Consider the following 144,179-nt stretch of genomic DNA (forward strand, 5'->3'; position numbering starts at 1 on the left):
TGTGTGTGTGTGTGTGTGTGTTTCCAGCTGCCTCCGCAGATGAACATGCTTTTAGACGCTTCGCAACACATACCTTGGCTATTGCCAGCTATTCTCTTATGGGTGATGTCACCCGCCTAGAAGTATGCCTCTGACAGCGCTGTGCTCAGTAATCTCGGTAGCGCGTTCTGTAAATGCTTCATGCTGTAGTGTGTTCATGTAGGTAGGCATAGGTTCGACTCCCGGCCCTTCCCTGTGTGTGTGTGTGTGTGTGTGTGTGTGTGTGTGTGTGTGTGTGTGTGTTTCCAGCTGCCTCTGCAGATGAACATGCCTTTAGACGCTTCGCAACACATACCTTGGCTATTGCCAGCTATTCTCTTATGGGTGATGTCACCCACCTAGAAGTATGCCTCTGACAGCGCTGTGCTCAGTAATCTCGGTAGCGCATTCTGTAAATGCTTCATGCTGTAGTGTGTTTATGTAGGTAGGCGTAGGTTCGACTCCCGGCCCTTCCGTGTGTGTGTGTGTTTCCAGCTGCCTCCGCAGATGAACATGCTTTTAGACGCTTCGCAACACATACCTTGGCTATTGCCAGCTATTCTCTTACGGGTGATGTCACCCACCTAGAAGTATGCCTCTGACAGCGCTGTGCTCAGTAATCTCAGTAGCGCGTTCTGTAAATGCTTCATGATGTAGTGAGTTCATGTAGGTAGGCGTAGGTTAGACTGCAGGCCCTTCCCTGTGTGTGTGTGTGTGTGTGTGTGTGTGTGTGTGTGTGTGTGTGTGTGTGTGTTTCCAGCTGCCTCCGCAGATGAACATGCTTTAGGCGGCTTAAACACATACCTTGGCTATTGCCAGCTATTCTCTTACGGGTGATGTCACCCACCTAGAAGTATGCCTCTGACAGCGCTGTGCTCAGTAATCTCGGTAGCGCGTTCTGTAAATGCTTCATGCTGTAGTGAGTTCATGTAGGTAGGCGTAGGTTCGACTCTCGGCCCTTCCCTGTGTGTGTGTGTGTGTGTGTGTGTGTGTGTGTGTGTGTGTGTGTGTGTGTGTTCCCAGCTGCCTCTGCAGATGAACATGCTTTAGGCGCCGCAACACATACCTTGGCTATCAGCGGCCATTCCTTTACGGATGTTGTCACCCACCTGTACATGTGCCTCTGACGGTGGTGTGTTCGATGGTCCATGTAACGCATTCCATACCTGTGTCATACTTTTGTGCGGTTGGGTATGTGGTGGTGTGGTCAATCACCATGCCTGCCACATGTGTGTGTGTGTCCATGCTCCCAGCTGCATGGGTTCATAGGGTATGGCTTTAAGGTTTCCACAGAACACTCATATCCTGCCGCCATCCCTGTGTCTGTGGATGGTGAGACGCAGCTCGTGTACTGCTTGTGTGCCTGCTGTGGTTGGCGACCTCCGTAGTGTGTTCTCCACGTGCACCCTGCTATGGTGTGGTGGGGTGGTGCTGTGTACATTACACTCACGGGCTTGCCACATGTGTCCATCTGTATCTCTGTCATTGTATATCTACGTACCTATGTTGTGCCCGTAGTGCTGCTGTTGCATGGACAGCTGTCTTTCCCATGAATCGCATATTTGCACAGCTGACACATAGAACTGTGGTACGTTGCATATCCACACATTGTCCATGCACCGTCCATAGTCCAGAACACCTTAAAGACATCTGCTGGATATCGTGGCAGACAGCTATCCTTGCTGTACTGACACTGTACCCGTACACGCCATACACCTTGTGTGTAATTGCCTATTTATGGTGTGTGTATGTCTACCTGTGCTGTATGCATGGCCGTGTGTGTGTCCCGCTATAGCCATCTGTGCAGGTGTCGCCACTATGAGTAATCCTTGTGGACCGCTGTTTCATGTGCACGTCTGCACATACCTGCAGACCGTACTACCCCTCCGACGGCAGCGGCCTTAGATCGACTGCTGCCCTAGGCTGTAGGGCTCCATGGCGCCCACCACCACAACACATAGTGCCCCCATCTTGGTATACCTACATGACACAACTACTAGACAGGTGGCCCCACTAGTGCGGCACCCTGGGCAGCCGCAGGATTGGCGTATGCCTACGGCCGGCTATGAGCACATCACAAGGCATACGAATACATTCGGTGTTTTACGACGTCTAGGTTATAATACCAGAGGGGGGACCTCATCAGGTATGCTGTAGAATGCGGATTTAGATGGATTATTAGGTGGAGGGTTGGCCACACACCAGGGCTGACCGATGGAACACTGATGAGGCCTCTTTTGAGAAGCAGGTGGATTAAACCCCCGTAACAGGAATGTAGTTTAGGTACAGATGTAGAGTTAACACACATTTGTCCACTCTTTCAGTTCTGTACCACTGTATTTCAGTGATATGATATGCATATCTTCTATATATATTGTTAGATCTTTGATTGATGAGTATTCGGCATAGTACAATATCATGTAATACATGTGTTAATAGGATGCTTTCTGAGATGTTAATATATGTGTGTGTAGTTAACATTGCGTCTGTGCTTTCTATGCTGTGGTTCTATGTTCATTGTTTGCTGAGAAAGTAACAAATGGAAGTGTAAGGGGGGATATTTAAAGCCTGGATGCTTCTATGTTATGTGTAAGTCTCACGGAGCCTACGGGTGACAGCGCTTACATGTGTATGACGTAACCTTCGTATACCATATGTGACCTGTCGTGGACAATGTCTACGTTGACTGTTTCATCTACCTATGTGTGACTTGGTTTGTGTGCCATAAGGTGCCAGCGGGTCCTTGATGTTGATTAGGTGTATTCCATGGTCAGTTGACATTTATCCTATTAATTCACTGAAGGATGTTCTTCATAGGTGGGAACGCCATAGTTTGACCATCGTATGACTTTCCTAGCTGACGTTGATATTGTGCCATTGGTATGTGTTCCACAGGTCACCCATTTGTTCCGCGGTATGGAAGCATGTGATCCCCATTTTGGTGCTGGCAGATTGAGTGCTGTGTACGCCTGTATTCGCACAGCGGTCTGGCTTTGTATGGGGAGTATCTACTGTAGTCCCTATCTGTATTTCCTGTGTTATGCCTCACTGCAGCTGTGTGATTCCACCAGGTTTGCAGTTATGGGTGCCATCTTGGTCCTACGCTTGTCCATCACTAGCGATTGCCTACTGGACACTGGTATGGAGCAGTACACATGTCACACCTGCATTTAGCATTAGCCGGTGGATGCTTTGCACAATTAGTGGGGAGTAAGGCACGTGCTACTCCCACATCACTCCCACGGTGCGGGACAACGTATTATCTGCCAAACAACACCGAGCCCTGTTTCTGCATACCCAGGATCCCATGGCTGCAACCCTCGATGGTACCCATTACACATTCATCATGAGTGCGGGAATGGGATGTGGACGCACCTCTATGGACTCTACAATCTGGGAATGTCTGTTCATATGTCCTGCATTCCGTGGACAGTTGTCATCATCCTTGAACACGCTGGGGGTGCATATGTCTGGCTGTACCGTAGTCACGGCTGTCAGTTCTTCTGGGTCTCTCGATCGCAGCTGGTTGACATTGCATACGGATGAATCTTTGGGGTCCTACTATGAACACCATTGTGCATATGTACAGTGTAGACCTTGTTGGAGTGTGTCCATCTGGCCAGTAGGTTTGACTGCTGCTGTATGTTCCCCAATCGCGGATGTCTGCTTGCTACCCATATTATGTAGTGCTACGTTAACCAGGTTATTCTAAACTGAAACCGGATGGTGTAAACCCAATGATGCAGGCTAGGAAATGCTTTAACTAATCCTCAGATGTCCCATTAGGAAATTTCCGCCACTGTATTGTCAAAATGACACAGCCAAAACATGTAGATCCTATTAATTCATTGAAGGTTGGTCTTTATATGCGTGAACGCCATAGTTTAAGGATCCTATGACTTTCCTAGTTGACGTTGTTGGTGTGCCATTCGTATGTGTTCCGCAGGTCGCCCATGTGTTCCGCAGTATGGTAGCGAGTGATCCCCATTTTCTTGGTGGCGGATTGAGTGCTGTGTACGCCGGTATTCGCACGGCGGTCTGACTTTGTATGTGGAGTCTCTACTGTAGTCCCTATCTGTATTCCCTGTGTTATGCCTTACTACAGCTGTGTAATTCCACCAGGTTTGCAGTTATGGGTGCCATCTTGGTCGTACGTTTGTCCATCCTTGGGAAATGCCTACTGGACACTGGTATAGGGCTGTACCCATTTCACAGCTACATTTAGCAATTTGCGGTGGATGATTTTCATCATTGGTGGGGGGTAAGGCATGTGCTATACCCACATCCCTCCCACGGGGCGGGACAACGGATTATCTGCCAAACAACACCAAGCCCCATTTCTGCATACCCACGATCCCATGGCTGCAGCCCTCGACGGTACCCATTATACATTCTTAATCTGTGCAGGACTGAGATGTGGACGCACTTCCATGGACTCGGCCATATGGGTATTTCTGCTCATATGTCCTGCATTTCATGGACACCTGTCATCAACCTTAAACACGCTGGTGGTGCATATGTCTAACTGTGCCGTAGTCATGGCTGTTACGCCTTCAGCGTCGCTTCCTCCATCACGTTTATATTGCATAGGGTTAAATTTTTGGGTCCTACAATGGACACCGATGTGCATATGTAAAGTGTAGAACCTGTTGCACTGTGTCCATCTGGCCAGTGGGTTTGACTGCTGCTGTATGTTCCCCAATTGCGGATGTGTGTTTGACTACACATATTATGTAGTGCTACGACATCCAGGTCTTTCAAACCTGAAACCGAATGGTGTACATCCACAGTTGCAGGTTAGCAACTGCTTTACATAATCCTCAGAAGTCACAATAGGAAATATCCGCCACTGTATTGTCATAATAACACCACCATAACATGTGGATCCTATTAATTCATTGAAGGATGTTCTTTATATGTGGGTATGCCATAGCTTAACCATCCCATAACCTTCCTAGTTGACGTTGTTGGTGTGCCATTACTATGTGTTCCGCAGATCGCCGATTTGTTCCGCAGTATGGAAGCGAGTGATCCCCATTTTCTTGCTGGCAGATTGAGTGCTGTCTACGCCGGTATTCGCACGCCGGTCTGGCTTTGTATGGGTGGTGTGTACTGTGGTCCCTATCTGTATTTTCTGTGTTATGCCTTACTGCAGCTGTGGAATTACAACGGGTTTGCAGTTATGGGTGACCATCTTGGTCGTACGTTTGTCCGTCCATGGGAATTGCCTACTGGACACTGGTATAGGGCTGTACACATTTCACAGCTGCATTTAGCATTCTCCGGTGGATGATTAGCATTATTAGTGGGGAGTAACGCATGTGCTATACCCACATCCCTCCCACGGGGCGGGACGACGGATTATCTGCCAATCAATACCGAGCCTCATTTCTGCATACCCACGATCCCATGTCTGCAACCCTCGACGGTACCCATTGCACATCCTTCATGTGTGCGGGAATGGGATGTGGACGCACGTCTATGGACTCGGCAATCTGGGGAGTCCTATTCATATGTCCTGCATTTCATGGACACGTGTCATCAACCTTGAACATGCTGTTGGTGCACATATCTAGCTGTGCCATAGTCACGGCTGTCATTTCTTCTGGGTCTCTCGATCGCAGCCGGTTCACATTGCGTACGGATTAATTTTTAGGGTCCTACAATGGACACCAATGTGCATATGTAAAGTGTAGAACTTATTGGACTGTGTCCATCTGGCCAGTGAGCTTGACTGCTGCTGTATGTTCGGCAATCACGGATGTCTGTTTGACTACCCATATTATGTAGTGCTACGTAAACCGGGTTTTTCTACACTGAACCCAAATGGTGTTATTCCAATGATGCAGGCTAACAATTGCTTCAACTAATCCGCAGATATCCCATTAGGACATTCCCGCATCTGTATTGTCAAATTAACACGACCAAAACATGTAGATCCTATTGATTCATTGAAGGATGTTCTTTATATGTGGGTACGCCATAGCTTAACCATCCTCTAACCTTCCTAGTTGACGTTGTTGGTGTGCCATTAGTATGTGTTCTGCAGGTCGCCCATTTGTTCCGCGTTATGGAAGCGAGTGATCCCCATTCTCTTGCTGGCAGAGTGAGTGCTGTGTACGCCAGTATTCGCACGGCGGTCTGACTTTGTATGTGGAGTCTCTACTGTAGTCCCTATCTGTATTCCCTGTGTTATGCCTTACTACAGCTGTGTGATTCCACCAGGTTTGCAGTTATGGGTGCCATCTTGGCCGTACGTTTGTCCATCCATGGGAACTGCCTAATGGACACTGGTATAGGGCTGTACATATTTCACAGCTGCATTTTGCATTCTCCGGTGGATGATTTGCATTATTAGTGCGGAGTAACGCATATGCTATACCCACATCCCTCACATGGGGCGGGACAATGGATCATCTGACAATCAACACTGAGACCCATTTCTGCATACCCACGATCCCATGGCTGCAACCCTCGATGGTCCCCATTGCACATCCTCCATGTGTGCGTGAATGGGATGTGGACGCACTTCTATGGACTCGACAATCTGTCTGTCTGCACGGCGGTCTGTCTTTGTATGTGGAGTCTCTACTGTAGTTCCTATCTGTATTCCCTGTGTTATGCCTTACTACAGCTGTGTGATTCCACCAGGTTTGCAGTCATGGGTGCCATCTTGGCCGTACGTTTGTCCATCCATGGGAACTGCCTAATGGACACTGGTATAGGGCTGTACACATTTCACAGCTGCATTTTGCATTCTCCGGTGGATGATTTGCATTATTAGTGCGGAGTAACGCATATGCTATACCCACATCCCTCACACGGGGTGGGACAATGGAGCATCTGCCAATCAATACCGAGAACCATTTCTGCATACCCACGATCCCATGGCTGCAACCCTCGACGGTACCCATTGCACATCCTCCATGTGTGCGGGAATGGGATGTGGACGCACTTCTATGGACTCGACAATCTGGGGATTTCTGTTCATATGTCCTGCATTTCATTGACAGTTGACATCAACCTTGAACACGCTGGTGGTGCATATATGTAGCTGTGCCGTAGTCACGGCTGTCACTTCATCTGGGTCTCTCGATCGCAGCCGGTTGACATTGCGTACGGATAAATTTTTGGGTCCTACAATGGACACAAATGTGCATATGTAAAGTGTAGAACATGTTGGACTGTGTCCATCTGGCCAGTGGTTTGGACTGCTGCTGTATGTTCCCCAATCGCGGATGTGTGTTTGACTACCCATATTATGTAGTGCTACGAACCCATGTTTTACTACGATTAACCCAAATGGTGTTAATCTAATGCTGCAGGTTGGCAACTGCTTTAAGTAATCCTCAGAAGTCCCAGTAGGACATATACGCCACTGTATTGTCAATATAACACAGCCAGAACATGTAGAACCTATTAATTCATTGAAGGATGTTCTTTATAAGCGGGAACGCCAGTGTTTAAACATCCTATGACCTTCCTAGTTGACGTTGTTGGTGTGCCATTAGTATGAGTTCCACAGGTTGCCCATTTGTTCCGCAGTATGGCAGCGAGTAATCCCCATGTTGTTGCCGGCAGATTGAGTGCTGTGTACGCCGGTATTACGAAGGCGGTCTGGATTTCTATGGGGAGTGTCTACTGTAGTTGCCATCTGCATTTCCTGTGTTATGCCTTACTGCAGCTGTGTAATTCCACCGGGCTTGCAGGTATGGGTGCCATCCTGGTCGTAGGCTTGTCCATCCATGGGAATTGCCTACTGGACACTGTTATGGCCTGTACACATTCCACACCTGCATTTAGCATTATCCGGTGGATGCTTTGCATTATTAGTGGGGAGTAGGTCATGTGCTACACCCACATCCCTCCCACGGGGCGGGACAACGGATTATCTGCCAAACAACACCGAGCCCCATTTCTGCATACCCAAGATCCCATGGCTGCAACCCTCGACAGTACCCATTACACATCCTTCATGTGTGCGGGACTGGGATGTGGACGCACATGTATGGACTCATCGATCTGGGGATTTCTGTTAATATGTCCTGCATTTCATGGACACTTGTCATCAACCTTAAACACGCTGGTGGTGCATATGTCTGACTGTGCCATAGTCACGGCTATCGCGTCATCTGGTGGTCGGTAATGACTGGATGGAATTCTGTTAGGATGAATTTTTGGGTCCTACAATGGACACCAATGTGCATATGTAAAGTTAGATGTTGCTGGACTGTGTCCAACTGGCCAGTGGTTTGGACTGCTGCTGTATGTTCCCCAATCGCGAATGTCTGTTTGACTACCCATACTATGTGGTGCTACGTAAACCAGGTGTTTTAGAACTGGGAACAAATGGTGTACATCCAAAGATGCAGGTTAGCAACTGCTTTGAATTAACCTCAGGTGTCCCAATAGGAAATATCCATCACTGTATTTTCAACATAACACCACCAGAACATGTTGATCCCCTATGTATTCATTGAAGCATGTTTTCTTTATAGGTGGGAACGCCATAGTTTACATATCCTAGCTGACGTTGTTGGTGTGCCATTAGTATGTGTTCCACAGGTTGCCCTTCTGTTCCGCAGGATGGTAGCGAGTGATCCCCATTTTGTTGCTGGCAGATTGAGTGCTGTGTACGCCGGTGTTCGCCCGGCGGTCCAACTTTGTATGGGGAATGTCAACTGTAGTCCCTATGTGTATTTCCTGTGTTATGCCTTACTGCGGCTGTGTAATTCCACCTGGTTTGCAGTTATAGGTGCCATCTTAGTCGTACGCTTGTCCATCCATGGGAATTGCCTACTGGACACTGGTATAGGGCTGTACACATTTCACACCTGCATTTAGCATTCTCCGGTGGATGCTTTGCATTATTAGTGGGGGGTAAGGCAGGTGCTACGCCCACATCCCTCCCACGGGGCGGGACGACGGATTACCTGCCAAACAACACCGAGCCCTGTTTCTGCATACCCAGGATCCCATGGCTGCAACAGTCGTCAGTACCCATTACGAATCCTTCATGTGTGCGTGACTGGGATGTGGACAAGCTTCTATGGACTCGGCAGTCTGGGGTTTTATGTTCATATGTCCTGCATTTCATGGACACTTCTCATCAACATTAAACACGCTGGTGGTGCATATGTCTAGCTGTGCCGTGGTCATGACTGTTGCTTCTCCTGGTTGGACGATGAAGGCTGGCAGGTATTCCGTACGGGACAATTTTTGGGTCCTACAATGGACACCAATGTGCATATGTAAAGTGTAGAGCTTGTCGGACTGTGTCCATGTGGCCAGTGGTTTTGACTGCTGCTGTATGTTCCCCAATCACGGATGTCTGCTTGACTAACCATAGTGTGTAGTGCTACGGAAACCAGGTTTTCCACAGCCGGAACCAAATGGTGTACATCCAATGATGCAGGTTAACAACTGCTTTAAATAATCCCCAGAGGTCCCAGTAGGGAAGTATCGCCACTTTATTGTCGGAATGACACCACCATAACAGGTAAATCACGAGCACTTTGGCCCGGTCTTACCGGCCATTTGCAAGTGTAATTAGCAGACACATATCAATAAATGTATAATAATACATATTGTAATACTGACGTTAATCTATGTTATTTGGACAATGGATTCCGCTATTGACATACGATGCTGTGGGTGTTGCCGGTTACCATACACATGGCTTTCTCAGAGGCCGAATTCACACTTCTGAACACTACTGTGGTCTCCTTTAAGGACCCTGAGCCAGTGGTCAACATTACTCAAGCCACTGCATCACTTACATATGCCTTCTACCGGCACCTACAGGACTGCATGGATCAGGCATTCCCTTACCCAACTGTGGTTCATTGTACCAATGCCAAGCATCCAGTGTGGTGTACCCCAGCCATACACAAGCTGTACAACAAGAGGAGGTGCCTACTACAAGGCAGAGCAGACACCTTGTGAGGTATGACACCCTTGCTCATTATATGTGAAGAGCTACAGGCTGACATGACAAAGTCTGGGGCAGGTTCCACAGATATATCTCCAGGGACTCGACAGACAATCATACGGCCTTCATTTGCTATGCTGGACACCTGGGAGGTAACTCCCAGATATGCTCTGACTGGGTTCACAATGATGTGGAGTTTACTGAACATACACACACTGCCAACATACGGGCTGACAGGTTCGGTGAAGACATCTCCCCCCCTCCCCCCCACATGGAGAGATGTCTGTACCAGCGGTTTGTGGTCCCCAAATGTTCTGTAACGCACGGGTGGGACATGCTCTGTCCAAGGTAGTGAACACAGCATCCATGGGACCAGCTGGTGTCCCGACTATGTACTCTGCGATCTCATTGAGGAATTGGACCCACAGTTGGGAGAGCTGTTTATTCTTAGCCTCACCTCGGGTAACGTACCCAAGTTGTGGCGCACGGCGACTGTAGTCCCACTTCACAGGGCCAGTGCCTCCACTCACCCTGGTTATTACCGTCCCATTACCATGAGAGGACTTATCTGCAAAGACATGGGGAAGGATCATACTGTGGCCCGTAGATGACGACATAGGGGACCTGCATACTTTGCATCCAACACAGTTTTGCTTGGTCAGGGGCGGTTCATGCGTTTAAATCTTGGTTGAAGTTTTAGGGACAGTCACCGAGGCCATTGTTGAGGGTCATGCAGTCCATACAGCCTACCTCGACCTGGCAAAGGACTTCAACACAATACCCCCCTCGGGTATCATTGATAAACCCATCGGCTTGGATGTGAACACGTACATCGCAGGATGGGTTGCAAACTGGCTAGGTGACACAACCCACGCGGTCACAGTTGCTGGCAGCATGTCGGACTTACTGCCTGTCACAGGCGGTGTCCCACGGTGCTCTGCCCTGGGTCCACTCTTTTTCTACATCTACATTTCCACAGTACAAGCACACACAGGGGTGTTATGGCTGACATTGTTTGTAGATGACTGCGAACCGGGTGCCATAGTGGGACGGACATCTGACACAGATATCCTTCAAAGGGGCCTCCCAGATATGGATATCTGCTGTCAGGGACATGGCCTACAGCTACATGCCAGGTGATGCATAGTCATACCCATCGGGAAGAACGAGGTCACCCCTGTCTGGCATATGGGTGGCAGTCCACTGAGCATGGGGGGAATTACCAGGGATCTGTGGACCCAGGTGGTCGGTCACCATTCGTTCGACACACACGTTGCTATCGTGGTTCGGTAGAACTTCTACATTGCCCGCCTGATCGTACAGGGATTCACATCTAGATCGGGGTAGGTCATCATCTCCTTGTACTCATTACTCGTTACACCTATGATTGAGTACATTGCCCCATTCGGAAGGTATCTGACCCGACACCTACAGCGGCTGGGAAGGCCCCATAGGTTAATCGTCAGACAGATGCAGGGTGTCAGGGATTTGTGTTATGCCGCCCCACTGTAAGGACTCCTGCTCCATTCAGTCAAATACCTCTTGTTCAGTGTTGACCTGTGCCTGACATACGAGGCCATGTCGACCCATATTTGATGACTATGCTTCACCTACTGGAGCTACATCCCTCGGAACCACAAGGGCAGGTGACGTGAACCTTGACACAGTCATTGATAGAATGTGTTGGTGTGACACATACATCACCCAGACACTCACTATGCTGTGGATCTACATCACAGTACATGTGAGGCAGAGAACCTTGCTAGCCTTGTTCGTGGGGGATCTTGTCCGTTGGATGGGGGATTGCAGATATACCCCAGGGATTACATCATTGTCACTGCTTGACAGAGGTACAGCAATATAATAGGCATTTATCTCCAGACTGGAGGGTTGGCAAAGGAAACCTAGCTATGGCCTAGGGTTATGGCTGCTCTTGGGTAGATAGCCTACTCTGTACCTATGGACCTATGAACCTATGTTCATAGTTTGTCCCATTCACACTTGTCTATCCCCTCTCCTCTTTCTCATGTGTATATTTCTGTGGCACGTGATTGAACTCTGTATTACCTGCAGGTATGCTGTCTACAGTGCACATACGTCACGGTTGATTACAGTGTATCTGTGTACCTACCTCTGTGATACTGAGGACTACCACACATCCTTCACAGCATTACATGCATATGTCCATTCTATTGTTCTTTGGCCTAAGGGGGGGTGTTAAGGCAACGGTTACACGTGTCCCTGTTTGTGCACGCGTCATGGTGGTCTTTGACCAGCCTCCGTTGCTGTCGTGGGATGGACGGTGGTGTTGGTGTGTGTTTGGCATGCGTTTTCACTGCCGGTACATCTGTGGGAGGTGGGGTTGGCACATGTTCCTCTTTGCAGGGGGCCCCATCCTGGACTTTTGTGTCATGCATCTACACTTGGCACGTGCCATATGTCCTGTGCTATTCCCACAGTCGTGTATGCCTTCATGCATTACTACTGCGTGTTACTGGATGTTTGTATGTGGTACACATGGCTATTATGATGGATGGCTTGTCCTATTCCCATGCTATGACATACCCATTCATCCAGGCATATGCATGTTATTCCGTCCTTTGCGTTGGCCGTGGGTGTTTGGCCGTCCGGCAACGCTACTCTCAACATGTGATGTCCCACCTTCCCCATCTGTGCCTGTGGCACCCTGTTAGGGCGTCCTGTTTGGTAGGCAGATGTTCCGCTATATGTGTTGTGTTTGACATGTCTGCATAGCTAATCATCGGTACGGTGGCTGAACATACCGCCTTGTCCAGATGTGTGCAGTTATGGGCACCATGGCATGTGCATGCCTATGGGGTTTCGACAGGTCCATACCACATGCGGGATGTACACATTCTGCCGACACATTCACATGCAGCCATTTGGATATCTGTACCTGAGGCGGGTTGTTAACATGTGGGGTACATATTTGCCCGCGTGGCACTGCCTAGGACAATACTTCTTACCACTTTTCAGGTATGCTCATTGTGTGTAGCTGTGTAGCTGCGCAAGGCTGCTAGCTGGGTTGGGTGCACGGTCGTACGTGGGTGCGGGTTACATGCTATGACGGGGCTGTTGTGTATTACATTTGCATGCATGAGTTCTGCTTCTGGATATTACGCTTAGACATACGCCATCCTATGTGTATGCGATGAGCACGTTGCTGGGTGTGGTACATGTTGCTATGCACATGTTTGCCTGTGTTTAGGGTATCTTGTTTCCTTCTTGTTGTTATATCGACACGGCTACCCGGCTGTGTACTCTCACTACTGCTGGTGACCATGCCCATGTCGCTACTTCTATGTCGGGCGGCGCTGACATGCTGCGGTACACCTTCACTGGGTATGCCCACTGACAGTGCATTGCGGGATGGACACGGTATTACGCGTATCCTTTGTTCCTTGGACGGGTACACTTAGGACTTCGTGGGTTAATGTTTGGTTCTCCGTTTTGTTGGAACGGGTACTATGTTGCACAGTCTGCGTACGTTTCATTCTCCGCGGGCCCTGGCTGGTGCGGTTACTATTACAGGCGGACTGTGGAAGTCAGCACTTTAGGTTGCTCATCGCCTGCCGGCTTGGCCACGCCTCCGGACGCATCCTACTTGCGCTCGCTCACGTGCCCTATGCAAGTGTCTGTGGTTGCGGCGCGCACTCATTACTATGCATATGGCGCTGCTACGCCGACTATTCACTGCACCGCTGGCGCAAGCCTTACAACGGCCTTGCGCCAAGCTTCATGAATCCCGGGGACAGTGTATATAAAAGGAAGAGGTGGGAGTATGAGTATTATGTCTGATGAAGTCTCTTGTTTAGAGAAGAAAAAGCTTAGTGTACTCTGCTGGCTGGAGTTATTTCATATTTTTTTACTTGTAGGTCCAGTAAAATAACTGAGGTTAGTAGACCAGCATCTAAGGCTTTGTTAACAGTATTGGTGAATGACAATAAGGCTGTGGTTGTGCTGTGGGCAGGGCAAAAGCTATGCTGGGTGGGGGCAAGTAGGTTATTGTTGGAGAGATACTTTAACAACTGAGTATGAATACACTTCTCTAGGATTTGAGATAAAAGAGAGAGTAAAGAGATGAGCTGGTAATTAGAGAAATCATTGGTGTTGCCCCCTTTATGTAAAGGTGTTATAATGGAGTGTTTCCAGAGTTGAGGGATGTATAATTCAGAAATGGCTCGATTGATGAGAATGCTGACAGGGTATGCAATAGCATCTGCAGCAAGTTTTAAGTATTCTGCTGGAAGTCAATCCGCAGAGGGGGAACATGGTTTTAGTTTAGTTAGCAGTTTATGCACCAGAGAGATGGGCACAGACTGCATTGTAAATGTTGGTGTGGGTGGACTATAGTCTGTGTTGTCATTTACAGGGGGTGAGTGTGTGTTTGCCTTAAGAAAGGAGAGATCTGTGATGCTTTCTAAACTATTAGAGATAAAGTTTGTTTCAGTAGAGAAATCATTGACAAGTTTTTGAATGGTTTCAATGAGGTCAGTACTAAAGGCTTGGGCAATTTCTTGTGGGTCCTTTTCAGGAGATGGTGTGGGATTTTGCTGAATACCAGGACTGAGGAGTGAGGAAATAGATTTCCAAACTTTTGGGGGGGTTGTTGTTCTGGGAGCCTAGTCGAGTGGAGAAGTAATTTTTCTTGATGGTAATGGCTAGTTTTTTTGGCATAAATGGACATAGATGTGCATAAAGTCAAAATAATATATAGAGAGACCTTAGGGACTGGATCAGCAGTGGGGTACTTATGAATTTCTTGGTTTTGGAGAAGACTCATAGGTTCATAGGTTGGTACTAGGCTATTGGCCCTAGGGCCTATACAAGCCTAGCCATAACAATTCCCTGGCTATTTCTTCCCACAATATTTACTTCCCTTAGTGTGACAGATTTATTATTTTTTACTTTCCCTTCTCTAAATCTGACCAGCAGCTACCACCGGATTCTCGTTACTTAGTCTCCCTTGGGCTCAACCCTATCAACATCTGGGGAAACTGAGGTGATTGATGATGCTGGTGCAGCACCACAGTTGCTGCCCCAGAAAGGTACATGCACACTTCCATACATGTGCACCCTCCTGACTAAACAGCACACTGCTTATGCAGCACAGAGCTCATCAGGCTTGTAACACTGCTTTACTGCAGTGATCCTAGGCTGCCTTCCTCCAACTCCCTCCCCCCATGATGGATAAGCCAACATTATTCACTCACTCACTCCCATTCTCCATGTCATTAATTGAACATGGTTCATCTGCGGTTCAGTAAGGGATTTATCCCTCTGTGCCATGGAGTAATACAGTATAGTTATTAGGCAGGATGTTACTTGCTTTGAGGGATAAAATGACAGTTTGGTGGTCAGATTTGTTCAAGGAAGGATTAACATTAATAGGGGTGTAGGCAGAGGTAACATTTGTAAGGATGAGGTCAAATATGTTACAACTTTTAGTGGGAACTTGGACTATTGGCTTATATATTTTATTTTATTATTTATTTTATTAGGATTATCAGGGTGTATATCACTTCAGCGAACCATCACTTCAATGAATGGCATTTCATCGGACATGCCATTCATCGAATTCCCCCACATCCCCAGCTAATCATATATACCAACTCTGCAATTGCACTACAGTGGGAAAAGGGCAAATTTCCCATTCCTCACTGTACCACAATCTCAATATGAACAGTTCAGTGAGTGGTATCTTCGATGCAATTGTCCTGAAAATGCCATTTGATGAATTGAGTTTTTGCTGAACTGATAGAGACCCTGATTTTCATATTGGCATTATTAGGTATAAAACTTAATAAAGTAGTTATCATGGTCATCTGGACACTCTGAAGGGGATCAGTAGTTTATAGTAATGTGGTAATTGGTATTATATAGTATGATTAAGATGTTCCAAGAGTTTCAAACCAGTATCATGAAGGAGTTGGTGTAAGGCATTAAGAGACTGGATAAATATAGGTAGTCACCCCCCCCCCCGCCAGACACACACACACACACATACACACACACACTGTCAGATTGTTTTTGAAAAAAAGTTATTTCTTTGTAGTGGGTTTAACTGGTGAGAAATTAATGAAAAATAAATAAGAATAAACAGCAGTTGTGAAGCTACTTCCTTTCTGGTCACCAGGTCGTAGGCATTCACTCCATGCGTGTAATATGCCAATCTGCACCCCCATTATAATTTCAATCAGGGGTGAGCTACAACAGCAGTACGTTTTTATCCATCTTTATGATAGATCAGCTGGTTACTGGGAAGTCAAGCCTATGCACGACCAACCTACCAGCACACTGTATGCTAGTCAATCTCTGATCATCGATACCACAGACAAACGTCATGCCACTGCATCCATAGTCCTGTTCTTACCATTTTCATGTAATTTCTACTTTATATTCTCAGGGCATCTCTGTTTTCCAAATCTATTTTTGTTTAAAACGTTTTCCATTTAGTTATGAAGTTAGAACACTGCTACATTCCCAAATTGCTCAGATTTTTCACTTGCTTATCTTTTTATTTGTAAAGTCATAATTCTATTAATTCTATTTTGTTTGGCATCTGTCTTTTACATAAACTGTATCTATGGCTAGATTAAGAGGATAAGTGGGGCAATTCTCTGAGTCTGCCTTTCATTCAGGGCCCCTGTTACTCTAAAATGCCTGTTGCCAAAGCCACTCTTACTATTACTGTTCTTTTTAATTCTTGAATCATCAGCCTGACTGAAGGATTAAAAAAACATCTCTCTCTCTCTCTTTGTTTCATTCTCACTTTTCAAGCATAGCACACTGATCAAACATGACTAATTGTAGGTTCAGCCTGGGTTGAACTATAGCAAGCAACAACAAATTGATTGCATAATAAAGCAGAGGGTTACATCAGAAAGATTTCAAAACAATTCTCATAATAAATGAATTGCTCTAGAATTAAACAGCAGGAGAATATATACATATATACAAATGGTTAAAATTAGAGGGAAAGGAGTTAAGGGAAAGTTATAGAGAGATGTAGTTGGAAGAAGGGAGTTTGCTGAGATGAATGATGGTTTGTTAGGTGTTCAAAATGACAGGCAGAAAGAAGCAAGCATGCACACACACACACACACACACACACACACACACACACACACACACACACACACACACACACACACACACACACACACACACACACACACACCATAGTGCGCGCACATGCTCAAGCATGATTATTAACTGTTTCGTCATACTTAAAAAGAGCTCTCTTGATGAATAGTATGACTTATTTACCAAGGGTATTTGTTATTTATTTAGCGGTGTACATCCTTACAAATGTTTGATTCTTGGCGTGGCTTGGGAGTGCCTTCTGTGTGGAGTCTGCATGTCCTCCCCATGGTTGGGTAGTGTTCGAAAGACATGCGTGCGTAAATGGGCATGCCTTTGTTGAAGGTTGGGCATCGAGCTGGCACCTCGGTGTTTCGTAAAGAATCTACTGCCAATCATTAGCGGACCGGAGTTCCACTGTGGCGACCCCTTACTGGGAAAAAACCGAAAGACAAACAACAACAACAATCTTTCAACACTAAGGACCAGTGTGGGACACAGACTTTATACGACCCAGAATGAGGAACACTGAGGAACAGTTGACAGTCGCAGAACCAAAAGTAAAATTATATTTTTGGCATACTTCAGATCTTGCTGGTACCTATGGAGATACTTTTTATAAGTGTATGGTTATAGTGCTACAGATGGCTCACAGTATTCATCCTTTTAAAAAAGAGGGACCTCACAATTGTGCAAGACATGATGAAAGAGATGAGTTCCTTCCTTAAATTAGTGCATTTATGGTTGTGAGACCTACAACTTAAAAAGTTTACATTATTCATATCTACTATGCTTTCTGCAAACTGAGTGAACTATTTTCAGAGTCTAAAAGGGTTTCTAAATTTGGGTGCCGCATTAATGATGCCATCAGATAATTGTATGACCTATTAAGAATTCACTGAGCAGACACCCTGTTTCTAAGTAGTGTACATGGAAAAAAATATGTTATTGTTAAAATCCACAGCACTAATAAAGTATAAAGCATGTATAATTAGATGTATAAAGCATGCATAAAAAAAAAAAAAAAAAAAAAAAAAATATATATATATATATATATAAATATATACACTCACACACACACACACACACACACATACGTATACATATATATATACATATATATATATATATATATACATATATATATATATATATATATACATACACACATACATATATATATATATATATATATATATATATATATATATATATATTTATACACACACACACACACACACACATATATATATATATATATGTATATATATATATATATATATATATATATATATATATATATATATATATGTATGTATGCATATATATATATATATATATTTATATATATATATATAACATTTTTGCATACAATCAACTGGACGTATAAGCTAAATTAAGTAGACTTTTATCTGCATTTTTTTCATATAGTATGGCATTTTATTTATTTTTTTCACTGAATATTAATTGAATTGAATATTGTGGTCTCTGTGTGTCACTACAGGGAGCTTGTTAGAAGTATAGCCAGTGGTAGTAGTGGGGGTAGTTTCACTTCTTTAATATTCTGTGTTTAACATCTAGCCTAGGGGGTTTGTCTTCCATATAAGTGTTACATCTTGTGTTATTTCTGTTAATTATATGAGCTGTTGGCTGGCTAAGATTTACCTGCAATCAACTGGATGTATAAGCTAAATTAGGTACACTTTTAGGTGCAATTTTTTCATATAGTACTGCATTTTATTTATTTTTTTCACTGAATATTAATTGAATTGAATATTGTGGTCTCTCTGTGTCTCTACAATTGCCCCCCCCCCCCGTTCTTGTTGTGGTGTTAATCTTGGTGGCTTTGAAATTGCACGCCCCTCTTGTAAATTTGTATTTGGACACTCCTTCTGGGCCCATCTCATTTGCTCACACAATTGAGTACAGTGAAATCATATTTTGATTTCAGACACTCCTACTAGTCTCATCTCTTCAGCTTTATCTACTGTGTAGAGAGAGCATTTGAGAAGGACAACCCCTGTAGCCTCTTAATCCTGCTCTGTTCCTCCTCTCGGGGAAAAAAAAATTATACTTTATTCAGCTGTTCTTACTGTAACTGCCTTAGTTTGCTGTTCTGTGTGCTCTTGTCTGTTCAGTTGCTCTTACTCTGCACTTATTACTGCTTGTTAGTAGCCTCCTAATTTACTGCCTTCTGCACTTGTTTTTAGTTATTTGTTACTTTAATTGCCAAAAAAAAAAAAAAAAATCTAAGCTTGTTTCCTGCCTTTTCTGTAACTAGTCTAGTCCAGATACAGATTTGCTGTATCCAGGACTGTTTGTAAGCTTCTGAGCCCCCCTCCCCCATGACTTTCTGTGTTGGAGGGAAGCCCTCTAGCTTATCAGTGAGAGTGGTAAGCACTAGGTAGCCTACCTACCACTAGAGTGGTTTCTGGCCCAGAAATTGTAGTTTATTGGCCGTTTGGGCAGTGTTTCCATCTCTTTCAACTTTCTGGTTTAAAAGCCCGCATTTGCACTTGTTTCCCAACATTCCTATAACTAGTCTAGTCCAGATACAGATTTGCTGTATACAGGACTGTTTGTAAGCTTCTGAGCCTCCCAAGCCTTTCTGTGCCGGAGGGAAGCCTTCTAGCTTGTCAGTGGGAGTGGTAAGCACTAGGTAGCCATCTACCACGAGAGGAGTGGTCTCTGGCCCAGAAATTATAGTTTATTGGCCATTTGAGCAGTTTTCCATCTCTTTCAACTTTCTGGTCTAAAAGCCCGCCGTTTGGGCAGTCTTTCAATTTTTTTCAACTTCCTGATTTAAAAGCCTGTGTTTGCGCTAGTTTTCTACCTTTCTTGTAACTAGTCTAGTCCAGATCCAGATTTGCTGTATCCAGGACTGTTTGTAAGCTTCTGAGTGGTGCCTAAGTTTGCTCTTCAATTTTTCCCTTAGATGTGCTAGTTGTCTCCTCTCCTGCACTTTTACTAGCTTATTAGTCTAGCACTTTACCAGACTTCTTGTAGAAATTACTGTAGCACACAAAAGTGCTATCAGCACTAAACGTTCTACAAGGAAACAGCTCCTGTACTTATTATTAATGCCCACCCCTCCAGGCATGTCTAAAGGTCAGTTCCCTGTGCTTTCTCCTATTAACCTGGTGAACTTGGGCATCCTAAGGCAATGTGGTAACTGCCTCATGTACACCAACAACCCTCTCCTCTTACCTCCCAACACTCAGACTTGTGAGAGATGCAGTTATATATCCAAATTGGAAGCCACGTACTCTCCAGCCAAGACCAGAATAGCTGATCAGGAGGAGAAGGTCAACACTTGCACCACACCACATGGAACAAATTACCCTCCAGAACACACACCAGCACTGCCTTCACATAAAAACACAAACCACACACCCACTTTTGCGGAGGCTCTCAATAAAAATCTACCCAAACAGCAGAGACCTCCAAGGCAGAAACACACTCCACCACCACAACACAACACTACACTAATCACGAGACACATAACTCTTCTAAACAGTGTGCCATTCAACCAAAGCCCCTAAGGCAAAACAGCAGGCCCAACACAATAGTCATAGATGACTTGATAGTGAGGCACACTTATGTCCCACTCACTAGGTTGAATAAGGAGAAATTAACAGTCAGCTGCCTGTCAGGTGCCAGGATCCACCACATAACGCACGCACTCAGGTCCCTCAACAACAGGTACAAATATGACTCAGTCATTGTACATGTGGGTGTGAATGACCTGAGATGTACCTCCCTGGACTACATAAAAAGAGACATGGAGGAGCTCTCGGTTATGTAGCCCAGGCGGGTATGACCCTAGCCCTGAGCAGCATCGTACCATCACCCAGAATGATACCACAGTATTAGCAGAAAATGATTGCTTTCAACAATTGGCTAAGTTTCTCGTGTCACTCTAAGGATATCCAGTATCTGTCTGCTAGAGATGATATGACTGACAGACCCAGATGCTTTGCCAGAGATGACCTGCATCTGTCACCCCTGGGCTGCTGGATACTGGCCAAGGCTCTTGCCACCCCTATAGTGCTTTTTTTAGGTGGTGTTCCAAAGACCAAATTACCAATGTAACAGCTACAAACAAATGTAATCTGAGGGTCATGCTGCTCAATGCTAGAAGTCTAAATCTCAAAATGCACTTGCTCAAAGTACTCCTTAAAATGGAGAACATTGCCATTTGTGCTGTAACAGAGATCTGGTTCAAGGCAGCAGAAAGCACCCCTACACTACCAGGCTATAACTCTTTCCACACCTTTCCAGAAGGTCCCAGAACTTGGACCGAAGCTCCAAAGGTGGTTGTGTTTCCATATTCATAAAGGATGTGCACACCTCCAGACTGGTAGCCCAACATAATGCATAAGAGATATTTCAGGTGCAGCTAGTACTGTGTAAGATAGTGATTCAGGTCGTAGCCTGCTATAGGTCCCCAACCATGTCCCAAGACTCACACTCCATGTTCCTAAGCACCCTGGAGAATATTAGGGTCTAACCTAACACTCTCATACTAGGTGACTTCAACTACCCCTCCATTAACTGGGAAAACTACTCATGTACCAATACACTTGCCCGACGTTTCCTGGAGTTCATTAATTCCAATGCCCTTGTCCCGCTCGTTCTTGCCCCCACTATAAGTAGCAACATCCTTGACCTGGTCATTACTAACATGGGTGACTGTTGCTCTACATCAATAGTCAGCGCCTCCCTGGTTAGATCCAACCACAAACTAATCACTTTGGAAATCACATCCAACACCCCCCCCCCCCAAAAGGTAACCACCATGAAAAACCTTTCCAAAGCTAACTTTGGCTCCTAAAAACAGAGGTGGCTAACTTCATGGCACCCATGTAAATGGAGAATAGTTGCATGACTGTCGAATCATACACCAATGCACTGTACGAACATGTACACAAATGCATGGATCTCACCATACCCAATAGAACCAAGATGCTCTCCTCCAAAAAAAGGAAGCCAATCTGGTGGTCCCCTGCCAAAAACAAACTCTATAACAGAAGGAGGAAACTGATGCTGAATAAGGTGAAGTCCCAAGACTGGAAAAACTCCCTTATCAGCCTCAGCAAAAAGTTGAAATCCCTCATCAAATCTTCTTCGGCTAGCTATGAAAACAGAATTACAGCAAACAGTAAAGACAACCACAAGGCCTTCTATAGTTATGTAAAGAATCTCCATGGCAATACCCAGATTTGCTCTGAGCTACTGCACAATGGTACCTTTTATACCGAGCCAACAGATATTGCCAATATACTGGCCGACAGATTCAGTGCCAACTTTACTCCCCCCCCAAAGAACCAATCACAATATGAATAGATTGCCAGGCACCCACTATTACTGCTGCACAGGTTAAAACAGCACTGTCCAAGGCCAAGAATAAAGTTTCTATGGGACCTGACAATATCCCTGGCTGTGTTATACATGAACTACAGAGTGAACTGGCACCTCACCTGTGTGCCCTGTTCAATCACAGCCTCACCTCAGGCTTTGTCCCTACCAAATGGTGCACTACAGTCATCCCTCTCCACAAAGGAGGAGCAACTACAGATCCTGGGAACTATTGCCCCATTAGCCTGATGAGTCTGATATGCAAAGTTTTGGAACACATCATCATGGACCTAATAAACAAGGATATAGGGAATCTCCAAACTCTGGATCCCACACAGTTTGGTTTTGTGAAGGGTAGATCATGCCTGCTCAACTTGGTCTACTTCTTTGAGTCAGTCACCAGAGTTGTGGATGAAGGCAAGGTGATTCATACAGCCTACCTAGATCTGGCCACGGCCTTTGATACCATTCCCCACTCAGGAATCATAGAAAAACTCACTAAGCTAGGCATTCACCCCTGTATCCCTAGGTGGATTGCAAACTGGCTCACAGATAGAACCCACAGTGTGAAAGTAGCCTACTCCAAATCAGACTGGTGACTAGTCACGAGTGGAGTCCCATAAGGTTCGGTCCTGGATCCTCTCCTGTTTGGTATCTACTTCTCTGAAGTCCAGGCCAACACAAAGGGACTCTGGCTGACAAAGTTCACAGATGATTGCAAGTTGGGAGCTATTTTAACTCCCAAAGTGATGTTGACATCCTACAGAATGGCCTCACTGAGACCAACAACTGGTGTCAGAACCATGGCCTTAAGCTCAATGCCAAAAAATGTGCCGTTATCCCCTTTGGGAAAAACTCAGTTCCCATGAATTACCACATTGATGGTAGTCTACTGAATGCAGAAGGCATTATAAGAGATCTGGGGAAACAGGTTGACAGCAACGTCTTTTTTGATCACCACATTGCCACTGTGGTCAGAAAGTCCTTCTATGTGGCACATCTCATTACTAAGGGTTTTGCATCCTGGAAGAAATAGGTCATTGTCTCCCTCTACTCTTCTCTCATTAGGCCAATCATCGAGTACAATGCCCCATTTGGCATGTACCTCACTAGACACCTGCAACAACTGGAGAGGCCGCAAAAGTACCTTACAAAGAGGATCCTAGGCCTTAAACACTTGTCCTATATGGACAGATTCAAAAAACTCCAACTATTCACTATCTCATATCGCCTACTTAGAGGCGATCTCTGCTTGACTTACAAAGGCATGTCTGTCCCAGCTTTGTTAGAAATGCTACATCTAAAGAAATCCCAATCCTTCTGCACCACATGCTACAGAGACCTCAACCTCATTACCACAATCAACAGAATGTACTGGAGGGACAGATTCATAACGCAGAGACTGCCAATGCTATGGAACAGACTTCCCATACATGTCAAGCAAAGCACCTTGCTGACCCTCTTCAAGAAAATCTTTATGAGTGGATGGGAAATAAAAAATTCACTTTGGGGGTAACTCCAGTGGCTCTACTCGACAGAGGGACTGGGAACTAAGGTTGGGTGGCATGAAGCCAGGGTAATCCTATTGCTAGGCTTATAAAGGCCCTAGGGCCATTAGCCTATTACACACCTATGAACCTATGAACCTATATATATATATATATATATATATATATATATATATATATATATATATATATATATATATATCTATGGGTTCACTATGAAATCTCGAAATACTGAAATCCTGAATTTCAGTATTTTGAAATTACATAGCCGAAGCCTTCAAATCCTGAAAACCCATAATCACGAAACTTAAAATCCCAGACCTACACTACACACAGAGCACACACTTAAACATACACACAACTTCCCCCCACAAGCACACAGACAAACCTAGACCACATATAAGCAGGGGGGGGCTTTGCCCCCCCCCACACACACACCTACTTATATATATAATAACTCCGAGATTGCACAGACACACAAAGGTAACTCATTCCCACACATTTCACAGTCCCTCGCACACACACATCACAGTCACAACACACACTGACATACATTAAAGCCCCTAACCAACACACTTACATATGCATACATACCCGAACTAACACCTAACCATTCACACACTGCAACATCAGAAGCGCTAATTCAAAATCTCCATACTTTGGGATTTTGAATTTCGCACTTCTGGTGTTTCGGGATTTCAAGACTTTGGTGTTATAATTTCGAAATACTGAAATTTGGGATTTCAGTATTTGAAATTATGAACGGAATCCATATATATATATATATATATATATATATATATATATATATATATATATATATATATATATATATATATATATATATATATATATTTATATATATATATATATATATATATATATATATATATATATATATATATATATATATATACACACACACACACACACACACATATAAAGATACATATATATATATATATATATATATACACACACACACACACACACACACACACATACATATTTTTTTCAATAAAGATCAACCAAGTGGCATACTTCGTAGTACTACAATGGAGAAAAACAACTGAGTGCATGCATAAGGTGACACAAAAATCACACTTAAGAACGATTAACCTGCTTGGGTTGAGAAATGAGCAAAATAATTAACATTCAGGCTAAAAAAAACAGGTTGACTCCTTAGTACAAGTTTTAGAGAACAGGCAGAGAATGCAGTGTTGTGAAGCTGATGAGAGCCTTCAAAATATACAAGAGTACATGCAATTAGTGCCTACTACAATTACATAGATAACAGTCTACCCATATTTCCCTGCCATATGCTCATTAACTATTTAATTTTGACTTTAATTAATCTTCAGACTGGCTTGCAGAAGTTTTTTTAATATTACTGTTGAATATCAGCGGTCTGAGGCTCACTCTAATATGCACTTCCTCAAACTCACATGATTTTCCTTTCTGCCAGTCTATCCATTCTACCAGTTGAAGCACAATGGGGGGGGGGGGGGTTGTGGCAAAATGAGCTTAAAAATTGGTAAGTACTGAAAGAAGCTTTAGAATTGAGAAACTGGAATAACATTTTATTTCACATTTAATTTGTATAAAAATGTGCATATATTTTATTTTATGTTTCAGCATACATGTTTTTTGAATATTCATCACTTTTTACTATTTAAATCTTTATGAGCACATTCAGACGAATACAGCCAAACCCCACTAGCTGCATACAAGCCATGTTTTGGACTTTTTGTGATCTTGTTAGTACAGCATAAGTGGATTGTTTGGGTATTCTTTAGAAACACAACACTTAAAAGACAGTTAATGTCCATAAACATTAAGGTGCCAGCAAAATTTTCCAAATAATACCCAAGCAAAGGGTAAAAAGGTTACACAGACAAACCATTCAGTAAAAACAGCAAGAAAGACTTAGCCAAGCTAAATGGGAAACTAGCGAAGCAGGGATTTCATAACACACTGTGGGACAGCTGCGCTAAGCTGTAAAAACAAGGGTAATGCTGGGTTGCATTGCATATAGCAGGAACTGAGACTGTAGTACAGAACTAACTTCAGCATGCATATGTGCTACAAATAAGTTCATAAGTTCCTACTAACCTTACAACCGAAGGAGACCATCATGAAGCTTAGCCATGTCACTCAATACTGTTTGTAGATTAACAATGTCCCCCATCAAGGAGACTTTCTCCACATATCCTTGGTAAATAGTTGATGTGCTTTGTGCATAGCTTTCAGCCTCTTGCTTCCAGTATTAAGGAAAAACCCAGAAATAATTAAGCACACTTTTTTAAAATATTAGTATTATTAACTTGTGAGGTTGACAGAACAGGAGAATGTGATTTAACATACATTATCTGAAGTAAAAGAAGTCTGTGACTCTGATTATTGCAATTATTTATTAAATACAATCTAACACATTTAAGAGGTATGGTGATGGCTCTGTAGTTTTCTTAACAGTGGGATCAGCAACCCCCACACATATGAGCACACTTGGTGGGGGTGCACCATGTGCTGGAATTCTAGACAGATGATATAAATGAAATAAGTTGAAATAGTTTATTTGAGGTTGGAGTAAGTGAGAAAGTAATTGCTGTGATTATGAACTGGCAAGCTCAGACTGGAGTTGGTAAAGGGAGAGTAACGGGTAATGTTACATAACTGTCCCAAAAATGAGTTAGCTATCACACTACTAAGTCTTTCTTGCTGGTGTTGTAGGTTCATTTTGTCGTACTATATTTGTACTGTAAGCAGTCCTATAGGAAAAGCACCCTCTGTAACCACTCCCTATGTTCCAAATTGCAGCTGTACACCACAAATCTATTAAGTACCTTTATTTTTAAATATTTTTTTGTTTGTTCTCTCCACTGTAACTCTTGATGTGCTGCATACCACTGTAAAAACATGTCTTTTGTAATTTGTGTGTATAATGATCATGTCTAAATGTATCTGTAATTTTTCTTTGTGGAGCTTTTCTCCCCGGGCCTCTGCTGAAAAAGGGCCTTTTCGGCTCAGTCAGACACCCTCGGTTAACAAATGTAAAATAAAATACTTGTTTTCTTTGCAGCTAAGCATTTAAGTTCATTTTGTCATGTTTTGTCATACTATATTTGTACTGCAAGCAGTCTTATAGGAAGAGCACCCTCTGTAACCACTCCCTTGCTCCAAATAACCTCATTATATATAAATAATGAATGTTTTTGATGCTTTTCATTATACTCAACTAGGATCACTTGTTTGTGTGTTTCAGTAAAGGATATCTCAACTGTGGACTATCTACTATTTTTTATTTTATTATTTTGTAGTATGTTTTTTGCAGTTCAATTTTTATTAGTGAACTAGCTGCCTAAAATAATTCAATAAGAGAACTTCCACCCTCCACACTGCAAAGTTTCTTCTTGGTCTGTTTTTGACCCAGTATAGGTTGCACACTGGGTTTTCTAAGACTTCGAGGGATACCACTGATTTTTTTTCCTGAAGTTCTAGTATGCTTCCACCAAAAACTAAATTACTAACAGAAATGCCCTCGGTAATTGCATGTGCCGGGCAAAACAGAATAACATTATCAGTGAAGAAAAAGGAGTATAAACCCTTTTCATAGGTTCATAGGTTCATAGGTTGGTACTAGGCTATCAGCCCTAAGTCCTATACAAGCCTAGCCATAACAATTCCCTGGATATTTCTTCCCACAATATTTACTTCTCTGGGCCCCTGTCTAGCAGGGCGACTGACGTGATCTCCGGGGTGAATTTCCTATCTCCCATCCAATCATCAAGGTTCCTTTTGAAGAGAGCCAATGAGGTGCTCTGCTTGACATGTATGGGCAGTCTATTCCAGAGTATGGGGAGTCTCTGGGTCAGGAACCTATCCCTCCAGCATGTTTTGTTCATTGTGATGATGAGGTTTAGATCCCTGGAGTGTGTGGCTCTGAGGGATTGGGATTTCTTTAAGTGGAGCATGTCCAGCAGCTCAGGGTTTGACATGGCCTTGTATGTTAAGCAGAGATCGCTTCTGAGTAGACGATATGCCACAGAGTATAGCTGGAGTTTTTTTAGACGGTCAGCATATGGCATCTGCTTTAGGCCTGTGATTCTTTTAGTGAGGTATTTCTGTGGCCTTTCCAGCTGTTGCAGATGTCTTGTGAGTTACATACCAAACAGGGCATTATACTCTATAATGGGTCTAATGAGGGATGAGTACAGTGGGACAATGACCTCCTTTTTTCTGGATGAAAATCCCTTCTACCCCCAGCTATCACTTTACTGTTTTCTCACTGTTTAACCTGGGCTCATTCACCCTTGCATCTAGTATTTACCATCATTTTCTACCACTCAGCTATCCCCATATACTTTGTTACCACTTATGTTTTATTAGTTCATCTTTATTTCACCGTCTTGTTTTTACCCCTACACCTATTATTAGTCACCCATATCCATACTATATAGAGAGAGAGAGAGACTAGGCATACATTTGACTTGCCTCTTTCATTCCTACTGCCTAACACTTTCCTAACCCATTACCACTGCACTCAGCCTCTTCACTACTCATATTACCTTAACCTCCTTTATAAATATGCTTATCCGCACATTTCTACAATGTTCTCAGTGGCTTTTGCTTCATAGTACCTTATCATTTTGTATTTTTAATGCAAACATGTACTGTTTCTGTTATTAATGTAATCTGTGCTTGCATTTGTGACTTCTGCTTGCATTGTTAATTTTATTGTATCATAGTAGAATACTAGGATATCAATCCAAGGGGCTTTTTTAAACCTAGCCATGCTTCCCTGTGAAACTGTATTGGTTTTGGTTTTGGTTCCTAAGCAGGGTTGCCAGATGTCCCTATTTGGGCGGGACTGTCCCAAGATCAGCAGCCTGTTCCCAAGTCCCGCCCTGCCGGTTTAAATCCCAGCCAGCCTCCGCCTTGTTTGTTTTGTTTTTTTTTTATTGTCCTGTATACCTGGCATATGGGCCAATCAAAAATTGCTAAACAAGGAGCTTCTTGTGTTCCACATTAAACACGAGAAGCTCCGTGTTTAGCGATTTTTGATTGGCCCATATGCCGGTATACGGGCCAAACAAAAATCGCTAAACACGGAGCTACTTGTGTTGAATGCGAAACTGCAATGCATTAAACACGAGAAGCTCCATGTTTAGTGAAGATGTGGAACTGTGTTCCGCATTAAAGACCTTTTTTTTTTTTTTTTTTGGTCTTCACTTGCCGTGAGAGACCTTCTTTTTTTTTTTTTTGACCCTACCTGGGGGGCTGGAAATCTGGCAACCCTGTTCCTAAGGGTTTTGTGGGGATATATATACTTAGGCCTGGGTGACTGAGCATTTACATGCTTCCTGTCTCTAATAGAGACATAGGTGCCAGACCATGGATTTTACAGAGCAAAGTTTTTCTTGAATAAGTCAGGGATGAACTCTGCTTTACATGGATGGGAAGCCTGCTCCAGAAAAGGGGGAGCTTCTGAGACACATACTTATCCATCCAGCATGTCCTGTTTATGCTGTAGGAAAGGTTTAGGTCTCTGGATCAGGTGTTTGTAATTATATCTGCTTCATGAATGTACAACAGGTCCATTGGAGCTGGATTGGAGGATGCTTTGTTGGTCAAACACAAGTCTCCTCTCACCAGCATGTAGGAGACTGAATATAAGGACAAGGCTTTGAGATGGTCTGCATATTGTTTTACACACCATATATTCTTTTTATTAGGAATGTCTGAGGATGATCCAATTGTTGCATATACCTGGCCAGATACACAGTGAAGGGGGCATTGTATTCAATAATTGGTCTTATGAGAGCAGAGTACAAAGGAATGATGGCATATTTGGATCTAGATGCCATACCCCTGCTTATAAATTGTGCAACATAGAATGCTACAGTAGACCCATGACAGTCAAATGCCAAATCACTGTCTACATGCTTTTCCAAATCCTTGACTGCTAAGTCTATTATTAGGGATGTATTGTTAATTTAGTACTTTACTGGAGTGGTCATCTTTCTGAAAGATACTATAATGCACTTTTTAACACTGAGTTTTAGAACATGACTCTGGCACCAGTTATTAGTCTGTGTCATGCCTTCTTGGAGAATACTTGTTTCTTGGAGGGATTCAATTACTGCACTCAATTTGCAATCAACTGCAAATATGGTCAGCCAGAGGCCCTTGACATCAGCCCTGAACTCAAAGAAGTGGATGTCAAACAGGAGCAGCTCCAGCACTGAGACCTGAGGTAAACTACCAGCAGTGTTGTGCTAGTTACTTACAAAAGTAATAAGTTACTATTACTAGTTACTTTTCAGTGAAAGCAATATATTACTGTTACTTATTACTTTTCTAAAAAAGTAATATATTACTATTACTAGTTACTAAAAAAAGTAATATATTACTATTACTAGTTACTAACTAAAGGGTGGCTGCGGTGATGCAGTGGTTAGTGTTGCTGCCTCACAGCAAGAGGTTCTCTGGTTTGATTCTTGGCTGGGGTGCCTTCTGTGTGGAGTCTGCATGTCCTCCCTGTGGTCGTGTGGGTTTCCTCCCACATTTGAAAGACATGCTGTAGGTAGATTGGACACTCTAAATTGGCCCTAGGTGGGAGTGTGCATGTGTGTGTGTGTGTGTGTGTGTGTGTGCGTGTGTGTGTGTGTGCGTGTGTGTGTGTGTGTGTGTGTGTGTGTGTGTGTGTGTGTGTGTGTGTGTGTGTGTGTGTGTGTGTGTGTGTCTCCTGTGGACAGTTGGGCATCGAGCTGGCAACTTGACACCGTAAAACTCCACTCATTCTGTGGACCGTTGTTCCGCTGTGGTGACCCCTAACCAGGAAAAGCTGAAAGATGAAAATGACTAGTTACTAACTAAAGTAACACATTACATTTACATAAATATTATTTATCAATTATAATATTGAGATTTACTCACACAAGTAAACACATGCATATAAGTGCATTATTAAAGTTGTATACACAATGTTACAATGATGATGAATAGCATTTAACAGTTGCAAAACTCCATCAGATTAGTCTTTATAGCTGGGTGGCACAATGGTACAGTGGTTAGCATAATTGTCACTTCACATAAAGAGGTTCTCTGGTTAAATTCTTGGCTGGGGTGCCTTCTGTGTTGAGTCTGCATGTACTCCCTATGTTCGTGTGGGTTCCTCCAGCTGCTCTGGCTTCCTCCCACATTCCTAAGACATGTTGCAGGTGAATTGGACATTCTAAATTGGTCGGGAGTGTGTGCATGCGTGTGCTTCCTGAGGAAGATTGGGTGCTGGGCTGGCAACTTTATTTATTTTTTTATTTTATTTTACATTTGTTTACCGGGAGATTCTGACTGGGCATAAAACCCTTTTTCAGTGGAGGGCCGGGGTTCTGCAGACTGATGAGCTACTATGGTGACCCCTAACAGGCACAGCCAAAAGGAGAAGAAGAAGGCTAGTCTTTATAGCTAGAGATTTGTAAATAATAATTAAACCAAACTATACACAGCCAGCAGCATAAGACCTATAAAAACCTATCACATTTTGCCTATTTTCAACTACTAAAAATCAAAACCTGAATTGAATTTTAAATAGAACATAAAAATATTGTCAAGACAAAAGTTGATTGATCATAGATCCACCCAAAGAGTCCTGCTTGGTGCAGTGGGTTGGGGTGTTAGGTGTTAAACCAATGAGTGGTGAGTTCAATTCCAATTGATGGTGTTATGGAGAACCAGTGCCGTTTATTATATGGCAAGGTAAGGATATGATCTCTACCAGGCTAAAACTGTCCCAGTGTTAGGGGGTGTTTTAGTGGGTGAGAGTCCCACAGTACCAAGGCAGGGCCAAAGTCTGGTCATCATTAGCTTTTACCTCCTTGCAGTGCTAAAAAAAAGGAAGTACATTTTACTCCAGACTAATTCTAATGTTCTATTATGAATGTCATGTGCTATGAGTCATGCCAAGATTATGTTGTAATTGTTTTGTCCAAATTGCCCCTTTAAAGTCTCTGTTACCTCCTAATATATGCTTACTATTGATTACTATTGATTACTTTTCATACTATATAGGGCCCCCAGAAGTTTTCCATCACTCTTTGTGGGGACGATATCGCCCACACTGAGAAAAAATAGTTGTGTTATATCTTGTCATAACTATACATGTCCTTCTGTTCTGTGTTGCAGTATTCTTTACATATATGTTGTCTTCCACCCTATGACCTGACATTCAGCCAGTATACAAAAGCTTCTAGCCACTGCCAGTACATGGGACGTCGCACTTATGGTCTGGTAATGTCAGCCATAAAAGGGACATCTGCACGTACCATCCTCAGAACAAGGAAGCTCCATGAGGGACATTAGGCCTAAGGAAACAAATAAGTCATCCAAGGAAGGGACAAGATACAGTGGAAAGGAGGGAGGGATAGAATACTGCAACATAGGAAAGAAGGACATCTATGGCTATGGTAAGATACAACACAACTATTTTATGTCCTTCTAGTTAATGTTGCAGTATTCTTTACATATGGGAAAGTAACAAACTTAGCAGGAACCTTGGGAGGAGGAAGGAGCAGAGGAAAGATCCTTTGAAGAACTTTCCAAACAGCCATGGAGAATGGCTTGAGCAAACCCTGCCCTAGACCTAGAAATAGTGTCCAAATTGTAGTGCTTGGTAAAGGTATGCACAGAAAACCAAGTAGCAGCCTCCAGAATAGAGTTAGTATCCAGGCCTTTAAAGAAAACACCTAAATAAGCAATGGATCTAGTGGAGTGGGCTCTAACAGGAGCAGCCAGAGACTTACCATGAAAGAAATAAACTCAATAGTCTTAAAAATCCAAGAGGAAATTGTTTGTGTAGAAACAGGTAAACCCAGAGCACTGGGATGAAAAGACACAAAAAGCTGATCAGATTTCCTGATAGCTATAGTCTTGTCTAAATAAAATCTAAGTTGCCTATGAACATCCAAAGAATGTCAAATCTTTTCACTGGAGAACTGAAGAGAGGGGGAAAAGGTTGGCAATTGGATAGAGTGGTTAAGAGACCTCTTATTTACCACTTTAGACATAAAGGAGGGGTTGGTGTGCAAAGAGACTCTGTCCTTGTGAAAAATCATAAAAGTGGAAATGCCATCAAAGCCTGAATCTCAGAAACTCTCCTAGCAATGGTCAAAGCTACCAGAAGCACAGTCTTCCAACTGCAAAACTTTAGAGAAGTAAAAGCTGCAGGCTCAAAAGGGGCAACAGTTAGCTTCTCTAGGAGATAATTAAGATCCCAAGGTGGTGGTACTGCTTTCCTATGAGGCTTAATATGTAGGACACCTTTAAGGAAAAGTTTTACTTCCAATCTGGAAGCCAAAGGATGTGATAATAGCAGACAAGCAGAAAGAGCAGAACAGTGGACTTTCACCGAAGAATATTACTAGCCACTGCTAAGCAGTTCACACAAGTAAGAATGTACTGTAGAGGTGTCCACAGAAAGCAGATCTAGACTTCTTGAAAAGCACCAGATAGAAAATATTTTCCATTTGGAGGTGTAAGATTTATTAGCATTGGATTCCCTGGCCTCCTGCAAAACCTGGAGCACATCCTGTGAGAATAGGTGCCTAAAAGGGGTCAAAACTTGATCACCCACAGAGTCATTTGCAACGTTGAGAGATGTGGATGAATCAAGGATCCCTTGTCCTATGTGAGCAGGTATAAATGGTGAGACAACCTGTAGTGATGGCCCCTGACAAATTGCAGAAGAAGAGGGAACCAATGCTGTATTGGCCAAAAGGTCACCAACTAGATTTCTGGTTTGTCCTGCTGAATTTTCAGCAAGACTTTCTGAATGAGAGGGAAGGGGAGAGAATGCATACAGAAACATCCTCTTCCATGAGAAGGAAAGGGCATCCACCTTCTAAGCCACAGCATGTGGGAATCTGGCACAGAATAGAAGTTGTCTGTTTTGAGGGGAGTAAATATGTCCAACTGTGGAGTACTCCACTGGTGAACCAGATCCAGGAACACATCCCTGTGAAACATCCATTCATGGTAGTGTGACATGGATCTGCCTAACATGTCAACCATAGTGTTCTGAGCTGAAGGTAAATAGACAGCATGAAGGGTAACCTTGTACTGAATTGCTAGTTCCCATTCCCTGAGAGCTAACCTGCAAAGAAGATAAGATTTGGTGTCCCCCTGTTTTTTATGTACCAGAGAACTGTGGTGTCATCTATTAAACCTTTCAGAGGACCTGGCAGAAAGAGAGGATGAAAAATTTGCAAGGCTAGGATCAAATCTCTCATCTCTCTGATGTTGATGTGTTCCCTCTTTTGAGATGGAGACCAGAGACCAGAGACCATGAACCTTCTTTGATGCAAAGTTCGCACCCCCCCCCCCAGCCTGTGTTTGGAGCATCTGTAAAAACAGTTGAGAAGGTTGGGGCAAGAGAAGAGAGAGGCCAGGATTCAAAGATAGCTGGTGAATCCACCAGAGGAGCCCTGTTTTCAGGCAGGGAAGAAGAGCAATGAGAAACTCTAGAGGGTGTGCATGTTGAAAACAGACGGTCTTCAGGTACCACTGAAATTTCTTTATTTGAAGCTTTGAAAAAAGGGCAGCATGGGAATAATAGAAGCCATGAATCTCAGGAGTCTGAGGAACTCCCTGTCTGAGATGGAAGGAAGAGACATAGCAGGGTTTCCATGAAGGCAGTCAGAGCTTGAACCTTGTCTGTTGGGATTAAAACCATCATCTGATCTGTTTTGAACTTGCACCCCAGCAAAATGTGATCCTTTGATGAGGTCAGAGAGGATTTTATGAAGTTTATAGTGAACCCCAGGCTTTGAAGGAGATGAATGGCTTGCTGAATGTTTTGAGACAATTGTTCTGAATTGACAGCAAGAAAGAAGAGGTCATCCAGATAGGGAGAAAGTTGAATCCCCTGGATCCTTTGTGAATACCTTTGGGACAGTGGAGAAACCAAAGGACAAGGCAGAGAACTGAAAATGCAAAGAAGCACCGAGAAATGTAAACATTTCCTGTAAAGAGGATGAATAGGAATGTGTAGGTAAGCATATCTGAGGTAAAAGGACACCATGAATAAATGGGGAGAAATCAGGGGAAATAGTATCTGAAGGGACAGTATGCAGAAAGATGGCACCTCTAGAAAGGTATTTCAGTGTGAGAGGTCTAGAATTGGTCTCCAAGGACCATCCTTTATTGGGACCAGAAACATTCTGGAATAGAAACTTCTGCCTCTCTGATTCAGAGGAGCATGCTGGATGGTGCCTTGTAAAATAAATTGTGATAGGAGCTGCAGGAACAACTCCAGCTGACTGGAGGGGGGCTGTGGAATCCACATGAAAGGAGAGAGAGTCTTCCAAGTCATGAAATATCCTTTATGAATGATGGCTAGGACCCAGTAGTCCTGAGTGATGTTTTCCCAGACTGGAAAAGAAAGGGAGAGGCAAACAGACAGAAGAGTATGACTTGGAAGAGGATGGTGGCTGTCACAGAGAGCTAGGCCTGGCCCAAAAGGGTTGCTGTGCTGGTGGAACTGAGGCAGAAGATTTTGACGATGGAGGTCTCCTAACTGACATTTTAGACCTAGAAGCAGGGGTAGAGGCAGAAGAGGAATGAGCGGGTCTACTAACAAAGGAAGTTTTGGCAGGAAAGTTCCTATGAAATTTAGGTACAGGTGAAACAAGCAAGTGTTTCAAATCTTGGAGCTCCTTCCCTTGTTCTTGCAGAGTCTTAAGTCTGCAGACGGAGAACAAAAAGTGCAGATTTGTCCAAAGGGGTATCAAGTAATTTTGCCTTAATATCCTTAGGAAGAGATTGTATTCTGGCAAAGAATTTCTCCTAAGCACCGAGGCAGAAGCAGCAGCTCTGGAAAATGCCTCAATGGCATCATAGCTACACTTAATGAAATGTTTGGCAACCTGTGAGGAAGCAAACGACAAGATAGAACCCGAGTTTTAACCTCAGATTCTGGTAACTGAGCCAGAGCTTGAAAGGCCTGAGAAAGCAAGGTCAAGGAATACCTAGACATGTAAGTCTGGTAATTGCCAGCTCTGATAGCTAAAGTGGATGAGTTATAGGGCTTCCTACCCAATCTGTCAAGATCTTACTTTCCTTATCAGATGGTAAAAGTCTGGCAGAAGGAGATAAACATGAAGACCTGTCAGAGATTATGGAGCCTACCACAGGTCTGCCAATTGCATTCATTTGGCACTTTATAAAATCTGACTGGACTGGTTCTTGGTAGCAGGAGCCTGAGAATATGGAGTCTTAGAAGAAGAGACGAAGGCATCCAAGAAAGCTGGAAGGACTGGATGCACTGCAGAAGGAGAAGGGACCTCCATTTGCAAAAGATCATATCAATTCTGTTTCTCAGAAATCTGGAAACAATCCCACTTAAAGAATTCTCTCATTTTATTAATAGTATCTCCAAAAGAAATGTCTTCAGGGGCAGCCACGATGGTGCAGTGGTTAGCGTTGGCACCTCACAGCAAGAGGTTCTCCAGTTCGATTCTCTGCTGTGGTGCCTCCTGTGCGGAGAATGCATGTCCTCCCTGTGGTCGTGTGGGTTTCCTCCAGGTGCTCCGATTTCCTCCCACATCCCAAAGACATGCAGTAGGTGAATTGGACACTCCAAATTGGCCCTAGGTGTGAGTATGTGCATGTGTGTGCCTTCTGCGGAAGGTTGGGTGCTGGGCTGGCAACTCAACACCATAAAACTCTACTGCCAATCATGAGTGAACATATGATCTGCTGTGGCGACCCCTAACTGGGAAAAGTCGAAAGAAGAAGAAGATCTCCAAAAGAAATGTCTTCAACTGGAGAGTCCACTCCATTTGATTTCTCATCAGGTGAGGCATATTCCAGAGAAGAGATAATTTGGGTTGAATATGGCAGGGAATCATCATAATCAGATGAACAATCCTCTGAGTCAGGGAGAATAGTCTGGGGTCCAGCAGACTGCAGAATGGGGAGGAAGTGAAGGCAGGTAGAAGGAGAGAGATGGACAGCTTCAAGGCCATCAAAGCCTTAATAAGACCCTGGGAAAATACATACCAGTCAGACTGTGGAGCAGAAGAAATACTGGAATCTTTAGTTTTTTGTTTTTGACATGTCTTTCTGATTGAGGAGAGAAAGCAGAAGACACCGATGTAGGCCTAACGTCCGAGATAGACAAAGATGGATCCCTAGCCAGAATGACTAGAACGTTCCAGAGTCCTCAAACCCAACAAGCCACAGTTCCCCTATATTGCCCAAAGCAGACATCTGCAAAGCCTCTGACATGGTAAGAACTGATCCCTTGGTGGCTTTCAAAGAGGTACCCACCGCAGAAGCAGACCAGACCTCCGACCATACCGCCGGGTCTTCACTGACCTCAAGGGACACACTGGAGATAAGAGGCACAGCTGAAGAGGTTTCAGGCCTTTGTTTGCTCACCTTCTTCCTCTTCAAACTTGGCTCAGTTGAAGGACCCCTGGAACCCTCCATAATGTCTTTAGCCAGATGTTTTAACCACTGATTTTATAAGTAAAGATTTAAAGCCAAAAGTCAGCTATGCAATGTCTTAGGCACAAAAGCTTGACAAATAGAACAGGAGCGGTAGTCGTGACTAAGCCCTAAACAGAAAAGGCAAAGGTCATGGCTATCTTTATGTGGAGTCTGCCTTCCACACCTACACTTGCCCTTCTTGGATGACATGAACAATAACAAATGGCAGTAGCAAAAAATCAAATCCCCAATGGGGCACTTGTCTGAAGCTGATGCTAGCAGCAACACACGGAATCTGACTACAGACCATACACAGGAGTTAACCTTCTGAATGACGGCAGAAAAGTTTTGAGGATGGTATGTATGGATGCCGCTTTTATGGCTGACATTGTCAGTCCATATATGTGGCATCCCATGTACTGGCAGTGGCTAGAAGCTTTTGTATACTGGTCGAACATTGTAGGATGGAAGACAACCCATATGTAAAGAATACTGCAACATTGAATAGAAGGACATCCACTGGTTTAAACAAAAGTAACTCAAAAGTAACGCACATTTAAGTTACTAGTTACTAAAAAAGTAATCTATTACTTTTACTAGTTACTATTTTGAAAGAGTAACTAGTTATATTAATAGTTACTAGAAATTGTAATATATTACAGTAATATATTACATATTATAATATATTATTCCCATCACTGACTATCAGTAACTGGCCTTTTTATGGAGGAAGACTCCCCTATTCTAACTTCTTGGGTCCTGTTTGTAAGGTAGCTGATTATCCAGCGGGTGATATAGGAGTTATACCTAGTTTAGTAAGCTTTTCTACAATGCTTGAGTGGGGCATTGTGCCAAATGCCTTGTCAGGTCAAGATAGGCAGTATGCACCATTCTGCCCTTATCCATTCCTTTGGTGACATTCTCAAAGAAGTCCACCAGGCTGAGTAGGCAAGACCTGCCCTTGACAAACCTAAACAATTTTGGGTCTAATGTTTGTAGGTTACCTACATTGTCATTTAGGATATCCATGATTATTCTCTGCATAGCTTTACATAACAAGCTAGTCAGGCTTATGGGTCAATAATTCCTCAGGTCCATGGATGGTCTACCCTTGTATAGCAGGATAACTGTTGCATTCCTCCATTCATTTGGCATGAATCCTGTTTGGAGGCTGTAGTTAAATATCGTTTGTATTGGTCCCAATAGTTCATATTTCAGCTAATAATAATGCATCCTATGATATTATCGAGACCTATCAATACAGTGCTCTTGGCCTTGCAATATACCTTGAGCACCTGTTCTCTAGTGATAGTTGGGGGAGCTATGGATGTGGGCATTTCCTGAGGGATATCTGGAGGGGACATGGGGTAAAACTGAAACAAAATTTTGTCAGTCAGGAGGTTTGCTATATCTTCTGGCTCCATATAGGTGTCACCATTTACAATTAATTTGGTACATTGCTGTGAATTGCCTTTGAGGTTATGGACATAGCTGAAGAAAGCTTTGTGATTGTCCTTGTCCTGGGAGGCTAATTTAATTTCACATTTGGCTTTGGAGGACTTTATTTCCTCCTAATTTGTTCATTTAGGTTGATGAGGGATTTCTTTTTACCTTGCTAGGCATTACACCTCCTAATTTTTGCCACATATTTCCCCCTTTTGTTATGCAACTTATTGACTTTGGGATTCCACCAGGACTCCTGTTTTTAACCTGGGTAGATAAAGTTGTCACTATGTTACTGTTAATATGATTATACAGGGTTTCTGTCAATTGCTCTGCATAAGCTGCGGTATTCTCAGCTGTTAAGCTGGGCTTGAAATTTTGCCATGGTGTCGCTTAGTAGTAGGACTTTTGCCCTAGAATAATTCCTAAAAGTTCCAGGTTAGCTGGTGTCCGTGGTTTTACCTTTACTTCAAAGTATGGTCTAACCTGAGTAAGGACATTACATTAGGGAGGGTACAACGTTCTGCTTTGTTTGTGAGGATCAGGTTAAGGATATTTCCAGGGCAGCCACGGTGGTGCAGCGGTTAGCATTGCCACCTCATAGCAAGAGGTTCTCCAGTTCGATCCTCGGCTGACGTGCCTTCTGTGCGGAGTCTGCATGTCCTCCCTGTGGTCGCAAGGGTTTCCTCTGGGTGCTCCTGTTTCCTCCCACATCCCAAAGACATGCTGTATGTGGACTGGACACCCTAAATTGGCCCTAGGTGTGCGTACATGTGTGTGCCTTCTGTGGAAGGCTGGGTGCCGGGCTGGCAACTTGACACCGTAAAACTCCACTGCCAATTGTGAGTGGATAGGTGATCCACTGTGGCGACCGCTAACCGGGAAAAGCCAGAAGAAGGTTAAGGATATTTCCACCCCTAGTAGGTGTACAGACTAACTGGTTCAAGGTGTCTGCACTTATAAAGCCCAGCAATCTTTTGTCCTGCACGTTAAGGGTTATTTGTGACTTCCAGTTTATGCTGGGGTAGTTATAATATTGTCATTCTATCCCAAACTGGCCTAGGTTTTGCCTGAAAACGGTCTTTGGACTGGTGCACTTACATGGTTAAGAATGTTATTAATAAATAAGAACAATATTGCAGCCAACACCCAACAGAGCATTTACAAATATCACCACCTTTAACTGAGTCACAGGCATTATGAAGACTTCTGTTAACAATATCAATGAAATGATACTTTATTTAGAAAGCACACAACACGATTTAAGATGACAGCAGAATCACAAAATCACTGTATCATTAACAAACAAAAAAAACCCCACTGCATTAATGCAGTTCTATTGACAAAAATCCATTGATGTAGTCATGTGCTTGCATCCACTTTAAAGATTAATTTACCATACTTAAACAAATTCTGCTAACTGCTGCATTAATCACAGTATAAAGATCAGTTTTCATTTGTCATCTGGGGAGGGTTTTAAAAATCCTCTCCCACCCAAAGGTGATGAACAAGCCTGCTGCCCTATCAGTTCTAAGCAAAGTTGTCAGCGGGGGAAGTGTAAGAATTGTAGCATGACTCAAACAAGAAAGAAAGCTACACAGTTTAAAATTGCTTCCACACTCTTCCTCCCCATTCTAACAGCAGGCGTGGCTCTAAACAACAGTGAGCTTTGTAGTCTGTCGTATGTGAACGGTGAGTCAGTCCAGACAGTTTTTTCAGGCTCTAATTCTGTGAATTTTAAGGTGAGTGTAGTTTAATTGATTTCATTTACATGATTTAATTTAATAGTCAAATTAAAACTTTGACATTTGTAGAACAAGGCTGCATGCTAGATATTACCTGTAACACTTAAAATCGCCCAAAGCTGAGATTTGCTACTGAAATATTTTATACCTTGCAATGCAATGTCGTTTGTAAGCATTTTAAAGGGATTTTACATTTATGTGCAATAGTACTTTAACAATGAAAGTACTGGTGCTGTGAGTTGTAATTGTTTCAGAGGTAATACTCTCTTTTTATTGAATAGAGTGATAAGTTGCTTCTTTTAGCAAATGGCTCCACCCTATTTCCCTAAAGAACTGGGGTACCAATGCTTCTGAAGTGAACAGTCTGTCAGTGGCAGCTGCTGCTGGAACCTTGAGAGAGACACACCTATAACTTGTACATCTGTTTCTGTTGGGAGTTAAATTCAGTACCGTTTTATTTTGTGTGGAGTATATTTGGAAAGATTTTTGTGGTTTAAGTTGTGAAAAGTGTGTGTGTAACAATACTGTATGGGTAGAACTGCATTTTACAAATGGCTTGCAAACTGCACGGACAATGTATGAAGTGCTGGTAAGCTAAGACTGATGTGCTTTGCAAAGTTTAATTTGTGCCACTTTGAAGGAAGGCATTTTGCCAATTTCACTTTCTGTGGTTGTTCTCTTGACTTGCGCATGCACATTTTACCAACAAAGTTTGTTTTAGATGCAAGATGTTCTTTAGTAATGTCCAGGTAAAGAATTTAAAAGCATGAGTAAATGTTCCCCACCACATACACACAGGTAACACTTTTGTGTGTTTGTTCTCTGACAAAAGTGCTTGTTCTGTGACAAATGTGCTATTATGTATGAAGCTTCCCCTTTTCCCTATAGGGGAAGCATATCCATCATTTGGGAGAGCTAAGCTTGTATCTTCAGCTGAGTAAAGTCTGCTCTACCAGCTGTTGGAGATGTTTTATTCAGTTTCCATTTATTGCAGCTGGGTGTGGCACGTTAAGCATCCTGCAGTATTTGTAGTCACGTTGCCTATTTCAAGTCGTTATGCTGGAGTGCAATAAAAATGTGAATAGGAACACAGTTTATGGCTGCCTGTATTTTCCAATGCAATGCAAGAATTTATTGTAAGCTTACAGACAATGGAATAAAGTTTAGGAACAGGTTTGATAAATACAGTTAGTATGAGACTTGTGTGGCATATCTGGGGAAACACCAGGGCTGAATAATAAAGCTAGTGAGATACTCAAGGGCATTGTACCACTCGGTGACCGTTCTGATTTGTTCATATCTGGGGAGCTAAGTCTGAGGGCCTTCAGGGTGCAAATGAGCTAGAACACAGAGCCTACAGAGAAGCTGTTTCTTCCGTGTTCAGTAGGCAAGTCCTGTAAACTAAGATATGCCCCCTATACTGTCCTTAATGATAGCTCTAATGCAAAAGGGTCATGTAAAGCACAATGTGGTTGAGTGGCACAAACTGTGTACATTTTGCAGTCCTAATAAACTGAGGCAGTGGACCCAATAATTTTTTGAAGTGTTCTTGCAGTCTAGTGCAAGAATGGCTTGAGCCCTCCCCCAGTAATAACCTTTGAGGTCTCTCTCTTATTTTGTGTATGGTGCTATAACTGCATCTTTAAATGAAACTGGTTCTTTTTAGCATTTACCCAGACCACAAGGGCAAACCACTCAGATGTGGTGGGAACATGCAAACACTATGTGTGTTGTGAATGAAGCTTAGGGCTGAATCACAGATCCTGGAGTTTGCCTGTTTAGTGTAAAATGCCTCACTGATGAAGTGGGGTATTAAGTATGACCACTCTAGATTCATTCCAAAGGTGGATGCAAAGTTCAGTAGCCAGTACTATGAGACTGGGTCATCTTGAATTTTGCACAGCATCAGTTTATTATGGTTATGGTACTCTTCTAGGATTTTCTTGTATCTGAAAAATTACATATTTCTTTCTATTGCTTGATAATTGTTGCACACTGCTACTGATTTGATAGCTGCAAGGTAGCTATAGTTCACTTCCCTGAATCAGAGGCATGCCTGCAAGGGAGGTGCTGATTGTGATGCTGATGCCAGTAGATAAAGTGACTGGTTATGCTGAACGTATAGCTGAAGAACTGTAACACAATGAACATTGTCACTGGTCTTCAGACCAGATTTTCACGGTGCCGAGTCGCCAGCTTGACACCCAACCTTCAACGAAGGCATGCCCATTCACGCATGTCTTTCAGAATGCCACTCTACCTGCGGGGAGGACATGCAGACTCCCCACGCAGAAGGCACTCCTGCACACTATCTGAGAATCTAACGGGAGAACCTCTTGCTGTGAGGCAAGAACGCTACTACTGCACCACCGGAAGGGCATAAGCAGGGGGGGTGATGGTTACAAGCATAATCAGTTTGTTGTGCAGCAAGTAATGTTCAGGAAATGATGGGGAACCCATAAGTGGCTTATACAGTGCCTTTAGGGGAGGAAAGTGACAACTCCAGCACAGCCAGCAAATGAACATGGACAGTTTTAAGTCCCAGCAGCCATAAGTGACTCTACTTGCTAAATTGTGGCAAGCATTTAATGTTCTTCTGTTTTGTATTTTCAGTAAGCATACCTCTCAACCTCTTGGCACAAGAAGTCTGGACAAAGCCAAAAATAATGTGGGGAGAAAGACACAAAACTAGAACAAGTATTACTCTTATGAAAGTTGCTAGAATAATAGGTTTTAACAGGTTTTGTGTTAAAGATTTGAAGTATTCTATCCCCGGTGGTTTGCAGAAAACCAAATTTTATGAGAAATGGACATGAAGAAAAATCTGGACAATCTGTGAAAATCTGAACAGCTGAGAGGTATGGTAAGCATGCAGGTTAAATGAAAATATAGCCCCAAGAGAGCTTGTGAGATCAGGCCATTTTATTGCTACTTGCTTAATTGGACATGCCTGTGTGAACTTCCCAGTAGAAATGATGTGCCTTTATACGAGCTTTACAATCTGTGCAGCAGAGTATGCATTTTCAGTTCTGTAGCCATGAAGCTTAGCAAGGAGAAACCACACCCACTGCAGAAGGAATTTATCATTTCTTGGCTGTCTGTGAAAAGGTCATTCCACATTTCAAAACTCAAACATTCTCCATCTAGCGTGTTAACTGCTGTCAAAGGCATGCTAAACAAACACGCCCTGTATAATATATGTAGACTTTACTTGTCTCCCATCTTTGCCCTCCATTGGATTTTGCTGTCAAATGTCTACTAAGACAACAGATGCTGCTAATGTCTGTGCACATTTCTCTATCTTTTTTTGCCCTCCATCGGATTCTCTTTTTGAGTTATGTGCCCACTGTAGTTTTTTTTTTTTTTTTTTTCATCTCTCTTGAGTCTTCTGATTTCATAATCCTCAGACTGTGCTCAACTACACCGCTGCTGTTGTCATTTACTGAATGACCCATGCTGCAAAATGAATGTGAATTTGGTGCACTGCTTTACCACACTTACTTCTTGTTGCTGTGTTGTCTCCCATGCTGCTGCAGGCTTGTATCTCTATTATTAGGTGCCTGGGTTCCATTCTAAATGGAGTTCTAGCATTAATTGTGGTTATACTCCTGATGAAGTTGCCCAAAGACATTGTCAAAAAGGTATCGTATGAATCATCTTATCCATATTACCTGAACTGGGAAAAGCCAAAAATAAGACTTTATTAGTGAAAGACCAAATTGTGTACAATGTGCATTTTTAGCAGCTGTCTCTGTCCTGCTGCCCCTGCATGCATATGTCACGTGGAATCCATTTGAAGTGTGTGTGAGCTGCAGCAGTGTCTGTCAAGCTAAAAAGGTTGTTGTACCTTTTGGCTTTTCCCGGTTAGGGGTCGCCACAGCGGAACTCCGGTCTGCTAATGATTGGCAGCAGATTTTTATGTACAGAGTTGCCAGCCCTGACGTACAACCTTTAACAAAGGTACGCCCATTCACACATGTCTCCACACAGGAGACGCTTTAGCTGAGAATCGAACAGAGCAACGTCTTACTGTGAGGCGACAATGCTACTGCAGCACCACCAATGCAATGCTGTCAAGCTAAAAAGGTGAGGGAGAAAAATACTCCTATGTAGTTACATTGTAAATACATGTAGTGGTGTTTGCCTGTCAATGTGATTAAAACTTTGCACTATCCTACCCTATGGCTTCTGAATCTCTTTCCTGCTGTGAATTTGATTGTTTGGAGTTGGCCTCATTTCTTTTATATAAGACAACAGCCGTATGGCCCATTCTTTCTGAGCATTTGTTAGTTGTATCATTCCATTTGTTCCCTGAATGTTTTGCCCATTTCCATCTCTGATTCTATCTGTACTGTGGATCCCCCTCTGTTAACCTTGTCCTCTGCTTGTGGTGACTGTGTGTGTGTATGTAGAGTGCTGCTAGGGAAAGCTGCTGTGTGCTTGGTTCTATACAGGGCAGAATCACCTGGTGACTCCTTTGGAACCTGATATAACCTCCCCTGTCTCCTTCTGGAGTGTGTAGCAACATGACTGAACAACCTTCTCCCTTCCCTCCTCAAAGCTGGCAAATACCACTAATCTCCCTCCTTTGCTTTTCCAGCTTCCTGTGTTATTTGGGGTGTAATAAGGGCTTTATCCCTTCCCTCTGTACCCATGGTTCTTAAAATTTCTTCTCATAAAATCTGCAACGTTAACATAACAGTGCATGTATTACTTATCGCCTTTCTGTTTGTAAAAGGTACTACTTAATACATTACCAGGGAATAATGTTGGATTGGAGTTCATCTTGCTAAGAGACCCTGACTCTTGCAGGCCATACTGGACTCCAGAATAATTTGGCCATTGAGAATGGTGTATGTCGTAGATCAGCATATGATTTCATTAAAGCCATTTGGATAGTGAGAGAGGACATGTCCTAATCTGAACAGATTTGATAGCAGGCAAGAACCACATGGCTTGCCAGGTCTACTCATTTTAATAGTTCAGTTGCAGGTCCTAGTTACTGAAATGTATTTCTTTAAAAATAAAAAAAACTCAGTTCTTGTAGTAAATGCATCCTACATTTTGTATTGACACTCTCCATTGCATCATCGGTACAACTTGCAGTCATCTGCTATCCTCTTTGTTAAAGTACTTCTTTTACCTCCCTTGAGCTATTCCATGTGGTACCTCAGGCAGTGATTAGTAACTGTACTAATACTGATCCCTGAGATTGATAGTGCAATAATGAACAATTTTTTGCTGGTACTTTCTTCTTTGGGTATTACTGTACTCCATGGTTTCTGTACCCCTTTTAAGGATTCTAGGTGGAGCAAAGTTGACAGGAAAGCTTCATAAAGTCCGAGTGTGTTACAGTTTTTAAATGGTCTGCTTTTGAAGTTTAGCGATCAAGACTGATATCCTTGCATTCATCACTGCAGAATTCCTTACAAATTAGATTCCCTGCTGTGAAGCCCACTGTCCGGCCAGAAGTCTACTGTTGCTTTAAAGTACGCTAAACATACCTGCGCAGGATAGGGCATAAAGGTGACGTTCAGATGTGCCATCCTCTGAACTTTGCCTCCAGTCCGAATGCTGTTTTAACAGTTGGTCTTTTGTGCTTATGCCTGTGCTGGAGTCCTCACAGTTGCAGATAAGTACCCAGTTGGGTTTTTGGTTACTTTTTCTTTTTGATTTTGTGCTGTTTGTGGTTAATGTTCTCTAGGAAGGGTAATTGCCAGTGTAGCAGACTTGATTCTCCATAAAAAAAATTTTTTTTTTTATAGGTACTACTCACGACCATATGTCTTGTTCAATTTGTCAGGTGTTTGTCCCCAAAACTCTTCGTAGTAGGCTTTCTTCCCTTTCATTGTGTCTTGAACCAGCTTTTACTGAAGTTACAATGGCTGGAACTTCTCTCCCAAGGGTTAGCTGCTGGGAAGAAGATTCATAAGGTAGGACCAGAATCTTCCTCTGTCCAGCCTCTGCTGGGAGTTTCTTCTGAGGTTATTATGAACCTGGAGGCTCACCCGCTTGTTTTGTCAGATTCTTATATTGTGTCTAGGTTGGAGGCTGGTGAGGTCTGACGGGGCAGCATGTCCATTGAGGCTTTGCAGGCATCCTTTTTGGATGTTGAGGGAACCTTGGTTGAATGTTTCTGAGGGGTATAGAGGGGTTCTGCAGTTTCTCTTTAGGGAAGAGATTCCTACTGCAGTTGTGGAATGCCGTCCTGAGTCTGGGCCTTCTCAGGTTTCTAGGATGGATGTCCCCTTAAAGAAAGAGAACTAATCATGTTTATTCTGCTCCTAGGGATCCACTAAGTGAGTGGCAGGCCTTTTACTCGGGGCTTATTTAATGCTTTACTGTCATTGAGGCCTCCTCAAGGGGTTTTGGTTTCTGCTCCTCCTTGATCCTCTTCTTCCCCTAAAAGACCCAGACAATTTAATTCTTGCGAGGTGGATTTGGACTCCCTTGCTTATTCTACCCAGATTCCTTCTTTAGACTATGGGTCTGAGGAGAAGGATTCTCATACTCTTATCCTTTTGAGGAAAATTCCTTTGGGGACACAATCTCTAGGATGATGGAATTTTTTTAAGTGGGATTGTGCCCAGGTTTCAGATAACAGTAAGCGGTATGATGAGGTACTCCAGATGGACTCTGCTAAACCTGCAGCCATTTCTCCTGTCTTGCTTGCTTTATTGGATGTTTTTTCCAATGCCTCTAAAGTGCCTGATTCTCTGCCCCCTGCTCCCAAGTCTGATAGGTTTTATAGGGTGCCTGAGGATTGTTCCTTTTTGTTTAAATGTCCTACTGCTGACCCCTCTGGTGTTTGTAGCCTCTGATAAGCCATCTCAGTTGCTTCCTTTGTCCAAGTTACTGCCTTATGATGAGGACAGTACCTTGCATAGGCTGGGTAAGAAGGTTTATACTTGGGCTGTTAATTATCAAACCCATACATCTAGGTATGTGGTGGCTCTTTTTTTTTTTTTTCTAAGGCTTGTCAGCTTCTTTCTGATCTTCCACACTCCTGAGAGTAAATCTTCTGCTATTTTCTTTCCTTGTTTGGTACTTCCTTTCAGGTAGTTTGTCATTCTGTCGAATGTAGTTGTGATGCAGCAGATGCCCCCTAGGGCTGCTGCTTTTGGTTCAGTTCTGAGGAGATATTCTTTGCTTAGGCTTCAACCTTTGTCTGATGATATTGAGGCTAAGTTGATGGAAGCTTCTCTAGATTAATCTTTTGTTGAAGCAGCTTCTGGTTTTAAGTCTCTTAAGACAAGACAAGTGAAAGGCTTTACGGAGCTTAAGCATGTCTTTGTTTCTCTTGTGCCTAAATTTCAGCAAAACTACCCTTCTAAGCCAGCATTTGTTTGTAGGCAGTGTTGCCCTCCTCCTAAAGGTAAAAGTAGTAGTAAAAGGACTCCTGCCAACTCTACTCAGACTGCAGGGATTCTTAAGCCTCCCTTTCCTGACAAATCAGGTGCTGTCTAGCTGTCTATCCACCTTTTCCCAGACACATTCATCTTTCTGTTTTTCTTCCTGTTTGGCTCTGAATCATCCAGGATTCTTGGGATCTGTTTTCATTTGGCAAGGGTACTTCATGGTCTGGATTTCCTGCCCTCCTTTTATGGGCATTCCCTCAGCCTCCTTGGGAACAACTTTCCTTTTTCCCCCAGAGATTCTTCAAGACCTCTTGTCTCGGGGTAATATTAAAGAGGTGCCTGTGTCTCAAAGGGGGAAAGGGTTTTATTCAGAATGTTTCTAGTGACCAGAAATAAAGGTACTTATAAATCTTAGGAAGTTACTAGGTTATTGGCCCTGAGGCCCTTACAAGCCTAGCCAAGCCAAGAATTTAGCCCATGTCCCTCCAGCTGCTGCATGTGCTTTGTGAGGTACATGCCAAAAGGGGCATTGTACTCAATGCGTCTTGTAAGGGAAGAATACAGGGATGTTATGACCACCTTGTCCCTGGATGAGATAACCTTACTAATGAGGTGGGCCATGTAGAAAGCTTTCTGTACAACGGAGGAAATATGGTGTTTAAAAGTCAGTTTGCTATAAACCTGGGTGCCCAAGTCCCTCACGACTGTGTGCTTAGTGCCTTATCCATGCAGGGGATGTCATTTTCCCTAAAAGTGCCAAAAAATGCATAGTCATTCAGTTTTGAGGCAGTGTTTCTGGCTCCAGTCACTTGTTTGGGTGAGCCCATCTTGGAGGATGTCCACATCACTAAGGGAATTGATGACTGCACCCAGCTTGCAGTCATCTGTAAACTTGGTCAGCCATAGCCCACTAGATTTTTCCTGCACCTTGGAGAAGTATATCCCAAACAGCAGAGGCCCCAGGACCGATCCCTGTAGGTGGTGTGCACAATCTTCCTCGTCTATGGCCTTGGTGACACTCTCAGAAGTTGGGCACCCCCGACACCAAACTGTGTGGTATCAAGTGTCTGGAGGTTGCCGATGTCCTTGTTAATGAGGTCCATGATAATCCACTCCATGGCCTTGCAGATCAGGCTAGTTAGGCTGATGGGTCTATAATTTCCTGGATTGGTGGATGCTCCAACTTTGTACAAAGGGATAACAGTAGCTATCCTTCACTCAGCTGGGACAAAGCCAGTACTTGGGGGTTTGGTTTGCAAAGGGTGCCTAATGGTGTTGCAAGTTTCTGCCAGAGTTCGTGTACGATACAGCTTGGGATGTTATCTGGTCCCATGGAGGCTGTATTTTGCTTTTTGAGATGGCAGTGATGACTTGCTCCCTAGAGATAAGGGGAGAGGGGCAGATACTGCGGATGTCCTGATTGGGGGGGGGGGGTGGACAGAAGAATTTCACTGAACCTGTCTGACAGCAGGTTGGCTATATCTACAAGGTTTGTGTATGTGGTGTCCTTGACCACCAGATCTGGGTGATTACTTTGAGATTTCAGACGTATGTGAAGAAAGCCTTATGATTGTCTTTAGTAGATGTGGCCAGTTTGGACTTCTTTGGAGGATTTCTGTAGTGTTCTTATTTGCTTGTTCAGGCTAAGGAGATGCTCCTTCTTGGACCTGGACAACAACATTTTCCTTTTATTGTAGATGTCCACCAGACAGGTTTACTCTTCTTGAGGAGGAGGAGTTTGTCCTGTCTGGTATTCCTGATTCCATGCAGCTATATAAATGCTCATATAGTACTTTGGTGTAGGTTTGGACATATGTGCCGGTTCCTGTGGAAGGGGTGGAGGGCTGTGAAGGTGGTATAATCAGCTTTGGAGTAGATTTTTTTTTTTTTTTTTACCCTAGCTGTTGGGGGGGGGGGGGGGCAGGGGAGATGGTGACTTTTGAAAGTGACTGCTTTATGTGGCCGACTCTTACCAGGGATGATTACCTGCAGGGATGCTACAGTGGTTACTCATGTTGGTTAATACAAAGTCCAAGATATTTTCACCTCTTGGGGGGGGGGGGGGGTGTCAGCCAACTGGTCCAAGGCATTTGCATTGACAAAATCAAGGAGTCTCTGGGTATTTGTGTTTTGGCATGAGTATTTCTTCCAGTCTATGGTTGGGTAGTTAGTTGCCCAGGATCAAAGTAAAGGGTTGAATCTTGATAGATTCAAAGAGGTCCAGATAGGTGGAGTGGGCATCTTGAGTCAAGAGTTGGAGGGTTGTAGCTAGCTATGATTTGAATAGGGGTCTTGTCATTTGTTAACGTCACCTGGGCTATTTCCTGTGCATCATACTGTTTGACCAGCCTGGAGGTGTGTATGTCTAATATAATATACAAAATATATATAAAACTTATTGTATTATTTTATTGTATATTTATATGTAGTGTCCCAAAGACATGCTGTAGGTGGATTGGACACTCAAAATTGGCCCTAGGCATGAGTGCATGCGTGTGTGCCTTCTGTGGAAGGTTGGGCGCCGGGCTGGCAACTCGACACTGTAAAACTCTGCTACCAATCATGAGTGTACAGGTGATCCACTGTGGAAACCCCTAACCAGGAAAAAGCCGAAAGAAGTGTGTATTTTTTATATATTAAAATATATTTTATCATTTGCTCACTCCAAAATTTTTTTTATTTTTTTTTTTATCTGCTTTTACTGTGTTTGTGTTTCTTCCTACTTTATTTTGCTTTTGCGTCATCTTAAAAGTACTCCATTGTATTTATTACTGCTTTACTGCTTGGTGTAACTCATTCTAAGCCTTTTAGTTTAAGCACTTGGGCTTCAGACAAGTTGTTTTACAGTAAGAAGGTTTGTGGTCTGCACTGTAGTGGCAGAACGGGTAGCTTACATCCTTCTAAGTTGGGAACTGCTGATTGAGGGCTCAGTGTCTGTTATTCTAAAAGTGTATTAGTTCTGGTTTAAGCACTTGGGCTTCAGGCCAGTTATTTTACATTAAGAAGGTTCGTGGTCTGCACTCTTGTGGGAGGAGAGGCTGGACTCTGCCCTTCTGAGCTGGGAATTTCTAGTTAGTGCCTGCATATTTGAACTGTTTCTTACTGAAATTGGTACACCTTGTTTGCTGTAGCATAGACTAGATCCAGGCCTGCTGAATCTAGCTTTGTTTGTATGCTTGTTTGCTTATTTCCCTGAAACGCTAATTCCACCTAAAACGTGGCTTTTCAGTGCTTCTGTGGATCCCTAGTGATATCTGCATTGCTTACTGTACTTATTTCCTTGTTTCACTTTGAAAGAAAGTTACTGTTTGTCGTTTTTGCATTTAGGTTACCTGTAACACATTGCATTTAAGTTACCTGGCACTTACTCACTAAAGCAATTATATAAGTCAGCACTACACCCTCACAAAACTCCCCTTGAGTACCTTGTTCCCCACTGGCCCTTTTTTTCAATTATAAAGTAATTCCCAATACTATTCTAGCATGTCCAAAGGTCAGTTGTCAATCTCCTCTCCGGTCCAGCTGGTGAATCTGGGAATCTTGAGGCAATGTTACAACTGCCTCATGTACACAGACAACCCTCTCCTCCTCCCAACAAATTCCAACACGTGAAAGATGCAACCATATAGCCAAACTGGAGGCTAAGCTCTCTCAACTCAGTACTGGCGTAACCAGTCAGGAGGAGAAGGAAACCACACTCACTAAAATTCCAGTCTCTCATAGACCTACCATGACAGCAAACCAACACAAACACACAAAAACATAATCGGAGGCTCTAAACAAAAATCTGCCTAAGCAACAGAGACCTCCAAAGCAGACACCAAGCAACAGCTACCCCAAAACAAAACATGTGCAACACATAGCTCACAAAGCCAGTGTGCCGAACAGTCACAGCCTTTAAGACTAAACAACACACCTGATACACTTGTAATAGGTGACTATCGTCAGGCACACTGACGTCCCACTCACCAGGCTGAACAAGGAGAAGGTCACGGTGAGCTGCCTGTCGGGCGCTAGGATCCGCCACATAACACAAGCACACGGGTCACTCCAAGGCAAGTACAAATATGACTCATTGTCCATGCTGGTGTGAATGACCTGAGACGTACCTCCCTGGACTACATGAAAAGAGACAGAGGAGCTCTCTGAGTATGTAGCCCAGGCTGGTATGACCCTGACCTTGAGCAGCATCTTACTGTCACCAAGAATGATGCAACAATATGAAGACAAGATGATCAATTTCAACAATTGGCTTAAGTATTTGGCGTCATTCAAAGGGGATCAAATGCCTGTCAGCCTGGGATGACATGCTCGACAAGCCACGATGCTTCGCTAGGGACGGCTTGCACCTGTCACCTCTGGGCTTTCGGATATTGGCAAACGCTCTTGCTACCCCCATAGTGCCTTTTTTAGGCAAGGCTCAAAAGACAAACCCACCTCTATAGGTATCACAAGGGATAAGAAACTGAGTAATGCTACTCAACGCCAGAAGTCTAAACCTCAAGATGCACGCACTCAAAACTCTGTTTAGCATGGAGAACATCGATATCTGTGCAGTAACAGAAACCTGGTTCAAGGCTCCCGAGAGCACCCCAGCACTACTGGGTTATACCTTATACCATGCTTTTCGGCACCAAAACTTGGACTGAACCACAAAAGGAGGGGGGAGTATCAATATTCGTCAAAGATACCCACACCTCCAGGTTGGTGGCACAGCACAAAGCATAAGAGACTATCCATGTGCAACTAACAGTGGGTAAAACTGCCTTCCAGTTTATAGCCTGCTACAGACCACCCTCCCAAACCCAGGAACCCCACTCGGCCTTCCTGAGAACACTGGAAAATATGAAGGTCTCTCCAAACACCATTATATTGGGTGACTTCAACTACCCAAACGTAGACTGGGGGCATTACTCTAGCTCCAACACCCTAGCCCAAAGGTTCCTATAATTTATAAACTCAAATGCTATGGAACAACTTATCACTCCCACAAGAGGGGAAAACATACTGGACCTGATCATCACCAACATGGGGACTGTATGCTCCAGACCAGAAGTGTATCCCTCACTGGCAAGATCAGACCATAAACTAATCTCAATTCGCATCCCAACCCCACCCCCTGCCCAGAAAACCACAGTGAAAAACTTCTCTAAAGCAAATTTCACACTCCTCAAAACTGAGGTGGAATCCTTCAAAGCCCCCGGGCCTGTGGAAAATATGGCCCAGACTGCAGAATCCTTTATAAATGCATTCTGTGAACATCTTCAGGAATGCATGGATCATGCAATCCGAAATAAAACCCAAGACCCAATCCTCCAAAGGCAGACGTCCTGTCTGGACCCCAGCCATAAACAAACTATACAATAGAAGGAGGAAGCTACTACATGATAAGAGCAAAAATCCCAAAAAGGGAAGGCATCTCTGATCAGTATTAGCAAAAAACTACGAGCACTCATAAAATCGTCTAAGTCCAGCTTCAAGAGAAACTTTGCACAGGACACTAAGGATAATCACAAGGCTTTCTTTAGTTACGTTAGGAACCTGGGTGGGAATTCCCAGATATGCTCAGAATTAGTCCAAAATACAACAAACCCACAGACATTGCCAACATCCTAGCTGACAGGTTCAGCACAACCCCCCCCCCCACCAAAAGGGCAAATATCTATCCCAGCAGAGTGCTGCCCCCCTGACATCTCAGATGCTCAGGTAAGAGCTGCCCTCTCCAAAGCAAAAAACACAGCATCAGTGGGACCAGACTGTGTCCCGGGCTGCGTCCTACATGAACTCCAAGAAGAGCTAAACCCAAACATAAAACTACTGTTCAGTCTCAGCCTTACTACAGGATATGTACCCAAAGAGTGGCGTACAGCAACAGTGGTCCCTCTCCACAAAGGTGGTGCCTCAACGGATCCTGGAAACCATCGCCCCATAAGCCTGACTAGCCTGGTCTACAAAGCTGTGGAAAGGATCATCATGGACCTCGTAAATAAAGATATTGGGGACCTACAGACACTGGATCCTACCCAGTTCGGCTATAAGGGCAGATCCTGCCTCTTAAACCTGGTCGATTTCTTTGAAACAGTCACCAAGGCCATTGACGAGGGGAAGGTGGTCCACACAGCCTACCTGGACCTCGCAAAAGCCTTCGATACAATACCCCACTCGGGCATTATAGATAAGCTCACCAGCTTAAATATAAATCCCTATATCACTAGATGGGTTGGAAACTGGCTCAAGGACAGAACCCACATGGTTATAATTGCTGGAGCCATGTCAGACTCCAAACCAGTTGCAAGTGGCATCCCACAAGGCTCAGTTCTGGGACCTCTCTCTTGTTCAGTATATATTTCTCAGAGGTACAGGCCAACACGGAAGGACTGTGGCTGACCCAAGTTTGCAGATGACTGCAAACTGGGCGCCATAATCGACTCTCCAGCCGACACAAGCATCCTCCAAAAGGGCCTCATAGAAACAGACAACTGGTGCCAGAGCCATGGCCTCAAGCTAAACGCCAAAAAGTGTATAGTCATCCACTTTGGCAGAAACAAAGTGCCCACAAATTACTACATAGGTGGTAATCCATTAAGTACAGAAGAAGTAATTGGAGACCTGGGGACCCAAGTTGATGTCAATCTCTCATTTGACAACCACGTGGCAAAAGTGGTTAGAAAAACATTTTATATAGCCCACTTAATCATGAAGGGATTCACATCTAGATCAGGGGAGGTCATTGTGCCTCTTTACTCATCCCTCATCAGGCCCATAATTGAGTACAATTCCCCTTTTGGGATGTACCTTACCAGACACCTGCAGCAACTGGAAAGACCCCAAAAGTACCTCACCAAGAGGATCAAAGGGCTCAAACAGATGCCATATGCTGCCCGGATAAAGAAACTCCAGCTCTACTCAGTGGCATACCGCCTGCTCAGAGGTGATCTGTGCCTGACGTATAAAGCCATGTCCAACCTGGAATTAATGGACATGCTGCACCTCATCAAATCCAAATCCCATCGAGCTATGCGCTCGAGAGACTTGAACCTCAGCACTGAAATCAATAGGACATGCTGGAGGTACAAATTCATAACCCAGAGGCTCCCTTCACTCTAGAATAAAATCCCAGTCCAGGTAAGGCAGAGTCCCTCATTGACTCTCTTCAAGAGGAATCTTGATGAGTGGATGGGAGATCGTAGGTTTACCCTGGGTATCACTTCTGTGTCACTGTTAGACAGAGGCATAGTATACTAACCTCAAAAAAGGGCATAGCAAAATTAATTTAAAATGGGTGGCGAAAGCCAAACGCACTCTGGCTAGGCTTATAAATGTCCTAGGGCAGATAGCCTAGTATGAACCTATATGTAATGTAAACTCCATTTGTTTTGCTGCCCCCGGTTTGGGGTCTGAATTAATGGTATGGCTGGGGTGCTCTCCACAGCTTTGAACCAGGTTTCTGTGACTACACAAATGTCAGCTTCTTCCAGGGTTAAGAATGCTTGCAATGAGTGCACTTTCATGTTTAGACTCCTTGGAGACCTATTTAGACCTCTTCCATTTAAACACTTTTCTAAAGGTGCCTTCCTTTCGGATGTTGTCCCTTCAGTCCCTTTTTCCTCTCTTGCTCCCTCAGGCCTTTCTGGTGTCACTGGACCTCAATGATGCTTATCTCCATATTTGATCCATCCTCATTTCAGGAGATTTTTGCATTTCTCTGCTTCCTGGCATCTTCAGTTCTGTGCTTTGCCTTTTGGCCTTTCTACTGCTCCAAGGGTATTAAAGCGCCTCGCTCCTGTGATTCCCTTTTGCAGGCCTCAAGGGACACAGTTTGGATGACCTGCTGATTCCTGCATCTTTTCCAGAGGTCCTTTTGCAAAATCTTCATTTTACCATTTCTGTTCTTCAGAGCCTGGGGTTCACAGTAAACTTCAAAAAGTCTTCCCTGACTGCTTCTCAGGATAATGTCTTTCTGGGTTGCAGGGTTCAAACTGTGCCAATGCTGGCTTCCCTGCCTCTTCCAAAGGCATTAACTCTCATTCTTTCAAACTCTTCTTCCTCCAGCCTCCATTACAGCCAGGGAGTTTTCTGAGAGCTCTGGGGTTCATGGCTTCCACCATTCCTATGCTCCCTCTAGCCAAATTCCACACGAGGAAGTTCCATTGTTTTTTTGAAGTCTGTGTGGCTTCCGCTTATGCATACTGTAGACTTTCCTGTGTCTCAAAGAACTTGTGTGTGGATTCAGCAGTTGTCTCTAAATCCAAGGCTCCCTTGTCATTCTCCTTTTCCCTCTCAACGTCTGTTCACAGACTCTTCAGATGTGGGATGGGGAGCAGCGCTTGGCTTCTTGAGGGTTCAAGGATTGTGGTCACCTCGTCAGCAGAAGGAGCACATTAACATCACCTTTATGCCCTACCCTAAGCAAGGAGTGTGCAGGTGATGTTCAGCTTACCTTAATGCAACAGTAGGCTTTAGTAAACTGGCCAGATGGTGGGCTTCATGGCAGGGAGTCCCATTTGTAAGGAATACTGCAGCGGTGAAGGCAAGGACATCTGCCGTTATGGTAAGATTTTACACAACTGTACTTTCTTCAATTAGAAGGAACAAAACCGTACTGATGGCAGCAGCTGGACAATTTACCTGTTCAAAAGCAAGGGACACATTAGTCACATCAAAGGGTAAAGTTAGGGGAGATTTCATTTACTTGCAACTGTTGTCCCCTGAAAGATGACTTATGAATTCAGAAGCGTCATTTTTGCAGGTGTGGTTTTTTTTTTTTTTCCACTTGTCACTAGTAGTGGCACTCGTTTACACACCACATTCAAGCAAATGCCTTACACTAGTAGAAACAGACTGCCAACTGTTCAAAACTTTGGTTTAAAGCGGAGAAAACCTCTTGCGCTTTGCGGAGCATGGTGATAATACTTGCAGAGTGAGTACACAGAGATAATGTAAAGAATTAGGGGTACACTATTTTAACTCCCATTTTATTTTTTTATGTGACTTGATGTTTGTGTGTAAGGGGGTGGTGGCATACTCTACCTAAAATGCATGCTCCAAAACCATATTTCAAATCATTTTACAGATCCAGGAGTAGTGAAGCTCTGCCCCCCCGACAGATTCACCTTTCTTATGTTTGAAGATGTTCTCCTGCTGCTATAGGAAGATAGTGTTCAGACTGAGAACAATATTTGCTGTAATTTTATCTTTGGGTAGGTTTGTTATTTTTTCATGTAGCCTTTGGCATTAGGCTCTAGTTTGCCTCTAAATGGTAACTAGAAGTGACCTATTGCTTAATATCATCATGGTATTTCAGCAGAGTTTTAGCTTTTCTGTATTTGTGATGAAATACTATAATTTTCCTTCTGTTCATTATTGTATGATGCACTAAATACATTACCTTTTACTTCATTATACAGATTAGTAACAAAGTGTATCTTGATAAATTCCCTGCTTGTATTTTAATGCACTTAACTGAATGCAGTGGCCTTGAATATTACTTATTTGCATATCGAAATATTTTGTAAATAGTGATTCATTTAAGAAAATATTCATTTTGGCTACAGATTACAGTTCTTTAAGATAAGAGTGAACAGGCGTGTCGCCAGTGTACATAAAAAAAAAAAAAAAAAAAAAAAAATGAGCGCATACAGGTGTGGACCGAGGCCAATAAAGCTGAAGTGAGCACACATGCACGTGTGAAGCAAAGGCAGCTTCCAACGTTCAGTGATGCATTCTTGTTTAGGTACCAGTGCCATTTTGTGTTGCAACTGCCCAGTTGTAGCTTGTCTTCTGTAGGTGCTTTGTGTTGTTGTGTGATGTAAATATTGCTAATGTTTCTTTCCAGTGATTTCTAGGCATCATTGCCCAGTGTCAAGTCCTCCTCCCACAGCTTTAAGTAAGCTTTTCTAAAATAGTGTCATAGTAACAAAAGCATCTTGGTGAGTTTGAATGTCTTAAATTTACTGAAGTATTTGTCACAGCCCTTGTCAGATTTCAGATTTCTTTTTCTGATCTTTAATCAAATTTAGTGAAGAGATGGTGCAGCAGATATTGAACATTATCTTGTAATGGCACCAAATGGAGGAAATTAAGTAAGGTAAAGAATAGTAGCGTGATCAGTTGTAAAGTATGGTGTAAAAATGGGGCAGTGAGGAAACAGTGATGGAGATAAATTGGGTGGTAGGATGCACAGTGTTTAAGACTAAGAAATGAGAACATCAGAACACACATCAAAATAGCTCCATTTGCACAGAAAGTCAAATGGAACAGATTCACAATAGTTTGAGGACATGTACAAGAAAGAGGACAATCTGGTGATGAAGACTGGGAAAGAGTGGAAGTAAGAGTATCCAGCAAAGAGATGGGTGGATTTGTGTGTGAGAAGACTGGCAACAGTCAGACGTTTTCATTGAAGGTGAGAGAGTGGCATTGAATCAAAAAAGATGGTGACAATTGATGTGACATGGGGTGGAAATGATCTCATGCAGATGGGTATGTACTTCACCACAGCAATAAAACAAGGACTTCGATGAAGTCAGACAGTAGACCAATTCTTCTTTTCTGGAGTGATCTGTAGTTTGATTTCATGAAGTAGTTCCATGTTAAGACCTACTGTGCCAAATATGTTTTTCATAGGTGCACAGTATATTTGTGGTTCTTTCATGTCCAGCCCCAATACCAGTGTAGCACTTTGTTGGAGAGAGATCTTAAACTATCCTGGATAGTCTAGGAGATGGCAGTTCTTTACTGGTGAAATAGATGCTCCTTGGCACATGTGTTGGGGAATTTTACAAATTGAGAATAATACAAAAAACTGTATTCGAAAGGATTAAGACACAGTCTGCTTCAGAAAATGAGAAGGGGAGGAGACCAAAATACAAAGATGCTGTCTGTGGCCACTGTCTTAATGTAGTCCTCCGAGCCCCCAGCCTGATCTCCTATAGTTTTGATGGTGTTCTTGTAGCTTGTGCTGGGTATAATAATTCATTATTTTCTTTACTACCCTATATTTAATTGCAGCAGCCTTCTGTACCTCCCAAATGTTGAGAGCCTTTCTTTGCCAGCCTGAACATCTGGATGTGAGATGTCATTCCCTCCAATTTGTAGTCTGGCTGTTTTTTACATGTTGAGTAGATGGCCACCTAATGAAGGACTGTGCCTGTCCTCCAACCAAGGGAAAGTGACTTCTTTCACCTTGTCGACTGTCCTTTTTGTAGCATAGGAGGTCAAGAAGTTTGCCTCTGCCTGAAAAATGTTTCCTTGTTTGTTACATGAATTGGGAATAATTTCTGCCCTCTAGTCCCCTCCTGAGGGGATGACCCCTTTAAGTGAGACCTAAAGTTTGAGCACTTAAGTGAAGCTGAAAGTAAAGGCCTGACTTCTACAAAAGGTAAGCAGATCTTTCTCTGGCTCTAGACAGGCCAAAGCTTAATGCTATATTGTCAGTCTGTCACCCCTTAGCCCAGGGGTTTCGGACTCCATTGACCCTGAGGACTAGCATATGCTTCTGATGGCCACAGTGAAAGCTAGTCTGTGCGGCTAGGCATGTCTGGTAGAATCTTCCACCTCTAGACTAAGGCTAACAATCTCATGCCATGATTACCTCTAGACTCATGCTTGCCAACAGCCTCTCCACTGATTGAGAGCAGATTACCAGATAATTTCAAAATAATGTGCATACTGCTGCATTGCTTATTGCGACTACAAAGGTATAGTTTGAAGACACTGGATGAGATGGCAGGAACTACTTTGGATAATTTAAAGATTTTGAGCTCATTCAGCCTTCCATAATGGTAGGCAAAGGTGTGAATATGATGCCATAGATGCAGCTGCTAGGACTGCCATCTTGGGAACATTTTTTAGGGTGTAACTCTTGACCTGGGATCCCACTTCTGCCTGAGGACTGAAGGGTTAGTACAAGAGGTTGCTATGTATCTGTACCCTTCACACTTTAACAACTGGATGCCATGTCAATAGTAGTTTAGCCAACAATACAGAAATGTAGCAATATAAACAGAACTGAAGGCACACATTCTCACTAGCTGTACAGGCTGGTTATGATGACCTGCCTGATCAGTCTATAGTGCCCTGGCATACAAGGCAAGCGGGTCTTTAGAATACCTGATTGCATCTGTCTCACTTCAGAAATGCAGGGTCAGGCTTTGCTTACATGGTTAACTTGAACAAGCTTGGATAACGGATGCATTCTCCCTCAGCCTGGTGGAGGGTGCTACTGTATATGGTGATAGTCTAGACAGGAGCAATTATCATATACTTGCCTTGTTTTTGCCTGCTGTTGCAGCTGAAAAAAAGGTCAGTCTATATATGAATTGTACCTTACTGACCTAATACAGGCACTAAATTGACTACCTGGAGTTAGTCCCTGACCCCTCACTGGCAGCGGTCCTAGCTAACCTAGAATAAGCCCTGATGTGGTCACAAGAAAATCCTAAAGGGGAGAAATTTAGGATTTTCCTGTATGATGAGTCAAGTCTGATTTCCCCTGAAAAAAAGACCGTTGTAAATCAGATGCTCTGTTAATTACCTAGTTTAAATCTGAAGTGGCTTATCCCTTAGGAAGAGTCTACCCACTCAGCCATTTCAACATGCTTACCTATGGACCCCCTTGTAACAAAGCACATTCCTAAGCAAAGAAACTCCACCTTAGAATTCCAAAAAGTCCCCCCCCCCCATTGTATCTTTGTTTTTTTAACTGCTTTATTGGCTCAAAATCACTCCAGGTGCTTCTTTTACAATTTCAAATGCATTTCCACCAAAATGGTGGTGGTTGGTATGGTGTCTCTGCACTGGCCCAGTAATCAAGGAGCCTCAATCCTTGCCACAGGCAAGAGCTAGGGAATGTACACACACTAAAGTGTAATTTCCCTTAAGATCACACGCTGACCACAGTCAGTCTGGGGCTGGTTGCTCCCTCAAGATCACACGCTGACCACAGTCAGTCTGGGGCTGGTTGCTCCCTCTTTCTCCACATCCCCAATAAGACTACCCACTGGAACAGCCCCAATATCTCAGCTGTGGGGCCAAGCCAAGAACTCCAGGGCCCTCTCTGTTCAACCCATGCTTTTTGTCCCGGTCAAAGTAGCTGACATGCACACTTTTGAGATTTGATACATGTATACAAACACACACCTGGAGAAGGCTGGCACAGGTTTACTAGCTATACCCCCTTCTGCCCAAGCTATAAAGTAGTTTCCACTGTCACCAACCCCTACTTACCAGCTACTGTAAGGCCCTTACAAAGGGTGTTCAATTCTACTGTGTAATGCTACTATTATCCAAATGGTAGTCTGACCAAGACTTGCAAGGCTGTTTAGGAGTGACCTTTACAGTGTCACCAAATACATATGCAAGTACACTAAGAGCTTAAATATGTCTCACAAATATCATCCACAAAGATGGGTTTAAATATATTTAGTAATAAATAAAAGAACAAGACAATACTCAAAAATTTAATACCGTAACTTCAGAGTTCAAACTCGCAGGAAATATTTTAAAACAACATTGCAGGACAGTCTCAAATACAGAAAACATCTAAACTAATCTTCACATCGATATCTAAAAGATACTATGCCCTAAATCTTGCTTACAGCAAGGCAAGTGCAGATGTAGTGATTTGAGTGGATGTTGTCCGCTCCAAAGACAAATACAAACATGCACAGTCTGAGAGAGTCCTTTAATATTGAATATTACTGCTGGGTTAACCTGGATGACATCACCTTTTGTCACATGGAGTTCCCAGGCTAAAAGGCTAAAACAGAAACTTAACAGAATTACATCTGTGTTAAAATACATATCTCTGTTTGCAAATCTTGGGAAGTCCTATTTAAACCTAATTACTTCTCTCCAAGACAATACAAAAAAACTTCTAGCTCTAGACATTGTGTCTGCTACACTGAAACTGAGAGAGAGAGAGAGCTTCTCTCTCTCTTTTTTTTTTTTTTTTTTATGGCCCAGCTATAAAGTAACTTTACCTCCAATTTATTATGTTTTGCAAAACCCTTTTCATGTTCTAGTTTTCTACTATTAAAACATACATTTGCACAGGTGTATAGTTTATATTCATTTCTGTTCTTAAGTCACTAGGGCATGCTGTGGTTACATTTTATTACAGTACATAACAGTTCTGTACAAGTCGTATCAATATTCCCAAATGACGTAAATTATTCAGTCCTGCTAGACATAAGGACGTGGTGGTATTTTCTCATGCCATAAGATGACACTGCTTCATACTCCTGCCATTCTAATACACCTTCTGTAACAGAACTTCTATATTTCGTTGAGTGAACTCCTACACACACAACCAAACTACATGAACTATTCTCCTTGACTTTCCTTGTAATCTGGGTTACTTTGACTTCCAGCTTTGACCTTTTCGGACTTGCCCACATATCTAAATGTTAACCTGTTTTGCTCACATGAGCCTTGAATCTTGATGATGCATATGTGCTGTGGGATTGATTGGGTCCCTGTAGATAACCTGCACTAGTTCAGGGAATGCTTTTTGAGACTTCAAACCATTGCAGAACTGCCTGAATCTACTTTTTCAAACTCCTAACAATGCCTTCTTGGGACACTTTCTTGACTCCTAGACTGTTTCACTGCAAACTTCTGGTCAGTTGCACTGCATCCTGATTTGAATTCAGATTGCTCGTATCCCATCTTTTCTACTGTGTATTTCTCAGTTACCCTGTCCAGCAGTTTCATTTAGTGTGACAGGAGTTTGATGACTCCTGTACTCTCACTACTGTCTGCAGTTGTGACAGGAGTTTGATGACTCCTGTACTCTCACTACTGTCTGCAGTTGTGACAGGAGTTTGATGACTCCTGTACTCTCACTACTGTCTGCAGTTGTGACAGGAGTTTGATGACTCCTGTACTCTCACTACTGTCTGCAGTTGTGACGGGGATTTGATACTGCTGTACTGCCTGCAGCAGAGTATCCCCTTTATTTATAAAATATTTTAATATGCTAGTGCTAAAATGCTTATTCTCCATCTGTCTGGAATATACCTACCTATCCATCCATACCATGAAGAGAACTCTCGTGCTATTTCTTCCCTAATGCACCTAGCACTTTGAACATGTCTGCGGTGGCCTTGTTTGAGCCTGATACTTTCCCTGACTTAACTCCTTGTTCTGCTACTAAGATGGGCTGTCCTTCCTCTTCATTTTTGGTTGTACATGTAGCTTTTCTTCATTCAGAAGTTTTTTTAATTATTCGTTTCTGCCCTTGATCATCTGGACTGGTGGGCATATTGTCATAATACCTTATGAATGATGTCTGCCAACAGTTTATTTGCTTTGCAAACTGTTGGAACTCTGCCATCTGCTGAGTCACTCTCTAGAAATTGGTTGTGATGTTTTGATTCCTTTTTGACCATTGGCTAAAAGTGTCCAGGAGCAATTGTATTCGGTATTCTCTTTGTTGGATTCATCTTTTCCATCTGTCTTCCCACACTCCTTTTATTTTGATAATCTGGAAGCTTTCATTTCGTACCTGCTCAACCACATATCTGTATCTGTTTTATAACCTTCACTTGTGCTGCCATTCTTCAACTCCACCTGTTTCCTTCTTACAGCCTTGAGTATTTCCTTAAGTTCATGTACCACTTTTGCTTTCGTCAATTTCCAGGTCTTCAGCCTACTGTCTGACATTAGAGCCTTCTCTGACCACTTCTTGCAGCTAGGTGTTTGTGGCCACCAGTGACTTATCCCTAGTGAATAATCTCCAGTGTGACATTGCAAGCTGACTTTTTGATCCCAGTGCCATCATTTTAGTAGGAGGAAGTCTACCAGTGTTGTACCCTTATGCCATTTGTCAGAAAGAAGACTAAGTGGCACCTCCATCTTCTTTTTTTATTTTATTATTTTTTCCCCATCCATGTTGACCCAGGTAGATTCCATATAGTTTATCTCAATATGAGCATTAAAGGCCCCCATTTTTTGTCCCACTTTATATCAAGTAGATCCTGCAACTTGTACCTAAATGCTGTCTTTTACTCGCAGACTGTAGTCCTACTGTCGAACATGCTGTCCTATTTTTACACTGTAGTCTTGATTGCCATGGGTTTGTAACTTGGTCTTGCATCTCGCTGTTTTCTGAAGAGAGACTGTTTCTCATTTCTCCCCCAGCAAGTAGTAGACTCTGAACCAAAGATGAGAGACTTCACTGCAGTGCCTTTCTACCTTTATCACCTAGCTAGACAGAATATCCAGTTCATTTCTGTTATGTCGTCCACTTCCCTACAAGATTAATAATGCAGCAGTGCTCTTTTATAATATTGCTGTGTAATTTTGCTTAAATGTTCAGTGTTGCAGTATAGGTGCTCTCTTGCATTTCCTGTATGCAGTAATTTCTCAGGGGTCATGAGGATACCTGCTCGGGATATCCCTATCATTTCACCAGATGATTTAATTTAATTTTTTTTTTTAATGTGCCACTCGCCTCTTTCTAGTCTGCATCAGACTAATGGTGTTGGCATGAGAAGGGGCCACTTAGTACAAAGGATATCCAAAGCTCTGGCTAATGGGCAGATACCTGACTATGGTAAATTCTCATATGTTAGGAATTACAGTACAGGTATCTTGGTACACTAACATCTGTGTTCAGCTGTGCTTTCCACTTTCAGTATTTAACTATAGGTGGAATTATCTACGAGAGAGTGGAGTACAGATTAACTACAAAAGTGATGGGTGACTTTCATTGTGACATGGTCTTGTTTTATATGTTACTGAGGTTTGCATCTTTCAGTTATGGTATTGAGTCTCAAGTACTCATATAGTTCAGGATCTAGAAAACATCTCTGATACGAGCAGTTACAGGTGACTAAGGTAGCGCTATGTTATCTAAAACAGTTTGCCTGTATTTGAAGGTGTACGACCTTGCATCTTACAAGTAAGGAAAACTGGATGAAAATGCACCTTTTCATATCGCCTCCCCTTTTACAATACACAGTTCACTACATATGTGCACAGTGCCATTTATGAGTACACTGCAATGTCTATGATGGAGTGTGTTATTGGCTTGTTTTTTCTAGCAATTCTTTTGACTTTTTTTTTTTTTTTTTTTAAGCTCTGCCAACATGGACCAGAAGACTGCTGACAATGCCAAAGCAGAACAAAAGTCTGAAAACAAGCCTTCACCAATGGAAGAGTGTATTCAAACCTTATTTATGACTTTCGTCAAATATGCTGGTGGTAAAAACCACCTGACATATGCAGAATATGAAAAACTGATGAATACAGAGGTTCCAGAGTTTGTGCAGGTAAGTCTTGCCCTTGAATCAAAAATAACGCCCATCTAGGTTTTGGCTGTACCACGTGTCCTATTGATTTCATGCTTCACCAATTTAAGTACTGCACCAGGGTTGTGACACATGAAGAAGCAGTACAACCATTTAACAAGTAAGATTTCCAGGTCTGCTTGATTTGAAAAGAGGATTCATAGTAGAATTCAAACCCTGCATTTATGCATTGGGGCAGTATATTCCCCATGTGAAGCTTTGGTGACTGTACTCCATTACTTAATAGATGTATGTTTGCATCTTTCAAACATTTCCTCTGGAATAACCTTTATTTGAGGGGAAAACCTTTTGCATTTGGAGATGGTCACAAGCATGACTGACATAGCCAGCATATCCTACCATGTTAAACACTGTATAGCAGCTCCTCCATTGAGTACAAAATTCTAGGCAGTGTAAGCATATCCTACCATGTTAAACACTGTATAGCAGCTCCTCCATTGAGTACAAAATTCTAGGCAGTGTAAATGGCAGCCTTTACATTTAACATTTTCAAATGCACAGTTTTTTATGAAGATCCCATTCTTAAGAAAGGATAACAGCAAACGTAAAAAAAATACAACTGTTCCCCTGAGAAGGGGCTACATGGCTTAATGTAAACTACTAATTCTCAATTGTAGAACTATGAACAGTTTGTATGGTACCACTGGTTTGGCTAAATGCAATGGATTGCAAGGAACTGCAAATTGTGTGAGAATACAGGAGATAATGGTTCATTGAGAAAGTGGAATGGGTTCATAAAGCCCACCTCCTCAAACTCTCCAGATTCAATTTGGTTAGAATAGCATCAACTTTAGCACTATAGTGTTTTGAAAACCATTTATCTGAAAAATGTACATTCAAATAATCCTCTGGGTATATTCAGAACTGGGGGTCCCAGAAGGGTCAGTGCTAGGATCCCTTTCTCTTGTTCATCAGTGACCTCCCAGATGACCTTTTACATATTAAACTTTGTACTCTGCTTGAAGTAGAAAGTCATTTTACAAACACATGCTCACATAATTGTGAACCCAGTTACAAAAGTTATTCAACTAACTCTGCCAAGCTATTAAACTTTTATTAACAATTTGATGCTGTTTTTCCCTCTACAAATTCCGTCTCTTGTACTCTCATAAAATAACCATATCCTCTGTTACAGATGATAAATACTTTGGTCTTATTCTGGACTGTTCTCTTACTCTCTCAAGTGTACTGATAAGTTGGGAGAGGACTTTATGGACAGTGTTATTCTATATTCCAGTTTTGCTCTCATCAGTCACTAGACTTGCTTATAGCTTAGAAATGTTGTTCTCCTCAAACTTGAGACCACAGTAAACAAAACCTGTATATTTCCTCTTTGGCAGGCAACTGCTTTCACCACTATCTTTTACAAAGGGTAAATTTGCTCCCAGATCTGCCTACTTGCTTGGTTCACGAATACATAATATTTTACTTGAAGGATACCCCCCCCCCCCATTAGACTCTCTAAACAACTCAATCTGATCATATTTTCCTTCATAGATCGCCCATTAAAAACATTGTTTGGCAAAAGAGCCTCTTCAAAGCTTGGTCCTGCAACCCCTCTGACCAAAGAGGTAAAAAGACACTTCAGAACAGCTCCTTAAATAACTGCATAAAGAAGATACCAACATGTGAATGTTTCAGTGATGATGGCTAGCGATCTACTCTTGCTCCCTGGATGAATTTTCATCTTGTATTGTGTATTACACTCTGTCCTGTAATATTTGCATGTGAGAATGTGTATAATCTTAGTCTTAAATGTGTGCATATTTATAACTGTACAATTGTATGTTTCTCTTTCTTTTGCCCGTCTGGACCCAGGTCATGGTTGAAAAAGGGTCTTTTGACTAATCCACTTACCTGTTTAAGAAATGCAAAATGAAGGAAAGGAAACCTAATATACAAAGACTGATTAAAAAAGCTGATATATTGAGCAAATATTTTATCTCTCATAAGAGGGTCATAGGTAGCTGCTAAACTTGTGGTCCATGAGCCCATTGAGAAGTTTGGCCATGACACTGGGTAATAGAGATTGTCCGCTTTCCTTGATAAGGTATGTGGTTTCATATACACCAGTTGAATGTTTATAAATGGATAGGGGGTTTTATAAACTGTTAAGGAATTACTTTGTGTTGAATGTTTATAAATGGATAGGGGGTTTTATAAACTGTTAAGGAATTACTTTGTGTGGAAGGAATCTGTTTTGAAAAGCAGGAAATGCTTTGAGTTGGGTAGATTCAATCAACAGTTTATTGATATGATTAAGGTTTAGGTCTTCAGAGCAGCTGGATCTTTGATTTTAGTGTTTCCAACCTTTACGTTGTAGCTAGATTTCCCCTTCTTAAAAAATTTTGAAAGTTTTTATTAACTTTATTTTTAATATTTTGTTATGCTGGGAGGTAATTGGGAGGAAGTCAGCAGGCTTTGACAGAGTGTAGTGACCAAATGTGTAAATAGAGTTTAGATTTTATGGATATAGACCCTTGACTGACTTGGTGAGAAATTTCTGATGTCCTGTATAGCTGGTAGAGATGCTTGGAGAGGGGCATGCAAAAATGGACATTTTGTGATCCCAGCAAAATTCTACTAATATCTCCTCAGATATAGAAGTCTACAGTTGTACAAGATAGAATCTTCGTAAGATTGGTTAAAGGAAAGCTTGTTACCATCAAAATACTCATATCGGAGTGTTTTGAGGTAGCCATCTTTATCAGGTGGACCTGCTAGACCTACTTAAAGTAACTGTGCTGCATTGATCAGCATTAAAGATGAGCTGTGTAAATGCCAGGAGGTCTTTGAGTGAATCACTTGTGTGGTATGTATTTAGCATACTAAATTTTACTGCACATAATGCCGAATAAATGCAGCAGTTAGTCTATTCACACACTAGACATTGGTTTGACTGATTTTCTTATTAGAGTGTACGCGTGTTATGGGATTTGCTAATTTGTAATCAGTTTGTAGTCATTAAGGAATATATTTAACTGTAGTCCCTTAACTTCAGCTTTACTTAAGAAGTAGATGCCAAAGAAATGAGCAGGCAAAAGTCCAGAAGGACTTTCTTTGTATCCCCAATCCTAACAGTGTGAGCTCTACCAGTGAGACTGTTCCTTGTCCAGCGGGTTTTGTATGGGTTTATGTAGAGTTAAGCGAGTTAACACTTGCATGAAAGATGGTGTTGGTCAGACTGAAAGGAGTTACCAAAGCTGCAAGTAAAAAGTCTAAGAAATGTAGTAGTGAGGTGAACAGAATGCCTTTCAAACCGAAACTGGTTGAGCTTCTAAGGACAGGAGCTCATCAAAACTGATGTTCATCGTGTTTCACTGTTGCAGTCATTAGGTTATCCTGCTGGCAGGCTACCCGCAGTCGGCCTGCATTCCAAAGTCCTGGTCCGGCGTCTGTTGCCGTCGCCTCTTCCCTGACGTCAGTGCGCCAGGGGTATAAAAGATACAGCTGACACCATTTTCTTCAGACTTTCTTGCCGCATGGTGCCTGAAGCAAAAGCAGTTCTGAAGTGCCGGTCGGCAGACTCCTGAGATTTTCGGAATTGAATTTCAGATCCGAAGTCTTCAATAAAGCGAAGTACCCCGTTGGGGAAACTTTTTCTTGCTCCAGTCCGATGTCAGAAAAAGTTGTATTTCTTGTGGGAAGCAAATACCTCATAAGGATTTCCACTCTTACCGTATTCCTTGCCTAGGCCTGACCACGATGTTGCTAGTTCGGTTTTGTACTAGATTTAACCAACGCACTATAAGTGTCGGTACGACTATTTTGGCAGAAGGTTTAACTACATAATGCCGTCTGAACAACCGATGACCAGAATTAATAAAAAACGCAAGGATAAAGACAAGGACAAGCATCCGAGGTCCAAAACCGATGAGAAGCCTCTTCTAGGCCAGTAGCCGGTTTGCCGATGCTCAGCGAAACGCTTTCGCAGCTCCTGACTCCCGCTACCTCAGAGCCACAGGCTGCCTCCGAATCCCACGTGGAGACAGCTAGGCCTCTGGATACTCAAGGTATTGGCCCTTTGGAAATTAATCCCTCAGATGGGTCCGGAGCCGCTGAGCAGGCATCGGCTTGTGAGGGTGTCTTCAGACCTACCTACACAACTTTATATAAAGCCTACTTCAGCATCCAAGACAAAGTCTAAAACAGTTTTAAAGACAAGGAAACCAGTACAGCATTCTTCAGGACAGGTTTCTATGCCTAAGAAACGTATGCACAAAATGGCTGAAGACCTAATTACTTTGATCACGGGTTCCCATCCCCCTCCTGATAAGAGGCCTAGGCAAGACACTGAATATGATTCCTCTGATCAGGTTTCCATTTCCTCTGATTCCTCTTCTGATCAGGGATATTCTGTACCTCCCTATGAGGATTCTGATGCTGAAGATTCTATTCCTTCAGCTTCTCCTCCTGAGGACTATATTCTTTTGGGGAAACCCTGCATGCCATGCGGGAGCATTTCCATTGGGAGAGCCAGTATTATTCCGACTCTAAGAAAAGACTTTGAGACTTTCTTTTACTTCCTCAGCACAGACCTCTTGAAATTCCCCGTTCTAGACATAGTAGATTTGTTTTTTTCAGAGTCCGGCCTGTCTCCAGGCTCTCTGCCTCCTGCCCCTGTTAAGCAGGACAGATACTACAGGGTCCCAGACTCCCATAAATTTCTTCTTTACAAAAACCATGCTGCTGACCCAGAAACTATCTCACAGGGTCCCAAAGGGGTCAAGGCTGCTTCTGCCAAAAACCCTGCCTCCTCAGACAGAGATACAAGGGCTTTGGACAGATGGGGGAAGAAAGTTTACATTTCTGCTACCTTGGCTCTAAGGGCTTTACAGTTTCATATGCTCAAATATCAGCAATACTTGTTAAAACAAAAAATGTTGACAAATTTTGAATGTTCTGAGAACAAAGATTTGCAGGATTTATGCATGCAGCTGAACAAGTGGGAAAACATACTTTGCAATATGGCTATGATTCACTGGAGGCCTCGTGCAGGGCCGCTGTTACAGGTTCTGTTATTAGAAGGCATGCTTAGTTAAAGGAACAGAATCTGCCTGATCATGTTAAAGCAAAATTATTGGATGTTCCATTATAGCATAATACTTTGTTTTGGTGTTAAGGCAGAGGAGGTGTTTGGAGGATAAGGCAAAATCTATGCAGACCGTAAAGGATTTCTTACAGGTACAGCCACCCAGATTTAGCAGGAACTGGCCCTCTAAGAATTGGTCTTTTCCAGTATCAGACCACAAAGAGGCAGATTCAATACGCCCTAGAGGCAGGCAACAGGCCCAAATAATGGGGTGCTTCTACCTCCAAATGCGGAGAAGACGAATCACAGCCTTATAGAAAACTGTCCCAATGACTTCCCTCTGCCAGTGCCAAGCACTTATTTTTTGGCAGCACCCTTGGGGGGGGGGGGGGGTTAGCACTTTTTTCACACAACTGGCACAAGATCAGGACAAATGGGTCTTATTTGTCTCTCAGGCTTACAGGTTCCACTTTCACACACTTCCAAAGGCAAAAGGCATGCCGGACCTGCCACTCAATCAGTGGCAAGAGGCACAAAAACTCTTCTCTCATGGTGTGGCACTGGGTGTGGCACTGGCTGAATAGCCCCCATGTCCAAGAGCAAGGACAAGGTTTTTACTCTGACTTTTCTTAGTAACAATAAAGGACAAAAGGACAAAACCTGGAGACCAATTCTGGACTTGTCTATTCTAAATACTTTTCTGGACGTCCCAAAATTCAAAATGTTGAGACTACAGCAGCTTCTGCCCATGCTGGACAAGAAGGCTTGGCTTGTAACTTTGGACCTCAGAGGCATACCTGCATGTCCCAATCAGACTATCTTGCAGAAGATACCTCAGATTCATAGCTGGCACACTACACTATCCATTCTCTGCACTGCCTTTGGCTTATCTACTGCGCCCAGGGTCTTCACAAAATGCCTGGCACCAATAATTGCATTTTGCAGACAGAGGAATTCAGATATACCCCTACTTGGACGACTGCCTTATTCAAGCAAAGGACAAAGATATTCTACTACAGCATCTGGCATTTGTAAAAAGATTACTAATTTGCCTAGGGTACACAGTAAACGAAAAGAAATCAAAACTTGAACCCCCTCAAGAGATAATATTCCTGGGTGCAAGCTTAAATACATCTGCCGAGATGGCTTATCTCACGCCAGACAAAGGCATCTGACTTCTTACTTCAAAGGCATGGCAACAAAGACCCAGTTATTCTGCAGGCTCTGGGCTACATGGCATCCTACTAATTCCGTATGCAAGACTGCATATGAGGAAACTACAATGGTATCTAAAAAGTGTTTGGACTCAACATTGCCACAGCCTGAAAACAGTAATTACTCTCATTCCCTGCCTGCAACAGGAATTTCAATGGTGGGCACAGGCCTGTCACCACAACAAGGGACAGCCATTCACCTTACCCACTGCCAGGCAAACACTAACAGATACATCCGATTATGCCTGGGGGGCGCACATGGCAGGAAAATGTATTTAGAGCACATGGCCCGCAAACAAAATGCATCTTCATATCTATCAAAAAGAGATGCTAGCTGTACAAAATGCCCTGACAGCCTTCAAGGACCTACTTCATCCAGGACAACTACTGATAAAGACTGACAATACTACAGTCATGTGGTACATAAACGAGCAAGGGGGCACACATTCCTACCCCCTCTGCAGGCAAGCCATGACTTTGTGGAGCACAGCATTGACTTGCATCTGCAAGCACAATTCCTGCCAGGAAAGACAAATACTTTGCAGACGAACTAAGCAGAAACCTCATGGATCCTCGTGAGTGGAAACTGGACCCACAAATCTTTAGCATGATAACAGGGAAATGGGGATGCCCAGACATGAATCTATTCACTTACCCTCACAACTGCCAGCTACAGAGATTCTGCACTCAAACTTATCACAAGCAAGCATGGAAAGTGGATGCCCTTTCATTCAGCTGGAAAGCCCTTACAGTATATGCCTCTCCTCTCCTCTCCAAGGTACTCCTAAAGGTCCAACAAGAGATGCCAAAAATGATACTGATTGCCCCACACTGGCCACGCCAGCACTGGTACCCAATTCTAAAGAGCTTGTCTCCAGGCCCAGCCTGGACTTTGCCTCTAATACCTCACTTGTTGACCCAACAGAACAATCGGATCCTGCACAGTCAACTCAGAACCTTAAATCTGGCTGCATGGCGGATAATGTAATCGTTCAGAACACACCTCTCTCTAAAGCAGTTTTGGATGTTGTTTTGGAGGCCAGGAGGCCCAGCACCAGAAAATCTTATGCAGACAAATGGAAGAGATTCTGTGCTTGGAACCAAGCACAGGGAATTGACTCACTTGAACCAAATATTAGTCAGATTTTGCAATACCTAACTTGAGGCCTATCCTTCTCAAGTAAGATCCATGCCTCTGCCATTTCAGCTCATTACAATACGGAACCACCTATTTTTTCTCCTCCACTGCTTAAGACAGTTTCTCAGAGGGGCCAAAAACATAAGACCTCCAAGGGGAGCTCCAATACCTACATGGGACCTCAATTTTGTCTTGGAAAAACTCACACTGCCTCCTTTTGAGCCTGCCAATACAGCAGAGATAAAATACTTGTCATGGAAAACTGCTCTTCTCCTAGCAATAACTTCAGCAAGAAGAGTCTCAAGAGTTACAGGCACTAATGGCTGTGGAACCTTTTATTATTTTCCATCAGGACAGGGTTTCTCTAAGGACAAACCCGACATTTATGCCTAAGGTAGTGTCCAGCCAAACCATACATTTGTCTACCTTTTATCCAAACCCACAGAATAAGGGGGAGAGACTGGAGACTTCTGCATACTTCGGATATACACAGCTACGCTTGGACAAGACTAAAGCCCTCAAAGACTGAGCAACTCTTAGTGGCATATGCTGCAGGTTCCCAAGGAAAAGCCATTTCAAAGCAGACTATTTCAAAATGGATAGGCCACTGCATTCATTTCTGCTATTCACAACGTAGCAAAGTGCCCAAGGGCATTAGGCCACATTCTACCAGAGCAACAGCCACTTCAGCAGCCTTACTCAGAGGAGTACCAACCAAGGATATTTTGGAGGCTACAACATGGACTTCAGTGCACACTTTTACAAAGCACTACCATTTACCTCTCTACCCTAAATCCAGAGCAGGCTTTGCCACTGCAGTTCTGCAGGGCCTCATAGCCACTCCAAACTCTATTTAGGCCCAGCCACCCAACTTCAGCTTTGGGATTCGACCCAAGTGTAATGACTGCAACAGTGAAACACGAACATAGTACAGTTGTGTACCTACCATAAATGTAGATGTTGGAGTGTATTCACTGTTGCAGTCCAGGTTACCATCCCCCTTTCTCTTTGCTGGGACTTATCTGTACCTATGTGATGTATTTGCTTGTAGATGAAGGCTATGTGCATGCTTTTTTATGATCATAATTTTTACAGCCTACCCTTTTGGGGGCACCTGACATCTGGGGCAAGGCAAACTGAAGAAAATGGCGTCTGCTGCATCTTTTATACCCCTGGCGCACTGACGTCGGGGAAGAGGCGACAGCAACTGACGCCGGGCCAGTACTTTGGAATTCAGGCTGACTGTGGGTAGCCTGCCAGCAGGATAACCCAAGTGTAATGACTGCAACAGTGAATACACTCTAACATCTACATTTATGGTAGGTACACAACTGTACTTTTTTATTAGCTTAGTAATTTATACAGGACGTGACTTTTATAAAATACTTGAGGCTAATATTCCTGTAATTTCCCACAGGGAGTTGCAGAGCCTCAAGAAATCAAGAATATACTGTGGACAGACTCATTTTTTTGGGGGGTGGGGTGCATGTGTTAACACTTTTTTCTCAAAAGACAGGGATATTTTCAGGAGCCATGGAGCTAGCCTTCATGGTTTAGAGAAGAACATGTGGCTTAAAATGTACTATTAAGAAGTGTCTTGTTTGCCAACATATAATTTCAATTATTTTTATGATGGATGAGAAGAGCTTTTAATTTTGTGTAAGTGGGTAAGCCATGATATAGAAATTTACTTGCCTGTAAACATTCCGTTCTAATGACTGAAATGGAAGCTTCAGTACACTTCTGTTGAAGGCAGTATAGTTCAGAGGAGTAAGCCTCAAGAACAAGAAAATTTGCACCCTTGGCGGTAAGGAGAGCTGTGTGGTCTAAGGAATCTGCTTTAACAAAACAGAAATGATTTAGAGTAGGCTATTGGGTCTGATTTAGTTAAGTCTTATTTTCAGGGAGTCTTTATGCTTTTGAGAGGGACACTGAAGTTTAGCAGTAATTAACATTGGGAAGTTTTGTTTAATTTAGTGCTATTAAGAAATTGGTAGGTTGTTAGCATTGTGCTTGGCTTGATGTAATATGATCCAGTGCTTGGTAAGAGCAGTTCCATTGGCTTTGATGCATGATTGGTGCTGAACACACTGGTACTGAAAACGTTCCATGGCTGCTGTTGAATCAAGCTTCAATAACCAAGGGTAAGGAAGGCCTCTGGTTCAGTGACAGTAAAACCTTTCAGTATTAAGCAGTGCTTCCTTGGTATTTCCATACTTGGAATTTGCTATGTGGAGCTTTCTCATCCATACCAGAGTTCAGTTTGTGGAAAACGCCTTTTTACAAGTACTTTTGCTTCAGGAGACGCACATGTCAGGACCACTGAAAGACCCCCAAACTGGATTTCTCCTAAGAGTTCAAATCCATAATAAAACTTGCATGACGAAGCCTGGAAAATGTGGAAACCAGACCAAGCTCTCAAGAATCATGACTGTTGTAAAACTCTCAGGAGCTTTACTAAGCAGGCCGCCACTAATCTCAAAACCAATCTAAATTAATCTGTCTTTATTCCCCTAAACACTTCTGGCAAGAAATCGGCAAACTAATGGGAAGATTCTGTCCAAATGAATCATACAGTGCCTTCCTCAGTTCGCAGTCTTCCACAGACTCATGCAGCCACACAACAGAAGCCTAACACCCCTGATTTCATTCCACCTTTTTACTTCTCAAAACTCGTTTTATAAGCAAAAATTTTAATCCTGCTTGAACATATTGGACTCCCCCCATTTGGCTCTTGACACTTGGCCATCCTTAGTTCTTGTTTTGACTACAGAAAAGTAATCGGCACCAATCTTTAATCGTGCTTAACAATCTTTGCCTTGCCATTAATATTATGGCAAATATTTGGAAATCTATAATCTATTTTGTCAGACAAATGCCAAAAGAAGCAAAGCTTCCTCCTTGCAGACCTTTCAGCCTGTCTCCATCCTACTGACCCTTGGTGACTTTCTTGAAAAAGTTATAAATAACCAACTTGTCTACAAAAATGCTGCCTACTCTCTGCATGGCTTTGAGGCTTGTAGGAGCACAGTGACTCCTGTATGGACCCTGACTGATGACATTTCCTTTGTCCAGATTAGTCAAGATGTTAATGAGGCTCTGTTCATTGATTTAATCTGTGTCTTATCAACCACCTGGTTCTGGAAGACACTGGGGATCATCCCTGAGAATGACCCTTTAGGATGTGCAAAGTTACTTCTTTATTTTGTAAATAGTGCTGGGAGACTCCCTGCCAGAATTCTCAGTATCAGTCTCCAAGAACAAAGGAAATGCACTACATATATGTATTCCTTTCATGTCCTCGTGATTCTGTCTTAAGGCTTTATGTGAACACTTTTACAAATATGCATTTTAAAACATAGACTAACTGGTTCAACATGTATTCTCCTTCAACCTTGTAACATTTAGTACCAGTACACACTATTTAAGAAATCCTTACAAATACTCCCCCCAGCCTGAGAGAAGGCCAGAGCATACTGTTATTTGGTTCCACAGATGTGGCACAATAACTTTTAACTCTTAGCATCCCTTAACTCCTTCAGCACTTATTTTGCCTTCAGTTGTCTGCTAGTACACTACAATTTGCTAATAGAGGTAATGCAGTTGTAAGGCACTTGAAATTAAATATAAGGCTACTACTTGTATATACTACTTGTATCTCGCATACTTATTCCTATTTTAGTTTTTGTTTTCCTTTGACATAAACGAGTTAATGTTTGATTAAAAAATGAGACTCAGTAGATTTCAACTTGTACATGCAAGTCTGTATTCAAGAACATTCCTAGCACATTTGTTGTGCTTTCTAGTTACTCACAAAGATTATTCTTTGTGGTAATCTTTATGACTCTCCCTCGATATTTAAGGGAGCAAGAAAATCTGTAGGAAAATTTAAAATTAGGAGTAAGAAGGTGCGAGTTATGCTTGTTTGTCCATTTTATTAATTCATTCAGAATAGTGTACACTTACTGTAGAATTAGTGTAGGTATTAATGAATCACAGGGCTTCTGTTTTCCAGAGTTCCCTCATTCAGCCTTTTGAGTCTCACAGGGCTCCATTCTAGCACCTCTTCTGTTCTTGTTTATTCCTAAACAATTAGATCTGCCCCATATGGTCTTCAATATGTCATCCTGTCATATAACTAAAGCATAACTTCAAAAGGACAATCTGCTATGGCACTGGTTTACCTCCAAGAAACTGCTGCTCGGTGCCAGCAAACAGTCCATGTTGTTCAGCATTTATAACAGATTATCCAAATTCCCCAAATCCATTCATACCCTTCACTATATAAAAAAAAAAAAAAATCCTATTGAAACCAGCACTTGATATTTTGGGATATGGCTAGACCAATGATTTACATCTCCATGAGCACATAAACTGAGAGTCAAGATTGACCGTCTAATTTTGTGGGCCAACAAAATGGCTCCGTACCCCTCTCAGCCAGTAAGGGCTGCTATAGGAAAATGCATATTTTTTTTTCTCAAAAACATTGTCTGGCCTTGCTTGCACCTGCCTTTGTCAAAAGCAATGTCACCATTTAGAATCTCTCCAATGCACAATAGCTAATTCACCATGGAATTAACACCACTGGCTTGCTATCTTTCAAAGGCTGTGGCTTCCAGTACAAGCCAGGAAAAATCCTTTTGGTTCCTTAGTCGAAGAAGACAGCTTCTCCTCTTTCTCTGCAATGTTTTACTGCGTCATCCAAGCCAGAGACTGTCCTTCCCTACAGAAGTAGTCATTGACTACCAACTGTTTCTCTACTGGCCTCAAAACTGTCTGTCTCTTCTGATTTAATTGGTCATACAAAATGGCCACACTTGGGTTCATAGGAGTGTGCTAATGGCCCTGGAGTCTTTACAAGCCTAGCCCAAAAGATTTCCTGGCAACATACCGCCCAATGTTGTTTTCCAGTTCCCCTGTCCAACAGAAATGATCCCCGGGGTGAATTCCCATCCACTCGTCAAGACTTCTCTTGGAGGGCCATTGAGGTGCTCTGCTTGACGTGTACGGGAGGTCTATTCCAGAGCATGGGCAGTTTCTGGGTTAGGAACCTGTCCCTCCCAAGTTCTGTTGATTGTGGTAATGAGGTTGAGGTCTCTGGCATGTGTGGCATGGATGTATTGGGATTTCTTTAGATGCAGTGCTCTGTCTGACATGGCTTTGTAGGTCAAGCAGAGATCACCTCTAAGTAGGCGATGTGATACTGAGAAAAGTTGAAGTTTAGTCTTTCCACATCGGCCTAGGATCCTCTTAGTGAGGTATTTTTGTGGTCTTTCTAGTGAGGTACATGCTGAATGGGGCATTGTACTCCTGTAATTGGTCTAATGAGGGAAGAGCAGAGAGAGACTATGACCTCTCTCTTCCTGGGGAAAAACCCTTTGTAATGGATTACCACATAGAAGGATTTTCTGACCACTGTGGCAATGTGATTATCAAAGGATAGGTTGCTTTCCACTTGTGAAAAAAAAAAGGAATGGTTAGACCACAGCTGAAGATAAAAATGGAATAATCCACATCCAGAAATAAATCGCTTGCAGCTTCACAGTAGTGCCCTTTATAAAACCAAAAGTTGTAACAGAGATGTAGTAGTCAAGGTAGGAAACGGTTCACTTGCAGTTTCATACCACTTTATTAAACAAGAGTAAGCACTTTCGCGATTTAAGTCAGCTGATCGCTTCTTCAGACTCCTAAAAACAGTTAAGACATTGGTATTTAAAATATGGTTCAACCAATGAAAACACATATAGAACTATGACATAGACTAATTAAAATTGCATACATCAGTACATTAATTTGCCTTATATTCTGCAAAAGATGAAATAAAATATACATATAACAGACATTTATACCAATGTTTTGACTGTTTTTATGAGTCTGAAGAAGCGATCGGCTGATTTAGATCGCGAAAGTGCTTGCTCAGTGGTGTGAAACTGCAAGTGAACCGTTTCCTACCTTGACTACTACATCTCTGTTACAACTTTTGGTTTTATAAAGGGCACTACTGTGAAGTTGCAAGTGATTTATTTCCTGACGTGGATTATTCCATTTTTATCTTCAGCTGTGGTCTAACCATTGGTCTTTTCATTTTTTTTTTCGCTTGAGGTGTATACCATGCGTTCATCCAGCTTTTGTTTTCTTTCACGTGTTTCTTGGACTGTATTTAAAAGCTGGGACATGGCTGAAGGTAATGACAATAATAAGAATCAATGTGACTGACTAGTTGGACTATATATATATATATATATATATATATATATATATATATATATATATATATATATATATATATATATATATATATATATATATTCCAATCCCTTGATGCTAAACTCTATTTTTCCAGTGAATGAAAGAGAACAAGTGGACTTTGATACGCACAAGAAGTTCACTGAACTGTATAGAGATCTGGAGAATGTTAAATAGCTTTAAAAGGCTACAGTGGCAAAGGTTTCATCTGGAAGCATCATTAAAATATAAAAATATAAAATAGTGCAGAGAGGTCTCGGAGTATTAAATATACCTACTTATGGTGAGACCTACCCTGAATTACTTCAAAAATGGCAGAATTTAAATTTACAGCTTAGCTATGATTATATGCATTTGCTTATAGAATTTTTTAAACCACAAGAAAAAGAGCTAGCCGTTGAGATAAAGAGGCTACAAGAACAACTGACTAATAATTTTCCTATAGAGGTACCAGGCAGTAAATTAGATTAACTTGCTGACAGTATACAGGGCTATGATAAGAGGTTGCAGAATACTAAAACTAAAAAATTGCAAGAGACCTCAATGACTTTCAATGTAAAGAGGTCTTTTTGTGGCCAAGAAGAACAGCTGTGAGTACAGAAAATGTAGAAAAAAATGACTACAGTACAGATTTCTGAACATTCAAATATGCATAGTACTGCCCCTTTAAATCAGAATCCCTGTGAGAACAGTGATGTCAGCACAGAGAGAGTATGTATAGAACCTCCCACATTTGAAAATGGTGGAATGGCAAAAGAAACTTTCCAAATGGCTTGCACTAACAGAAGGATGGATTCCAGTGTTAATTCTGATTCAGTAGCTTTTTTGGAGCAAAAGGAAGCTACACAAACCTCAATCCTTCCATTTGTGTTAAAGAAAGCGCTGCCAATAAGGGACAGATCTAGCAGCAGGAATCGGGGAGAATGCGATTACAGCAGAGAGAACGAGCGACTCCTGCATATATGAACACCAGGAGCAAGAACCAACAAAAAACTTGGTAATTAATATATCTAGCTTTTCTTTAACCGATGCACGAGCCTCGCTGTTAAATAGAGGCCTGAATTTTATTCCAGCAAAAAACAGTATTAACTGATTGATTTATTAAAAGAGCTGAAGTTATTTTCTCGTAACCTAACACTTAAAACCATGTTTAAAAGAAATGTATTTGATAATATATTTAAACAACCTAGTGCCTTTGTACCCAAGATACATCCCACAGTTGAAACTTTCACTAATGTGTGTGAGCATGAAATTAGAGAGATGCATGCTAAAAATCTTCCACCTAGATTTTATAGAGTAAATCAGAAACTGAAGCACTGTCAGAACTAAAGGATTCTCACAGCATTGAAATTAGGCCCGCTGACAAGGGTGGCAGTGTAGTAGTAATGGATAAGGTTTTTTATTACAAGAAAATGATGGAACTTTTGAATGATACAGATACTTATGTTGAACTAAATGAGAGACAAGTACAAGGTATAATTGACAGGATATCTGTATATATTTTTGACTTATTGATTACTAATTATGTATCAGAGGAATTGTTTGACTACTTTCAGATAGAACATCCAACTATACCCATTATTTATGGTCTACCTAAAATTCACAGACTTCACACAGCTCCCTATGAGACCTATTGTATCCAGTAAAGGATGGGCCACAGAAGGCATCTCAATTTATATTGAACAAAATTTACAAATAGTCCTAAAATCATGTAAGACTATACTAAGGGATACAAAGGCATTTCTGCGACTGTTATATAATAAGACTAGGAATATTAATAGAAATTATATGTTTGTGACAATGGATGTCACTTCACTGTTCACAGTGATACTGAATAAATGGGGTATTGAGAAAATATGTGATATTCTGACCTTGAAACAAGTTTTTCAAAGCACTAAGATTAATTTGATATGTGAGTTGCTTGATATTGTCCTAGAAAATAATGTCTTTATATTCAATGACAAGTTTTATCTACAGAAAGTTGGTGTAGCAATGGGCACGGCTTGTGCTAACAGCTACGCCAACTTAGCATTGGCTGCATGGGAAAAAGATCATGTATTAAGTGCTAGCAATAAATATGCTGGCAGAATTGTATGGTGTATATACGTTTTGTAGATGACGTCTTCCTGTTATGGGATGGTACTAGTGAAGAGTTGCAAGAGATGGAGTACTTGCATAGCACCACTGAATTTTTAAGATTCACTAGTCAACATTCCAGGGACTCTATTGAGTTCATAGATCTTTTGGTTAAGACAGCGTTAGATGAACTTACAACAGGGATGTATAGAAAATCTACATGGAGAAATAGTATTGTATGCATCCAACATTTGTGCACAAAAATGTAGTGAAAGGACAATATATGAGAATAAGCTGCTTACATAATACAGATGAAGGCTTTGTGAAGACAATGAATATATTAGAGAGAGACTTCTTAAACAGAGGTTATAGTAAGAAAGACATAAATGAAAGCTCTAAATATACCATTGAAAATAGGGATGGGAGATGTAAACCGCTCTTCTCAAATACTATAGAAGATGTTAAAAGCAAGGAAGGTCATGACTTAAGTTAGATTCCCTGTAACTTATTCAAGTGACATCAGAAGGTTCTGTAATATTTTTGAGAAGAATTGGAATGTTTTATTGTCGGATTCTGACTTGAGAGAATTGTTAGAAGATAGACCCAGCTTTTCTTTTAGAAATAAGAGGTCCTTAAAAAGGCAAATCTGTTATAAATCCAGAAACAATGAAATAATGATCCTATCTGATAGGCAGGGGACTTTTCCTTGCAGAAATTGTACAGCATGTGACTTATTTATATAATAAATCTACATATAAACATCCTACACTAGGATTTATAATTGATTTTTTATGCTGGCTTGCAGAACACAAAATTTGGTTTATTTCAGCTTCTGCACTGTCTGTCATGCCTTTTATATAGGCAAAACCAATAGGTGTCTAAAGGAACGTATCCTTGAACACCTTAGAGATGTAAGAAATAAAAAAGACACAAGTGCTTTAGCAAAACATGTGGAAGAAGAAGATAGGAAACCTATTTTTAATTTCATGGTTTTAGAAATAATAAATAAAAGTAAGAGGGGAAGCGGAACAAAGATGGATTTTATTACTTCAGGCTGATAGGTCTCCTGGATTGAACAATGCTGTTTCCTTGAAACCTTTTTTTAAAATCCAGACCACTAAAACATTAAGTAATATGGATTACTACATAAAATGTGTCTGATTTATATTTATATATATATATATATATATATATATATATATATATATATATATATATATATATATATATATATATGTATATAATTTCATCTTTTGCAGAATATAAGGCAAATTAATGTACTGATGTATGCAATTTTAATTAGTCTGTCATAGTTCTATATGTGTTTTCATTGGTTAGCATATTTTAAATACCAATGTTTTAACAGTTTTTATGAGTCTGAAGAAGCGATCGGCTCAAGCGCTTACTCTTGTTTAATAAAGTGGTGTGAAACTGCAAGTGAACAGTTTCCTACCTTGACTACTACATCTCGGTTACAACTTTTGGTTTTATAAAGGGCACTACTGTGAAGCTGCAAGTGATTTATTTCCTGATGTGGATTATTCCATTTTTATCTTCAGCCGTGGTCTAACCATTGGTCTTTTCATTTTTTTTCGCTTGAGGTGTATACCAGGCGTTTATCCAGCTTTTGTTTTCTTTCACGTGCTTTCCACTTGTGTTACCAGATCTCTTGTGACACCTTCGGTGTTCAGTGGACTACCATTGATGTGGTAGTTCATGGGTACCGTGTCCTTCTTCCCAAAGGGGATGACTATGCATTTATTTGGTGTTGAGCTTAAGGCAATGTCATTGGTCTCCGTGATGCCTTTCTGTAGAATGGCACTATCATTTGGGGAGCTAATGATGGCTACCAGTTTGCAGTTGTCTGCAAACTTGGTCAGCCAGAGTCACTTGGATTTGGCCTGGACTTCAGAAAAGTAGATGCCAAACAGGAGAGGACCCAAGACCGAACCTTGTGGGACTCAAATCATGACTGGTCAGTAGTCTGACTTGGAGTCCGCTACTTTCACTGAGTTTATCAGTGAGCCAGTTTGCAACCCACCTTGTGACATGGGGGTTGTTGCCTAATTTAGTGAGTTTATGTATGATAAACTACGCAGGTAAAAGCTGCACTCTCTAAAGCCAAAAACGCAGCTTCCATGGGCCCGGACAACATCCCAGGCTGTGTTTTACACTAACTTCAGAATGAACTGGCTCCCCACTTAAGCACCATGTTCAATAATAGCCTCGCATCAGGCTTTGTGCCCACTGAATGGTGCACAGCAGCAGTTATCCCACTCCACAAAGGGAAAGCCACCACTGATCCTTGGAAATATCGACCTATTAGCCTGATGAGCCAGGTCTGCAAGGCCATGGAATGCATCTTCATGGAACTCCTAAACAAAGACATTGGTAACCTCCAAACTCTGGATCCCACCCAGTTTGGGTTTGTGAAAGGCAGATCATGCCTCCTGAACCTGATCGACTTCTTTGAGGCAGTCACCAAAACCGTGGATGAGGGTAAGGTGGTTCACACAGACTATCTTGACCTTGCTAAGAATTTCGACACCATCCCCCATTCGGGGATTATAGCTAAACTCACTAAACTAGGTATAAATCCCTACGTCACAAGGTGGGTTGCCAACTGGCTCACTGACAGAACCCACACTGTAAAAGTTGCAGACTCCAAATCTGACCTCAAAGCAGTGACAAGTGGAGTACCACAGGGTTCTGTTCTGGGACCTCTCCTAGGACCTCTCCTGCTTGTTGTCTACTTCTCTGAAGTACAGGCTAACGCAAGGCCTCTGGCTAACGAAGTTCGCAGATGACTGCAAACTAGGAGCCATAGTCAAGTCCCCAAATGATGTGGACATCCTACAGAAGGGCCTCACTGAAACAGATGCCTGGTGTCAAGAGCCATGGCCTTGAGCTCCATGCCAAAAAGTGCAGTGTCATTCCCTTTGGTAAAAACTCTGTACCCATTAACTACTACATAGGCAGCAATCTACTTAACACCGAATGCGTGATAAGAGACCTTGGGACCCAGGTGGACAGTAGTCTCTCCTTTGATAGTCACATCGCCACAGTAGTCAGGAAGTCCTTCTACATGGCACACCTAATCTTAAAAGGGTTCTCATCCAGGAAAAAAGAGGTTATTGTTCCCTCCTACTCGTCACTCATTAGACCCATTATAGAGTACAACGCCTCTTTTGGAATGTACTTCACAAGACTTCTGCAGCAGCTGGAAAGGCCACAGAAGTACCTTACAAAGAGGTTTACTGGCCTCAGACAAATGCCCTACACTGACTGCATCAAAAAAAATTCCAGCTTTACTCCGTAGCATATCACCTACTTTGAGGTGATCTCTACCTAACATATAAAGCTATGTCAAACCCAGAGCTGTTGGACATGCTACACTTAAAGAAATCCCAATCCCTCCGAGCTACATGCTCTAGGGACCTAAACCTTGTCACCACAATAAACAGGACATGCTGGAGGGATAGATCTCTCTCCCAGAGACTTCCTATACTCTGGAACAAGCTACCCATCTATGTCAAGCAAAGTTCTTCATTAGCACTCTTCAAGAAAAATCTTGAGTGGATGGGAAATAGGAAATACACCCCGGGGATCACTTCCGTCTCTGCTCGACAGTGGCACAGTAAAATAACTTTCTTTGGTGGCGTAAGCTATGGAACCTTGCTGGCTAGGCTTGCATAGGCCCTTGGGCTGATAGCCGAGTACCTACCTACCTAATGATTCCTGAGTGAGGAATTGTATTGAAGGCTCTGGCCGGATCAAGGTAGGCTGTGTGAACTACCTTTCCTTTGTCCACAGCTCTGTTAATAGACTATAAATCCATCAGGTTGAGCAGACCAGATCTACCCTTGAATCCAAACTGCGTGGGGTCAAGAGTCTGGAGATTCCCTATGTCCTTATTAGGTCCGTGATGATACGCTCCATAGCCTTTATACCAGACTTGTCAGGCTAATGGGGTGGTAGTTCCTAGGGTCCGTAGTCACACACCCTTTTGTGGAGGGGAATGACTGTAGCAGTGCACCATTCAGCGGGGACAAAGCCTGAAATGAGGCTGTGATTGAACAGGACACTCGGGTGTGATGCCAGTTAATTTTGCAATTCATGTAGAACACAGCCCGGGATGTTATTGGGTCCCATGGAAGCTGTATTCTTGGCCTTGGACAGTGAGATTTTAACCTGTGCAGTTGTAATATTGGGTACTTGGCATTCCTTCAGTATAGTGATTGGCCCTTTAGAAGCTGAGAGGGTGGTAAATTTGGCACTGAGTCGGTCAGCCAGTATATTGGCAAAGTCTGTTGGCTCAGTGTAGGAGTTTGCCTTGTAGATTTTTGACATAACTATAGAAGGCCTTGTGGTTGTCTTTAGTATCCATTGCAATTGTTTTCGTAGCTAACTTTAGAGGATTTGATGAGGGATCTCAGCTTTTTATTAAGGCTGTCAAGGGAGTTTTCCAGTCTTGGGGCTTTGCCTTGTCCTGCAACAGTTTCTTCCTTCTGTTGTAGAGTTTGTTGATTGCAGGGGACCACCAGATTGGCTTCCTTTTTTTGGAGGAGAGCGTCGTGGTTCTATTGGGAATGACCTGTTCTATGCATTTGTGTATGTGTTTGGAGTATGATTCTGCAGTCCTGCATTTATTTTCCATTTGAATGGGATATGTAAAGTTAGCCACCTCAGTTTTTTTTAGAAGCCCAAAGTTGGCTTTGAAGACGTTTTTTATGGTGGTTTCCTTTGCAGGCAGTGTGGATGGAATGTGTATATCCATGGTGACTAGCTTGTGGTCAGATCTGAGTTGACAATTGGTGTAGAGCAACAGTTGCTCATATTATTAATAACCAGGTCGAGGATGTTGCTACCCCTAGTGGGGGTAAGAATGAGCTGGTCCAGGTCATTGGAACTGAACTGCAGGAAACTTTGAGCAAGTGTGTTGGTACTTGAGTAGTTTTCCCAGTTAATGGAGGGGTAGTTAGTCACCCAGTATGAGGGTGTTGGGTTGTACCTTTTTTATATATTTCAGGGTTTTAGGAATGTGGAGTCTGATTCTTGGGGCATGGTGGGGAATATATAGTGGGCAACAACCTGGATTGCAGTTTTGCCCAGTGTTAGTTGTATCTGGAGTATCTCTGATGTGTTATGTTGGGCAACTAGCCTGGAGGTGTAAATATCTTTTGTGAATGTGGAGAAACCACCACATTTAGGGCTTCAATCCACGTTTTGGGGCCGATATAAGTTATAGCCTGGTAGCGCAGGAGTGCTTTCACTTGCCTTGAACCAGGTCTCCTTTACTGCACAAATGTCTATGTTCTCCAATTTGAAAAGTGCTTCAAACGACTGCATTTTGAGATTGAGACTTCTGGTGTTGAGTAGCATAACCCTTGGATTATATTTGCTTGTAGCTGTTGCGGTGGTAATTTGGTCCACTGGGCATGCTACTTAGAGATAGGGTCATGCCTTCCTGGGCTACATGATACAAGAGTCTCTCTCTCCGTCTCATCCAGGGAGGTGTGTCTCGGGTCATTCACACCAGCATGGACAATGACGAGTCATGTCTGTACCTGTTGTGGAGTGACCCGAGTGTGCATTATGTGGCGTATCCTGGTTCCTGACAGGCAGCTGACCATTACCTTCTTAGTCAACCTCGTGAGTGGGACATCAGTGTGCCTTACTATTGAGTCCCCTATAAGAAGTGTATTGGTAAGCTGTTTTGCCTTGGGGGCTTTGGTTGTGTGGTACACTGTGTCTCTCCTGGTTTTTGCTGTGGTGTAGTGGTTATGTGCATTTCTGCCTTGGAGGTCTCTGGGTAGATTTTTATTGAGAGTCTCTGTGAAGGCGGCTATGTTGCTATGTTCTTGTGGTGTGATGCTAGTGTTAACCTTTTCTTTTGACTGGCTATTCCAGTCTTGGCTGGAGAGTGCATGGCTTCCAATCAGGTGCATCTCTCGCAAGTCTGAGTGTTGTGGGGTAAGAGGCGAGAGCTGTCATTGTACATGAGGTAGTTACTGCATTGCCTCAGGATGCCCAGGTTCACCAGGTTGATGGGAGAAAGCACGGGGAACTGACCTTTGGACACCCCTCCAGGCATGTCCATTTTGTTAAGTAATGTGGCTCTAAACGAGTGTGTTGTGCTGGTAGCAGTCTGTGTGCTACAGTAATTGCTATGGGAAGTCTAGCTTAGTGGTGCTGTGCATTGCGCAAACACTTTTTTTTTTTTTTTTTTTTTTAAAAGCAGAAACTTAATAATGCAGCCCAAAATGGACTATAAGGTACAATTTCATTGCTGGAAACCAGTCGTCTAGCAGTAGATAGGCTGCTCAGTGCTTACCACTCCCACTGATAAGCAGAAAAGCTTCCTTCTATCACAGAAAGGTCTGGGCAACTCATAACTCCAGTGAAGTCCTGAATTCAGCAGGTCTGAATCTAGTAACAGAAAATGGCAGGAAAACTAACAAACCAGTTTTTTTTTTGTTTTGTATGAAAACAGTAATAAATATAACAATAAATTTGCTTTAAGCACAGAGCAGGCTAGCACACGAGTGTGTAGCCAACAAACAGTAAATGCAGTTGAAATAATTGCAGTAACTTTAAAAATGACTAAGATAAAGTGCAGTAAGCAGTTTTAAGATAAAAATAGTAAATGGAGGTACTTGTCTTTCTCCTTTCTGCTACTCTTTTGGTCTGCAGGACACCAATACAGGATCTGCTGAGCTAAAACAGTACTATGTTTAGGGTTGCAACTAGTCATCTAAAGGACATGCTGGTTGAACCAAGATCTTCCAACTGCTTAGCACCTTTACCTGACATAGCTGATCCACCTGATTTAAAACTGGGTTTCAGCTTACTGCAGTATTGCTGTTCTAAGCCCTGTCTGTGTAATCTAGTCCCTGCTTTCTTTTTGCTGTTTTCTGCTCTCCTAACTGAAGTATTACTGCCCATAAGTTTCTACTCCTCCAACTCTGTTCCTACTTTTATATTCCAAAAATGTAACGCCATGTATTTGTTTGCTAAATCAAGCCAGTGTTATTGGCATGATATAGATTTTGTTGCATTAATGATGTAGCTTGGGCTGAGCCTGCAGTTGGTCATTGTTTGAATCTTGCCATCCCATGGCATTTGATCAAAGTGGACACTGTTCACAGTGAAGTAAGAAGGATTGTTGACCATTTCATCCCATGCAATCCAGTGCTCAGTCCCCCGGTGTGACACCAGTTTACCAGCCAGTTATTGAAGGCTCTTGTTTTTCTTTGAATTTAGGCATTATTGATTAAAAGCAGAGTTCTGCCCAATACTAGGCTTGTCTCTCCCTCAGAGCTGGGAGGTGACCTCTGTGGTGTCCTTGTATTCATCTTCCTTATTTACCCCAGCATGGAAAAATCAAGGCCATATAATTTGAAATAGTAAAGCAGCCTCGGGACCTTGGTGACTTTCCCGATTCTAGCACCAGAAAAGGCATCTTAAAGCAACCCTGCTTTATCCAGCCTGGTGAGTACAAAATTAGGGTGTGATCTGTCATTCGATTAACAATGGCCTGGGATTCTAGCAGGACTGAATACATGCCTACTACCTCTGAATCACTACATGCATGGGGGAAATGGAGATGCATATTGTACGGTAAGTGCTGGCACATGGATGAGGTTTGTTAGAGAAGCTTGGATGGCTTGTGTGGATGTTCCTCCTCTTGGACCACCTGAGCATTTATAGCCTCTGGCTTAAACATTGGCATCTTTTCTACATGTAGTCACGCTTGCCAATAAATGCAAAACAGTTGTGCTACTGTCTCAAAATGCCAAGTGGTGGTCTGCTTTCTGTGTGAGAGTAAAGCAGAGTAGGACATCAAGACCACCAGAGTGCTATTAATTGATTCAAGGGTAGTGAACTTAAACATCAATTCAGTATCCCATTTTCTTGTGAGGTATGAGGGAAAAGTGAGCAGTGTTCAGTTGTTGGAGGAACTGCTACATGAAAGTATCTGTCCTCTACGGAAACGTAACAAACCAATTCTGCTCCCCATCGTTCATATTTAGTGACTGGTGTTTTTGTGTGTGTTAACTGAGATTTGACTAAATGTATTCAGGGCTAATTACTCTACTCGATAAACATCCCTAAGAGTTGATCAGGTAGTCTGGGATCTGAGAACAAGTGTAGACAGTAATCTGGCATTTGGCCAACATGGTAGCCAGGGTAGTAAGAAAATCATTCTATGTCACTCAACTTATAAGTAAGGGCATGGCAGCCGGCTCCCAGAAAGTCATAGTGCTGCTTTATTTGGCCCTTATCAGAGCCCATCATTGAGTATAATGCCCCCTTTTACATGTACCTGGCAGTTGGAATGCCACAAAGGCTCTGTATAAGGAGAATTCTGGGTATAAACACACTATTTTATATGGATAGCCTTAAAGCCCTATCAATACAGTCAGTCACCCCAGGTTACTGAGAAGCAATCTATGCCTGGAATGCAAGACATCCTCGGATCCAGCTCTGATGGACCTTTTTCACATCCACAAAATGAACAGCATCAGAACTGCTACATCCAAGGATATAAATTTTACTTCCAGCATAAAAAAAAAAAAATGTTGCTGTAGGTGTCTTAAAGGAATCCCATGCTCTGAAACAGGCTTCCCATCCATGTGAAGCAAAGTCCATCCCTAAGCATAATCTTGACTAACGGATGGGAAATCTGAAATTCAGGCTGGGTCTGGCCCCTATGTCTCTAATAGTTCTGTCATAACTGTCTGCCTAACATACCCTCTCCTAATAAATGCTCATGATACATATGAACACAACTGGGATGGATTGCAAGGGTAGACTTGTAAAAGGCTCTGGCCATTGGCCTATAATATACCTATGACCCTAAGATCATGGAGCTGTGCAGTTGAAAAATGACCCACATCAGTATTGTAAAACTGTACCGGCTTTAGTTTTAAGAAAGTAGTGTGACTTCAGTGGTAAGTGTAGATCATTGTAATGCTTGCATCTGTTGCTGGTGGTAACTCCTCTGTTGTCATGACTACAAATTTATCTATTCATAAAAGTATGTGTGTTACAAAAGCCAGCCAACCTAGTCTATGACCTGAGTTTCTTTTGACCAGATGATGAAAACAAATACTTGAAAGCAAACTCATCTTCCTGATTTTTTTTTCTGTAGAAACAATGCCCAGGTACACTGAAGAGGTTGTTGAAAGATGTCGATAACAAAAATGAAGACATGATTTATTTTTCGGAGTATTTCGCAATTGTGGCTGGCCTACTTAATGGCTGTTTCCAGATGCATCACATCATGAAGCCCAGACATTAATTGCACAGCTGCCTTGCTTAACAGAACACCGGTGAAGAGGCCAAGCTTTGTATCTGGTGCAGAAAAAAAAATGGAAACTGTTTTCACTGCACCTTCTGCAGCAATTTTTTTTTTTTTTTATATTTAAAAAAAAAAGAGTTGATGCATTTCTGCCTTAAACCGCAATTTGGTTCTTTGTTTAAACTGGATTATTTTTTATGTTCTCCTGTTCTGTCCTAGAAAATTACCCTTTTCCTTTTAATTGTTTAGAGACATAACAGTGTGTGTCAGGACTTGACAAGAAAATGTATAAAGGTTGGGGAGACATTCATTCTCAAATCCAGTTTTAAGTATGAAAGTGTGCATTTACAGTATTTCTAGTGATGATAGGGTGTGTCTTGGCATCTCCAGGCAAGAAAATGAGTCTTTCCTCTAATCAGCAGAGAAATGCTGCTGCTTGCTATATTGCAGAACTGGTAGCTTATTCTACCACTTCTGATGAAGTGCCTATGGTTGGAGATACAGACTCAAGATGGAAACAGGAAGTGTGTTTGGCAATTCATATTGGTACCAGTTCATTTCAGGTTCTAATTCTGAATTGGATTCCCTCAGTCCTTTTTTACATACTGCTATGACTGAGCAAGTATTTGACTACCCCTTCTCCATCCACACATTTAGAGACACCCTTTGATAGTCTGTCTTCATTAGTAAATGAAATGGGGGGGGGGGACTGGGATGATTGTATATTGAACAGTCAGTGTTACGTCCCAACTTAATAAAAGTTTTTTTGTCAAGTAACTTGGATGAATTGTTTCATTTATTGAATGTAGTACAGATACAGAAAGTGATTCTCAGCAGGATTCCTGACTGTCTTGTTCATTTAGACCCAAGGATTCAGTATTATGTCTTTTTGTGATTGCAGCGTGTGCACTTATTTAAAATTATGAATAAGTACAAGAATATAGGCAGATGTGCATTTCTCTTAATGGCCCACTTGGGGTAATTAACTTTTACATGTCAAAATAAATTTTAACTGGTTTGTTTCTCGATACAAGCACATGATTGTAAAGGCAGACCTCAAGTGAAGATAGAAGCGTGTGAAGTGTACCGAAGATGCACATGAGGGGCAGATGTTTACCACATAATGATGTTAACCACCTTGTGTAATGCAAAACCACTGTTGGAGCCTTGAAGAAATGGCATCACTGCAAGTTTTTATTTTCTACATTACCAAACTGTTTATCAGCATAAATGCAGTGGTGTAACTTTGGCAGAATCATATGCTTTTTGTTTCTGGTTTTCCTACACTTTGTTTTAGGAGGCAGTCTAATTTTAATACAGGCAGCGCAAGTTAATAAATTGGTACATGGGCTGTTTTAGAAAGCCAGTCCTCCAATCCACTTTGCAGAGTTGTGTAAATGACTCGTGCAGCATTGAGAAAATTGTCAAGTTGTGCTTGAAAATATTGTAAGCTGCTAGCTTAAAGAAATTATAAGTGCTGTATCACAACTTTGCATTTTTATTTTTGCCCTAGAATTGTCAATATGAACATCTTGTCACACCACCTCATGCAGTAAAGTATAAATGCACTTTTTTCCCTGTCTGTTTTGTAAAACAGGTAAACTCTTCATTCAGTAGTGGCACATATCTCCTAAGACTTATACCTATATGGTTTTGAATATAAAAGTAGAAATGTATCACTGCTACTACTTTACAGTCTAGAGGAATTCTGCTCTTGAGTAGGATTTCAATGCGTAGAGTGGAGTTTATTTGCTTGTTTGAGAGGGCCAGGCAAGTGAGATGAAAGTGAGCATTCTGCCTGTGGTCTGGTGCACACGCTAGAAAATGGGGAATGGTACTGCAAAGCATTCAACAGAAGTGTTGGTGCTGGGCCTCATGCTGGATGCAGTCTAGTATTTCATGTCTGTTTCAATCTAGTTAGGATTCCCCTTCCCCTTGCATAATAGTAAAATCCTTGTACTAGCCATATAAATGATGTCTCCCTCCTGGCTCCCACCCTTTATGGTGTGGATATTATGCCAAGAGGTGCAATTTAAGGACAGCCTGCCAATGTAGAAAGAAGGCCCTGCTCCTAGAAAAGAGAGTAGGATCTAAGGTTTCGTAAAGGAGGAAAGACATTTGGCCTATAGTGCATTATGGGATAGAACAATTATTGAGACAAAAAAAAAATCGGCAAGGACTATATCAAGCAGTTAACCAGTCTCTGAACTTTGAAAATGGTGCCTAGAACCATGTTTTGGGTTTCATCTTTTGTGGTGTGCAACTACCATCGGGTTACTTTATTTATTTTAATGGTTGTTTAAGCTACAAACATTTTCACTGGGGTAGAAATATGTGGAAGAACTTGCAAATTATTAGCCATATGGATAGACTGTAGGAGTGGACCATGCCTAAATTCAGAATATTAGTAGTACTTATTGTGCTGTGGTAGCATTGCTGCCTCACAGTTAGACATTGCACGTTCGATTCTCAGTGTGTCTTCTGTGTGTCGACATGCGTGAATGGGCATTCCTTTGTTGAAGGTTGTGCGTTAGGCCCGGCAAGCCAGCACGTAAAAATCTACTGCCAATCATTAGCGGACCGGAGTTCCGCTGTGGCGACCCCTAACCGGGAAAAGCCGAAAGATTATTTTAGTAGTACTTATTGACCAAGCCAGATTTAGTTGGGGGAAAAGTATTAGTAAAAGTTCCATTTCAATGTGAAGGTTTGTTTGAAAAAGGCAAAGTTTGATGTAGACTGACATATTTTTTATATATGGAGAGGTTACAGAAATGGCTTTCCATCTATAGCTCACTTGCATGAGGTTTCCAGTTTAACCTTGTTCGCCTACATTTGCCTGGGCTGGTTGAGGATTGTCCAATGAAAACTACTAAGCTGAAGAAATATTTGAGTTTAAACTTAAGTTCATATGCCATTAACATGAAAGCATTTGGGTTCCTAACAATGGGCCCACACAGCTTGACGTACTGTTTTTTTTTTTAGTCTGTCATTCTGGCTTCCATTTTTTTCTTGAGTGCAGATAAACATCAGTTGTGTCTGAGACTACCTGTGTGTTTAGGTTGCCAGTCTCCCCAACATCCATGTCTTGCCTTCTCACTCTTCATTTGAGAGGTGCATGGAAAGAATAGGTGCAAGAAGAAGCACGTGGATTCCACTGAGGAATCCCTCAAATACTCTGCCTCTGTATAGTGGAAGTCTCTCCTAATCCATCCTGTACAACAAAGCCTCCTTTGGTAACTGCTTGAATTGTTAACAGCATGGGAGGGTGGACCACAAAAGCTCCTTTCATGGAGAACTTTGTGTTTCTTGAGGCCTTTGGTGCAGGTCCATCCACATCTTTGGTTGTTCCCATCTGGATGCCCCTGTAGACCTGGTGTCTCGGGGCTTGGAGATAACCAGGCATGATGAAACTTATCCATAGAAAACCCAATAAAGTTTCTGTCACTTGTAAGGACAGACCTCCACAGGAACAAGCGTCTGGCCATGGATATTTTTTATTGTAATTGTGGCAGCCGCCAGGACATATCTGAGGAGAGTATTTTGGTACATCTACCTAACAAAGTCTATAGGAAATTCAGATTTGAGTGTGTGTGTGTATGTATATATGTATATATAATATATATATATATATATATATATATATATATATATATATATATATATATATATATATATATATATATATATATATATATATGCTGGTGACTTTTTTTCTTTTTATTTCTTTGTAAAGAAATTGCATTGGATTTTGGTGTATTGTTGGTTCATTTGTCTCTCCACCCAGTAGCTTGGGAGGTAGTCACATCAGACACATGGGTGTTGAGAGACTTGTACAAAGGTTATAGAATTACCTTTTTGTTCACTGTCCAAAACCCCCAGAAATCCCTTCTAGATTTTCTACCTCACCAGAAGGGAGCCAGCAGTAAAAATTCAAAACTTGCTCATCACCTGTGTCCTATGAGGCCCCACCAGACCAGTGAGGATCTGGGGTCTGAGTTTCCTTTTTTTCCAAAAGAGGGGGGGAGGGACAGTGACCCATTCTGGATCTCAAGTTGAACAACTTTTCCAGACCAAATTCCAGCTGGTCATGGTACAGTCCATTCTACTTGCTTCTGTGGTAGGATGTCTGAATCCTGACTAGATTATGGGTGCCTTCCTTGCTCCAGCTGGATCTGTCCTTGGGCATAATTTTGAATTATAAGAAGTCTGCCCTGGAATGGTTTCCCATGTGGTACCAACTTTTCAAACTTGGTTATGGCATACTGGAAACAGGAATATATTAGAACACTCAGATTAGTGGACTGATATTTTACACACTATTTTTGGATGCTATTTTTATCATCATTAAAGGGGATGACAAAATAGCTAAGACTTGGTTATTTTAATAGCACCAGAGATTTTTTTCAGTTCACTTTGTTACAAGCAAGACAGTAATGCATATTTGGTCACGGAGTTGAAGAAAGACACAGTTCATGGTAGATATATAGAAAAAAATCTTTAGGAAAGAGGCCTATTCAAATACATGTTTTCATTTTTCTAGCTGCCACCCCTACCACCAGAAACTGTCAGTAGTTAAAGGTCAACTGGTTAGGGTGACTAGAATGCTGACAACAGATGATTTCCTGGCAGAATGTGAAAATTAAAAAAAAAAAAAAAACACTAGTTCAAATTTAGGGCCATTGATCAAGTAACATCAGATAACAGAGGGGGGCCTGATACACTCGTACTAGAAAGACTTGAGCTTGTATGGCAGTTACGTACAAATACATGCAAACACCCCAGGTTTAATGAAACTTGTTCAATTTTATGTATATTAAAGTTAAAAAGTTTGACTAGATAATTTAGCTCTAACAAAATATCTGTATGTTAATAAGAGAAATGTCTTATGTACACAGTGGCTGTATCCTTAAAAAAAAAAAGGAATCGACATTAAAGGGTTAATTTTACCTGGTAATTAAGGGAGGTAGTTGTAATTGGTTCAGTAAAAACACACATGGTAATTGTAAAACTGGTTTTAAAGCGTGGCATTACACTGTGTGATTTTTATCTGAAGAAGTTCTAGTGCATCGCAGGATGAAAAGTGCTTAAATATTTTTTTAACTGCTGAGTGGATTTTTTTTCCCTTTGGTTGCTTTCATTTTGTATATGTAAAAGGGAGGACAGGATTCACACTTAGCCAGATAAACTACTATGCTTGTATTACAATTTTGTTTGCAGAAGTGAATTTGGTCAGCTAGATAGTTGCCCAAAGCCAGGCAGGCTAAATCCAGAATATATGAACAATATGGGCATCTCCCACATTTGTGGGTCCTATGGCTGGGAGTCTTGGATTTTTTGGGTAGATATTTGTTTTTTCTCAAATAGATTCTTCAGATTGCTACCCGACTTGTAAATGAACATTGATGTTCTTCCCAACTTAAGATGTCACCATTTGTTTTCAAAATGTGCCTGTTTTGAATGATAGTAATCTCGTGTATGACCCCCTGCAGTTTCCTCACCAAAGCTCTGTCCCAAGAGTTATGGCTACAACCAAACTGTCTTGTATCCATGGTTATCTGGTGGTCAGGGTGAGTGCCCAATATTGGTCAAAATCTTAAAGGTCTCTTCCACCACCACTTTAATGATTTTGTCTATAAGAGGGGCTGGGTATCCTTTATCCATAAACGTGTTCTTAAGTTTGCCAGTTTCTGTATTAAAGTAATAGTCCGAAATCATACATAACCTGCCCTCTGACCAGTCCCACCTTTTGCTTATAAGGATGAAAGTGGGAAAAATGCAAATGGTTGCAAAATGTGGGTTTACAGTAAATATTGGAACTAAAACTGCATTTTGTTTTATATTAAATATAAATGGTCCCATCCAAGTAGTTAGTCTCCTTACTGTAAAGGTGAACCTCAAAACCTCTGTTATGGAGTTAAAATAGTTAAACTGTATGATCATATCATCTGGACCGTCCCACAGGATGAAAATATCTGAGGTAAAGTTTACTATGGGCGTAAAAAGGATTATTGAAAACGAGAGGACTCCCAATGGTACAGGACAAAAATGTCAAACAGTGGAGCGCAAGCTGCATCCATAGGAACTCCCAGAGTCCGTTTTCAACACACTTTGAAAAATAGAAAATTGTTGTCCCAAACCCGGTGCATAAGTTCTGATAGTAATCTAATGTCCTTTTCTGTGAGAAATGTGTATTGGACAAGTGAACCCCAGATCTTGAGGTATACAAGTGGGCAGGTCTACCTTGTCCACATTAAGAAAGCATAGGTGGTTGCTGTATAGTTGTGGCTTGAATTGTATTGAAAAGTACCATGAGTCTTTTAATAGGTGAGGTGTGGTATAGTATATGTGTTTGAGAGAACGATCCAAAACTGCAGCTAATGTGTAGGTTTTGGACTGTTGAGCCACCATGATTGGGCTTGGGGAGGATCTCTGATATCCTGAAGATTGAGGGAGTGACAGGATGGTATTGTTCAGGAAGGTGAATAAATTCTCATTGATGACTCAATGAAATAATAAGCCATGCAGATAAGAGATGGATTCTTCTGTACGTAATATTTATCTCCTTAGTAGACATTTGTACACGTGTGTTGGAATACTGAAGCATGTTAAACATTTTACCAATACAATCAGTCGTATGAAAAATAACTGTGCAGCCACAACCCTGATCAGGTTTCATCACTCTAATTCACTCTAAATCACCCTGTTATGAAGGGAATGAAGAACATCCTTTTCTTAAGCTACTAAGTTCCCATAAGAGGAAAAGTTGTAGCTGGTATAAATCCAATTCACAAGCTTTATCAAAAGTCTGGATAAAGGGGTGCATAGGTGGCACAAAAATCCTTTTTTATAGGATGAAGTTGTTTTATGTGCCAACTACCCTTCAAATATGATGGCTAAATTTAATTTTCTTGAGAAAATCTTTAATTCTGTAAGGGTATCTGTCAAATGTCTGACTTGGTATAAAGGTGCACCCTTTTTTCCAATAAGGAAAAATGACCCAGTGTAATATCCAAGTGGCTGTAGTTAAATATCTTGTGTCCATTGTGTTCAAAAATGATATCAGTAATATTAATAACAGAACTCACTATGGTTGCACCATCCTCTAAAGGTGCTACCTTCACCAGTTGTTCCAACTTTTCTTCTCATGCTGGTAGTTTCTGTGATTCCACTTCCTGTTCCAATTTGCTATCCTTTGCGATCTCCAAGGTATCTGAAAATCCATAGGGAAATCTTTTGTTTTATGTCTCGAGAGTTTCACCAGGAATGTTGTCACCATCAGAGTTCCAAACTGTCACAACATCATCCCCAGGTATCATAAACATTCATCTGGGTGCCAGGCGTGTTGGAAGTAAAGGACCCCCTGATGTTATATGCTGTCCTGGTTTCATATTGTTTTAGGTCCCTCATAATATTTTTTTATATTTTCCATTTTTAAGCAAATTCATTTGTTTGTCTAGCTTGTTGAAAAGTGATTCTTACTCAATAGGACAGCAACAATAAATCATTTTTGATTTTAACATCCAAGGCACCAACTTCTTCCTTCAGCCTCCCAATGTAAAATTTGTTCCTTTTAATCAATAGCCATGGTCTTAAAACCATGCCTGGCAAATAAATTACTAAATTATTTAAAAAAAAAAAATAGAGTCTGAAGGTATAAGAAGTAAGGTAGTTCTGGATTTACATTGTTGTTTACAACAACTGGCTTTGTTTAACCCATTTTTAAAAAATTTAATATCTTATTCCTAGTAATTCATTAGTTTTTGCAGTTATTAATTTTGATTCTGTTTTGATTCCTTTGTGTTTCACTAAAGTTATGCAGTGTGTTCGTTTTGGTCAGGTATCTGTCCCTTTAAATTTTAATTAGAACTGAGGAGGTGAGGTTTTTAGCTTGAGCCAGCTTCTACTGAAGTCTTTGTTGCAGCTTACTGGATGAAAATGCTTAACTACTGTGTGTTATGTAGTTTTTTTTTTATCCGTTGTTAAATTATAGCGCTACAAGTTTTCTAGAACTACTATCAACTGCCTTTCATTTTTGGCTTTCCTGGTGGTCTGGGTCACACTGTGTTTAATTGTGTAGTATCTGAACTGTCCTATCCCCTGTGCTGAGAGGATATAAAGGTTTGGTAATGGGCAATGTTCTCTCAGCAATTTCTGATCTCAGTGCACATCCCAAGTAAATCCAACATCCTAGCACACAGTTTAAACAGGAACATTCTGCTGTCTCACAAGTGGTCCCAGAATCCAGGACCTAGTGGCCCAAGTTTTCAACCTCTGGGGCACCCCCTGCTGTGACCTGTTTGCTTCCCTGTCCTACACAGAAGTTTTTATGCCCTGATCTCTTCAGAGAGAGATTCACTGAGAGATGCTGTGCTGCATACTTGGTCCCCTGGGGCTTCTTTATACCTATCCCCCAACTTCTCTGACCATTGTAGTTCTTCAGAAGGCAGCCTGTTGTAGACTGCCAGTAATTCTCATTACCCCATGCATGGTTCTCCTTCCTTTGGCCTCACCTACTTCACCTATCCTAGGTGCTAGATCCTTTTCCAGGTCTCATTTCTCATAGGTGTGTACTAGGCTAATGGCCCTGGAGCCTTTACAAACCTAGCCCATAGGATTACCCTGACATCGTTCCACCTGACCTTGGTTCCCAGTGCCTCTGTCAAGTAGAGCCACTGGACTGATCCCCAGGGTGAATTTTCTATTTCCCATCCACTCATCCTTCAGGGCTACTTCCTCTAAACATATACTCCTTTAAGCTAGCTGCATGGTTCCTTCAATTCTGATAGCCAGAAATCCACAACCCTGTGAGAGAGTTGTTCACATGATTTCTTCTTATTAGAAACTTTCTGCTAGGAAGATTTACAGAAGTAAATGGAAGTGTTTCTCTATTTGGACTTCTGCCAGTGCTTATATTCCTTATCGGCATCCTTAGCTGATATTCTAGCCTTCTTGGCTGGTCTTTCTGATCTTGTCTATTCTATGATTCAAGTGGAGCTAGTTGCCATTTCCACCTTTCACACTGGAATAGATAATACCACTTTGGCGGTTCTCAAGTTTTTTTAAGGGGTGTGTTTTTATTGCATCCATCTGTTTGTGATCTAGTGCCTCCTTGGGTCCTTTCTTTGCTATTGCAAGTTCACAAGATCTCTTTTTGAACCAGCAGCAACAGTGTATTTAAATTTTTTTGTTCATAGAAAACTAATTTTAATGGTAACTGCAAGCACTTCTTCCTGATTTGATGTTTCATAAACCAAGGATTACATTGAGAACAAGCCATTCCTTTCTTTCAAAGGTTGCTTCATAGTCCAGTCTGAACCAGTCCATTAATTTATTGGTCTTTCCAAATTTCAGTAACAAATTTGAGTATTTACTACATTGTTTGGATTTTCGTAGATAGCTTACATTCTATATGAACAGAGCCAGAAGTTTCAGAAAATCTGACCATCTTTTTGTCTCCTTTTCAAAATCAAGACTAGGTAAGTTTGTTTCCAAACTGAACTTATTGAGATGGCTTTCCACTTATAACATCATTGCATATACCCTGAAAGGAATTTCTTTACCTGAGAAGAATTCGGGTCATTCCAATAGAGCAGTGGGCTTCCATTGATGTCATTTGTGTAGCTTGCTTGGTGTAACACTGCTACTTCTGTATCCCATTGCAAACTGGACATTCAGTCTAGGTTTTCTTTTGGTTCTACAGTTTTGTGGAATGTTCTCTCCTAGGGCTACCTTTTTTTTTTTTTCTTCTTCATTGGCTGGGGACTTTGTATCACAAGTTGAGAATGGATAGAAGAGAACATCAGTTATAAACATTATGTTCACCTCATAAAGATAGATCTGCGTTGTCTAATTCCATCCTTTTTAAGCATGCCTCCTTCTGTGCCCCCTTCAAATTGTCACCTTTAGTGAGTTGCTCCTGACAAGCCTTGTGGTTGGGCTTTGAATCTGTGTGTAAGATGTTATTTTATTGCCCTCTATTTCTTGCAGAATGATCACTTTGTGTGTTATAATTCTAGGGACAGCTGTGGGGCAAACTTAATCTGAGGAGATGCTGATGAGGGAGGGTATTGTGGGTAGAAGAAGCGGAGCTCATGTGCTGAAGATTCTGAAAGGGCTGGATTCTGATCTGATAGACCACAGGTTTGAGGACTGATTAAGATGACACATCTTATGGAAAGTATGTAACTTGTTTGTTTGTCTTTGCTGTGTTTTCTTCTAGTAACAACTGCTATGTCGCACTTTCAGAAAGTAGTAAATCACAGAGGCATGGCAGCTGCTTCAGTTTGGTGAAGAACTCTGGATTAGCATATTTGTCAAGGAAATTTTTACTCAAGCTGACAATTAGTACATAACATTTTGGTAAAAAGGAAATTTCTAACTTCCATAACATTTCACACACTGTCAGTAAGTGATTCCCATGTCTTTTAGGTTTTACTTTGTAACCAGTACTGCCTTTATCTCTCAACCACTGGTTTTGCTAACTGAGCAGAAACTAATTGAATGCATACCTGATTTATGTTCTGCTTTTTTTTTTTTTTTTCATTTTTTTCCAGTGGTTACAAGAAAAAGACAGCACTCATCACTGTGACAATTGGAGTATTCCTTTGGTTGGTAGTTGTATATCTGAATAAAGGCTGTATGTTGAGTGGTGAGGTGCTGGAAATAACCGCATCATATAGAGGATAGATAATAGTTCCACAATATCTGAAAGGGATGTACAATAAACATGTTGTAACAGTGTAACAAAGTATCACGTTTTGTGAATGTAGCTACTGTCACAGCCTTGAGGCATGTATTTTATTCTAAATGTCTGAGAAATAAGTCTGAATTTCATGCACATAGGCCAGACTCAGTCTTTTGAACCGGATATTAAGAAATGGGACTCTTGCATTTTCAGATGTTCTTCGTGTTTCACTGTTGCAGTCATAACTGTAGGGTGATCCTGCCGGCAGGCAGCCTGAGGTCAGCCAGAATTCCAAAGTCTGGGTCCGGCGTCGGCTGTACCAGCAAGTACCCTGACGTCAGAATGTAGAAGTATAAAGCTGACAGCCGACGCCATCTTCTCCAGTCTTTCTTGCCGTGCGGTGGAAAGCAGCTCGCAAGTTGTTGGTTGGAGGATTCTGGACAACGTGCTTTGATTGTCGTCGGTCCGAAGTCGTCTTCTTCTCTTCTCAAGCTAAGTACTCCGTTGGGGAAACTTTTTTCTTGCTCCTCCGATGTCAGAAAAAGTTAATAATTGTATATCGTGTGGAAAACAAATACCTCATAAAGATTTCCACTCTTACTGTCTTCCTTGCTTAGGCCCTGACCACGGCGTTTCTTGCTGTCGGTTTTGTGCCAGGTTTAATTCTCGCACTATTAAGCGTAGGTACGATTGGGCCTTGAATTATTTCGGTAGACGGTTCAATTATAGGATGTTGTCGGATACTTTACCAACAACCGGAATTCACAAAAAACGCAAGGACAAGGACAGGCCTCCGAGGTCCAAACAGGATACTTTGCAGCCGGAGCCAGCTTCGGGTTCGGCGGTCGTCAGTGAGGCGCTTTTGCAGCCCCTGTCATCAGCCACTTCGGAACCGATGGCCGACACGGACTCCCATGGGGAGCCAACTAGGCCCAGTATTTTATCTGCTGCAGGACCTTCGGACATCACTCCTTCAGATGGGTCCAGAACCGCTGTGCAAGTACCGGCTTCTGAAGGGGTTTTCAGGCCTTCTCATATCACTATTACTACCAAGACAAAGGCAAAGTCAAAGACTCCTGTTAAGCCAAGGGTTTCTTCTCAAGCTTCTTCGGATTCAGCTCCCAAGACCCAGAAGCAATTATTAAGGATGGCTGAAGATTTGCTTACTATGATTAGGGGTTCTCACCCCCCTCCTGAAAAAAGGCCTAGACAGGATATTCCTTATGATTCCTCTGATCAGGCTTCTGTGTCTTCAGTCTCTTCCTCTGACCAGGATTATTCTTTTCCTCCTCATGAGGATTCTGATGCAGAGGACTCTATTCCCTCTGCTTCTCCCCCTGAAGATTTTTCTTTTGGGGAAACCTTGCATGAGATGAGAGCATTTTCATTGGGAAGGTCAGGATTATTCCGCTTCCAAGAAGAGACTTGGGGAATTTCTCCTTCTCCCTCAACACAGACCTTTGGCTATTCCTCCTGTTCTTGATATTGTGGATGATGCTTTCTCTGAAGCTAACCTGAATCCTGATTCTTTTCCGCCTGCTCCTTCTAAGCCGGATATATTTTACAGAGTCCCTGATTCCCATCAATTTTTGTTCAAGAACCCTTCTGCAGATCCTGAAACTATTTCTCAGGGTTCCAAGGCTGCTAAGGCCGCTTCATCTAAAAATCCTATTCCCTCTGAAAAGGATTCTTGTGCCTTGGACAGATGGGGCAAAAAGGTATACTTCTGCTACTCTTTCTATTAGAGCTTTAAATTGCCAGTTTCATATGTTCAAGTATCAGCAATTTCTTTTGTCTGTTTTAAAGCAAAAACTTTCAAGGAATTACAGGATGTATTGCATGCAACTGAACAAGTTAGCAAACATAGTTTACATTGTGGTTTTGATGCTTTTGAGGCTTCTTGTAGGGCCGCAGCCTCTGGTACTGTTATCAGGAGACATGCTTGGCTTCGAGAGCAGAATTTACCTGAGCAAGTTAAGGCTAAATTGTTAATTGTTAGATGCACCTGTTCAGCATGATGTTTTGTTTGGATCTAAGGCTGAGGAGGTTATTAAAAAGATGGAGGATAAAGTGAAATCTATGCAGACTGTTAAAGATTTCTTACAAGTTTAGCCTCCTAGATTTTCTAGAAATTGGCCCTCCAAAAATTGGTCCTTTCCCACATCTGACAGGCCTCAAAGGGGAAGATATAGACGCTCCAGTGGTCGGGATCAGGCTCGGGCCTCTTACAGGTCCAGACAATGGACTGCTTCATCACCTAGAAGGGGAGAAGACAGATCCCAATCACAAAGGAAGCAGACCCAATGACTCTCTCTGTTGGGCTACAGGTCCTCCTTGCCTGGAAGCCCCTCTTGGAGGAAAACTTTCTCTCTTCTACCACAATTGGACTCGTATTACCCAAGACAAATGGGTTTTAGATGTGATTTTAAGAGGTTACAAATTCCACTTTCATACTCTGCCAAGGTCTACCGGTTGGCCGGATCTGCCAAAACATCAGTGGTCAGAGGCCTTAAATCAAATGGACGCTCTATTGGCCATGAGAGCCATAGAACCTGTTCCACTTTCAGAGATGGGAAAAGGTTTTTACTCAAGACTATTTCTGGTCCCAAGAAAACAAAACTCATGGAAACCTATTCTGGACCTTTCAGTATTAAACACCTTTCTGGAAATTCCAAAATTCAAGATACTTACTCTACAACAACTTCTTCCCATGCTCTCCCAAGATGCTTGGATGGTGACATTGGACTTAAAGGAAGCCTACTTACACATTCCCATCAGGCAGGAATACAGAAAATACCTCAAATTCAAGGCAGGTTCGAGGCACTTTCAATTCTCTGTACTGCCCTTTGGTTTATCTACTGCTCCCAGAGTTTTTACCAAGTGTCTGGCTCCAGTAATAGCTTATTGCAGACTCCAAGGGATCCAAATTTACCCCTATCTGGATGACTGCCTTATTCAGGTGGACAGCAAAGACCTTTTACTTCAACATCTGCAGTTTGTTCAACGTCTTCTCCTACTACTGGGATTTTCAGTGAACACAAAAAAGTCACACTTGATCCCCTCTCAGCAAATGATCTTTTTGGGAGCTCTTCTAAACACAAGCTTGCAAAGGGCCTTCCTCACTCCAGAAAAACGATTACAACTGGCCTCAACTTTCAAAACCTTGGCTACTTTAACTCAGCTCACTGCAAGGAAATTCCTGCAGGCATTGGGCTACATGGCTTCTTGCATCCTGTTGATTCCAAATGCAAGGCTTCATATGAGAGAACTTCAATGGTACCTAAAAAGTGTATGGTCACAGCATTGCCACAGTCTGGACACAATGATTCCACTGATTCCCTGCCTCCAAAAAGAGTTCCTTTGGTGTTCCAGGGGTTGTGCTTTAAACGAAGGGAATCCCTTTCGTCTGCCTCAACCTTCTCAGATCATAACCACGGACGCTTCGGATTATGCTTGGGGAGCTCATTTTCTAGACATTTGCCAGCAGGGCTCTTGGACAAAGAAGCATCTTCCCTGGCACATCAACTTGAAGGAAATGTTGGCAGTCCAAAATGCTCTTCTAGCCTTCCAGAATCTTTTGCAACCAGGGCCTCTTCTGATTCGTACAGACAATACCACAGTCATGTGGTACATAAACAAGCAAGGGGGCTCTCACTCTTACCCCCTTTGCAGACTAGCCATGAGTTTATGGGACACAGCTCTAAATCTGAATCTGCATCTTCAAGCTCAATTCATTCCAGGAAAACAGAACCTTTTAGCAGACAGCCTAAGCAGAAACCTTTTGGATCCTGACAAATGGATGCTGGACCCCAACTTATTCAGCAGGATTACTGCAGTTTGGGGTTGTCCTCAGATCTGTTTGCATCCCATCTCAATCATCAGTTGCCTCTCTTTTGCACCAGGTCCTTCCACAAAACAGCTTGGAAAGTGGATGCCCTGTCATTCAGCTGGAGGAACCTTTCGGGATATGCCTTCCCTCCTCTTCCTCTTCTGCCTCGGGTGTTACTGAAAATAAAACCGGACAAACCCAAGATTATCATTTTGATAGCTCCAAATTGGCCTCGGCAATTTTGGTATCCAACTTTAAAACACCTATTCTTGGAACCTCCATGGATTCTACCTCTGATCCCTTCTCTTCTGTCCCAGCATCAGGGTCAGATGCTACACTCTCAAATCAAGACCCTTTGCCTGGCAGCTTGGCTCTACAAGGGCCTTTGATTCCTTCTTCTCTTCCCAAACAAGTTTTGGATGTTCTTTTAGAAGCTAGGCGGCCTAGCACTAGAAAATCTTATGCTTCTAAATGGAAAAGATTTTGTATTTGGATGCAGGATCGAGGTTCTGATCCTCTTTTGCCTGATATTTCCTCAATTTTACTTTACCTCTCAGACCTTTTGCTTAAAGGCCTCTCCTTTTCTTCCATCAAAATTCATGCTTCTGCTATCTCGGCTCATTTCAACACTGATCCTCCCATCTTTTCTCACCAGCTGGTGAGGCAATTTTTGAGAGGGGCTAAGAATTTAAGACCTCCCAGAACTCCTCCTGTTCCTGCTTGGGATCTTAATTATGTCTTGGAGAAACTTACTTTGCCTCCTTTTGAGCCTGCTGCGGCTTCAGATATCAAGTTCTTATCCTGGAAGACAGCTATCTTAATAGCATTGACTTCTGCCAGAAGGGTTTCAGAGTTGCAAGCCCTCATGGCTGTGGAACCATATATTCTCTTCCACCAAGACAGAGTTTCCTTGAGGACCAATCCTACATTTATGCCTAAGGTGATTTCTAAAGTGGCTCTAAATCAGACTATTCACCTTCGTACCTTCTTTCCAAATCCTCAAAATGAAGGGGAAAGGATCTTACATTCATTGGACGTACACAGACAACTACGATTTTACCTGGACAAAACTAAAGATTTTAGAAAATCTGATCAATTGCTTATCTCTTATGCATCCAGCTCTCTAGGTAAGGCTATTTCTAAACAAACTATTTCCAAATGGATTGCTCATGGAATAAGGTTTTGTTACTCTCACTATGGGAAACAGATTCCAGGTACTGTTAGAAGTCATTCTACTAGAGCAGCTGCCACTTCAGCAGCTTTTCTCAGAGGAGTTCCTACCAAGGACATTTTGGAAGCTGCCACTTGGAGTTCAGTGCATACTTTTTCTAAGCACTATAATCTCCCTTTGTATTCTAAGTCTAGGGCAGGCTTTGCCTCTGCTGTTTTGCAGGGCCTTCTAGCTGCCCCTTCTTCTGCATAACCTCCTCCCTCATTCACAGCTTTGGGATTCTACCCTACAGTTATGACTGCAACAGTGAAACATGAAGAACATAGTACAGTTGTGTACACCTACCATAAATGTAGATGTTCGAGTGTCTTCACTGTTGCAGTCGGTGTTTCCCTCCCACCAATCCCCTCTTATTTTTTGCTTGTTCTCTCTTCCACTTCCTTTGTGGTGTATTTGTGTTTCTTTTTGGACACCTTTTGGTTTTTTTGGGGGCTTCTGACATCTGGGGCAAGAAAGGCTGGAGAAGATGGCGTTGGCTGTCAGCTTTATACCTCTACGTTCTGACGTCAGGGTACTTGCTGGTACAGCCGACGTCGGACCCAGACATTGGAATTCTGGCCGACCACGGGCTGCCTGCCGGCAGGATCACCCTACAGTTATGACTGCAACAGTGAAGACACTCGAACATCTACATTTATGGTAGGTGTACACAACTGTACTTTCTGGTGTGACTCCATGTCTGTGATAAATATGCTGGTGTGTTTAACAGTATTAATCTCAGAGGAGCCTAAGATTTTATTAACTTTGTTGGAGACCATATATCCCCTTTATCTTGTTGCAAAATCTGACCCCATTAAGTCTGCCAAGGCTCACCAAAACTCTAAATCCTTGTATCTATGTAGGCTGTATTTGCAGCTGAAATATTTATTTTTTTTACAGGTGTTGTCCATGACACAAGTGTGCCACATTGCTCGTATGGGTAATCTACCTTTCAGTTTGCTTGACCATGTGTTCAGCAGAAATCCAATATTTTGAGGTGCCCTTCCAGTGTTTGCATTTAAGTCAGTAAGCAGTTGATGACAATGTCCAAAATTACTAATTGGAGGTGAGGGAGGCAAGCCTCCGACTTTCTCATACTAGAACAGTGTTTCTCTTGTACATGTGCATTATGGTTCTCAGTGCTTAGAAATGACCAGTGATCATTTTAATGACTTCTAATTCATATTTTGGGGTTATTTGACTGTGTTAGTGTCTAATCACTTAATATGTCTTTCTATATCCCTGTTGCTGTGTTCAACATAGAAGGGATCTCCTGCCCAAGGCAGTCTGGTGCTTGTCCAATATAAAAAAACATAGTATATGCATTTATGCTCACTGTACAGAATGTAGGGCATAAAAGGGATATATGGATGCAACTACCCAGAAGTACTTTGCCACTAGTTTGAACACCACTTTTACCAGTTCTGAACAAGTTGCTGCTATACTGAATATTTAGTAACACCAGATCGCCAGATAAGTGCCCTGTTGTTTTTTTTTTTTTTTTCTTGGTCTTGTATTTTATTTTACTACCTAGAGTTCATGTCATCCAAGATGGGAAAGTGTCCGTGTGGGATGCAGATTTCCCACAAGGATCATCACAGAACATTGTCTTTTTTGTTTGAGTACTTCTCACAACCATACCGCTTGTAGTATCTGTCAGGCATTTGTATCTAAGACACTCAGAAGCGGTCTTCCCCTGGCCATTTATCTTGAAAACCACTGGCTTAAACAGTTATCCCAGGGTACCAAGTCAGAATCATTTACCCCTGTGATACTCCCACTAGGTAAGAAGAAGGCCAAGAATCCTAGGTTGGATTTATTAGCTGTCCAGCCTCCACCAGATATCCCTATAGAAGCAGGTAATAGCTCTGTAGATCATTTGTCTGTGTCAGATTCCTCTTCCACAACCCTGTCAGAGGCTGGCATGGATCTGTCTTTTTTGCACATCCTCTGAGGCTTTGCAAGCATCTGCTCCAGACATTGAGGGGGGGGAGCCACGGTTGATTATCTTGGACGGTCCTATAGGGATTCCACAGATAATGGTTAGGGTGGAAGTTCTGGGTTCTCTTATCGAATCTCGCCAAAGGTCATAACCTTCCAGTAATTGTTAGGGCAGATGTCCCATCTAAGAAAAGACAAAACTGAAGCATGTTTTGGTCCATCTTAATGGTCCTCAAAGGGAATGGCATGTGTTTACTCAGGGCTTGTTTTCTGCATTAATGACCATAAAGCCTCCTGAAGGGTTTCAGTACCTGCTCCTTCTTGGACCTCCGCCACTTCTAAACAGCTTAGGGAACCAGATTCCTCGGATAAGGATTCAATGTCTGGTGAAGGGTTTTTGTCCTATTCTTCACGAATGCTTTTGCCTTTGGCTTATGGTTCTGATGAAGAGGAGTCTGTTAGTTCTGAGTCTCCTTTCAAGGAATTGTCCTTTGGGCACACAATTGCTAGGATGATGGAATTCTTTAAGTGGGATTCTTGTCAGGTGTCTGATATTCAGAGAAGATATGAGTTGCTTCAGGTGGATACTCCTAAACAATCATCAGTTCCTACTGTGTTGGCTGCCTTGTTAAATACTTTCTTTGCTGCTTTCAAGTCTCCTGATTCTCAGCCTCCTGCTCCTAAGAAACCTGATAGATTGTATAAGGTTTCTGAGAATTTCCAGTTTTTATTTAAATATCCTTCTGATCCTGCAGTGGTGTCAGTCCCTTCTGACAAACTACCTAAATTTTGTCTTCTGATAAAGATAACAGGGCAATAGAGAGGATTGGTAAGAAAGTTTACACTGCTTCTACTTTTTGCTTATAGGGCTATTAATTACCAGACCCACATGACCAGGTATTCTCTGGCTTTGATTGCTCACACTTTTCAGGTTATCTCTGACTTCCCTGATACTGAAGGCAAATCCTCTGCCTTATCTCTTTTAGGTTCTGCTTCTTAATTAGCCGGCTGCGGCTTTTGGGTCTGCCATAAGGTATTATTCTTGGTTTCATCTCCAATCTTTCCCTAAGGATATTAAGGCCAAGTTGTTGGATGCTCCTTTGGATAATACACATCTTTTCGGGCCTGCTGCTGACATGTTTAAGTCTGTTCAAGAGAAAGGCAAAGCCTTGTAGGACCGTAAACATATTTTTGTCTCTCCTGTCCCTAAGTTCCAGTGGAATTATCATTCTAGGTCTACTTTTATTTGCAGACAACCCCAACAGGTCTCTAAGGGCAGGCCTCCTCTGCTAAGGCTTCTCAGATTTCAGTGGCCCAGAAGTCTCCTTTATTTGATAAGCCTGCTTCTGTTTGACAGTTTGCACCCAACCCTTCTTTTAGGCCAGGTTCCTTTGTCCCTTTGGCTCTCCCTTTGTCTTCCAAATTGGCATGTCATCAGTTCAGACTCTTTCTGTCATCCATCAGGGTTACTTAATGGTATGGAAATCTCTCCTTCCTTTTTCAAGGGTTCCTCAACCTCCTCTAGAGCAACTTTCTCATTTCTCAGAGGTTCTAGGGTCCCTTATGAATCAAGGAGCCATTCTACCTGTCCCCCCTTTCCAAGTGGGAAGGGTTTTTTATTCCAGGATGTTCCTGGCTCCTCGAAAGGAGGGCACTTGGAGACCTATTTTGGATCTCTCTCAGCTCATCACTTTTCTTGAGGTCCTTTATTTTTGGATGCTTACTCTTAAAACTCTGTTTCTTCTATTATCATCCCTGGCTTTTCTTGTGTCCTTGGATCTAAAAAATGCTTACCTTCATATTCCTATCTTTTAGGATCATATGATCGTAGGAAGTTACTAGGCTAATGTCCCTAGGGCCCTTACAACCCTAGTCAAGAGTTTATCCCCAAAAAAGAAACCTCAGTCAGCACCTGTCATCCCTGTCAATGAGGGAAAAAGGTGGAACCCCTGGGACAAATTTGTGGTTTCCCGTCCACTCATCAAGGTTGCGCTTGAAGAGGGTCAGCGAGGTATTCTGTTTGACATGTATGGGAAGTCTATTCCAGAGATGGGGCAGCCTCTGGGAGACAAACCTGTCTCTCAAGCAGGTTTTGTTGATGTCACATATTAGATTTAGGTCTATTGAGCAGGTAATGAACGAGGAGTTAGACTTATGGATATGGAGCATCTCTAGTAAGACAGGGTCCGATTGTGCCTTGTAGGCAAGACACAGATCACCTCTGAGCAATCTGTATGATACCGAGTAAAGTGATAGTGATTTGAGCCTGTCCACATGAGACAGGTGTTAGAGGCCATGGATTCCCTTTTTAAGGTATTTTTGTGACCTTTCCAGTTGGTGCAGGTGTTTGGAGAGGTACATTTTCAGGAAGTTTTTACGTTTCTCTGTGTCTTCCTCACATTTTCAGTTCTCTGCTTTGCCCTTTGACCTCTGTAATGCCCCAAAGGTATTCACAAAATGCCTAGCTCTTATGATTGCATTCTGCAGGCTCCAAGGCATTCAGATTTTATCTTATCTAGATGGCCTGTTGCTACACGTGCCTTCTCCCAGTTGATTGTTACAGGATCTGCATTTCACCATCTCTCTTTTTGAAAGTCTGGGGTTTACTATTTACTTCCAAAAGTCTGTCCTGACTCCCTCTCAGGATTGTGTGCATCTGGGATGCAGGAATCAGATGGTGCCACTGTTGGCCTTCTTCCTCTGACTGCCATGCCAGCTAGGGAGTTTCTTCAGGCCCTGGGATTCATGGTCTCTTCTATTCCGGTGCTTCCTCTTACCAAGCTGCATATGAGGAAGCTTCAGTGGTGCCTCAAGTCAGTTTGGCAACTGCATTGTCACCCTCTGGATTTCAGTGTACACCTCTTTCTCTGTCTCAAGAAGAAATTCAAGTGGTGGATTCAACAGTTCAGTCTCAACCAAGGCCTGCCCTTTCAGCCTCCAGTCCCTTCTCAAGAGCTGTTCACCAATGCCTCAGACGTGAGGTGGAGGGTTTTTCTTGGTCACCTAAAAATTCAGGATCTTTGGCCTCCCCATCAGAAGTTAAACCATATCAACATCAAACAGATGAGAGCTCTGATTCAGGCCATTCAGGCTTTACACTCCATGTTCTCTGCAAGCCTCTTGAAGGTGTACACAGACAACACTGCAGAGAAGTGGTATGTGAACAAGCAGGAAGAAGCAAAATCTTATCCCCTCTGCAGGATGGCTCTTTAGGCTTGGGAAATGGCTCTCAGTTATCAGTTAACTCTTCAAGCAGTATATATTCCTTCGGAGCACAATCCAGTGGCAGACTCTCTGAGCAGGTTCAAAACATAGGCTCATGCATGGATGCTTCACAGAGATGTGTTTCTGTATGTTGCCCATTGGTGGGGTATTCCTCAGGTAGATGTTTTTGCTTCCCCGCTGAACAGGCTGCTTCCTTTCTTCTGTTCTAGAGTGCCATGCCATCTGGCATGGAAGATGGACAACCTTTCCTTTCCTTGGAAGAGGATGTTTCTTTATGCTTTCCCTCCTCTTCCTCTACATCCAAGAGTCCTGCAGAAGATTCAGCTGGACTCCCCAAAAATCTTGCTAGTGACTCCCTTTTGGTCTACACAGCACTGGTTCCCTCTCTTAATGCATCTGGCCAGAGGCAGTCATCACAAGTTATCTCACTAGTTGGATCTCCTCACACAGTGCAAGAGGTCTCATCCATCCTCACTTGCCACTCTACAACTGACACTGTGGGTGATAGGGTTTTGATCCCTTTCAAGCACCTCTTTTCTGATGACACTCAGGGTTTTACATGAGGCAAGGAAAGCCTCAACCAGAAAATTGTATATGACCAAATGGAAAAGATTTTCTGTCTGGTGCTGTACTCATAACAAGGACCAAATGGAAAAGATTTTCTGTCTGGTGCTGTACTCATAACAAGGACCTTTTTTCAGTGGGTGTCACTCTGGTCCTCCCTTATTTGTGTGAGTTGCTCCATTCTGACTTGGCCCATTCTTCTGTGAAGGCCCAGTTGTCAGTCATTTCTGCTTGTCTGCCCTTGAATCCTCTGCTGACTTCTTGTTTTGAGGTCAAACAATTTCTTAAAGGAATCCTGCATATTAAGCCTCCAAGAAAATCTATTCCTCCCCCTTGGGACCTTAATTTTGTTTTGAAAAAATTGAGTCAGGCTCCTTCTGAGCCTGCAGATTCTCATTCTTTGCAACTTTGTGTCTGGAGGACTGTTTGGTGCTGGCTCTTCTGCTTAGAGGGTTTCCTGAGCTTCAGGCCCTTATGGCCATTTATCTTTTTTTTTTTTTTTCCACAGGGACAGGGTGTCCCTTTGTATTAATCCTTGTTTTATGCTAAAGGTAGTAAATGAGCTGTCCTGGAGTCAGTCAGTATAAGTCCCTTCCTTTTTCCCTTGTCCTCTGCCTGCTAGTGAGAGTGTCTTGCATACCTTGGATTTGCACAGACTGCTCAGGTACTATTTGAATAAAACTAGGACTATTTGTAAGTCTGATTATCTTTTTGTTTTCTTTAATCCCAGGTCTTTGGATGTGACTGTTTCTAAGCAAACCATTTCCTCCTGGATATCTAAGTCCATTTCCTTTTGTTCTTTTCATGGCAAATCTCCATCTACTTCTGTTAGAGCTCATTCCTCTAGGGCTGTTGCCTCTTTTGGTCCCTTCTTCAAGGCAGTTGGACACCAGTTCCATCCTTGAAGCTGCTACTTGGTCTTCTTTCTATACCTTTACTAAGCATTATAAGTTTGATATGGTTTCTAGGGCTAGAGCAGGTTTTGCCAAAACCATTTTATGTGGGTTTGTTAAGGGCTCTTTTCAGTCTTCCATCTCCCATTCTGTTTCCTGAGCTTTTTTTTTTTCCTCTCCCTTCTATGTTGAGTACTGCAACGGTGATATAGAAGGACATAGTACAGTTGTGTAAAATGTTACCATAACAGTATTTGTCCTACTCTTCACTGTTGCAGTATTCACTCCCTCCCTCCCTCCCACCCTCACTTGTCTGTTCTGCATTTTGTCCTTCTGGATGTGCATGGAGTCCTTTGTCCTGTGGAGACTGTCCTCTTCTGGGGCAATTCAGTTCTAAGTAGTTGCATCCGTACATCCTTTTTATGCCATATGTTCTGTGCGGGAAGCATAAATGTGACATAAAGTGACTTTTACGTACTGGTTGAGCATCGGGCTACCCTGGGCAGAAGATTCCTTCTATGTTGATTACAGCAACAGTGAAGAGAAGGACATCTACTGTTATGGTTAAGATTTTACACTGTACTTTCTGCATGTGGGGGGAAGGTTTTATTCATATTTTTATCTTTGTTGACCAGGAAAGTCCAACTGGGGTAGATACCCCCCCCCTTTTTTTTTTAGTTGAGGTCCAAGGAGACAAGCACAGTATGCACATACATGGACAATATACAGTATATTTTTATTTTCCACATTATATACATTCTGCATGTGGGTGGGAAAAGTTTCCCAATAATATGCAACACACACAGTTCTGCATTTTAATCTCAAACCATTTGTTTTTCATGCGCAGACCAAAAACAGACTTGATTAGATGGATTGTTTTGAAGTTTAAAGGGAGCAGAAGCTATGTGAAGATTAGTTGTTGAATAATGTACAATTTGTCAAAGCTGCAATTAAGACGCACTGCAGGAGGCATCAGTCCTGGAGCTGATTTATATAAATTAAGGGGTGTAGGGCTCTCCACAAATGCATATTTATTTTTTTCAAAATTTAGCTACCATTTTGAATTGTTTTCTTTGAAATGGTATTCCCACTCCTGATTTTACAGTAAAATGTTCCAAAGTTTTGTGATGATGTGATGTAGCAGCCATTTCTTGTAATTTCATGGCTGAGCAGCTTATTGTGTACAGTTTGCCTTATTCCCACTTAGTACTTTGAAATCTCTAAATTTTATATAGGTGTGATCAGTGTATGCTTTAGTCTGTGTTTGCAGTCTGAGATGAACTGACATCTCATTGCATTATAAATCTGTGCCTTACAGCTTACTGAGTGCCAGAATAGGCTTCATCTACCTCATAATCCTAAATGCAGTAGTGGGGGAAAATGAATTCTATACGTTACTACTTCAGTAGAGAACATCCAGTAGTTACTTCAGAAAACGGCACAGTTCTTTGGTATGTGAAGTAGAAAAATAAATCCCTGATTGATCCAGATGACTAGTTCCATTAACTGGTTGGGTCATGAAAGAAACAAGCAGGGGAGTTTAGGAGGGAGCAGCAGTTGACAGTTCCCTGACCCTTGAGGCAGAGACTGGTGGTCAGTGGCTGTTTTGCTATATGTATGCAGAGGCTTGCAGCAACAACAATAACTATAGACGTGGGCTTGGGTTTTAATAAACTAGTGACAGGAGCAATTCCCATGTGGATGGAAATGCTCACTTAGAGGCAGAGGACATAGTAGGCCTCAGCATGATATGTACACCTATGCCAGTCACTATGCGGTGAAGTTTGAGCCTCAAGCATAAAACCCATGATGGTTGCCAATAATCAGATCTTGCCATACTGGGAATGAATGAGCTGGTTGATATCAAATTTGATGGTTGGCAGGCATCAGAGAGAGAAATATGATTTAACAACAGGAAAAAAAAGGAACTGCACAGTTATTAAATATTTGGAGTATAGATGTATCATACCTAAAAAAACCCTTCTAGAGATTGTCACAACAATTACACAATCAGTATTTGTTGATTGTGCCTCCTTTTAATTTCACTGTGTAACCACTAAAGTCACCAGTTTTTTTCATCAGTTGCGTGAATAGTAATGAGTTTAGGTGTTGACAAATTGGAACCTAAAATACTGACATAATTTTTAAAACAGAAGTTTAGGAAATTTGAATAGAGGCCTTCGGAAATACGTTGACATGACATTACACCTTTGCCGATTAAAAATCTTGTGTTTTTTTTTTTTTTTTTTAACTAGCAAGGAATGTGAGATGTATTAAACCTTAGAGATGGATTCCTCTGCTTATTTGTTGATTGTGGTGCCCCAGTGATCCTGTGAGCCATTCCTTAACCCAGGGAACAGACTGTAGCATTGCTCAGTTGCACTCTAATGTTAATAGAACTGTGCTATATTGTATTACAGTATTTTATTTGTCTGTCAATTTTTCTTTTCTTTACTCCCATGGGTCTCCTCTTGTTCATAGCTGCCTATCATCAGCCGCATCAGTGCTATTCATTTCCTTGTTGCAATGGCTGTTTCAGAGATTATGGGTTGGGGATAAGAGATGACCTGTGGGGCCCATTATGCAGGCATCCATACTACCACATGATTTGTGCAGAAGTCAGATTGCAGTCACTCTACCATGCAGGGCTTAGTGGAGTCACACATTTTGACCCATGTGCTACATGACAACACTCCCACCTCTACTGAATATCAGTCATGCCGTAGGGGTCGTCTGCCTCCCTGTCTATAGGATAGGTCAGTCTGCAGTGACCCACACTCCCATTCTTCCATTCCAGCTTTTGCACTGCCTGGGGTCTAACCAAACCTGGGTCATATGGGCCAGAGCTGGGGCTTTATTTATTTGAGGATAGACCCTGCATTACTAACCAGGATCAGGTAACTGAACTTGTCCCAAAACCTTCTTAGGCATAATCCAGTTTAAATACAGCAAACCATATAAGTAATATAATTTTACTGAATCAGATAAGTGACTTAAGGCCACATCTTTCCTAATGATAAAGGTTTGAGTGTATGGCATTAAAGTAAAAGAAACAAAGCAAACAAAGAAAGATAACTTAAAAATGCAGGACAATCTAAGAATAAATGTGTAATAAGTGGTCCTATTAGTTATTATTTTTAATATATTCATTAGCTCAACAGGTAAGTAAACTTATCTGAACGTGACCTCTTTCAGCCTTAATCGGACTACCAACAACAAAGGTAACTTTCAGTATGTTTGGAAAGCTTACAGTAGCCAATCAATTAGCATCTATCTGGAAGCTGTGAAGAAGTCAGGGAACCTGGGGAAAACCTATGCAGACTCCAAACAGTGACTAGAGAGCAGGACTGAATGATAGAACCTGGAGCTGTAAAGCAGATGAGGAAACTTCAGTGCTACCAAAAGAATATCTGGGAACCGTAGACTGGCTCCCTGGGGAATACCATCCCAGTCCTACCCTTTGTAATGTTGGATACAGCAAGTCTGAAAGAACAAGCATATGTGCTAAATACCACCTGACCTAAACCAGTCTTTGAACATGAATGCCTTAGATATTGAATAGGGTAGACATACCTTGTACCTCAAAGTACAGGGTACCTGAAGATCTGGGGAAACTATATATGTAAATGAGGTAATGGAAGTTATATATGCTTTCAAAACCTTCAGTACATTCTGGAAACCTGAGACCTGCATATCATAACGGGCAATACATAGTCCTTTGCTACATAAATCGTGGGGAGGCACACACCGCACCTTTATTGGTTTGGAAGCAGGCTATGAAATATAATTTACTCCTGAAGGTAACTTGTATACCAAGTCAGGAGAACTCTAAGTCAAATCAGTTAAGTAGGATCTCAGTGTACCCACATGAGTGGATGCTAGACAGTAACACATTTTTAGATCTTATGAATAGAGTTGGTGAATGAGAGGTGGATGTTTCTTCTTCTTCAAGCAACAGGTAACAGAAACTCCTGCTCAACAGCTCTAAACAGAAAAAAAAAGAAAAAAAAAAAAGAGATCTAAACAGATTCCTTATCCACCATATCCCATCCTGCATTTATATAACTTCTTGGCCAATAATCTTAGACCTTATCCTGTACTATAACGTCTCATTGGCTATGTACACTGTTACATACTCACCAACTTTACATTGTTATGAAAGTTCACTTTACTGTCTTACTACTATAAAATACTATGAGTCTAAACTTTGGATGTTCATCATGTTTCACTGTTGCAGTCATTACTCTTGGGTTATCCTGCTGGCAGGCTACCCGCAGTCGGCCTGAATTCCAAAGTCCTGGTCTGGCGTCGGTTGCTGTCGCCTCTTCCCTGATGTCAGTGCGCCAGGGGTATAAAAGATGCAGCTGACTCCATTTTCTTCAGTCTTTCTTGTCGTGTGGTGCCCGAAGCAAAAGCAGTTTGCAAGTGCCGGTCGGCTGACTCCTGAGATTTTTAAATCCGAATTTCAGAACCGAAGTCTTCATTAAAGCTAAGTACCCGTTGGGGAAACTTTTTTCTTGCTCCAGACCGATGTCAGAAAAAGTTATCAGACACAGATATCCTCCAGAAGGGTCTCTTAGAAACAGATAACTGGTGCCAGAGCCATGGCCTAAAGTTAAACACCAAAAAATGCATAGTCATACCCTTCGGGAAAAATAAGGTTACCCCTAGCTACCATATAGGTGGCAATCCACTAAGCACAGAAGAGGTTATCAGGGATCTGGGGACCCAGGTTGACAGTAACCTTTCATTTGACACCCACTTTGCCAAGGTAGTTAGGAAAACCTTCTACATTGCCCACCTGATCATGAAGGGTTTCACTTCTAGATCAAGGGAGGTCATTGTTCCCCTGTACTCATCACTCATCAGACCAATGATTGAGTACAATGCCCCATTCGGAATGTATCTTACCCGACACCTGCAGCAATTGGAAAGGCCCCAAAAGTTCCTCACCAAAAGGATAAAGGGTCTCAAAAATATGTCTTATGCTGCCCAACTGAAGGAACTCCAGCTCTATTCGGTCGCATACCGTCTGCTCAGAGGTGACCTGTGCCTAACATACAAGGCCATGTCAAACCTAGAATTGATGGACATGCTCTACCTCAAAAAATCTAAATCCACAAGAAATACAAGAGGAAGAGACTTAAACCTTAACACAGTTATAAATAAGGCGTGCTGGAGGGACAGATTCATCACCCAGAGACTCCCTATGCTGTGGAACAAAATCCCGGTACATGTGAGGCAGAGCACCTCGCTGGCCCTGTTCAAGAGAAATATTGAGCAATGGATGGGAGATCGCAGGTTTACCCCGGGGATCACCTCAGTGTCACTGCTGGACAGAGGCACGGTAAACTAATGGGCACAGTACCTTTCAAACTTAAGGGGTGATGAAAGCCACAAAACTTTGGGCTAGGCTTATAAATGCCCTAGGGCAGATAGCCTAGTATGAACCTATGAACCTATGAACAATTGTATTTCTTGTGGGAAGCAAATACCGCATAAAGATTTTCACTCCTACTGTATTCCTTGCCTAGGCCCTGACCACAATGTTGCTAGCTATCGGTTTTGTGCTATATTTAACCAATACACTATTAAGCGTCAGTTTGATTTTGCATCTCATTACTTTGGCCGAAGGTTTAATTATATAATGCCATCAGAACAACCGATGACCGGAGTTTACAAAAAACGCAAGGACAAGGAAAAGGATAGGCATCCGAGGTCCAAAACCGATGACGAGGCCTCCGTTAGGCCAGTCGCCAGTTCTCAGTGAGGCGCTTTCGCAGCCCCTGACGCCCGCTACCTCAGAGCCACAGGCCGCTTCTGACTCCCACGTGGAGCTGACTGGGCCTTTGGATACTCAAGGTATTGGACACTCAGAAATCATTCCCTCAGATGGGTCCAGAGCCGCTGAGCAGGCATCGGCTTCTGAGGGTGTCTTCAGACTTACACACTTATATGTTAAACCATCTTCAGCTTCAAAGACAAAGACTAAAGCAGCTCTAAAGACAAAGAAACAAGTACAGCATTCACCTACTCAGACTGCCATGCCTAAAAATCAGATGCTTAAAATGGCCGAAGACCTAATTACTTTGATCAGGGGTTCCCATCCCCCTTCTGATAAGAGGCCTAGGCAAGAGACAGAATATGATTCTTCTGATCAGGTTTCTATTTCCTCTGATTCCTCTTCTGAACAGGATTATTCTATTCCTCCCTATGAGGAGTCTGATGCTGAAGAATCCATTCCTTCAGCCTCTCCTCCTGAGGATTATTCTTTTGGGGAAACACTGCATACCATGAGGGAGCATTTCCACTGGGAGAGTCAAGATTACTCAGAATCTAAGAAAAGGCTCAGAGACTTTCTGCTATTATGTCAGCACAGAGACCCCTTGCTATTCCACCTCCACTGCAAAAAACCCTGTCCTTTCTGATAGGGATTCTAGGGCACTGGACAGATGGGGGAAAAAAGTTTACACTTCTGCTACGTTGGCTGTAAGGGCTTTAAATTGTCAGTTTCGTATGCTTAAATATCAGCAATATTTAATGTCACTGCTTAAACAGAAAATGTTGACAAATTCTGAATGTTCAGAGAACAAGGAAATGCAGGATTTATTGCATGCAACTGAACAAATGGGAAAGCATACTTTGCAATGTGGTTATGATTCACTGGAGGCCTCTTGCAGGACCGCTGTTACAGGTTCTGTTATTAGAAGGCATGCTTGGTTAAAGGAACAGAATCTAACTGATCATGTTAAAGCAAAATTATTAGATGCTCCATTACAACATGATACTTTGTTTGGTGCTAAAGCAGAAGAGGTGTTGAAGAAAATGGAGGATAAAGCGAAATCCATGCAGACAGTTAATGATTTTTTACAGATACAGCCACCCAGATTTAGCAGGAACTGGCCTTCCAAAAATTGGTCCTTTCCAGTGTCAGACAGGCCACAAAGAGGCAGATACAGATGTCTCAGAGGCAGATCTCAGCCCCAAGGTTCATACAGGCCTAAACAATGGGGTGCTCCTACCCCCAAAAGTGGAGAAGACAAATCACAACCTTACAGGAAACAGTCCCAATGACTTTCCTCTGCCAGATCCAAGCACTTTCTTTTGGCAGCCCCCTTAGGGGGAAAACTAGCACTTTTTTCACCAAATTGGCAAATGATTACCCAAGACAAATGGGTCTTGAACATAGTGTCCCAGTGCTACAGGTTCCATTTTCACACCCTACCAAGGGCAAAAGATATGCCAGACCTGCCACACAATCAATGGGCAGAGGCAAAAAGCAAATTACAGCCCTCATGGACATGAGGGCCATTCAACAAGTACCACAACAAAAGCAGGGGCAAGGATTTTACTCAAGACTTTTCTTGGTGCCCAGAAAGGACAAAACCTGGAGACTAATACTGGACCTGTCTATGCTAAACACGTTTCTGGAGGTTCCAAAATTCAAGATGTTGACTCTACAGCAACTACTGCCCATGCTGGGCAAGAAGGCTTGGCTCGTAACTTTGGACCTAAAAGAGGCATACCTGCATGTCCCAATCAGACAATCTTGCAGATGATACCTCAGATTCATAGCTGGCTCAATGCATTACCAATTCTCTGCACTGCCCTTTGGCTTATCTACTGCGCCCGGGGTCTTCACAAAATGCCTGGCACCAGTAATTGCATTTTGCAGACAAAGAGGAATTCAAATATATTCCTACTTGGATGACTGCCTTATTCAAGCAGAGAACAAAGACATTCTTCTAAAGCATCTGGCATTTGTAAAAATATTACTAATTTGCCTAGGGTACACAGTAAATGAAAAGAAATCAAAACCAGTACCCTCTCAAGAGATAATATTCCTGGGTGCAAGCTTAAATACAACTGCCCAGATGGCTTATCTCACGCCAGACAAAGGCAACTGACTTCTTACTTCAAAAAGTTGGCACCAAAGATCCAGTTATCTGCAAGGAAAATCCTGCAGGCCTTGGGCTTCATGGCATCCTGCATTCTACTAATTCCATATGCCAGACTGCATATGAGGAAACTACAATGGTATCTAAAAAGTGTTTGGACTCAGCATTGCCACAGCCTGGAGACAGTAATTACCCTTATTCCCTGCCTGCAACAGGAGTTTCGATGGTGGGCACAGGCTTGTCACCACAACAAGGGTCTGCCATTCACTTTACCCACAGCCAGACAGACACTGACAGATGCATCAGATTATGCCTGGGGGGCCCATATGGCAGGAAAATGTATTCAGGGCACATGGCCTGCAAGCCAGATGCATCTTCATATCAATCAAAAAGAGATGCTAGCTGTTCAGAATGCCCTGACAGTTTTCAAGGATCTACTTCATCCAGGACAGCTACTGATAAAGACGGACAATACTATGGTCATGTGGCACATAAACAAGCAGGGAGGCACACATTCCTACCCCCTCTGCAGACAAGCAATGACCTTGTGGGACTCAGCATTGACTTATCAAGTTCACCTGCCAGCACAATTTCTGCCAGGAAAAACAAATACTCTGGCAGACGAACTAAGCAGAAACCTCATGGATCCCCATGAGTGGAAACTGGATGCACAAGTCTTCAGCATGATAACAAGGAAATGGGGATGCCCAGACATAGATCTATTTGCCTCCCCTCACAACTGCAAATTACAGAGATTTTGCACAAGGATTTATCACAAACAAGCATTGAGAGTGGACGCCCTATCCTTCAGCTGGAAAAACCTAATAGTATATGCCTTTCCTCCACTGCCTCTCCTTCCCAAGGTACTCCTAAAGGTTAGACAAGAGAAGCCAAAAATGATACTGATTGCACCAGACTGGCCACGCCAGCACTGGTACCCAATCCTAAAGAGCTTGTCTCAAGGTCCAGCATGGATATTGCCTCAAACTTCCCACTTGCTGACCCAACAAAACAATCAGATCCTGCACAGTCAACTTAGGACCTTAAATAGGTTCATAGGTTCATACTAGGCTATCTGCCCTAGGGCATTTATAAGCCTAGCCCAGAGTTTTGTGGCTTTCGCCACCCCTTTAGTTTGAAGGATACTATGCCCATTATTTTGCTGTGCCTCTGTCAAGCAGTGACACTGAGGTTATCCCTGGGGTATAACTGCGATCTCCCATCCATTGGTCAAGATTTCTCTTGAACAAGGCCAGCGAGGTGCTCTGCCTCACATGTACTGGGATTTTGTTCCACAGCATAGGGAGTCTCTGGGTGATGAATCTGTCCCTCCAGCATGTCCTATTAATAGCCGTGTCGAGGTTTAAGTCTCTTGCCCTTGTAGTTCTGATGGATTTAGATTTTTTGAGGTGAAGCATGTTCATTAATTCCGGGTTGGACATGGCCTTGTATGTCAGGCACAGGTCACCTCTGAGCAGTCGGTAAGCGACTGAATAGAGCTGGAGTTCCTTCAGTCGGGCAGCATAAGACATATTTTTGAGACCCTTTATCCCTTTAGTGAGGAAGTTTTGGGGCCTTTCCAATTGCTGCAGGTGTCAGGTCAGATACATTCCGAATGGGGCATTGTACTCAATCATTGGTCTGATGAGTGATAAGTACAGGGGAACGATGACCTCCCTTGATATAGATGTGAATCCCTTCATGATCAGGTGGGCAATGTAGAAGGTCTTCCTAACTACTTTGGCAATGTGAGTGTCAAACAAAAGGTTACTGTCAACCTGGGTCCCCAGATCCCTGATAACCTCTTCTGTGCTTAGTGGATTGCCACCTATATGGTAACTAGGGGTAACCTTGTTTTTCCCGAAGGGAATGACTATGCATTTTTTGGCGTTTAACTTTAGGCCATGGCTCTGGCACCAGTTATCTGTTTCTATGAGACCCTTCTGAAGGATGTCTGTGTCAGATGGGTTTTCAACTATGGTGCCCAGTTTGCAGTCATCTGCAAACTTTGTCAGCCATAATCCTCCTGTGTTTGCCTGTACTTCTGAAAAGTAGATGCCGAACAAGAGTGGGCCCAGGACTGAGCCCTGTGGCACACCACTTGTGACAGGCTTAGAGTCTGACATGGCGCCAGCAACTCTGACCCTGTGGGTTCTGTCATTTAGCCAGTTTGCAACCCATCTTGTGACGTATGGGTTTACGTTTAAGCTGGTGAGTTTTTCAATGATACCCAAGTGAGGTATTGTGTCGAAAGCCTTTGCCAGGTCAAGGTAGGCTGTGTGGACTGCCTTGCCCTTGTCAATGGCCTTGGTGACTGTTTCGAAAAAGTCAACCAAGTTTAAAAGGCATGATCTGCCCTTGACGAAGCCAAACTGGGTAGGATCCAACATCTGCAAGTCCCCTATGTCTTTATTTATGAGTTCCATTATGATCCTCTCCATAGCTTTGCAGACCAGGCTTGTCAAGCTGATGGGACGGTAGTTTCCGGGGTCGGTGGAGGCACCTCCTTTGTGAAGTGGGACCACTGTTGCCGTACACCACTCCTTGGGTACATATCCTGAGGTGAGTCTAAGATTAAACAGTTGCCCTAACTGCGGGTTTAATTCCTCATTGAGTTCGTGGAGCACACAACCAGGGACACCATCTGGTCCCATGGATGCTGTGTTTTTCGCCTTGGAGAGAGCAGTTCTCACCTGAGCATTTGAGATGTTTGGGGGACTACAGTCCTCTGGTATAGATATCTCTCTTTTTTTGGGGGGGGGGGAATTTGCACTGAACCTGTCAGCCAGTATGTTGGCAATGTCTGTAGGTTCCGTGATTTTTACATCATTTTGCACTAATTCTGAGCATATCTGGGAGTTTCCTCCCAGGTTTCTAACATAGCTAAAAAAGGCCTTATGATTGTCTTTTGAGTCCTTAGCAATTTTTCTCTCAAAATTTGCCTTGGATGCTTTTATGAGAGATCTCAGTTTTTTACTTATAATGATCAAGGGCGTCTTCCCTTTTACGGATTTTGCTCTATCTTGTAGTAGTTTTTTCCTTTTGTTGTAAAGCTTGTTTATGGCTGGGGTCCACCAGACTGGACGCTTGCCTTTGGTACAAAGAGTCTTTGTTTTGTTTGGGATTGCCTGATCCATGCAGTCCTGGAGATGCTGGTAGAAGGCATTTGTAAGTGATTCAGCGGTTTGAGTAATGGTTTCCGCTGGCTCGGGGGCCTTGAAAGAGACCACACCAGTCTTTAGTTGTGTGAAGTCGGCTTTTGAGAAGTTCTTCACTGTGGTCTTTTTTATCTGGGGTGGGGGCGGGATGTGGACTTCCAGTGAGATTAGTTTATGGTCTGATCTCACCAATGATGGGTATACCTCTGGTGTTGAACATTGTGACCCCATGTTTGTGATGATGAGATCCAGTATGTTTTCTCCTCTTGTGGGGATGGTGACCAGTTGTTCCATGGCATTTGAGTTTATGAACTCTAGGAACCTTTGGGCTAGAGTGTTGGGGCTTGAGTAGTGATCCCAGTCTATATTTGGATAGTTGAAATCACCCAGTATGATGGTGTTTGGAGATATATTTATCCCCTCCAGTGTTTTCAGGAAAGCTGTGTGAGGTTCCTGAGTTTGAGAGGGTGGCCTGTAACAGGCTACAAACTGCAGAGCAGTCTTGCCTACGGTTAATTGCACCTGGATGGTTTCCGATGCATCGTGCGTTGCCACCAACCTTGAGGTGAGGGTGTCCTTGATGAATATGGACACCCCCCCCCTTTCTTGGTGTTGTCCGGATTTTGGGGCCGGAACGCATGATATGAGGTAAAACCTGATAGTGCCGGGGTTCTCTCAGGAGCCTTGAACCAGGTTTCAGTCACAGCACAGACATCGATGTTCTCCATACTGAGAAGGGCTTCGAGTGCGTGCATCTTGAGGTTGAGACTTCTGGCATTGAGCAGCATTACCCTTAGTTTTTTTCCTTTTTTGTGTTCTAGGGTGGTAGGCTTAGAATTTGAGCCCTGCCTAAAAAAGGCACAATGGGGGTGGCAAGAGCCTTTGCCAAAATCTGGCAGCATGGCGGATAATGTAGCCATTCAGAACACTCCTCTTTCAAAAGCTGTTATGGATGTTATCTTGGAGGCCAGGAGGTCCAGTACCAGAAAATCTTATGCAGAAAAATGGAAGAGATTCTGTGCTTGGAACCAGGAGCAAGGCATTGACACGTATGTACCAAATATTCCTCAGATTTTACAATACCTAACTGATATGCTGGACTAAGGCCTTTCTTTTTCATCAGTTAAGATTCATGCCTCTGCCATTTCAGCCCATTACAATACGGAACCACCTATCTTTTCTCATCCTTTAATAAGGCAGTACCTCAGAGGGGCCAAAAACATCAGGCCCCCAAGGAGAGCACCAATTCAGGCATGGGACCTCAATTATGTCTTGAAAAAACTCACACTGCCTCCCTCTGAGCCAGCCTCAACAGCTGATATAAAGTTCTTATCCTGGAAAACAGCTCTGCTCCTAGCAATAACCTCTGCAAAATGAGTCTCGGAGTTGCAAGCACTCGTGGCTGTGGAACCTTTTATAATTTTTCATCCAGACAGGGTTTCTCTGAGGACAAACCCAACATTTATGCCTAAGGTGGTGTCTAGTGTGGCCCTCAACCAAACCATTCACTTGCCTACCTTTTATCCAAACCCACAGAACATGGGTGAGAAAATTCTGCATTCTTTGGACATACACAGGCAGCTACACTTCTACTTGGACAGAACTAAAGCTTTCAGAAAGACTGAGCAACTTTTAGTGTCATATGCTGCAGGATCACAAGGAAAGGCTATCTCAAAACAGACTATTTCTAAATGGATAGGTCATTGCATTCATTTCTGCTGTTCTCAGCATGGCAAATCAGTGCCTAAGGGCATTAGGCCTCATTCTACCAGAGCTGCAGCCACTTTAGCAGCCTTCCTCAGAGGAGTACCAAACAAAGACATCTTAGAGGCTGCAACTTGTAGTTCAGTGCACACTTTTACAAACCACTACCACTTACCTGTTTACTCTAAATCTAGAGCAGGCTTTGCCACTGCAGTGCTGCAGGGCGTCATAGCCTCTCCTAATCCTATTTAGCTCAGCCACCCATCCTCAGCTTTGGGATTCAACCCAAGAGTAATGACTGCAACAGTGAAACATGATGAACATAGTACAGTTGTGTACCTACCATAAATGTAGATGTTCGAGTGTATTAACTGTTGCAGTCCAGGTTACCCTTCCTTTGTCCCCTTTCTTTTGCTGGGGTTTATCTGTACTTCTGTATTCTATACAACCTATGTGGTGTATTTGCTTGTAGATGAAGGAAATGTTTCTTTACTGTATGTATGTTTATTTGCGTAATATATTTAGCCTACCCTTTTGGGGGTACCTGACATCTGGGGCAAGAAAAACTGAAGAAAATGGCGTCGGCTGCATCTTTTATACCCCTGGCGCACTGACGTCAGGGAAGAGGCGACAGCAACCAACGCCAGACCAGGACCTTGGGATTCAGGCCGACTGTGGGTAGCCTGCCAGCAGGATAACCCAAGAGTAATGACTGCAACAGTGAATACACTCGAACATCTACATTTATGGTAGGTACACAACTGTACTTTCTGTACTCTTTCTTCTCTGCCTTTGAATGATTTTTCATATCAGTGTATTGTCTGCATCATGATTATACTGTGTTTCTACATTAACTATTCATATATATCTTGTCAGTGTTTTTGTTTTCACACTTCTGTATACTCAACAATTTATTTTTCTCATCAGACTATATATGTATGCATGCTACTTTCTATTTCTTGTGGAGATTTTCTCCGTGAGCCTCTGCTTAAAAGTAGTTTTGGACTTTCCCAGCATATGACTGGACAGTAGAATCCTTCTCCTTAGATTAGATATGTCTGTTTCAGACATACGTGTTAGGTCAGTGTGTGCCTTCTCCAAAGATGAGCTGGATCTATTTCTCTCAACTTTCCCTCCTGTATCCCTGCTCCCCAGGATATTTCAAAAGTTGAAGGAAGACAGGGCAGACATAATTCTAATTGCTTTATTATGGCCCAGGCAGTGCTAGATTTGACAAGGTCCGGTCTGGACACCATGATAGAAGGACTAGTCACTTCTGTCACTCTTTCTTTTGGCAGTGAATTTCTTCACAAGCTCAAGCACCTCCCCATGCCATAAACCCCTGCCTTGATGAGATCCCCAAGATTTCATTGCTGCTATTGCAACTTTGACATCTCCTGAGAGAATTCAAACTTTTTGAGAGAATATTTAGTGGTCATTCTTACACAGGTAAGTAAGTGGATTTTTGCCTTACATTGCTTCAGACAGCATTAGCATTCTTTGCTTATTTTTAATTTCATTGATAATTTTTGTATATTTTAAAATCCCTTGATTTTCCCTTCTTATTACCCCCTTCCCTTATTAATGAAAGTCACTTTACTTTTTGACTTGCTCTGAAAAGAAAATTATTTTTTTACTATGTTGAGTTGAGTGCCTGATTTTCTGTGTTTGTTTGAATGCATTGGCTTTTGATTTCTTTAGACCTAGTGATGGACAAAGGCTCCATGTTTCAAAATGCAAAAAAATGTGGACATAAAGACAGACCCACATGGGTTGTGCATGGTGTGGACCCACATGATGTGTGTAGTGTGTTTGGGAGTGGGCCATTTACTAAGTCTGTGCAAAGTGTAATAATTTCTGTTCAAGACAACCATCAACTGTCCCTGATTTTGACTAATCTTTTAGCTCTGTCTGTCTTAATCTCATAAAATAAGTAACATTTGAAGAAAAGATGGTGAAGTGCACTTACTAAATAACAGTAATTAGAGTTATAGACTTCTTTTACTTCCAGAAATGCAGTAGCATAGCTTTGGTTTCTGCTTTTTGGTGCCAATGGTGATGGAATAAACACCAATATCTGTATCTGCTTCTTTGGGGACAGAGGATGTTCTTTCATCCATGCCGAGGCTATTTCTGTTGTTGAGTGCTTTGCCGCTGACTATGGTATTAGCATTGCAGTCCACTAGGGCTGAAAGTTTAATGATCTCACAGCACTGATTTAGAATCCAATGGTATTGGGGGCATTGTTTGTACAGATGAGTTCTGCATTCGACCCTTCAGTGCCTAAATTGTCGGAGACTGCTTCAGCTATGGAATGATTAGTAAAGTTTGCTTTTGCAAATGGTGCTGCTAAAGCCACACCACTGTCGACTCTTTCTGGGTTAGGATACCGCTGTTGACATTTCAGCAAAGAGAAGACCACTAAGTGATTCTGTCCAGGGGCAGGGAACTTCAGTCACGCTTCATAGGTGCTCCATAGCAATGAAGGAGTTTATAGGCCTATCCTGATGAGATCTGAGGAGTCATCTTCCCAAAAGAGTTCAGATGACTCTCCTCCAAGCCCGCCCCCCAGTAAGAAACATCTACAAGAGGAAGCACCTAGACTCCCCCTCAGTCTCCCTCCCCCAGGTACAGATTTTGACAAATCCTTCTAGAGGATGTCACATTCAGCAAGATACAGAAGGAGATCATGGCTCATGACACTCCATCTCTAGAGGAAGAAATCTTAGAGGAGGCTTATAAGACCTCTCCCTCAGCAAGTAGTGGATACAGCCCTGGAGTAAAAGTTCTCTTGTAGATTCCATAGTTGTCTCCACTGCCATCAAGAGGGACCTCTAGAGGATTTACATGCTATCTATCCTCCAAACAGATATTCTACGATAATGGGTAAGCTGAGAAAGCATGGCTATGTGATAGGGACCTTCTCAGTCAGCACTCTGAAATTATATATGGCACATATGACTAGGTTTCAGAAAGAACTGGCAGAAAAAGCTGCAGATGCTCTGAAAATACTGCCTATCAGTGAACCAAGGACCAGATTAAAACCCAAATGGTGACTATATCTTCTATGTCTTCTGTGACTGTGCTTTTGATTCATAGTTTCTATTGGTGGTGTGGCTTTAGTGGTAGGTTCAGGTCTAGCCATGAGGAAACAACCCTGGGTGTATCCAATAGATTTTACTGATCACTTCTGGATGTACTTCCTTTGACAGCTCCTACTTGTTAGCTCAGAAGGTGAGACAAAGACTGCTGCAGGATGAGCAGGATGAAAAAGCATTCTTTTGGTATCCCAAAGATCTTTTAAAAGAAATCAAAAAGGTGCCAAAAACTTATGGTTGTGCAGATCCCAGCAGTCCCAGGATAGAAAGCAGTATGATGATATCAAAAGGCAGAGGAGAATTCCAGTCAAGCCACTTCCTCAGAAGGCAGAGATGGTCTGAACCATCAGGACCACAGAAGAGCCTTTTGAGGCTCCCTGCAATATGAGTATTGCACAGCTGCTCAAGTGTCTCTCTGGAGGTAGTCTGGGGATGTCTTTCCCTCCACTTCAATACATGGTTGGCCATGACATCAGACAGTTGGATGAGGGATGTATCCAGAGGTTACTAAATTCCTTTTCTAGAGATGCCCAAAAGCTGAACCCTCTCATCCCCCAGCAGTATCATCCCATCAAAGGAGGTAGCATAACAATAACTCTAATCTTTTCTTCAGAAAACAGCCTTCCAAGAGATACCACCAGAACAGAGGGGGTCCGGTCCTTCTTGGTGCCTAAAAAGATGCAGGACCTCAGACCTATTACAAACCTAAGTCAAATCACAATCTAAAGAAAGTGTCAATGCAGATCCTTACAATGTAGTCCAGCTTGATATTTCTGCAGGTGGGAGACTGGATGTTCTCTTTGGACTTCCAAGTTACATAATTACACAGCAAGACAGCAAAGGCATAAAGGAAGTTCTTGTACTTCCAGGTGGGAGACAACCATTATTAGTTCAGACCCCTGAGATTTGGTCACACCACTGCCCCTCCATCCCCTAGGGTTTTCTCCAAATGCATGGCCCCAGTAGCAGCTAATATGTGATTGTTAAGAATAAAAGTTCAGCAGCTCTGACTATGGAATTACTTGTATAACAAGACAGTACTTACTCTGGCTGTGTCAGTCTTGGGGATCATGGTCACCCTTGTAAAATCCCAGCACTCATTGGCTCAGTTCATTCTCTTCATTGGCTGCTAGTTAGACATGATGGATCACAAAGAGAAATTGCCCCCAGACAGGATTGCTTCCATAGTCAAGGAAGTTCATGGTCTCATACACACTCCAATATCTTCAATATTTGCAGTTGTAAGGGTGCTGGGGTCATGGCCAGCACCATTCAGACAGTTTCATTTGCCAGACTAAACATGAACATTTTTCAGTGGATTCTCAGTATAATGGGACCAAACCCTTCAACCTATGTCTAACATAATCATGCTGTCCAAGGCATACATAACGAGTCTTTTATAGTGGATGTGATCACAGAATCTTTCAGTGGGGTAACTCTTTGCCCATCCCTGATTACCACAGTAACCACAGACATGCACATTTGGAGTTGGGGGCATTATCAGAATAGGACAACCCAGGGCATGTGGGTTCATACTGAGGCCAGAATGCACACCGAGTTACTGGAGAAGAGAACATTTCTCTTGCATTGCAGCCATTTCAGGACCAGCTCCCCTGGGGTGTGATTACCTTATAATCGGACAATATGACAGAGGTATGGCACATAAGCAAACAAAGCAGAACAAGATTTTATTCCCTCTGCAGAGATCCATGAGGGTAAGGAAATGTGTCATGCCACTTTCTCACATCAACAGACATTCTGGCATGATTGAGAACAAGTAGAGCAGACAGATCCTAATTCCTCATAAATGGGCTCACAACAAGAAAACAGCTCAGATAATTTTTCAGAAGTGGTGCAGACCCTACTGCAATCTCCTTGCTTCACCTTTCAAAAACCAAATACAGAGATGTTTTCAGTATCATCCCATCCTTCTGGAAGGTCAGGCACCAACATGACACATTCTCCCAAGATTGGCTCTGAGGTCTCCTATATGCTTTTCTGCCATTTTCCCTCATACTCAGATACATTTAGAGGGCTAAGGTATGCCAAGTAAAGGTCATTCTTGTAACCCTTTTCTGTTCCCACCAGATATTGCTCCCCTTATTGCGGCCTCATCTAACGACAAGACTTCTCCTCCTATCACAATACCCCGATCTGCTGTTTCATCCATCCTGGTTGCCTCACCCGACCATTAATTCTTGTCATCCGGCGGCATGGTTATTCCACTTCAAGTAAAGGACTGGGATCCATCCTTCCCAGTAAGATGGTCAGTTTGATATCTGCTTCTCAAAAACAATCTGCTCTGGAGATAGGCAGTGGTAAAGTGGAAAAACTTTATATTGTGAGCTTCAGACAGGGTCATAGACCCTATTTGGCCCATAAATTTTCAGGAAAGGCCAGCTATTCTACAATCAAGGTCCATCTAGTGGCTATTTAATCTTTTCTTTCTGGATTCCTATCATCATTTCTTGTGTCTCACAGGATGTGAAGCCTTTTTAAAAGGAATATTTCATAGCAAGCCGCCCTTGGGTAGACCTTTTCCCTCCTCATATTTATATTTTCTTCAACAGAAACTGACAAACTGTCCCTTTGAATTAGCTGGTTCTACTGATTTAAAATTCCTGCTACAGACAACCTCTGGTAGCCATTACCTCTGTGAGAAGAGCATCTGAGATTCATGACTTGTCCTCAGTATCAATATTTCACTTTCCTTCCAGACAAAATTATCCTGAGAACTAATCCAAATTAAGACATTTTATGCTTAAGGTAGTCACAAAGACTAACTTGAACAAGTTTATTAAACTGCCAGTATTCTTCCATAAATAAAAAAAGGGAATACCTGTAAAATTATTTGGATGTCCACAGACAGCTTTTATTTACATTGTACAAAAGAGTTCAGATATGAGTTGTCTATTCCTTTTTCTTCAATTTAAACAATGAGTGAAAAAGGTCACACAGAAAAAACAATGAATAAAAAATAAAAAAACATTTTTACTCATTGTTTTAGTTTATTAGTTGGGATAATTTGCAGACACTCTAATGGTAATGGACATTAGCTGGGTATAACAGCCCTGTGTTTCTAATGCTTAGCCAAACAGTCCATTTGTGCTGTGCTGATGAGGCCACAACAAGGCCGAAACATGCATGTCCACAGGTAGCAGAGTTTGGCCTTATTGGCCTGAATTTGTCCATTAAATTACTTAAAAAGAAAAAAGTCAGGGGCATTCAGAATTGCCATATAGCTGAAACACCTGATGTCCATAAGGGTCATTTGCATATATCCCATGTCTAATACAAGATGTTTGAGGGGTCACTCAGTGGAAATTGTAGCTTAGCTAGAATTTTCTCTTAGTTTCTATTGATTGTTTTTCTTCAATTAAGAAAGGTCAAATGTTCTCCAAAGTTATAATACCTAGGTGGTTATGTGATTGCCAGTCTGAGAGTGCACTCTTTCAGAGCTCAGATTACTTCAGCAGCATTTCTTCAAAATGCACCCGTGGAAGACATTGTGGCAGCTGCTTACATGATGTTTGCAAAACATTATTGTTTGAGCTCACTGTCTAGGGCTTGGGCCTCCTTTGGAGCCATAATTCTCAAAGGCTTGCTGGGTTAGGCCACCCAAGGTTACCTCAGGATTCTGTCCTTCCGTTAATTTGTCTGGACAGATCCAGATCAAATACATAAGTTATATACTTACCAGTATGATAGATTTGTGCAGTCTCTATCTGGACACTGGAACAATCCCACCCACCTTCCACCTACAAAAAGCAATGTTACTCCATGAGTCCTGTAGGCTCTGTTGAGTCCTTGTCCTCCATAGGAATCCCTCAAAGTCAATATTCACAGTGTGCATGTGAATTCTGGATGTTAGGATTTTGACTAGCTATTCTTATTTGATCTTGATTATCTCCTCAGGACAGGGGATTGTGGAATACAGGAGGTGCTTGAGATTGTGAGATTTACTGACAAGACATAAAGGTGCCAAAGTGACAAGTCTTTCTGTTTCAGTGCTCAAACAAGCACCAGACAAAAATCTATCATTCTGGTAAGTGTATGCCTGATTCAGATGATGAGGGCTAAACCTCTACTACTGCTTCAGCATCTTAACCTACTGATGCGGTGAAGGGAGTCCCTAATCCCCAAAATGACCATACTCAGGCTAGTAGCCTGCAATGTATGATTGCGTTACCTTTTGCCATGTTTTGTTTTCTAAGGACATACAAAGAATCATGATGGAAGCAGGAAGGTCAAGTACAAGGACATCATACTTAACTAAATGGAAACAATTCTTCCTCTGATGCTAAAGTAGGAATCAACATCTAAAGCAAATAGACATGTCAGCGGTTCTTTAATATTTTTCTGAGCTGTTTTCTTAATGTTTATCTTATGTCTCTGTAAAGATGAATCTCTCAGCTATTTCAGCATGCTTGCTTATAGATTCCCCCAGACCCCAAGTAAAGCAGTCACTGAAGGGCATCCTCCAAATGAAGCTTCCTAGGGGAAAGTACAACACCATGTGGCCTGGATTTTGTGTTGGTAAAAGTGACTTTACCACTGTTGGATCCTGCTGCTTCTGAACCTGTAAAATATTTCTCTTAAGAAAGGAGATACTGCCAGCCCAGCTATCTGGAATTTTGTAAATAATCGTATGTCATTTGTGAATATCGACATGATTCATATGCTTGTGTTACAAATGTATTAAAACTGTATGTTATGTGTATATCAAACTGCTGGTACGTGTGTTGAAAAGGGTTGTAAAGTACTGAGCTTTAAAAATGTATCCACAGTGTACCTTACTGGAACAGAAATGAAATGCACATACACTATTGTAACTGTTTAGATGTATATATTTTAACAATGGAAACTGGAACACAGGAGGTTAATTTCAGAAAAATAGCTGAAAATTTAAATTACTTTATGACCACATAATAAAAAGATGTTATCTTTCAGTTTTAGTGAAGTAACAGTGTCTAGAACTAGAGGTTCTCTGCATTGTCTTGCAAGTGTTTTATTGTTTTATGACTTCCAGAAAGTAACAAGATTTGAAGAAAAGCCCTTGTGTATGTATTTTCACAGGTAAATACTAAATGCTACCAGCTGCATATGCCAGCAGTAATATTTGCATTTTTTTAGGCATGGTTCAAATGACAAATTCACCACTGTAACAGGAACAGGCAAGCAAAAACTGAGGGTAATGCTTCTCAATGCTAGAAGTCTAAATCTCAAAACACACTCCCTTGAGGCACTCCTTAAAATGGAGAACATAAATATCTGTGCAGTGACTGAGACTTGATTCAAGTCTCCAGACAGCAACCCATGCATTTCCAGAGTATAACTCATACCACACTTTTTGGCCATCTAACCTGGACCGGAACACCAAAGGCAGAGGTGTGTCCATATTCATTAAGTATATCCACACCTCCAGGCTAGTTGCTTAGCAAAATGCATCCAAGGTTATCCAAGTGTAACTAACTCTGGGCAAAACTGGAATCCAAATTGTAGCTTGCTACAGATCCCCCACCATGCCCCAGGATTCCCACTCCTCTTTTCTTGATACACTGTAAAATATTAGGGTTCAACCAAACACCCTAATAATGGGTGATTTCAACTACCCCACCATTAACTGGGTAAACTGCTCATGTACCAACTCCTTCGCTCAATGCTTCCTGGAATTCATAAATTCCAATGCCCTGGATCAACTTATACATACCCCCACCAGGGGCAACAGTATCCTAGACCTAGTCATTACCAACACAAGTGACTGGTGCTCTACACCTGAAGTCAACTCCTCGTTGGTCAGATCTGACCATAAGCTATTCACCCTAGATATTCACATCCCGCTCCCACCCCGATTAAGGAAACCATGGTAAAAAAATTCTCCAAAGCTATCAATGCTTCATAAGATAGAAGTGGTGAACTTCATAACACCCATGCAGATGGACAATACAGTTACGACTTCTGAATCCTACACAAATGCTCTCTATAAGCACTTAGATGAGTGCATGGATCGTGCTATCCCAAACAGAACCAAGATGCTATCCTTCAAAAAAAGAAGCCAAACTGGTGGTCCCCTGCCATAAACAAACTCTACAACAGAAGGAAGAAACTGTTGCAAAAGAGAGTAAAATCCCATGAGTGGAGGAGCTCCCTGGTCAGCCTCAGTAAGAAGCTGAGATCCCTTACAAGATCTTCCAAAGCATTCTATAGCTATGTCAAGAATCTCAATGCCAACACCCAGATCTGCTCTGAGTTACAGCACAATGGCATGAAAATTACAGAACCAACTGATATTGCCAACATCCTGGCAGATAGGTTCAGTGCTAACTTTACCCCCCTCTCACCCCTTATAGGGCCCATATCTATACAGGAAGAATGCAGAGTCCCTGTAATCACAACTACACAGGTAAAAGCTGTACTCTCTAAAGACAGCATCCATGGGACCAGGCAACATCCCAGGCTGCATTTTACATGAACTTCAGAACGAACTGGCTCCTCACCTAAGCACCATGTTCAATCATAGCCTCACATCAGGCTTTGTGCCCACTGAATGGTGCACAGCAACAGTTATCCCACTCCACAAAGGGGGAGCTACCACTGATCCTGGGAACTGTTGCCCTATTAGCCTGATGAGCCTGGTCTGTAAGGCCATGGAATGTATCATCATGGAACTCATAAAGAAAGACATTGGTAACCTCCAAACTCTGGACCCCACCCAGTTCAGGTTTGTGAAAGGCAGATCATGCCTCCTGAACCTGATCGACTTCTTTGAGGCAGTCAACAAAGCCATAGATGAGGGTAAGGTGGTTCACACAGCCTATCTTGACCTCACCAAGGCTTTTGACACCATCCCCCATTCTGGAATTATAGCTAAACTTACTAAACCAGGTATAAATCCCTACGTCACAAGATGGGTTGCCAGCTAGCTCACTGACAGAACCCACACTGTAAAAGTTGCAGACTCCAAATCTGACTTCAAACCAGTGACAAGTGGAGTACCACAGGGTTCAGTCCTGGGATCTCTCCTGTTTGGTATCTACTTTTCTGAAGTACATGCTAACATAGAAGGCCTTTGGCTAATGAAGTTCACAAATTACTGCAAATTAGGAGCCATAGTCGAGTCCCCAAATGATGTGGACATCCTACAGAAGGGCCTCACTGAGACAGATGCCTGGTATCAGAGCCATGGCCTCAAGCTCAGTGTCAAAATATGCCTTGTCATCCCCTTTAGTAAAAGCTCTGTAACTGTGTAGCCATGAACTACCATATAGGCGGCAGTCTACTTAATGCCGAATGTGTGATAAGAGACCCAGGTAGACAGTAGTCTCTCCTTTGATAATCACATCACCGCAGTAGTCAGGAAATCCTTCTACATGGCACACCTCATCACAAAAGGGTCCTCATCCAGGAAAAAAGAGGTCATTGTTCCCCTCTACTCGACACTCATTAGACCCATTATAGAGTACAACACCCTTTTGGAATGTATCTCACAAGACATCTGCAGCAGCTGGAAAGGTCACAGAAGTACGTCACAAAGAGGATTACTGGCCTCAAATAGATGTGCTACACTGGCCGTCACAAAAAACTCCAGCTTTACTCCATAGCGTATCACCAACTCCGAGGTGATCTCTGCCTAACATGTAAAGCTATGTCAAACCCAGAGCTATTGGACATGCTACACCTAAAGAAATACCAATCCCTCTGAGCTACATGCTCTAGGGACCTAAACCTTGTCACCACAATAAACAGGACATGCTGGAGGGATAGATTCCTGTCCCAGAGATTTTGCATACTCTGTAACAAGCTACCGATCTATGTCAACTAAGTTCCTCATTAGCACTCTTCAAGAAAAATCTTGATGAGTGGATGGGAAATAGGAAATACATCCTGGGGATCACTTCTGTGGCTCTGCTTGACAGGGGCGCAAAAAAATAACTTTCTTGGGTGGCATAAGCCAGAGAACCTTGTTGGCTAGGCTTACTTAGGCCCTTGGGTCCATAGCCTAGTACCTACCTATAAACCTATGAAGAACTCTCTGAGAGAGACTGAGTACTCTGTATTTTGTCTTTGACCTGACAGCATCAAGGCCCACTCACCACATCTGCCTTGTTGCTCTGTAAGTAAGTTAACTAGGGTAGAGTAATTCTCTAGATAAAGTCAGGAATATAGCAAAGCTTAATTTAGATGTTTTTCTTTATTTATTTGAGACTGTCCTACGATGTTGTTTTAAATATTTCCTATCATTTTTAACTTTGATATTATAGTGATTATATATGGAGTTTTTTCTTGTTCTTTTATTATTTATTATTAAATATATTTAAACCTTTCATTGTGGCTGATATTTGTGAGACATATTTAAGTTCTGAGAGTACTTGCAAATTTATTTGGTGACACTGTGTAGGTCACTCCTACTAGCATTGCGCTTGGTCAAACTACTATTTGTATTGATAGTACATAACAGTACACAGTAAGATTGGACACCCATTGTTAAGGGCCTTAAAATAGCTGATACGGACATGGCTGGTGGTAGTAATACCTACGTTGTAGTCTGGACAGAAGGGGACATAACTAGTAAATCTGTGCTAGCCTTTCCAAGGTGTGTGCGCATGTGTATGTGTGTGTGTGTGTGTGTGTGTGTGTGTGTCTGTGTGTGTATAAATCAAAATTCAAAGTGTGTGTGTGTCAGCTACTTAGGCAGGGACACGAAGAACTGGTTGGACAGAGAGGGTGCTGGAGGTCTTGGCTTGGTCACTCAGCTGAGATCTCAACCCTATAGCTGTGGCAGTGGGGAATCTTATTGGAGATCTGGAGAAAGAGGGAGAAACCAGCTCTGGACTGACTGTGGTCTCTATGTGCTCTTAAGGGTGTACCTGTCATCGTCCCAATGTACGTCCCCCACTGGTGCTAGTGGTGAGAATTGAGGCTCCTTGATTACTGTTGCCAGTGGTGGGGCGTCACATTAATAATAGCCATCACCTCTGCTATGAGAGTCTCTGACCTACAGGTCCTCATACTTGAAGTATTTCTTGTAATTCCGCAAAAGAAGTGACCCTATGCATTAACCCCTCCTTTATGCCAAAAATCATTACTGAAGCAACCGTGAACCAAGTTTTTCAATTCCCACTTTTCTTTCCTGATCCCTAGGAAAATAAAAAGTATCCTGCATTACCTAGGTGTTTTGAGACAGTTTTGGTACTTCTTAAAGTAGAATTAAATCATTCAGAAGAAAACAAATCAGAATAGTGTTTTCCCCTTTTCAGAAAGGAAAATAAGTGGTAGCAAGAGACAATGCAAACTTATTAAACCGAGTTGACTTTTTCTGTGACTTCTGGCAAGACCTTGCAAGAAAGAGTCAGGTCCTTTCAAAAAAGGGACTTACATTTACCACTGTCTGTTGAGAGAGGTTAATTCTAAGGACATTATGCAGGCAGCCACCTGGTTCTCAGGTTACACCTTCTCAAAACATGCAGGCTGAATATTCTGGATGTTTATTGGTTGTGTTTAAAGCACTATTCCCTTTTATTTCTTTGGTTTTGGTGTATTATGGAAATACCTACTTTTCCTTCTCCAGTTGGGAGGGTGGCCTAATGGTTAAGGTGTTTGCCTTACAAACACATGGTGCAGGGTTTGAATCTCACAAGGGATAATTGGCTAGGCTTAAAATGGCTCACAAGGGCAGTTAGCTTAATACTAACCTATGAACCTATGATAGCAAGAGTAAGGGTCAGCTTTACCTCCCGCTGTCTTGAAGGAAATACATCATCCAGTACTCATCTGAATAGTAAGCCAACCAACCAGTCAGGGTTGAGCAAGCTGTGGGAATGTTCCCTATAGGTTACAATGCTGCAGTGATCCATGAAGAAAATAGTACAATTGTGTAACATCTAAATCATGGGCAGGGGTGGGTGCACATATATTCCTTCCTTTCTTCACTCCTGTAACCTTGCTACCCTCGTGTCCTTGTTCAGGTTTCCTAAGGAGGGCTTGAAATGCCACAGGCTGCATCTCTGAGCCAAGCAAAACAGCAGCACATTATGCAGATATAGTATTGCCTTGCTTGGGGGGAGGTGCAAGAAAGAACCAAAGATGGTGCAGTGGATGCCACTTATATACCAGGTCTGTGAAGACATGTAAGGTAATGCAACATGAGCCCAGCCATGGGAGAAGAGTACTCCAGTCTGAAAGTCAGGCTGGAAATCTGAGTCAGGCAATGGCAAGACATATGCTGGACTTCATACAGAAGCTGTATACCATGCAGAATACAGATGAACAGGAAACAGTCACACATGGGCAAGTAGTGACATATATCACTGTGTTAATCTGCAGTGTAGTATACAGATGTGCACTTTATAGAATCTATGCAAATCATAGCATAATGACATACAAATGAAACCAGGTAGAGCAATGAGGCCACAACAATGTGCAAATATATACAAGGTGAACACAGTCATGATTTGTAGTCTTAAGGGGGAAAATGTTCATCAAAATGTGTCAGACTATAAAAGGAAAATGCACTCTGAAATTGTTGGAGATGCAAATTAACAATTTTTTGGGATCAGAAAAGCAGTCATACAGTAAGTAGCATTTAGTAACTCTTACTACTGTCACTAACTCTTACCACTGTCACTTACTAATCAGCAGTGGTGGTGCTGCGGTAGCATTGTCGCCTCACAGTAAGATGCTGACCGGTTCGACTCTCAGCTAGAGCATCTTCTGTGTGGAGACATGCGTGAATGGGCATACCTTCATTGAAGGTTGTGCGTTAGGGCTGGCAACTCAGCACGTAAAAATCAACTGCCAATCATTAGCAGACCGGAGTTCCTCTGTGGCGACCCCTAACCAGGAAAAAGCCAAAAGACACAGCAACCACTGTCACTTACTACCTGTATAGAAGTGTCTATCATCCGCAGAAGTATTATCAGCAACTTGTAACAATCTTTACTGACCATAAGATTATTGATCAGTTGTATGTAGATCATGACATTATATGGAGGTTGGTTGATATGTATTGACCCCAAATGGGATCTATAGGAATGTGTGCCCCTTTTAACCCTGAGAAGATCAGGATATGTATAACACTTCCCATCCTATGTACACGGACCTTTCAGAGACCAACAGAGGGCATGTTAGCACACCTCTCAATTGCATGGATTTTTGCAGAATGTCCAGATTTTTGCTTCATATTTTGGTCCATTTTTCATAAAATTGTGGTTTTCTGACAAATAATTGGGAAGTCATTAAAAGTTAATGTCAGAAAATAATGACAGACATTTGAGTTTCAGACTTCACACTCCAGAAAATTGATGCTAACGCAAAACCTGCTGTGCTATCAACTTTCTAAGTTTATGAGCAATATTTAAAAACTGTCCCTATTTTGGGGCTTTTGTCACCCCTATTATTTATGGCTTTGTCCAGATTTCTTGCTCTAAGAGGTTGAGAGGTATGCATGTTAGGTATTTTCTCAGGCTCCTGCCTCTGGAATACTGAGCAGGTTCCTTGATGTAATGCTTCTACATGTGGATAAGTTATCAGATTTCCTGGCACACCAGAGGAGAGAGTCATCATTATGCATGAATTTTATGACATTACATTACTGTTAATACTAAGAATAAAGACAAACCAGAAAAAAGACCAAACTGAGAAGTTGTAATGCACACCACAGGAAGAAGGAGCCGTCACGATTTTTTTGTAGGAAATACCTACCTGCCTGTGTCTTTGTCTTCTGTGCCTGCAAGTTGAGAGGTATGCTGCTGGAAATGGTGTGATCCAATCCAAAACTTCACAGAAGTTTTTAGTATTTGCATTCATAAACTGACATTAATTGATCTTTGTTTTGTATAAGAAGTTTAGCAGGTTTATTTCATTTCTGACATAATCTAGTATCTGATTTCATGCTGGGGCAAGTTTTGAGGAAGCATTCTTCCCAACAGCAAATACAAAGGACAGCCTTGTAAGACCCATTATGCCTTGTCCTTGCAGCCTCAGTGAACAGCTACAGTTTTTGACAGCAAGACAATTAGCCAAGGGAAGGCAGTGCTACATGTTAACACGTGAAAGATAAGGAAAGCTAGTTTAAATGTGGCTTTCCGTGTTCATAGGTGCTAGGCTATTGATCCATGAGGCTTTTTAGAGGCCTAGCCATACATTGGCTTGAAGGTTTTAGCCCTTATATTTAAGTATAAGTAATCCAGAAGCAAGTAGAAGATTTACATGTTACCCCTATCCATGAGGAACGGGAGGGTTAAACCAGGGGTGAATTTGCAGTTACCCATTCATTCATCCAGATTACAGCTGAAAAGTGTAAGAGAAGTACTTTGCTTTATGTGTAGAGGAAGGTGATCCAAAGTGATACATATCTGTACTTTCAACATGCTCTATTTATGTTGCAAAAAAGATTGAGATGCCTTGAGTGGGTGTTTTTCCCCTACTGGACTTGTGGATGTACAGCAGGTCTGACAAGAAGAGGTCTGTTGAGGCTCTTTACATAATGCATAGATCACCTCACAGTTTGACATTGAGAAGAAGGACTAAACTTTGTGAGGGTCTGCATAGTTTTTATTATATTTGATCCTTTGCTTTCTTAGCAAGAAAGCAATGTAGGCATTCAAGTTGTGTCAGATGATTGGACAAGTACATAAACAAAGGGGAATTATTTTCAGTGACTGGCCTCACAAGTGCATAATATAGTGCAATGATCATATCCCTAGACCTGGACACCATACATTTAGTAATAAGTTGTGCAGTAAAACAGGACATTCTTACATTGGTGGATACATGCTGATCGAAGGACAGTACATTGTCTGTATAGGATCCCATGCCCCTAACTACTCGATCAGTTTGTAGAGGTGTGTAGTCAATGTTATAGTTACAAGGGACTATTTCACAACCACAAAATGCTATTATACATTTCTTGGCATTTAGTTTTAGTCTATGGCTTTGACACCAGCTATTGGTTTGGAGAAAGGCCCTCTTGGATGTTCTTGGTGTCCTTTGGGGAGTTTATGATGGCACCAAGTTTACAGTCATCTGGAAATCTAGTCAGCCATAAACTGTTAACAGTAGCTTTTACATCCAAGAAATCAATGCCAAATAGGAGTAGACAAAGGACTTAATCCTTTGATACACCACTAGTGACAAGACTTTTGGAGGCAGTAGAGTTGACTACCCTAATTATCCAGGTTCCACTTGGTAGCCAGTTTGCTATCCAATGAATTAAATAGGGATTAACATTTAGCTGTGAGAGTTTATCTATGATACCTGGGTGTGGGGTGGTGTCAAATCTCTAGATATATATTTGATGTACACTGGTTTTCCCTCATCCACTGCTTCAGTGACCTAAACTTCTCAAAGAAATCAACCTGGTTTAAGCAGAATCTGCCTTTGACATATCCAAATTGATTTGACTCAAGATGTTGTAGGTTACCCTATCTCCTTATTTATTAATTCCATAATGATCCTTTCCATAGCCTTACAGAGAAGGCTGTTCAGACTTGTGGGTCTATAATTTCTTGGGTCAGTAGATGATTCACCATTGTGCATGGAGATGACAGTTACCCTTCATTTGTCTGGCATAAAGCCTGTTTTCAGGCTGAAATTGAATAGCCTTTTTAGAGAGTCTGACAGATCTTGTTTCAGGCTGGCCAGTAAGCTGACAGGTATGTTATCCAGCCCCACAGAAGCAATGTCCTTGGCCTTGCATAGTTCCTCGAGGACTTGTTCATATGAGATCTGAGGGAGGGATATAGATTTGAGTATAAGATCTGGGAATGTAGGAGGTGGGAGGTGAAGTTAGAGCTAAATTTGCCCATTGGTATATTGACTATGTTCTTTGGCTCCTTGTATGTGATGTAATTTCCTATTTTATTCATTTATTTATTATTTATTTGACATTTGTTGACCGGGTTAGTCCGACTAGGCAGCAGCCCTTTTTAAGCAGGGGCCTGAGGAGATAAGCTCCAAAAAGTACAAGTAACAAAAGTAATCACATGACAGAGTTTTAACTAAAATTACAATAATTACAATATGTATGAGATGTATGTTGAAACAACATGCTAGAAAATGGTCATTAAACTGAAAACATAATATAGTATGAAGTTTCATACAATAGTAAGCAGAATGCAGAAAATATAGATACGTTTGTAAAACAGAAAATAACAAATATATAAACAGGAGATATATAACAGGACTATTAGTGCTGCACAGGGCTGGCAATTGTTTCTAAGATTTCTAACATAGTTAAAAAAGGCTTTGCAGTTGTCGTTTGCCTGGCTGACTACTTTTACCTCATATCTGGGTTTGGTTGATTTGATCAAGATATGGATTTATTTGCTCAGTTTAGAAAGAGCTTGGTTTCATCTTGAGAGTTACAATTACTTTTACATGCAGTATGTTTTTTCTACTGTTATAGGACCTGTTAATATCTGGGTTCCACCACAGGGTTTATTTTTGAATTTGGTGTTACATTTACTTCAGAGAGGGACAGATGCATCTATACAGCTATTCATATGTGCATAGAATTTGATGGTAAAGGATTATGCATAGGCAGTGGGATCATCAAGTTGGAAGGTGATGCTGAATCTGATCAGGTCATCAGTTTTAGTAGCTTAGCCTTGGCATAATCTCTAAATACCAAGGTATTGGAGAATGTTTCTGGCTTTAGTCTTACATTGAATGTGACTGATTTGTGGTCCAAACTGAGTGGGGAGGGAGTTACAATTGGTAGGGAGCAGAGCTCTCCCATATTAGTGAGGATCAAGTCCAGGATTTTATTGCTCGTGGTTGGTGTGTGAACTAACTGGTCCAGAGAGTTTGTATTAATGAAGTCCAGAAATCTCTGAGCATACATGTCAGATGATGTACATGTGTCCAAGTTAATGGAAGGGTAGTTGAAGTAATTCCCTGGGAGAATAGGAGTTATGGGCTGAAGTCGATGTAGATGGGGGTTCTATAGTTTGCCTTGATGAAATTAGGAGTTTTGTTAATGGTAAGTTGTACATGGAGGAATTCCAGATCATTATTTTGTCTATATTCTCTGGAGGTACTGCCTTTTTTAACAAATATGGATACACCACCATCTTATAGGTTCATAGGTAGGTACTAGGCTATTGGCCCTAGGGCTTATATAAGCCTAGCCAAACAGTACCCTGGCTTTTGCCACCCAAGAAATTTATTTTCTTGTGCCCCTATCAAGCAGAGCCAGAGAAGTGATCTCCGGGGTGAATTTCCTATCTCCCATCCAATCATCAAGATTTTTCTTGAAGACTGCTAATGAGGAGCTTTGTTTGATATAGATAGGTAGTTTGTTCTAGAGTATGGGAAGTCTCTGGGCCAGGAATCTATCCCTCCAGCTTGTTCTGTTTATTGTGGTGACAAGGTTTAGGTCCCTAGAGCATGTAGCTTGGAGGGATTGGGATTTCTTTATGTGGAGCATGTCCAACAGCTCTGGGTTTGACATAGCATTGTATGTTAGGCAGAGATCGCCTCTGAATAGGCGATAAGTGACAGAGTAAAGATGGAGTTTTTTGAGACGGTCTGCGCAGGGCATCTGTTTGAGGCCGGTAATCCTCTTTGTGTGATATTTCTGTGGCCTTTCCAGTTGTTGTAGATGTCTTATGAGGTACAGGGTGCCTTTATTTAATGTGGTGGGCCTGAACATATGGTGGGCATTGAAACCCTGCACTGATGAGGTGCTCTAAATGATTGT

The 144,179-nt window shown here is 42.2% G+C and overlaps 1 protein-coding gene across 2 annotated transcripts; it reads left to right on the forward strand.

Moving 5' to 3' along the window:
* The first annotated feature begins 40,426 nt into the window (after positions 1–40,426).
* LOC122808853 (protein S100-A10-like) lies at positions 40,427–91,052 on the forward strand. 2 transcript variants are annotated; one of them, XM_044079951.1, is made up of 3 exons: positions 40,427–40,539; positions 65,034–65,226; positions 90,126–91,052. In XM_044079951.1, the coding sequence occupies exons 2-3, from the start codon at positions 65,044–65,046 to the stop codon at positions 90,273–90,275; spliced, it is 333 nt and encodes a 110-aa protein (XP_043935886.1). In that variant the 5' UTR covers positions 40,427–40,539; positions 65,034–65,043; the 3' UTR covers positions 90,276–91,052. The 2 variants fall into 2 exon arrangements, with proteins under 2 accessions (XP_043935886.1, XP_043935885.1); XM_044079950.1 differs by having other exon boundaries at positions 40,441–40,589.
* Positions 91,053–144,179: the final 53,127 nt, after the last annotated feature.

This window comes from Protopterus annectens, chromosome 8.part0, assembly GCF_019279795.1.
Source record: "Protopterus annectens isolate FY-2018-M chromosome 8.part0, PAN1.0, whole genome shotgun sequence".
Classification (NCBI taxonomy): Eukaryota; Metazoa; Chordata; order Ceratodontiformes; family Protopteridae; genus Protopterus; species Protopterus annectens.

Coding starts and splice junctions, on each gene's coding strand:
- LOC122808853 (XM_044079951.1), top strand. CDS start 65,044: ATGGACCAGAAGACTGCTGACAATGCCAAAGCAGAACAAAAGTCTGAA. Junction 65,227..90,125: donor AGGTTCCAGAGTTTGTGCAG/GTAAGTCTTGCC, acceptor TTTTTTCTGTAG/AAACAATGCCCAGGTACACT.